We start from the raw sequence: 144,179 nt of genomic DNA, 5'->3' as shown, positions 1-144,179 counted from the left end.
TTACGGTAACAGAATGTTAATCTGCTTAATACCATAACAAGTTAAATGATATGTTGCGGCTACCCTTTGAAGTTCTCCTTCCAGTCACCTATATCATACAACTTTCCACTAGCTTGTAGATATTTCTAGTTAAGTTAGATGTCAGAGGACATACGACTAATAATGTGTGAATGTATCCTTCACCCCAGCTAATGTGAGAAGCTGAAAGCTTGCCTGGAATTTGCAAGGAAGTGCTCCTGTTATGAGATAGATGCCTGTTGAAGGCATGGTGGTCAGCATAGGTTTAGATGCTCATGTCAGAGTCAGTTCTTGGTTTAAAGGTTAAACCTTAAACTTGTTAATTCATTTTTCTGACCTCAATGCAGTACTTATGTTAGGCTATCGTGCTACTGTTCCTAATAGCTATGGCTTTCATACTCTGCAGAACTGAACCGGGGGGATACTGTGCAAGACAAGAATGTAAAAGAGGCCAAAAGCAAGTGTCGAACAATTGCATCCCTACTGACTGATGCTCCCAACCCTCACTCCAAAGGGGTGCTGATGTTCAAGAAGAGGCGGCAGCGCTCCAAGAAGTACACTCTCACTAGTTTTGGTAGTGTGGATGAGGATAGGTGTCAGGACTCCCAAGAGGAGGATGGAGTATTCCCTGGCAGCGAATCAGAGTTTGATGAGGATGGCTTCTCAGCAGCTCCTGATCCAACTTGGGATAGTGATTACTTGGAGATGCTTGAGAAGAGGGCAACTGCAGGCACCGAAGGTCGTGGGGATGGGGCAGAGGATGCTCCAAGCCCAGGGTTGAGTGACACCACAGGCAAGGGCGCCCAGTTGTTTGAGCAGCAGAGAAAGAGGGCTGCTGAGCATGCCAAGAAAGTGGAGGCGGCACAACCTCAGGCTCTTGCACAGTCTCAAGTCCAGAGGCAGGCCCAGATGTACCAGTCGCATCCAGAGATGCAGCCAAACCTCCAGCCTCAGCAGATGATACCACCTGGCGCTATAGCCAAACAGCAAGAGCTGTCTCAGGCTCCAGGTCCGGTTGCAGCCTATGGAATGTCTAATGGGGATCTATCCTACTCTACAGTTAGTAGTAGCACGATGATGTCAACTCCTCCTGTGGCACCCAAACCAACTGCTGCCTCAGTGACTGTTCTGACCAGACCTGCACCACCAGCTGAAACACCATTATCAGAACTACCTTCTAGTAATGTTCTCAACAGAACGGCACGTCCTTTCACTCCAGGCTTCATCAGCATTCGAGCTGCAACGGCGCCTGTAGCGTTCAGACCTTCTGTCGCAAAGACGAGCCAGCGCCCTGCCTCAGCAGCCATTATGCCACCACGATTCTACTCGGCCTCTGAACTAGCCATGAATGCTACATCAGTAACATCGCAGCTAGCCCCTGGTCCTCCGTCAGTGTCCTCCCCACCCTTCTTTGTACCTCAAGGTCACTTGGCCCAGGCACCAGAAGCTCCTGTTGCTTTTTACCCTCCAGCTGTCTCTACTTCTGTACCACAAATGACTGCCGCTCATCAGGCTTCATTTATAGCTATGCCCCCAGTGTATATGGCTCCACAAGCACCAATGGCTCCAGCCCCAGCTTTTGCTGTATCTCAATTTCCTAGTTCACCTGAACTATTTGCCCCAGCGCCTCCACTTCATGCGCCAGTTGCTCAGTCACACCGACCTCAATTTTCCATGGCGCCTGTAGCTCCAGTGCCAGTAGTCTCTCAGCCAGAAGCTGTACCGCCAACCCCTGTTCCTGGTCCAACAGGTCGCACAGGAATCTTAAATGATGCTCGCAGACGAGGTGGCAAACCCAAACCTATGTTCAATGTGCCAGACGTCAAGAAGAACTCCCCGAATCCAGACTTATTGTGTATGGTGCAGAATCTGGATGACAGGTCCACCCGACACAAATATGGCCAACCACCGCCTGAAGCTAACTATGACGATGTAGAGGAGGAGAGGAGTGTTGAGGCGGGCATGGGAAGGGCTCCTCCTCCAGTGGCACCCAAGCCTCGGGTCATCCACGAGACCCCCCAGTTTCTTCAAGCAGGGGGTAAGGGGGCCCAGCTGTTTGCCCGCAGACAGAACCGTATGGGTATGTACGTAGTGGACACCCCACCTGAGACCCCTTACCAGCAGGAAGTAGCCTCACACAGTGCAGCCACAGTGCTAGAATCCTCCCCAAATCCTTCATTTGTTTCTCAGTGGAAATACACCCCAAATGTCCGTGCTCCTCCACCCATTGGGTACAATCCACTCCTGGTCCCTTCTATCCCCACGGGGCCTCAGAGGAATACAGGGAAGTCAGCGAGCAGGGGTAGAGGATGCTCCCAAAAAGAGGGCATCAAAGCTGTTGATGTCATGAGAAGGCAGCCCTATCAGCTCAACTCTGCCATGTTCAACTACAGGGGCAGTGTTGCTAATATATCAGCCATGCCTTCTTACCAGGCCCAGTGGCAGCAGGGTGACTACACAACAATGGTGGGCAGCTCGTTAACCTCACCTAAGCAGATCCCCATCAAAAGAGGCCGTGTCTTCGAGGTCAAGCGATTCTCCACACCCACACCCATGTCAGCTCCGACTTTGGCAACCAAGGTTATTGCGCCCCGCTCTGCAACTACACTTGGAGAACGTTTGACTGATTTTGGAATGATCTCCCCACCTCCTGCTCAGTTCGCTCCAACCTCAGCTCCTCTCTTGAAACCAGCACCAGTCAGTGCCCTGACGCTAGCTTCACCTCCATCTCAACCAGCTGGGCTGCCCGGCATCCCAAAATTCTCTGCCACCCCTATTCAACATCCTATGCCCCCTGCAGTCCCTACACCTTACACTCAAGTATCATACATCAGTGGGCTCCAAGCAGCCAAGCAGTTCCAGAGCGCTCCTGAACTAAGTTTCCTTGCCTCTTTGCCCCCACTCAAGTCCGACCCAGTTCAGGCACCCAAACCACGTTTTGTTGCCACCAAGAGAGGAGTTCAACCCCATGTCTGGAGGCCAGGGGCAATGTAAACACCAGAAAATCAGTCGCCACTCATTCATTCATTCATTTAGTGCTGATTTTGTTAACTGCTTCATTGTTTAAGTCAAAAATGCTAAATATACATTGGTTCTAGTTTTTCAAATGTGACATGATTCTGCTTTTCTCATCTTAGATCATTGTAAATTGAATATCTTTGGGTTTTGGGTGGGGCTTAGGCTTTGAAAAATTGTGTTGGGCAGTCCTCTAATAAATCAATCAATACAAAAGTGACAAATGAATGAACAAGCAGCCCTACATTAATTAATTTAAGCCTCACATTCAGCTGAAGTGATTCTATATAAGGTTGAAATCCAAAAGTCTGTCAAGTTTTTGAACTATATGTCAGAACTTGAATAATGGTAAGACATCATACACATCTATACTTGCTGTTAGAAATACTACTTCTCACATTTATTTAGCTGTCATACCATTTACTCACACTTATATCTGAATTACAATAATATATAGATCATACTGCCACATACTGTAGGCTGTATGGTCCACCGTATGCCTGTCCTGGGGGAGGTTTGTGTAAGGCTTCTGGAGATCTCTTTCTACTAATTTAGCAGAAATACCATCTAAACAGAGCCTGTACTGAAATATTCTTTAAAACTTGAAATGTCTAAAAGATGTTGAAAATGAATAGTTGCGGTTCGGATCATATGATTAAATCCCAGAAGAAATACTGTATGTTGTTATAGGTTGACAGGTGGAGGATCATAAAGCAAAAAATAGCAGGTTAATTTCTTTTATCTATCTTTAAACATTTAATTCTGTTATTCAGTACTTGTCCTGTACTAAATGATGTGAACAAAATGTATTTTTACTCCCTTCTGTTTGTAGAATTGTCAAGAATAAACACTCGATGACCTAGTCTCCTTGTCCAGGGGCGTACATGATGCATGACCAGTTTAATATTGTAAAGTGTTTTTAAACGCCTTCGCTCACCTTGGAACTATATGTGAAGAAAAGGTAAATTCTTAACTTTTATGAAACAAATTACACAGATGAAGGAATGTGTTTTTGGTTTTGTTTAATCGTGATATTTATCCGGGGTGGTGCAAGGGGAAGTTGACTGACTGAGAGGCACCAGAATTTATAAAAAGATTCAAGAAATGAGAGTGGCTGTGGAGGAGGGATGTAGGCAGTATTTATACCAAATGGGGTCATAGCTCGCCATTTGCGGGTTATTAGAATTTATCGTTGAATTGTTCTGAAATTCCACAGCCGGTAGAAGTTAACGAGGGATGCACAGGAAAGTTGGTAAAGCTGAAGCTGATGGAAATAAGCATATAGGTTTCGCTGGTGTCTTTCCATTTACAATGGTTGCTGTTAAAAAGTAAGGATTAACATTGAATGGCTATATACCTTGAGAGGCTATGTATGTTAATGGTAACAAAGAAACAGATTTGTTGTTTTGAGTTTTGGAATTCTTGGGGAGGTATTTTTGTTATTTTTTACAACTTTAAAAATATATTTTCTCTTGAAGTTTTTTCTTGTTTTCATAATATAATGGCAACAAAAAAGTGTGGATATAATGATGTTGAGGTGTACAATATGATAAATACATGTTGAATGTTGTTTGATTTGATGAAAAGTGTGAAAATGTTTATTAATGCTGAGTAGACGTTTATATTTGAGTGGGAGACAAAACATTTTCAGAGGAATAAAATTAGATTTGAAAGCTGTCCAGTTGTCTGACATGTCTGATTTTACACTGCCCCCTGTTGCTGATTGTGTGATCCTGCTCTTTTATTTCAACGGCGATTACATGCATTCAATGATATCACAGATTGAGCAGTGCAATAACTAACTACGTGTTAGTTTTAATACAAATAAAAAGTTTAACCATACACTCAAAGGGTAAAAATGCTTTACAGGACACACACACACACACACACACACACACACACACACACACACACACACACACACACACACACACACACACACACACACACACACACACACACACACACACACACACCACAGCATGGCCTCCATTCAGTTACATCCATCTGCACTTGAATAAATATAGAATAGTCCGTTTTTAGCTGAGAGATATTTGACTTAAAATATATTCCAACTTCCAAGACAGATCATTTCACGAAGCAAGATTGCTGCAGCTCGTCAAGCAGAGTTACTTCAGCGCATTCTAGTCCAGCTCCGTTAAGTGTCTAATGTAGGAAACTCGACAAGATTAAGTGATTAAGAGTAACTTTGCCTCAAATGTTGACTTAATGTGGTAAAAGTCACTCCCCCATCCTTTCACATTTGTGTTTAAAACGTTTGCCACTGAGTGGCGCTGTGGAGTCCTCTGTGACTGAGCGTTCAGTCAGAAGGGCTTTATGCTGCCAACTCCACTCAGTGCCTATATATAGGGCTGCTAATATCCAAAACACAAGACTATTTATGGAGGACATTACAATTTTACAGGTCACTTCTGTAATTAAGGATTGGTTCTTAATTTAACTGCTTAAAAATATTTTTTTTAAACTCAGCTTCTGTAAGATAAGGTTTCTATTTCAAGATGTATTAAAAACACCATGTTCACAGTCTTCATGGTACTAGTGACAGAAATAGAAGTGCAGTGAGATAAGCCAGATCATTTTTCAGATGATCTAATTCCTCACACCTTAATGTCTCCCTCGTTCTGTTTATTGTAATACTTGGTTGGCATTTCATTTGCAACTGAATTTATTGCCCCAGAGGTACGGAAGCCTGTGGAGGAGTTATAGAAACAGGAAGATTAAAACAAAAATGGGAGTAAAAGCAGCTAAAAAAAGAGAAGCACACATAATTAAACCAAAATAAAATCTGAAATTAGAATCAGCCTGAGAAGGCCAATGCACAATAAATGAGTATAAAAAAAGAGATTTGAGGGGAGACACAGCCAATAGGGACTCAAAAAACAAAACCAAAGATGATTTGCTTTAATTATGCCTTCTCTATTTTGGATAGTCGATTAAAGATGGGTTTAAATGTACTGAGTACTGTGGGATTGAGATTGGGATTGAGAGGAGGCTGGACAAGAGCGTGCTTAAAATAAGGTAAATCTGAGCAGAATCTAAGTGAGACATTTATTATCAACAAAACTACTGATGTTGGGCAATTGCTCAGCTGCGTGGCTGAAAAAAGTACCACTTTCAAGTACAAAGCTAAAGAAGAAGTGATACGGCTCCACAGATATACTGTGTCATATTGTTAAAGTTGGCATTTAAATAGCAGAACTACACTTTATCTCAGTCAGGAGAACAACAAAAGCTGCACAGTGTAGCTGCTAGTCAGTCATAATTTAGTATTTCATTTCATTTCACCAGCACACAATCAGACCAACACTCAGCGAAAGCTCTTATCAGATTCAGAGCCTTAACTTTAAGCTGCATTCATAAAAACCTGATGCTCATTGAGGAACCTCGAGATTAAGTTGCAGGATTGTTTGTAATAATGTTCTCACAAATATGACAATGCTACACCATACAGTATGCACAATATAGTTCACAAAACTGCAAACTCGCTTAACTCTTTTGATCATATGAATACTGATATACATATATCTACATGTATATATAGTCACTTCTATAGTAAGATCGATTTAGTCTCCTCTACAATATGTGATTGTTTGTTGCAAAAAGCGGAATTATTACAACTGTGAATTTTAAATAAACGTATAAAACCTGATGCTATGACATGTCAGCAGTCAATGGTAAAATATGAGATGATTAAGCCCAGTTCAAAGACTGTGTATACTTTTGTGATACTTTTATTAAATGTCATAAAAGTGTGTGTGTGTGGGGTGTGGGGGGGGGGGGGGGGGGGTGTGGTATGTGCTGAGGAACTTTGGACTCAAGACTTCAGTATTTCTAAAATCCTGGCTACCAACCAACATTTTCTAGATTTGTTTCATGCTTGAAACACTCAAAACATCCATCATGTCCAGTCACGATGCTTCTGAAAAAACTGAAAGTGTGACAATCTAGTGTTATGTCGGGAGTAAAGGAGTCTTAATACATTATACACACATATGCTTAACATTAAACTTGCACTGTGCACTTGTGTGTACCCCAAACACACCCCAGTCCTTTGAGGTTATCTTAGAGCCTCGTTCTTTGCTGCTAAATATAGGCTTCTGAACCATCTGTGAGAATGATTTTGTTCCCTTAATATCTCCATCAGCACTTTCAGCTAGGCAAGAGAGACTTCTCCCCCCACCTTAAAGCAGCCCAATCCCTATTCATACTCCTAACCTCCTCCTCCTCCTCCTTCCGTCTTGACACCAACACTGCTGCTACCCACACCGCCAACCCTCTGAAAGATTTGCCGTCTGAGTGTGGAGTGGGTTTTGTACTTCCCGGGACCAGGGTCCAGCCATACGTAGTGTCAGAGGCACAGAGGGATTTGTAAACTTGTGATCCAGACCACCAGCATTGAGGGTCTCCTCTTCTCTGTTTGGTATTTATAAGCGTGTCTCTCCTCCCAGGATTGCAACAAAAACCCGGTGAGTGGATCTGCATCCCATCGGTGTGCTTATTTATACCAAAAACAGCTTGGGTTTAAATTCTGGCTACAACTAAAAATGGGGCGAGGCAATAAAGATATGCAACATGTTCCCAAACATAATTTCTGCGTTGTAAGTTGATCACTGGGGGGTAAAATGGAGGGGGACATCAAACACCCAGTGAAACAGATTATTACTTTGCTTTTGATGGAAATGTTTTGGATTCTACCGACGATTAAGAGAAAAAATGTCTCAGGGATTCACTTCGCAACCTTTAGATTTGCTTGGTACGTCTTAAAATGACCAAAGGAATGGACGAATGTGCTGACCACCCCTCTCTGTGGGCGGTGCAGAGATTTTACATGGTGTTCCCAAACACTGACGGGGGGGGTGGGGGGGGGGGGGGGGGTAAATCTGAGTGCCAGACATCCCAAAGTCTGTAATTATGTTAACATCCACAGCTGCTCCAGATCCCGCTGGTGTTTTGAGAGAGATTAGAACATACACTTGTTTTCTGGAGGTGTGCATTGTGTCCTTAAGAGTTGGGTCAAGCCCATTTGATTGCTGAATGACGCCATTACACGACCCTAAAATGTCTTGGCTGGAAATGTCTTTTAAAAATAGCCGCGGTGGGTTGAGTTACAGTCAGTAGATGTGATGTGATGTTTTGCCAATTCAAGAAACTGTTGCTGAAGTTGCTTATATGAATAGAGAAAGACAAAAGAAAAGTCGAATAAACACATAGGATAACGTAAGAACCAGATGCTACCCACACTCAGACTGAAAAGACACCATAGGTCGCAGGAAATGTTACTTTGCTTCAACGGTGAGTGACATCTCGACAGACGAGAGAGTAATCGCTCCCACTTTCCCCGCCTACATGTTCCCATGGAGGCCGCATATTGGGGGAATATGATCAGATGCTATTTTATGATCCCGAGGCCTTCAACTTCACTGCAGTAGAACGGCACCAGAAAGCGATGATCACCAACTTCTCCCTGAACCTCAGTGTGCTTCTGTTGATGTTGACTCAGTCTGTGTACAGAATAAGGCAATACGTTTCCTTTGGGCCAGACATCTGTTTCACTTGGGAATGTGGGGAATCTGAGGCCACTGACATCCCCCCTTGAACTTGAAAAATGAGGAGGGTCCATACATCTTATACATTGGTCCTGTGGATTCACTTGCAGCGGTTGTTGACGGCTGTAGGTGCTGAAAGAGTGATCTGGATAAGTTGGTGCCATGATCAGAGATAATCGCGAAGTAGTCCGTTGGAAGTTTCTTTCAACTGTGTGCAAATGTTTGTAGGAACTAAAGCAACAACACTCCCTTCAGTGAATTCAACCTTACTCTGAAGCTGCAGCTACTTATGCTGTCAATCTGAAATCATGACATCAAGCAAAACGTCCTCAAGTCGCTGCATTGAAAACATTGCTCGCTTTAATTCTAAATTCTAAAATTCAAACAATGGTATTTATATCAAATGTATAGTTCAACAACAAAGATTTTCTGGGGATGTTTGACATCAGTTTGCTTAAGTCTCTTGAGAGAAACAGGTTTACTTTCATCACTTCTACCACTGGTGAACGTGTTTTCCTATAGATTTCTGTAAACCTAATACTGTTGCTGCTAACACCATGTTCTTTCCTGACCCTCCAGTCATGTCTCTTGGAAAACCAGCCCCCCTAAACAAGCGGAAAAAGCTCTCCAAGATCATAACGGACTTATCACATATCGCTCAGGATGGTAAGGCTGGCATGAAGTTCCATGAGTAAGAAACCAAATTTATATAATCAGTGCAGCTCGTACATGTAAACACAAAATATATTAATAGATGTATGATAAATGATAAGTACTGCAGATGGGAACTGATCTTACAGGATATATGGAGTTATACCTGCAGTACAAGTAAGAAAGAAGTATTATAAAATACAATATACAAATTAATAATTAATATAACGAAGTAAATATGTATGATTCTATGTTGACTTTAGTTGAAATAATTTATGTATTTTGCCCTTTCAGGATACTGCACATATTTACCACTAACAGTCACTAAATGTCAGGTGTGAAAACAAAAGTCGTAGGTGTTCTAAAGTGTGAATCGTTAGTCTCAATTATTTCTGGGGAAACACATACATATTTAGAAAACAAGATGAGGAAATAGATGTAATGAAATAGTTAAACATCTGTTTTCCCAAAGGTTGTCTCACCACAGAGACTGCTAGACTAACAAGTAACATTTAGTGTTCCACATTAAGACATTTCTAAATGTAACGCTCATTTGTTCCTATGGCCCTTACCTAGAGTATCAGTCGGAGCCAGAGGCATCTGAGTTCGACCTGGGTACAAAGATCATGACTCCCAAAGACATCATGCTGGAGGAGCTTTCCCTGTTGAAGAATAAAGGCTCCAAGATGTTCAGGATGAGGCGGAAGAGAGTGGAGAGGTTCATCTGGGAGAACAACCCTGACATCTTCAGCAGTGAGTCTATGGTGAGAGCATAGTTCATGGAGAAAACTAACTCCTTTGAGGGAAATGTATGAATTTAATGATACAATGTGAATAATACGTCCCGATATTCCACAGAGGAACTCATGGAAATTTGTATCTACTTATCTATCTATCTCTTCTTTCAGGACAACCTCCAGAAGTGTGTTCCCTCTCTGGGAGGTCAGATGGGAGGTGACATTATAAATGTTGGTGGGCATTTTGTGAGCAAACAGATTGGACTCCAGCATTTCGGAGGGATACATGCTGGAGGGCCCCCTGTGCCACCTCCAAAGCCTGGAAGCATAGATGAAAAGGGAGAAGGAGAGTCTCCACTGAAAGGTTGTTGGCATTTCTATTTCTATTTTAAGGTCCAGTAATCTGAGACACTACAGTCTGTTTTTTATGGATTCAACTAATGAGATACATGTACATTTGTGAGATGTTTGCATATTTTGTGACATTTTCGGACAGAGTCAGGCTAGCTGTTTCCCTATATTTCCAGTCTTTGTGATAAGCTGACCAGCTGCTGGCCACATATTGAGCATACAACAGAAAGTGGTATTGATCTCCTTCTCTAATTCTTGAAACAAATCAAATAAGAATATTTCCCAACATTAATGAGCCACAAATATTGCTTAAATCAATTTCAATTTCAAAAAAACTTGAACAACAACATATATATAATTTTTCAACTTTTTCAACTTTAAATGAGTGCTACTAAAGTGCTGTAACTCCAGTCAAGAGTGTCTAATTCTCTAACCATGGATGTTCTCTAGGAGGTGGAAGCAATGATGCATCTAAGAAGCTGCTTCTTATCAAGATGTACAAGTCGCCATGGGAGAAGGCCATGAAGGGTGATGAAACTCTGATAGCCACTCTGAAAACAGAAATGCCTGGTCCCATTGAAAAGAAGGATGCGCGAAAATACAAATGCTTCAACAGGTACTTCCCTCAAGGCCCGACTTTGTACCGTAGGTGCTTTGTAACAAACAGGGGCTTTAATAATCCTCTCACCTCGCTTTTGTTAGGTCTGCCATGCCCTTTGGCGGCTTTGAGAAGGCCAACCAGTTCATGAAATTCCAGATGCCAGAATCTGAGGCCCAACAGGAGCCTGAACCAGTGGTGTACATCGGCGGCCGGCCTTCCTTCAACCGCACTCCTATTGGCTGGGTGGGCAGCGGTGAGCCCGGCACCATTCATATGGAGACAGAGGCTGTGCCCTTCGATGGAGAGACCGACGAGCTGTGAATGAATATTCATAATATGCACACACACACACACACACGATAGATGAGCTTACAGTTAACTGTTATGCTGAGGAATTTGAATCTCTGGATAACTGAAAGCGTAGAGGAAATGTGGGCATGTTCTTATGTTGCTCTGTATTCAGTTGTAAGGCAAGGAAACAAGGTATAGATGCTGAGGGGGAATGAAACATCAAACGTTTAGTTCAAGAGTTGAGTCTAAACACTCAATTTGTCGGAAAAGTGTTTGCTCTTGTTGACAAGTTGCAGATTTTGTCAATGAGGAAAGAATGAATCAAGTATGAAGGATAGATTTATGCTATGTTACTGTTGTGCACACTGTCTTGATGTCAAGTTGTTATCACATTTATTTCCCAGTGCCTTTTTTTTGCTGTTAATATTCTCTGTTTATTTGTTGAGTGAAAGCATGCATAGAGTCAGTTACTGATCCATTAACTTACTGTGAAAACACAGTTTCTCAACTATTAACCCTTTCAAACTGTAACAGTCCTCTTGTTAAGCGATTAAAATGTCAAGGGAAATGATTTTGTGTGTGAAAATCCTTGAAAATCCTTCATGTGGCATGATAATGTTACGTTTAAATGTCAGAAGTGTCTGGCTATTAACAGCTCATTTATAAGAATTCATCTATTTATATCAGGGTATAAAGTTAGGTGCTACATATATTTTTAATCTTAGTCTATTATTATTATTGGTTACTTAACTTTTATCACCCTATGAAAATACTGCATTGCAAGTAGCAGTCATACATTCATAGTTCGACAAGAATCATCAGCAGAATGTAGGGCTCCTTAAAACGTAAAATCAAAAGTAAAAGTACTCACTAAACTGAGTGTTATATTGCTGTAACAAATATAATATATGTTTGCAGCATGAGCATGTTTTAGATTTGAGGTGGAGCAAATTTAAAATATACATATATATATAAATATTTATATATATATATACTGTTGAGTAGTTCAGTTATTCAATACATCCTATTTTAGAAGTTCATTATATTTTTAGTTTGAACAATCTTCTAATTACAATGAAGTAAAAATATTAAGAATCAAAATGTAAGTAATTTATGAGAGGCGTAATTGACTTTGACCGACAAATAATTGTAACTTTATTTGCATACATTTCTTAAGGTTCAGGCAAATGTCATGCTCTGGGTTCAAATTAAGCCTTCATGTCATACCACTCCCGCACAGCTGGGGGCAGTCGTGCTCTAAACAGTTGTTAGCCAGTGATCACGAAGCAAGAAAACAAGAAGAAGAATTCAATAACTTTTAATGTTGGATGCTAACGTCACGTGATCTTCTGGTCCAGGCGCTATCAGCCAGTGCAGTCTACAGCTTACCGCGTCGCTATGGACACCGGCACAGTGTTATCTGGTAAAACTGCAACTTGTTCAAAACGATTAGCTAGCTTTAGCTAACTAACTGCCGTTCGAGTAGGATAGCTTACGGGGGAGTTTTCAGATAAACTAAACAATGTGTGAATAAAACGAACAATCAAATCAACACGAACACTTGTACACACACACACACACACACACCGTCTTGGTTTTAGTGGCCTTATCTCAACTGCTAAGACAAACTTAACAATAACAACAAATGTAGCTAATTAGCTGGTTTGGTGACTGGGTATGGTGGCCAACAGTCAACGCTACTTTCCGTACGCAGTGTTACTTAGCAACAGCAGTGATTGCTCCTTTTTTTAACGGAACCCCACGAGGCTCATTGTAGCGTTTTATAGCGTTACAGTAAAAATACAGTTTCCTCGCCATTTTACCTCAATGTGTGCTTGGTCTACAGCTATGATGGTGCTAACAATAAAAAATGTACAATACAATTGGATTTAGTTTAATTATTCCTACAATGACATTTTCTGTCAGTTTCCTCCATCTTTTAAAAACAAAGACATGTAAAACTATAAATTAAGTATTTTCAGTTTCACGTCCATGTGATATATTGTATGTTATTTTAATCTCAGGTAGTCCTGCAACAAATTGCCACTAACAGAGTTTCTTAATTGACTGTTTTAGGAGCACTACAGGGCTGTGATCTTGCCTGATGAAATCCAAATCAAAGGCCCAGTTGGCACCGCTGCCATGGGCAGAGATCCTTGCGTATTGGGTGCTGTCCTTCGGCTCTCATCTGTACTCGTTCTACCAGCTGCACCGATTCTCCAAAGGTGAAGCAGATACGATTGATATCTGTACGTTGGTTCAATGTATTGAGAAGAAAGGTTTCAAGAAAAATGAAGCTGCTGTTTCCCCCGTTTCCTTCCCTCAGAGCATGAAGCAGGATTAGAGAGAGAATTCCAGTTGGAAAAAGGCCTCGTTCAGGGTTTTAAAAGGGTAAGTTCAATGTGGAAATTACTGATTAAAGTTTGTTTTAAGTCCATAGTGTGCAGTCCTAATCTAAAGACTTTATCCATTTGGCTCCTTAACACATTTTTGACCATTCAAAGTGCCTTTTCAACAGGCTTCAGGTGTGATTTAAAGACCTATGGTGAAGTTAGTTGTGTGTTTGTCAGGACCCATCAGACTTTGAGTGGACTTTCTGGACGGAATGGGCTAAGAAGTCTTTGCTGTGGACTCTTGTTGGTCACGGCGTGGTATCAAGATTGACCAGCATCTTTTACCCCAAGGTATAGGAAGCAGCTGCTACTGTACAGTTAAGTGGAATATTGCCATCAGGTGTTAGATGTTTTAATCCAACATGTGTTTTATGTTTCTGCAACAGTTTCGGGTGCCAGCACTCGCGATATATGGCTTCTTAGCAGCCAGCAGTGTGCTGGGGATTAAAGGAGTGAGTGTGGTGCTGGTACATCTGGGCCTGTCCTTCTCAGTGGCCCAACTGCGAAAGTCAGCTCTGTCATGGGCCGTCAACCTGCTGCTGCTCTCCACACTTCACATCCAACCACTTCAAGAGATCCAGGTGGGTTGGATCACCTGGATTACACTGGTTCCTGGTTTTTGGAGGGGTGTCTTTATCTTGCATTAGAACGATAGGACAGACAAGTAAAATATGTTTTTATTAGAAGCAAAAGACATTAACAGCAGACAAAACGCAACAGAGTTAGGATGAGCAAGGGACTGCATCTCCACTATGTGTGTTTATAATACCATTGTATGAATTAACTGTTTCATGCTATGTTCCTGTAAGTGCATTTTGAGATCGTATTCGTTCTTTCACCAACCATTCGATTATCACTAAATGTTATATTTGTAAAGAACACAAGGGGGCACACAATACCAAGGGGAAGTCCAACCATTTGGCCACTCAGCTGCATTTCTCTATGTCCCTACTGCAAGATATAAGTTGAGTGAATTTATCCAAGGCATTTACATACTAAGCATGCTATTTCCAGTATGGAATGGGAGAAACTCTCCCTACAAGCACTGGAAAATAGCTAGCAGTGGGAGACATCCTAACAGAGTACTCGTATTCTAAAAGTCAAACATGTATTGCAGTGAAAATGAGAGCAATACCACAAGAAAATGATATTTTACCAAACTGTATTTTCTTCAATACAACAGAATGATTAAAAACACATTTAAATTCAGCTTTAATATGACTTCAGGAACTCAATGCCAGTCACGTGTACATATATTTATCATTATTGACACTGGCTCTGAGTATTCCACAACCCTTAGGGTCGTCCTAACACCCTCCTATAACCTAATCTAACTGACACAAACGTGATTACAGCCAGGCAACTATGCTCCAGGTAGAATGATTGGAAATGTGATTTTAGTAAGTGAAATAGACCCGACAGACTCCTGTGCACAAATAGTCCCGTGTTCAAGCACTATTCCGAGAGATATCATATTCCCAAAGCTGTTAAGCGGGCCTCATTAAATGTTCTCTCAAGTTTATTCCTGTGTTGACAGATTTTCATAGTGTCTAAATATGCTGTTACCTGCTAATGTTCTCATTTAAATGTTTCATATTAAAAAAAAAAAAAAAAAAGAGCTAAATTTAGTGTCAGATTGCAACTATTAATTTGAAGGTTTCCCCAGGAATGTGTTAAAAAGAATTGGCCATGTCTCTGTATTCCTCAGAGGGGCTGGTATCAGACCGAGGAGGAGTACTATCTGCTCCTCTTCAGCGTCGCCGTATGTGGTCTGCGCTTCATCAGCTTCAGCCTGGAGCTTTGCTGGGCCCCTGCAGACCGGGGCGGACTTGTGCAGCTCGGCTGGTTGTTTTCATACACCTTCTATCATCCTTTCTTCTACAACGGACCCATTATTACGTACCAAGACTACATCGAGCAGGTAAGACCGCCAACCAGGGTTCTCATGAATCTCGTCTAAACATGCCTAAACGTAGACATCAGCGGTGGGGTTGTTACAAGAGGAAATTAACTTTCATTTCTCAGATGTGTTCCTTAACAACAACCTGACTTTCTACACTTGCAGATGCGGAGGTCTTCTGAGGAGTGTGATGGAGACAGAGCTGTCTTTACTTACTTGGTGCTCAGATTAGGACGGATTATTCTGTGGTGGTGCATCGCAGAATACCTGATCCATGTAATGTACATGCACTCCATCCAGTCCAATGAGACCTACTTAGAAATCCTCCCTCCCTGGGCCTTGGGTAAGTCTTTGTGCTGCATGTATTTTTAGGCTGTTGTGTACAGTATGATGTATATTTATATCTTCCATGTTTCCCCAGTCGATTCAGACACACTCTGAACACACTTTCAAGATGCAGAAGTTAAAACGCGTTACCCCCACAGGAACTAGTTGGTTCATCAGATGTGTCTTACTCATTGGCCTCAATTCACAACCAACCGTTATGATCTGTGGTGGGATTTTGTTTATATTTTCTATATTGTTTATATATTTGCTTTTCGCATTATTTATTCACAAATTGAAGGCATAAATCAGCTACGTACCCTCGTATTACCCCTTTGTGTCTTTGAAGGATACTGTATTTACGCAGGTGGCCCCTGTGGTCTATATATACTCTGCATGTACAGCCTCATACTGATCATATTTTAGATGTGAAGCTCCTCTGGGATCTTCTTTCTTGCTAATTCATTAATTATTGGTCATTTACTCGCTCACCATTGTCCTAATCTGCCCCCTAGTTGCCATAAACAGGTATAGAAACTGAATTCTGATCATTTACTGGCTTTTTTTTTTTGCAATTCTGCTCAACTGCAGCAGCTCTTTTATGTCAGCAACAAATTATGTTTGCCAGTCATCAACTATTGAGCCCTTCTCTGTTGCTCCTTCTGATGTTTCTTACCTTTTTTGCTCATCAAAAAGCTTTTTAAACAGAGGGTCTGATAATACAGGGTGTTGTATGCTGCACTGATTAGAAAGCCCTTTGGGGCAATTAAAGAGCGTGTCTTAATTATTAAAATAAATATTCCTTTGACCTCCTTTTCCTCCTGCTACAGGAGGTCTGGCCCTGGCACTGGTCCAGTTCTTCTTTGTGAAGTATCTGGTGCTGTTTGGCCTTCCGTCCACGCTGGCTACTTTGGATAAACTAGTTCCCCCAAAGCTTCCCCGCTGTGTCAGCATCATGTACAGTTTCACAGGGATGTGGAGGTAAGATCATGTGGTGGAACAAATCACAGTTAACACCACTGACATAAATAAAGTGCAGTATTGGTCTCGACGCGTTCCTTAACACGTCAATGAAAGGAAAAGCTTGCATCTCGTGTTATTGTTGAAGAAAGGGTTCATTTAATGTCAAGTTCTCACTGTGGATTGGCAACAAGGGTTAACCTCTTGGTAAACTATCATTTAAATCTCTCTGTATTCAAACCACTTAATAATCTAAATATATTAAGTATCAATCAAAATCTCTCACTCACAAAATGTCCATTAAATCAACAGAAACCAATTTCAAATTCAGCCTCCTGATGTGAAAATCAAATGCCCCCTAATTAAATAAACTGTCCGAGGAGACGATGAGCAGGATGAGGGTCAGTACAGAAATAGATGCTGTTAGGCCGGGCGTGGAAGGTGGATGAGGGGCTCTGCACGTTAACCTGCGGCAGGAGAATAGGACACGCCTGGAGAGTTGCAAGAAAGAAGACTTGACGTGTAGTTTTAACAAAGAAAAGAAAGTCCACGGACGTATCCAAGCAGGTTAAAGAGGTAGTGAATCATCCAAACATGCGGCCACTCGGTTACTTTTATACACCTCACAGTTTTACAGTTTTTCTTTTTTGAGCAAAGATGTCCAGAAACTGGATTAAACCCTTCGTTGTCCTCTCCTAGATGCTCTCACCCCCTTTTTGGTTCTCCTCTGTGCTTCTGTTAGTTCTCTCTTCCCCAGTGTGTTTGATTTATCTCACCTCCTTCCTTTCCTCTCGAGGTAGAAATGTGCTATTCTGTAGTTTTTCTTCCCCTCCCTCTCTGCTGCACTTGTTTGGCACGAGTTTGTAGACACACACACACACACACACACACACACACACACACACACACACGGACACCTCATGCTGAATAATTGATGTCCTATCTACCTCTATTAAAGTAAATGTCTTGACGACTGCTGCATTTAACAAGCTCATTTAACACTTTTGCGACCAAGCAAAGGGAGAGACTATGCCTGCTTTATGCTGAAGGGGTCACAATTGCTCAAGTTAAATAAACACACACATTGCAGTGCTTGTTAGATGGGAATACAGCACCATAATCAGCAAGTCTTAAAACGGCTACAGGCAACAGCACATCCACTGCTTGGAAAACCATTTCAGATATATTTAATGGTGAACGTTTTTGTGTCACAGTGCCATTTGTTGTTTCCTCTGATACATGCCCAGTCACCAGTTCATTAGGTGCACCAAGCTAAAACCTGATTCAACAGTTCTACAATAAATCCTACCGTTATTAAGGTTGTATGAAGGCTATATTGTTCATTTGTTTGTTGTATGACAATTTTGGATGTTGCAGTTAAACACACACATTGCAGTGTTGCAGTGTTGAGCTGTATTGCATTATACTAACTGGTGTTTCTATTATTTTGACCACCCCATTTATATGAATAAGAGTAGGCAAAATAACAGAAACATCTCTCTGTATAATGCACGAGCTACAATCGCCAAAACAATAATAAAGTTCAAGGATATAGCACAAAATACTTTGGATAAGGCAATAGAAATAATGCATGAATATCACAGGATTGATCTGTTAGCTAGCTGTGCCTAATAAACTGGCAATTGAGTATATGGACAAGATTCAAGCAATATACCCAATGTACTCAACAAGAAAGAAACATGCAAGTCAAAAAACAGTGTTTGACTGTGAGTAAAACCTGTTTCCCCTCATGGTTATTCTATAAAATGACCAGGCAATGTAGAGTTTTATGCCCCTCCCTCATGGCTAAATCACTCTGTTCCCAAATGTAATTGAAAATGAGAGACCGCTCTCTCAATTCGGAGCACATACAATCGACGTGGAAGGCTGCGTGTTTGGTTTTTGCAGTAAAACTGCACTGGCTGCGGACCAGATCGACCGATGTGCTGACACCGATGCACTCCAATCCGGCCTGTGTGTGCTGAGCTGGCCAATGTTGACAACATTGATGGAATGCATAAAGCTGCCCACTGACATCATTCAGTTTATAGGCAGCACACAAACAAATCTAATCTTAATGACCAGAGTGCACACGCAAACACACATCCATCATCAGAATCAGAATCAGAAGATTCAGAATCAGATCAGAATCTGATTCTGATCAGATTCTGATCATCATACATACGGCATGTGAAGCCCAGAGCTCAGGTGTTTCTTACACAGTGCTGTATTATTATGTAAATGTCTGACTCAATATTCATTTCTTTTTTTTGTTCTTTCTCAGGCACTTTGACGAAGGCCTGTATCGATGGCTCATCAGGTAAGAGGCACTCCATGAGCAGAGGACAGACTAATGCAGATGTTAATGCTTACTAAAAATGTGAAATGTCATCGAAATCAAATAATAACTCTAGAATATCTATCTGTCTGTCTGTCTATTCATCATCTAATCTGTCTGTCTGTCTCTCTCTGTCTCTCTATCTATCTGTCTGTCTGTCTCTGTCTCTCTGTTTGTCTCTGTCTGTCTGCCCATCTATCTCATCTATTTTTATCTCTGTCTATCTCTCACTCCACCCATAGCTGGTTACATATGTCTATATATATCTCTCTCTCTATCGAGATATATATATATATATATATATATAGCTTTGAATATATATTCATAGTTTTCATTGCCTCATATTTTGAACAGCGTGCCGTGTGTTTATTCAACCTTTATCTGTTATTTTTCACACATACTGTAAAGAGCTCATTTCCTGCAGGGCAATGAACTTGTTCAGTTGAATAACCTTAAAAAAAAGCAAAGAGAAGGTGCCATTCTCCTGCTGCCGACCCACATGTGTCATCACAATGGACAAGGATGGCGCATTTGCATGTAGGCTTTCTCATGATTATGAGGTCGGATGCTGTTGGTGAATAGTTCTGTTGTGCTGCTGTTCCTGCACCCTGGTGAAATGCCTCCTTGTTTAATATGTGCATATGTAATGGGGGCATTATGTGCCAGCTCACTTGTACTTTGGACGACGTACATTGTTAGTTTGTCTGCTTGTTAATGATGCACACTTGGCTGAATGCAGCCTATTGGGAGGTTATGATCCACTTGGTAGACGCGGGTTGCTCCATTAAGGCGACGCTGCAGTTGCACGGTTGTCAGAAAACACACTGATATTCTGTCAAAATGCTCCCTCGTCCTGGTCGTTGTTCGCTAATTAGCTTTTGTGTTGACGCGTATGATGGCGTGCATGTTCGCCTGCTTTTCAGGTGTTAAAGATGAATTAAATTGGACTGTTTTGGAGATGGCTACAGAGGATCCATTGAATTAGCAGATTCTGAAGGCACAGTTCACCCCCAAATCAAAAGTACACATTTGTCCTCTTACCTGTCGTGCTATTAATCAATCTAGATTATGTTGGTGTGAGTTGCCTAGTTTTGGAGGTATCGGCCAGCTCTCCAATATATGGGACTACATGGCACAAGGCTTGTGGTGCTCAAAGCGGCAAAAACACAGAACCTCGTTGTGGGCAGGAACTATGGTTGGAAGAAAAAGAGTTCCTCCTTGAAACTGCTTTGTATTCGATGTATTTTTGGTTGTCTAAATTGCAAATGCAAGTTGCCATTTTAATCCGTGTCCATTGAAAGTAGTTCTATCCTGACTAATGGCATCACTTGCAATTATCCCACTGCAGAGGCAGAACGATACCCGTGACACAATGTCCAAAAACAAAGTGCTTTTAAAGAGCTTTTAATGCAGTTCTGAAATCCTGTTGAAATTGTCTGAAGTGCGCTCGATGAGTGCGTAGGTGTTAAATGATGTGCTCTGCATGACACCCCTTCTCCCTGAGCAGCTAAGTGGCTCATTCTTAACCATTCCATTACGCTCTGCGTGCTGCTGTGTCTCAGGTTCTCTGTTTCGTACTGATCAACCAACAGAAGAGCTCTCACTGGTTGTTTCATTGAGTTATTGCTGCCACACACGAGGAGGAGCATATGCTCACGGAATCATGGGGCGAAATAGTTCAAAATAATATTTATATAATTAGAAATAAATAGGCGGGGGCTTGGATTGAGTGTGTGTGTGTGTGTGTGTGTGTGTAACAGTTGCCTGGCAGTCCATTTCCAGTCTCCAAACCTTGTACGCATGTTGTCTGCACCATCTGCTGTCAGTACTCAGGAGTTACACAACACACCGATTACTCATCTATTGCAGTAATGTACGTCTTGCAATTTTCATATTACGACGCACACCTGTTTAGCATCCGTCGACATCTAATTAATATAAACAGACTGATAGATACTCAGTGTGTTCAGGTGATCGGTTTGCTCGAACACTCTGGTTCCTTCTCCATCTGCTCTTGCGCCTACTTTCTTCCTCCAGCATGGCCAAGCTGGCCACTCTATTTAAGGCTCAGAAAACGCTGGCTCATTGTTCAGGAGCATTGATTATCCACAGGGTGGCTGAGATAATTAGTTCCCAGCTCAGCAACACCAGACAGAACGTGTTTGTTTGCTCCTAAGTGTGTTGGAGTGATGTAGCATGTCGAGACTCTCGGTCCCCCGGGGGACAGACGGGCTTCTCGTAATATCTGAGACCTTTTGTCTTCGCGGCATGCACCACTATCTTAACTGATTGTTGGGGGTATGATCCACCTCATGTGGGCTGTGAATATGCAGCTGCTATTTTTAAATTACATGAAGTGTAATCTCATTTAATCCACAGTGGAATTCAATGCATGCATGATGTCATGAAATCTTCGTTTTATCTTATGATCTCATGTTGCAGATACATCTATGTGCCGTTGGGGGGCTCACGGCATGGTCGTCTTTACAAGGCGTTGTCGACCGGCCTTGCGTTCGGCTTCGTCTGCCTCTGGCACGGCGGCCACGACTACCTACAGTACTGGGCCCTGATGAATTGGGCTGGAGTTCTGGTGGAAAATGGACTGAAGTCTCTCTTGGCCTCGTCGTTTATTCGCTCCATTGTTGTAAGTTTGAAATCTAAATCCAATTTGAAAAAAAAAAAGATTAAAATTGTACATAGATATAATTCCTTGGTTATTCCATCAATTGGATTTTCAGTTAAGATGTGTGAAGACGATGGAATCTTTCTTGTAGCTAGAAATAAAGGGGTCATGTAATCTGATTTAATAAGAAACGATGCCTGGAGCTGCGACAGTAAATACAGGAGACAGACTGGTTGGATCCTGTCACATCTAATTGGCATAACGGAGCAACATTAATGTTAAAGTATGTTTCCAATAACAATAGAAACGTTCATCTTGCTTCGTTGGACTCCGGCCTTGGGAGAAGGTTCATGTTCTCAGAATAGTCATGAAGTCTGATGTCAGACTGTAATCCTTCTAGTTTATGGCCACACAGTTCATTAGTACCAGGTGCTTTGCCTCTTAGATTTACAATGAAAATCTCTGGTGGTTCTTTTGCAATTCACTTATTTATTTACTGATTTCCCAGGAGCAGACCTTCTCAGCGGCGATGGAGCGGCGCTGCATTGCCCTTCTCTCGGCCTTCTCCACTGCAATGCTCATCCTCTCTAATCTGGTGTTTCTTGGGGGGGGACATGTTGGCAGAATCTTCTGGAAGCGTGTCTTCATTCAAGGTACATTGTCCTCCACGACACTCACTCGGGAGGATTTCTGTCAGCCTTTCACTTTGCAAGATTGTTTCGGATGATATTCATACATTTGTTTCGGTTGTAGAGGTACCATCAGTCACTGTTCAGTTGCATCATGGGACATTTCACCTTCTACAGTGGTGACAGCAGCTAACGATAGTACGCCTAAAGCAACAATTAGAGAGAGACCAACCTCTGGATATGATAATGATGATGATAACGACACCTTTACAAAACAATGTTTATGAGGTGCTTTACAGGGTGGAAACAATAGAAAATTGAAGAAAAAATGGAAAATGTTACTCGTAAAAACAATTAAAAAAAAAACAATAAAAAGATATGCATACAACTATAATGAAAATCAAGCAATATGACACTAAACATAGTCAAAACAAAACAATTGAAATAAAACAGATGGCGAGTGAAGGTAAGGATCACAGGGAGACTAGACTATAAAAAGTGTTGTAAGAAGAGATCACATTGGACCATTTGATGCATCAGTACAGAGACATCTGCTTTGTGGTTGTGCCAGTCCCTGCTTATCTCCCCGTGTCTTTATTTGGCTCATTTGGTACCTAAAGCAAGATGACAGCCCCCCCCCCAACAGCCTGTCTACTCAAGATAAGCAGTCTGAGCTGCACTCGCCACTGGGGTGGGCACCGAGTCAGTGCCGAGAGCTCAGCGCTGAAACTTCATCATATAACATAAATACATATAAAATAATATACGTGTTTTGACAAGAACAGTTAATGAATTAAAAAGCAGTTTTCTCATTTTTAAAGTAGCATTCATTGATTTTTTTTTACCACTTGGGGTCAAGCTGTAAACACAACAGTGACATTATCTGATAAAGCCGGTGTTCGTGTTTCCTATTCCCACATCCAGCAGGACCCAGAACAACAGTAGCATTCATCTTCCGTTAATGGCACATGTCTTTGGGCCTCGTCAAGTCGAGCCCAGCAGCCTGACGAATAGTCCAGTCACCAGTTAAGCTCCGTTGTGACAGGAACATAATTGTTGTGAGGCGGGGAAAGCTCACAGTAAATCGTGTGTAACTATCAGGCCTCTTCTAGCAGACTCGGTGTAAATAAGTGAAGAGAAACCTAAAAGTAAGAACAGTGTGTTTTAAAACACCATTTCTGTTGTGAATTATTCAGAGTGAGAACGAGGAACTAAACAGAGAATCTCAGCTTGCCTTTAGGAAGATTCATTCGGACCACATGATAGTACAAATAAAGACATAACATGGCGCTGCCTGATGCTTACTTTAAAATGTTTAGAAAGACCTTTGAACAAACCACTTGATCAATTTGTTGCTAGTGTAGTCGTGGTTTTGTATTTTAAATGGAAATGAAATGGATCCACCAGAAAAGGCCTGAGGCAGTTCCTTGTGTCTGCACAATAAAACGTCGCTGCGCTTTGCTTCATTAACATGAGATCAATGCTTTTAAATCAGCCTGTCTGCGCTTTTTACTGGTGCAGGCAGTGGTGCAATTGCACTCTTTGACCTCCGCGGTGAAACAACAACTAATTCCTGATATTGTTGTAGCCTCCCAAAAGCCCCAATGTAAGAATATCCTATCGTATAACGCTTGTTAAAATTGCGTTTGAATGAAAACAGTTTACTCCAGTAGACGTCGGAATGTCATTTCATGTCTGTTTAAGTGTGATATCAGTAAAACTACAGTACTTTACTGAGTAGGACATCGATGGAGTTCTATCGCTGGTTGCAAGTAGCATCACCTCTAAGAAAACACGGCTCTTTGAGGCTGTGCGTGCACACAGCATGGTTTTTAGGTAAACGCTGACGTCAGCGTGCCTGCATGCTCACTATTATAATGCTAAGATGAGGCTGTTTAGCAGGTTTAGCTAATGTGTAGCATGTGAGAATGCAAGTGTTTGCTTTTCAGCACTAAGCACAGAGTACAGCTGAGGATGACGGGAGTGTCATTGGTTTTGCAGGTATTTAGTCTCGTCAGGTATTCGACAAATCACAATTTTGACTTGATGATGGCGCGAGATGAAAAGTCAGAGGTCTGAATTCATCCTGAGGAGAACATAAATGTCTGCACCAAATTTCATGGCAATCCAATATTTAGATATTTCAGTCTGGACCAAAGACAGACAGAGCTTTCCTTTGAGCGATGCCATTAGTATTAGTGAACACAACCTCACATTTGCTGACCCACACACGAGTTGTAATCAGTCAAACTACAACGTAGCCAGAGACGTAGAAAAGGAAGAGCTCAACCAGCAAGTTGTCAGTTTCCTGAGAAGAAGTCTTGAGTTCTGAGTTCTCTGCAAGTTTGACCTCATTTGAACACAAAGTGCTCTGTTAATCACTCTTAGTTGCAGCCCAAAGTAACTCACATATTGACTGGCGGTGTATGCTTCCTCTAACTTCTGCTTCTCACTCTGTGAGTTAGTAGCAGCAAAGGGTAGACTACCGGTTGGGGAATATATTTCACACTGAGGGCTTTAATGAAATCTACATAACTGCAAAGGCAAAACGCCGGCACGTCTTGAAACTGCAACGCTTGCTCGTGGTGCGTGCAGGGCCCCGAGCGAAAAGGCTCCGTGTGATGGATCTAGATGTCAGAAATGCATCACATTTGTAATCGCTCATGAGCATTTGTAATTAAACCAACATTAATAATTAGCTGGCATTTACCGGAAATTATGCTTATTTTCTGCAAACGTCACGTCAGCATAGCATAAATATTTATCAGCGAAAAATCTGGGTTTTTCTAGGTGTAGCCCATGCAGCCTCTCTTCTGCAGACAGGAAACGGACAGTACAGCTGTGCATAAAGCAGCCCGTGTGTGTATGTGAATTAGATGAATGGGAAAGAATAGACCATTGAAAAGCATTGTGGCTGCAGGTGCAGGTTACTGAGATAATCTGGAGGAGAGCCAGTTGGGGAGGAGGTGCAGACAGCTGTCTTTACCTGCCTGCTCAACCCTCTAAGACACGGCTATAAATAGAAAGAGAGAGAGTAACCGTAACTCAACACAGTACAGCAGAGAATCAACCAAACCGCCTACTGCTCGCTGTCGCTCTTGTAAAAGAATGCAAGTCTTTGTAGTAGTTCCCTGGAAAACGCATCAGAATATAGCAGTCTAAATATTTCCCGTTACAGATGAATGCATTCTTTTCATGTTAGGCTGGTCGACCATGGCGCCTCCTATGCTGGCTTTCCTCTACTGCTTTGCTCAGATTGGACTTGAGTGGACGTCTCGCCCACCATGAGTCACCTTGACTTTCTACCGGAGCGAGGATCCCTGCTACCAGACAACCAGAACAACCTGCTGAGTCCAGTTCCTTGTCCAACCGGGCTCACTGCCACAGAACCCGTCCAAACCTGAAGTGCAGCTGAGCAGCCACTTTTTTCACCACCCGGCAAAATCTGTCCGTAAGCTACGACTCAAAGGATCAGAGCTGATTCTCTCGAAGGAGAGAGTTTCACTTGCACACAAACTGTAATAGAATTACCGTGAATTCAGGGTCTTGGTAGTTTCAAGGCATGTTTTCTACCCAATAAGCTTCACTGAATCACTGTTATTCTAAGAAACACTAAAAGAAAGTACGGCCCCGGATCCGTCTTCGTTACATGGCTCTGATAAGGTATTGCTCAGTGGTGCGGGAAGCCGGAGAAATGCTAATTTCATATTTACTGTCCTCCTTTAGCTCGCCACAAAAGCATTGGTGTCTTCAGAGGTAGATAAAAGGAGCAGTGGACTGAATGGAGCAGCAGGAACCCGATCAGATCTTGGGTGAAGTTGAATCACGCTGATATTCGATATATTAATACAAAAAATACAAAACACTAACTTTTCATTTATCACATTAATAATGATGTATCCACTAGAATGCAGATGAATGCTATTTTTTGGTACGGATGTAAAAAAACAAACACACAAGTTGTTTGTTTTGTGCTAATGTGTTGTATAATGCCTCATATCTCCATATGTCAACTGTACACTACCTCAGTCTACGTTTGGATTAAAATCTTGTATTTCAAGTTTCCTGATCATGAATATGCATCTATGTTGTAATGGGTAACTCTACTGTACCTGCTGTGATGACTCATTCAGTTTCTCAGACCCATACATACAGGTCTGGAGTGTTGACGGGATTAGCTCCCAACATAAACCCAGGAAACTCTCCCTGTACTTCTCAATTTTTCCAGAAATATTAAAAACAGCTTTATTTTAATTCTGACTATTCTTTAGTTTTGAAGGGACTTCTATGAATATATTAAAGGGTTGATTTGGTGACCTAGTGAGTATTTCCAGTGTTATGTGAGATCACAACAAACTACAGTGCCCGTGTTCATATGAACATTGATAAAAAATGATTCTGTACAACCAGAGACACAGATACCAGACAATACTTAGTGAGATCAGTTGAGTTTTTTGTTCTTTTCATGGGATTCATTGCCAAGAATTCCCAGAATATGGTCAGACTTCTCCTTTAAGAGATGCCAAAGAGCACTGGAAAGCATTCACACGACAACTAGCTTTAGTGAGCTGCAGCGGTGAGTCAATTAACCAATTAGTCGATCAACAGGAAATTCATTGGTAAATATGTTGAATACTAATAATGCCAAATCATTTCTCGTTCAAGCTTTTCAAATGTGACGGTTTTGCACCAAATGATCGATTCATCGGGAAAACAAATCTGCATTTGAACCGATAATTAAAATAACTGATGTTTGAGCTGTATTTAGAGTCGTCAGGTTGAGGCTGTCCCACGTGGACAGTGAGTTGGATGACCCGATTCAACGAGAGAAAACGCTTTTAGATCGTCAGACCAATGAGACGGTTTATTTTCACACCAAATAAACATAACAAACTCTTGGTGAAAAGTTACACATCTTTAAAGCTTTACATTTCAGATCACAATGAATCATTTACTCTGCAGTCCAGTTGCAGATGACGAGTTCATTACCAGTTTCGAAAGACAAAGTAAAAGAAAGCTACTTTAAAAGGCTTATGTGCTTTTTCTTTGTCATCCGAGCTGAGAAAGTGTTGTGTGGCAAAAACAACGTGATCCTCTTACTGTGCTCAGTGCTCAGTGCGGAGAGCAATCAGCTCCAGGGTACGGCTTCCAAGGAGATTACTTTAAGAATGAGTGATTTTTTTAAGCCGGAGGTGTTATCGCTGACAGATCCATCGTTAACATGAAACTTTCTTGTTGCCGTTAGTCGTCTGGTTGATTGTCGTAGCTTCCCAAGGTTTCAAACGGTGAACTGTCTAACCTGCACAGGTCTGTACTTTCATTGATTTATATCTCGGTGAGCAACAGAACTGTGTAATCTGGAGTCTGTTGTGAGCCTCGAGTGTCTCCATCAGTTGATTTCTGTTCTTGGGATTATCACATCTGTGGCACCTAAACAGGATCAGTGTGAGCGAGGAATCCGCTTAAATGAGGACGAGACTGTTCATCCGACGTAAGTGGATCAGCAGCAGAACACGCCTGCTGAGTTACACTTTCTCTGTAAAGTGCCCTCATCACTGGCAGGGGAGCTAAAACACAAAGACCGACAGATGAATGGAAGCTCTGCGGCAGGGGTATTCAACTAAAATTCCAAAAGGTCCAGATCGAGAAAATCTCCTCGGGCAAAGGTCCGAAACATTATAATAATATCTAGCTCGCGCTATTTACTGCCATATATATATAAATATATTCAAGAAGCCTAATAGTAGTAACAACGTCTCTGTGTAGTCAACAACTGTCAAATCAAATAAAGTACACAGCAATTATATTTTAACAAATTATTACTCTGTTTTCAAATTCAACTGGATGGATTATAAATAATACATAGACATACATAAATAAATGTTCTTCTAATTTCAAGTACAATAAGGGCTGGATTAAAGAATAACTGACATAACAGAAAGCTTTTCAAAAATGTGCATCTTAAAATAAAGCAATTCATTTTAGAAATGAATTTCACTGAATTGTCCTGCAGCTTTAAATTCAGTTCATTCATGTGTGGTGATGTCAATCAAAAAGCAACAATATTAGATTTTTCTCATCTTCTAAAAAGAGAAATGAGTGAGCGTGATCTTTATCTGTGGTTATTAAGCCACTTGTTTCAGCTCTATTCTCTCCGTTAACATCCTTGTTGTGAAGTGAATTCATGCGTTAGGATTCTGATCATGTTGGGCTCTTATGTTTATTTTCTGTGTCTTCATTTAGATGCGAGTGGGTACATTTGTCCAAAAGGGTTTTGCTTTGTCTCACAGTGGCGCTTCATTTACCGCTTTTAATTATCGTCACTGTCTCCAAACATGTGAGACACACTGGTTTTAAACTGTCCGTGTGAAGAATTAACCTTAAGAGTCTGTTCATTCCTGGTTAAAGACTCTGGTCTCTTTGACCACTTTTCTCTTTTTGGAGAACATCATGTGAAATAACTTCTCTGACTCATGTAATATTCTCCTGCTCTTCCTTCTCTTTCCTCATCTCTCCCCCGGTGTGTGTGTGTGTGTGTACATCTCTGAATACCCATATTTGATTCGGTGAGCTGCATCACGTGTTGTGATTTGCAACGCATTGGTCGGTGCGTTCCCTGCATCGCTGAACGAGTGCCGTGAAGGCTGAAAAAGCTGCGCAGCGCCATGTGCATGACCCAAAGAGAACAGACAGGGAGCAGTATGTATAAAATATTTATTATGAACAGTACAGTATGTCACAGTTCATAACAAAGAGTTGCCATTGTGCTTGAAATAGTTACATTTCTCATCATTTGACGTGTGTGAACATTGAGGCATGTGCATATTACGTAAATCACACACCAAATTCAAACGGTTTTCTTTAAGAATCTAAACATTGCAATATAATTTATATATATAGAGAGAGATATTGTAGGGGTTTATAACTAGGCAGCTTTCTAGAGCTGACCACAAAAATAATGTCTTCAAATCGTTTCAAAAAGAGTAATTTGGATTTGTTTTCTCACTGCAGGCCTGTAAAGGATTACGGGGCAATATTATGAAGGCACAGTGTTGCATGCTTCTCAGTAGCAATCAAAGGTCATGACTGCAGTGATATTAAGGTACGGTACATGTAATGAAGTAGTAGTGCAGTACTGTAAAAGAATTCTCCTATTTCTGTCACCATTTGGACCTTTGTTTATAAATGTTACAGCACAGAACTTCATATTGCTTTCAAGGATCTTGTCTGAGTTTTAGAGTGCACCTACAGTACATCCCATTTCAGTCAACGCATATTTATGGTGTTGGTAACAATAAATAGAAGAAGCAGGCGTAGGTCGGAGTACCCGCCACGCGCCATACTGTATCCTAAAAGGCTGCATTCAAATAGCGGCACGAAATCAGATTTTTAGCTGAAGTACATTTGATCTTTCTACTGATTTATAGAGTAAAGAATCAGTTTGATCTGGTTCTGTTGTTACTGAACAAACTAAAAGAATTGTACATTTACAGTGTAACATAATGAGCAACACAGTACAGTACCAACACAAAAATAAGCTTAAGATTCATAGTTTGTGTCATTCAAAATTAAAGTTTGAAAAATACTTTACAAATATTACCAGTTTTGTCATTCATGTGTCATTGGTGAAGGGACATTGGTTTATTTGGGCAAACATGACAATAGTCCACCTTAAGTAACTTCAAAGAAAACAATTCAATTGTCATCTGTTGAAGAAAATACATATTTTACATGCGGGTTTAAAATGATTGAATGACAAACAATAAAATGACAAACAGCACCTCATTGCTAGTATTATTAAAAGTTAGTGCAGGCTAAAAACATTTTCATTTCTTTTAATTAATTTGAAACAGTTAAACTGTTGTGTAACATTCAAAGATTCACCTTTAGCTCCACATAATGCGACTTAAAGTGTAATCTTGAGCTGTCATGCATACCACTCCAGACTACAGCTCACAATGCACCACTTTCTGTTCGGCAAAAGTCAAAAGCATCATCTTACTTTCAATACTTTCTCTCTTTAAAACAAACACACTGACCCTTCACAGTCATAACTAATTATTTTAAGGACGTTTGGCATTTATTCACTTTCTTTCAGCGTTGGATGAGAAGATGCATGCCACTCTCACACCTGCATTATATGGAGCTAGAGCTGGAAGTCAATTAGCTTAGCTTAGCATCAAGACTGGAAGCAGGTGGGAAACACTTAGCAAGGCTCTGACCAAAGTTCAAAAACTTAACTCCCAGTTAAACCATAACTTTTACATTTCGGATTAAGCAAATGAGATGTGTGAGATGAATAAGCTTTGGTGGTATGCGCTACAGAACTTTGAAAAAGAGCCACGCTATCAGTTTCCTTCTGCTTCCAGTCTTTATGCTAAGCTATGCTTTATGCTAACATTGGCTATTTGTATGTAGTTGGTCTTACTTGTCATCGGTGCCACCACAAAATCAGACTAAACCATGCAGGTTCACCGGAAACTGCAGTAAAATGAGGTTTTCTAAAGGGACTCTGGCGCTCAGAAACACTACCACCTCTGTCCACAGGGGCCGCCAAAATCAACACAAAGTCTTCGTAGTAGCTTTAAAGTGCGGCATCAATCTTCTCATCTCACCCTCTGCAAGAAAGCAATAACTTCCTTTAAATTGTTTTTAAAACTTTCATTCCAGCTTTGCACACTTTTGATGCTCTACACAGCCTTAACTTTTAGTTATAGACCTGGTTGAACATGTCATGTATGTCAGTGTTTGACTATTGCAAAGAAGCCAAATCAAAGCTTTAAACCCACTTAATCATAAAAGTAGCCCGATTTAAAAGAAATTCCATTTAGGAGTCTAGCCAAGTCTTTTGGGTGATGTGACATTAAATGTAAAAAGTCATCACTTAGAGAGTAAGAACAGATTATGACAAGGTGTTTTACCACAGAGCTATGAATGTCATAATAGACTAATCATTGTATCAATCATACTAACTGGAGAAGTGATTGTGTCATAAGATCACCTTTTACTAAATGGGTTTGTAGATGTAAAGATGTGAAAGCTTTGATAAAGCCTGTTTGCCATTACGTCATATTTACTAGCGTGACCAAATTCCTCACGGACACTGTCGGCCCGCTTTTCTGCCTCCGTTTGATTTCCGAACTCGTGTGTGAGCAGCAGATTTGTGGATCCTCTGTGATAGAGAGGCCATAGATGATTTTAGTGCTTTTCCCTCTCAAAGAGCCGAGATCTTTGTAAAAGCAAACCCATAAAGACTCACAATCACTGGCTGTAAACAAGATGACTTCTCACTTCTGTGGTGACATGCCCATTCATTTTAAGTCAGCTGAATATTTGATGAAAATGGAGCCACAGAATGTGTTGGGAGAAAAACTCTCAGCGTCTTTTCGCTGTCGGCCGTGTCTGTCTCAGCTCGTCTTTTGTCTTGATAAGAGAAAAGGCATGCAGTGAACATAAATTATCCATATGAATAATGTAGAATGATGGTTATTTTTGTGCCATGTAAAAGACTGTGTGCTTAAGATCCTGACTATGACGAGCAATGATTTTATTCTGGATTTCATAACACTGGCCAAAAGAAAACAACCTTTGATGGGTTCACAAATTAGTCACACTTACTGACTTTCTTCCATTTTTCATAGTTTTTTTAAGAGCCTCAACTAATTTGAAATTTCTACTGTAACAGCTAAATATGCATAATTAGTGCTTGATGACAACTCTCTGCTTCATCTGATGTGTGATGCATCTTTTTCTGTACTTATTTGGGTTCTGTAATGAATGATTGATTTCAGTTCCCACAGAAATGCTAAAACGCACATTTGTCTCCACACTGTCTTCTCACTGTATCCCCCCCACACTGATACCTATTCTCTGTTGTCTTTCCAATATAGTACTAATTTATTGACATCGATTCATTTCGGTTAACAATATAATTTAGGCGGAATCCTTCCATCAGTCAAACAATGTTGCCATACAGTACAGGCAAGACGGATAGTTGATCTGAAACAACTCATCTAAAATCGTTTTAAAAAACTCATTCTGTTTTTGTTAGCTGGTCTGTAAACTATGTTTTCCTTTTTGTTAAAATTGAAATTATGTTAATATGTAAAAAAAAAGAAAAGAAAAAAGACAATTTAAAGAGAAAGTTATGACATTTAACAAACTTACTGTCTGATGTATTTCAACATTGTTTTGCAATTAATATTACCCAATTACCATTACATTGTTTAAATCAAGTTTTTGGCTTCTTTGTTAACCGGAAATGCAAGACTTTTTCTTCACAAATTCAAGGTAACACTGGGTGAGTAATTGATGCACAAATAATCATTTTGAGGGTGAAGTATTGCTTTAAATAAAGCACATTTTGTATTACTATGCCATTTGCAAGTGCCTTCATCATTTCAAGTGTTGATTGTAAAAGCGAACGCTTGTTCTTCGCCTGATCATTTTGGATTCGTGTCCCTTATTAATAGTCAACTTGTATCTGGTGTTGTCATGGGATGATTTTTTTTCTCCAGTGAATGCTATCACAGAAACATTAAATCATGCATACTATCTGCTGTTATATAAAAATGTACCTCAGTGGCCAGTAAAGGCGAAAGTCATCACTAAAACAAGTTCCAGTGACTGAGTCTGTTTACATGAGCAACGCTGCACTTTTTTTTCAAATTTTAATTATAAATACATTTCATTTTTAGAAATATTGTGCAAAAGGGAATTCATCACTGTGTTCTTGACAATTTTAAAATAATGCAAGGGGCACAGCCACTATCAGTACCATCTGCATCACCTAGTTATGCATCACTGAATTATGCATCACCAAAGCTAAAAATGCATCGCTCTCATATATCATGTATCATTTACATGTATCATGTGGAGTGTTTGTGTATAACAAATACTAGATATCCAGAAAGATGGATAACTTGCTCACTGCTGCCTTTTCATCAAGCCCATCTCTCCATGGTGTATGGGAATTATAAGCTCTGCTGAAAAATGTCTTTGAAAATCTGATTGCGTGGCCAGAGTTGTATAATTCATAATGATCCTGGCAGTTGATATCATAAGAACAGTTCATCAATTCCTTGAAGGAAATGACTGAGACTGTGTCAACATCTGTCCTTTCCCGCTGTCATGGTGAAATAATGCAAATGGCATCGCTGCGAGGCCTCAATCAATCAAATATGCACAATCTGTAATTTGAGGCACACGTCTATTTTATGTGACATGCAAAGAATCTCATTCAAATGATTAATCACAAACCAGTGGGTCATGCTGTTTCTATTCTCTTCCCAACAGAGATACAACTATGTTCTTCTGTTAGAACGCTCTCTAAAATCGAGATGAAATTCAAACCGCTCGAGCTATTTTTCCATTAAAGTGCGATGGAAAAATAAATCAAACTTATGTACAAACGTAGAGCTGTCAGTGTTTTCGTAACCTCCGAGTGTTCAGTGTTATGACAGCAAAATCTGGGCTGCGACCTCGACGTTTCCTTGCTAAGCGACAGGTACACCCCCCCTGTGACAAAGGCCGGTGCGTCTTTAAGACCACGCTGTTGCCTCATCCAAAAGGTGTGCCCGATGCAGCCTCAGCTATCCAAGTAATCTGGATATTACTGGATTCCTGCAGAGTGCACAGTTATATTGAGGAGTTAACCTTCCATACCTCAAGAGAAGATGTCCTCTTTGTCCAGCTCTGGTGACGCAGGTCTAGAAATGTCAAAAAGTGGCTGTGGAGAGCCAGCACTTGATCTCCTCGCCTTGAGGAGTTGAAGCGCCTCTGTGAGTTGCGCCTCCAGACCGGACATCCGGTCATCCAGGCTCTTGAGATCGTCCTTCAGCTCCAGCTTGAGCTCCTGGAGCGACGCCTGAAGCGTTTGCTCCGGGATGGGGTAGAAGGCGTGCCTGGTCTCCGGAGGCTGGACGGGACTGCGGTCCTGGGGCGTCAAGCGGAATTCGCCCAATTTGTCCAGGCGCAGGTCACTTTTGGTGATACCGCTGTCACATGAGTCTGTCTTCTTTAGAGACATCTGTGACTCGTGCGCCTTGGTCCGTTCCGGTAAAGTCTCCATGGATTCAGCTTTGGACACTTTGTTCCAGTTGTCGGCTTTGACCACGGACTCCTTGAAGAGACCCCAGCCTTTGATTTTGACTGGTTCATTAGCGCGGCCTCCTATCAGAGAAACGGGTACTGGTACCTGCAGCTTCGCCTTGTCTGAGGGAGGACAGTTGGGGGGCGTTGAAGATGAGGGTGTTGCTGGGCTTTCCGTCACTGTGACGATGCTGGTAGCTGTGATGGCGGCTTTAGCTATCGGGATGTCCACGTACACAGGGCCCTTCTCGATATCGTGATCATCTAGTTCTGGCTTTTCGGGCACCAGGCGGGCTTCCTTCTGCTGTCGGAAGCGCTGGAAGAGTTTTCGTACCGGGTGGTCCGGTGGCAAGTTCAGAGGGGCTTCATTCTTACGTCTCCGTCGCTCCTCTTCCTCTCGTTTCACGTCACTGATCTTTCGGAAGACGATCTACAAGAGAATTTAAAGTTATTATGAGTTAAACACCATCATAACCATCAGGTTTGTTTTAAATGATGGAAGCACACAGATCACAATGAGCCTATGTCAATTAAAAGATACAAATAAAATACATTTTCTATACGTCTATGTTTTTTCCCCAAGTCAAAAACAACCTCACACGCTCCATTTGAAGGCAGCGTTTGGCTCCTCATTCAATCCCTCTCTGGATTTCCCTGAGAGTATTGGACCCTGGTGAATAGTGTGTTTAAAGTAGGAGATGAGATTTCCTCTTCATATGCAAGCAATTCCATCTGACATGTCCTCTCATGGGCAGGCTAACCTCTCTTTGAATCAAGCATAGATTGATAGCCACACTTGAGTTGTTGATACCAGCTGTTCCTTTCGGAAGGAAGGACGTCAGAGCGGCTTGAATATACTTTGGCGGTTTAATGGAACTGTGTTTTTGAAGTGTAGTATTGGTTGTTTCGCTGTTCATGAGCTTGTGCCCAGAGATACTTCCATTTTATAGCAAATTTACATTTTCTAAAGGATTTGTATGTTTAATATTTCATGTTCCTGTTTGCAGCTACTTTTTGGATTTCTTGCCCAAAGATAGATGATACGAATGACACCACTCTCGTATTCACTTAGATAGGACCCCAGGAGACAGTTAGCTTACCTTTCAAAAGTGTTAAGTGGATATGAGTGCTTTTGGACAGAAGAGCCAGGCTAGCCAAGTTTCCCCCTGTTTTCAGTCTTTGTGCTAAGCTACGCTAACCATCACCTGGCTGTAGCTTCATATTTAACTGACAGACACTGACAGTGTTCATCAATCTTCGTATCGAACGCCAAGCAAAAACAGGACTGAGCATATTTCCCAAAACAGCAACCTTTTCCTTTAATATGAAACAGAGCGAGAGCGAGAGCGAACAATCTGTACCTGCAGAAACTCACTGTACTCGCCCACACATATTACTATGTGACTTCTGGGAGGCCAAGTGCAAACATATCATGGCAATTGTGGCTTGTAACCAGGATAAAAGCAAGATGGATGTCCACTTAAAGTTCAAGCTCTTATTAAAAATGATGGTCTGGTCAGAGGAAAAGTAACCGATTAAAAGGAGCTGAAAATCCAATTACCGGTAACGTTATTTTGAGAAGCAGACAAACATTTTTACTGTCTCTCTGTAGTGGCCCCTTTCTAGCAATTGTTCTTGTCAGTCGAATGGTAAAATGGAAATTTCTAAATATTTTCATTATTTCTATTCCGTTCACAACACATATTATGTAAAACGTGAAGCGAATCGACTCAGTTAATACATTTATTTCTAACAAGCTCAAAGTACACAGCTGTTGTGGAAAGGAGAGAATGTCTTCAGACATTTGAACTAAGTGCATGTCTCTATCGTGGTGCTGTCTGAAGAGTCACTCACCCTTTTCCGCAGGTTGTAAGTGAGCAGCAGATTCCTTGAGAAGTGGTTGGAAAACGCCGTGTAGAACTCCAGCACCTTCTGCAGGGCGTCCCGCTTAATGACGTGGAGATCGCAGTAGGTCAGAGCTCGGACGTTGGCGCAGGCTTGAGCGAGAGTCACTTCTTTCCAGAAAACATCCCCAAATACGTCTCCCTTACCTGCGGAGAGGGGAAACTGATTAAACCAGGTGATTCGTCTAAAGAGTAAAGTAATAGAGAAATAAATCACCTGTCAATTCACTACCCATTTTTAATGTTTTGTTAATTACTCAATGGCTTAAATAATGGTTGATAAATCATTTTAAGAATTAGTTTTAGGCCTTTTATTAGAACAATTTCTGGGTTGCCAGGTTGTGTTTGCAGTTCTTAAGGCAGGTCTCCCTTTCAGAGTAAAACAACATTTGAAATTTTCATCAAAAACATATTTGGATGTTGTTATATGTATATGCAAACTGTTGAACCTGCATTTACAAACTGCTTGTCGTGTGTGAACTTCACTGCATCATGTTTGGGTTTTTTGAGACACCGCTGAAGTAAAATGCATTTTTTTCCAACAGGGAATTATCTGTAGCCAATCAAATGTCTCCTCCATTTTCAACCAATCACACGAGCGCGCACCCCCACGATATCTGATTTGTTCATGTGTTGAAACAACCAAAAGTGGGCCGACAAGTCTGTGAAGATCCCCAAAACAATCCAAACAAAGCAAACCACAAACCACGGTGTTTCATGAAACATTTGTCTCTTTAGCGCTTTAATTAATTCATCAAAACTCCCCAACAACGGGAAAAGAGCAACAGCAAATCTGCTGGCTTATAAAATAGCTGATGAAAGCTATTAATCATAGTATAAACTTGCAAAAAGCCGATTAGATATTCTAAGAAACTCAAAGTATTTAGAAGTGTTCAACATTTCATCATTTGTGCAGCACAGTGAGTCGTATAGAGAGAGCACTATTTCAGGTTTGAAAGGCTCGACGTGACCATCTTTAACTGTGAACCATGAAGTGTTATGTTATCAACATCTAAATCAACAGCTTCTCACACCGTGTGACTGCAGAAAATATTCAAGCATTCATTTTTGGACGACAACATCTGATTTTTTCTTTAAACCACCGGATGAAAAAGCTGAACACAACAAAAAAAATAAAGTCGCAAAAGCAATAATCAAACTATCACCGTTTCCAGATGAGTTTCAATCATGAACAAACTTAGAGCTCCTGTTTGTAGAGCCGTCTGACGGATGAGGACTCAAACAGCACCAGTCGGAGGATGAATCCTCAGATGGTGTGTCTTGTGTCTTGTTTGTGTACTTTACATGTTGTTTCAGATACAGTGCCATTAGGCTAATGAGAGTCAGTTTCACAGTAGAGACTTGATCATGACTTCAGGCTCCATTACAGTCTGCAGCCAGGTCAATGGGTTTAGCCCGACAGCATATTGATTGTTGCAAAGAGGAACCGATGGCAGGTTATTGACGGCAAGACGGTGTCTCTGGGCCTGCCAGAGCATTCCATCCATTATTCAATCAATCAATTATTTGGCAAATTAAAATGATGAAATTGTTTCAAGGAAATACTCTGCTGGGATTTAACCAGGGCAGCATAGGCAAGAAAAATGATAATTTGTTCTATATATTGATAAATAAAGATAGCCTCCATCATTAAATCACATCAAGGTGCAATGGAAGAATAACTGGGCTCGCAAATATCAACAATTGGTCTGCTTCGTTCCTTATCAATGTACACTATGCGTGGGTTACTACAGTTCAGAGTACTTCATAGAGGGGGACAGGGTCCAAATTATACTTTAATCAGGTCTGGTACGGTGCCATGTTACTGCCTCAGGTCTCGAGGTTTATGTGTCAATATAATCCAGACCGTATCCAAATCTTACTGAGGAGAGTATGTGACAAACAAGATTTGTTCAATAATCTGAGTTCATGACTCAGCAGAAAAACAATCCCCAAACATCTGTTTTCACTGCAGTCAGAAAGTGAGAAAAGGAGGATTTACAGCAACAGAAATATATTGGTACAATGAACAGGACCGGAGGCCAGTGTCACAATATTGTTCGGAGTTGACGTGAGCTAAGATAATACATTCTGACAGCAGAGAGATGTGTAGCAGCACATCTGCATCTTAAATATTTGCTTCACGGTCACATTTTTTAATTAAGCTTCAAGAAATCAGAAAATCTGAAAACTTGAGCAGAACTGGGGCAGACCAGTTGACAGTTGGGAGGAACGGAAGCCTTGAGCGCCTCTTTCATGAAATAAATATCAGCGGTGAATTGCATTTCTAATTATGTCATAAATGCTCAGTGTAACTTTCACCATGAACGGTGAAAAATGGATTGTAAACTCACCTAAAATGGCCACCACCTCGTCATCCTGGATGACCTCCAGCGATCCCGACACCACGAAGCAGAGGCTGTCCACGCTTTCACCGGCGTGGTAGATCAGGTCACCGGGGGCACAGTGGATGGTCTGGAACTCCATGGCCAGCGCTCTGAGGCACCCATCGCTGGCCAGCCGGAAAGCCGGGTGCTCTTTGAACACCTTCCGGTTGAGATGAACACAGATGTCTGCTCTCATGTCCTTCGGACAAATCTGCAACACCTGGAGAGAAACAAGAGCGGAGAGAAGAGCTGCATGAGGATTCCTCTTTCATCAGATAATGAATTCAACTTTAGAGCTGGTGGACAGTCTTCAGCTGATCAGACATGTTAGATGAAGACAACCATAGCGTGCTATCTTTCACAATCTTTCACATATATATATATATACACATACAAATACATACATATATACACACACACACACACACACACATATGATTGGTAAGCTGCCAGCGACCGACTTCACTGTTCCAGTTGATAGCACCAACAATGAATGTCAACATGGTTTAATGCATTAAAAGGCGAGTGGAACCATTCATCACCTTTCACTGCGTATGTATAGTGAGCAGAAGGCGACGTTACACCCACACAGGTGATTCATTTGGTATATTGCTGGTCACCAGAGCGTAAAAGGTCACGGGTCCACTCAATTAAACACAACGGCATCACTTTCTATATTTGCCCCGTGAACAGCTGTGCACATTGAACCTTTTTAAAGTCATAAAGTCAACAAACTAAACTGGTACAAGGTGCAAGTCTCTACTATGAGTATTAGTAAGTTTAGAGTTGAGTACTTAAGTTTTATTGTTTTATATTATTATTGGTTGTTCAAATGCAGCATAATAGTCAATACGTACTGATTTGAAAGCTCATTAAACAAATTAATTTCTGCAGTATAAGTATGCAAGTAAAAAAAATGAATCAACAGTCATTAAAAGACTTTGGTGTGTGTTTTATACAGATCACAGATTCGGAGCTTCTTTCTTTTTCAGTAGGTTTGGTAAACACTTCAATCTTATCCATCGGTTGGGACTAATTATGTCCAGTATGAATTATGTTTTATGGTGGAGTCTCACATGTCCACCCACCTCGCTGCTGTGTGCCACTGAGTGGCAGCATGTAGTTGAAGTGCACCTGATCAACGGGATGCCAGGCCGTCGCAGGGCGCTGCCTTTAAAATAAATCTCTTTGAAGATGAATGTCAAGCAAAGAGGGATTATATGCCATTTTTAGACCCTTTAGTGTGGCCTGAAGCCAGACAAATAAATAAAACAGATGCAGCGCAACCCGAACATATAAAGAGGACAGAATCAGCATCACGGTTTGATTATGACTACAGATTTGCTGGTGACAAAAATCTCTGAATGAAGTCATGTTTCCAATTTGAGGTAAAATAACACAACTTTTTCCATGATTGGATTTTGGACAGGTGGATTTAAACGGGCCGCAGCGATATGAATGCCGCCTTGCTTTGAATCAATCACAGCGGCACCGGTTCAATTTATCTGCTGCCAGCTTTACATGCTTAATTCCCACACGCTGAAATCACTTCAGCATCATCTGAATTGGATAGGATGGCTGGTGATAACCGTCCCATAAACGGCATACCACTGTCTGATTTTCATAATCAGCTGCTAAATTCAGCCACAGAATAGCCTGAGAGTTTATACGAAAATTAACAATGAAAAGATGACTTTTTTTATTTCGTGTTCGGGAGCATCAACATCATACGTTTGTGTTTGCTTTTTGGTTCTTTAGCTAACAGGAAAAAATGTGAACAATATTGCAATGAACACATGATGTCAACATTGGTTTGCTTTCCAAAAGACTTGAGGAGGATAAGAAATACCAGGACAACAACCAATCACACGTTTTAGGGGGGGCGTTGAAGAAGACGCAGTCTGACGCACCTTTTCAGTGTCTATTCCCCGCGACATGGACCAGGTGGAGGCGATGTAGTCCATAACTCTTTCACTCAGGCCCTTCGGCACCTGGTAGAGCTTGAGGAAGTCCCGGACGCTGTTAATCATCTCATGGTAACGATTGGTGTTGGCGTACATCTGCTGGAAGATTGTCGTCACATTACCGAAGATGGTGGCGTAAAGAAGAGCTGGGGAAGTACGGAGAAGAAGAAGGGAGGAGTTTTATTTTGATATGACATATACTGTAGGTATCCATCAAGTTTGTAGCTGCTTGAATGGACTTGATGGTAAATTGTGTGCTAAAAAAACATAAAATGAATCTGTAAATAATCATGGTCTGGTCACGTTTGTTTGTATTTTAATCTTGTGGGTTTTGAAAGAACTATCATATATCATATTATAAACACGCAGTCACATTACACTCCAGTACATTTTAAGTTGGAACATGAAAAATTCCAAAACAGGATTCAGAAGCACAAAATAAATGTGAAAATCATCATCTCGGGTACCTGGTTTATGATTCATAAAGACGTCCACAAACCTGATTTACAAGGATATAAAAATCTCAAAATCGTTGTTTATGGGGACACATAAATCTCCAAAATGTGGTTTCTGCGCTTTCAAAGACTGCTGGCATGAATATAATCTACATCACATGATATATCAGACCAAATGTGCAACATATTGTTTTATGTGGTGAGAATTTGAATCAATCACGTGGGAAATTAACAATTACTCACCATTCCCTTCAAATACAATCCTAAAAACTCTCATCAAATAGGAACAATAAGTACAGCTTTGTGTTAAGTGTGTGTGTGTGTGTGTGTGTGTGTGTGTGTGTGGAGGCATCCATCCTAACACAGTTACAGCGTACTAAATAAGGACATCTTTTTTTAATGCGTCTTGTGATTGAAGAATTAAAGAAAGAGTACTGCAGTGCATCTCTGAGGTGGTTGGGTGGTTGAACTGGTGCAACAGCTGGAGTGTGTGTGTGTGTGTGTGTCTGTGTGTGTGTGTGGATCAAAGCTATCAGGTGTCTGCCCTATGTGAGTAGTGTTCTCTTGGCAATGGAGCCCTAATTAGCCCTGCTAGAAGGGAAGGAGAGGAAACATACCAGGCACACATTTCAATGATCCGCAGACGATGACAGTAACCTGTGTATGCGTTCGTGCGCGTTTGTTTATTTCACAGCTCACAATCAAAGACAAACTGCGCAGGGAATAAGCCTAATTAAAAAGCGCTCAAAACTCCTCAAGGGCGAGGACAACCACATCTTTCATCCTTTCATCACCGTCACTCACTTGCACCGCCATGTTATCACGACCAGTATGATATCACCTCAACGCAAAGAACACGCGACTGTTTATTACAGATCAATACGGTCAGTAAGGTTTGAGTCAATTAAAGCAGATGATTTGACAATAATCTCTTTTTTTTTTAAGTTAACAAAAGTTCCGGGGTGACAGACTGCTTCCTGAAGCTTCAGTGCAGATGGCACAACGCTCGCTTCTCTGATAAACAGAAAAATGCTGCAACAAAGGAAACCCAATCTGTCCCCGTGGAGCCGAGCTCCATCTCGCCCCAAACATGCTGACGTACACAACGTCGTCGCGATTGCTCGGCATCCAACAGCTGGCTCGTTTGCAGGGTAGTTATAAGACAGTTGTCAGAAACTCAACCCTCAGGCCATCGGTTGCTATAGAAACAGGACATATGTATAGTGGCCCCGTTTCCCAAGCACCCCCCCCCCCCCCCCCCACCGATCCAGTGCTGTTGGTAAAAATAGAACAGTATCAGAGCATCCATATTTCATAGAGCACAGCCATGGACTACAGTAGATCGCATCTACCACTGAATCATCCCGAGGCTGTCTGTTGTTTTTAGATGTTTAGATTCGTATCTCACAATAAAAAATTTCTACAAGTCTGCAGATGAGTTTTTTTGCCAGTTCCCCCCCCCCCCCCCCCCCTGACAGTGTGTCCTTAAACCTGAGCAGCCAAAAGGTAGAAAGAGAGAGGAGAGGGGGGGGGGGGACAATCATCCTCCCGTCTCAGGGTTGAGACTTTGGCTTGAAACAGAGGTGAGGTGTGATTGCAGAGGGATCCTTTGGAGCGCCGTGCAGAATTGATCCTGCGGTCCGTTATTGCTTGGAGGTGTTGCTCTCTGCGTGCGGTCACACGGAAATGCGCCGCGGTGCACACTGTATTATGAGCCACACAAGTAGAAGATTCCTCTTAAATGTTTAATATTGAGATGTGGGAAGAAGCGCAAGCTGTGAGAATATGCCTCCTTCCGAGCAGATACGATGTTGTGATCGTTAGTGGAGGCAGCTTTCTGCATTGTTATTAATGCCTGCAGTAAAACTGGTTAAGATAAACCACAATAGGTGACTGTAAATGTCATTTTAGCCCAATTTTTTCAGATACTAACGTATATGACGGCCGTTTTTGTCCAAATGCATCACTCGTATGTTTTACCAAAACACACACAGCCTTACAAATTAACAGCAAGCCACAGGATGTGTTAAAAAAATGCTCCACTAAACTCCAGCCTCTGAGGAGTAGCTGTCTTATTCGCTGTTTCAGCTGCTTTTCTGAGGCATTTCAGACAGGAACCTTGTGTGAGTGAATGCATCACGCTCCAGAAAAGATGAATAATTCAGCACAACATCACACAGAAGACTGAGGTAATGAGTCTAATGAAGGCAAGAATAACAAAGCTCCTGCTGTATGTCACAGTATTAAAGTGGACAGGCTGCAGATGACAGCAGTGTTGACGAGACTGACAAATAAACTGGAGAAAGCTACAGATAGTTTTTTGAAAACAATCTGAAACATATTGAATCTGTCTTCTTCCTACATTGTTTAAATGTCACCTACGTTGCTATACTGTCTCAGGGTATTTTTGTTCTATGTCGCTTCAATTTTACCAACTATGGTAATCAAGAGTTTCTCAGTGTTTCCACTGGAAGCTCTTCTGTAAAACTGGTCACAACAGTGATGCTTTGAAATGTGCACACATCTGGGATTCTGTCAGTGATTCAAATAAACATTGTGTTGTGCTCACGGACAACTTAGAATATCAGCTTCCTGTTGCAGACCCAGAAAAATAGTTGATATTGATAAACAGCGACATAAAATAGCCTCAAACTGAGTCACTCGTGGTTGCGGTCAACACCGCTGTGCGACTCAGTCACACCAGAAGTGACACAGCGAAACTCATCTGTGCATATTGAAACATCTGGTTTTAGAAGCTTGGAAATATTGCTCAGCTAATCACCTGTAAAGTTATATTTTCTGAACTGCGATGGCTCCATTCATAATTCATTTATTCACCTGCTTCTGTAGACTGTGGCTTTAAAGAGCATATTTAACATCTCATGTATCATGTATCTGCTACATTGGATGAAAGATAAAACACCTCCACTCACATCCAATCATCATCATGGCCACCGCAAAGATTTTCTCTCCATCTGTGGTCGGGGCGATGTTACCGAAGCCGATGCTCGTCAGGCTGGTCATGGTGAAGTACAGCGAGGTGATGTAGACCGAGTCTTTGTTGGGCCCGCCCTCCCACTTCCCTAAACCGCTGTCGTTGAAGCGGTACGGCGTGCCATACGTCTCGGCCAGGATGTAGAGCCAGCTGTCCGTGCGCACGAAGTTGGTTTCTTCATTGATAACCTCGTAATCACCGATGCTGAACCTGGAGCGGGGAGAGGAGGCAACAAATAATCCGTCATGTAGCAGACGTTTCTGTTGAAGGGGTGAATTTATCAAAAACAATTGTAGCGAGGAACTGAAAATGTGTGGTACATCTTCAACATGGAAATTAAACAACACAGGAGCTATATTTTTCGAATGGTGTCTTGAGTCGGAGGTTTACGTTTGTGATATTGGCCAAAGCCTCTCGTGGGATACCTGCCTGTGAACCAAAAGATTAAGCATACATGACAGCTTGCATGTTAACATTGTTTGAAGTCTTGTCGATGTGTTGTGGTTATGAATATATGACTTGAAGATGTCTTGTAATCCTGATTCATGAGGCATGGGGGTCAGGCGTCTGTCATGACGTGAAAATGTGTGCAACTGGTTATTTTGCAGAGTTGGAAGTACATCACGATACATAAAACATCATAAAAGTCATAATACAATAACTCGTCATTTTGGCATCCGTGTGTGTTTGTACGTTCTCATGAATATCGTAAATCAATACATGATGGGAACTCAATGTTTCCACCACATTGTCCCCCTGTAGAGTAGATGATCTGCGCACCATACATTTACATATTCATGAGAAAATATAGTTCTCTTGAAACCACTACTCTTTCAGGCTTTAAGGTACTAGAAACATACAGTTTTGATGTGTGGAAACAAGCATGTTGCCTAAAAACAAATGCTAATGAATGCATTAATTAGCTTAATCAATGGATTCATTCGATTAACTGGCTCCGCTGTCAGTTAATCACAGTGAAGGCAGTCGATCACAACTTGTTATGTAACTTATATGCATCAGTAATGATGCAATCAACATTTACTTCATATTTTTAAGTTACAGCAAAAACGTGTCTATTGCCACCAATAAAAAATGAATGTGTTGAACATACCAAATGCATGCCAGCCAGTGAGCGGCCAGTCCAAAAACACACACCAGCAGGACCAGCACAGCCGCCCCGTACTCAATGTAGTGATCCAGTTTACGGGCAACCCGACCCAGACGGAGAAGCCGGACCACCTTAAGAGAGCTGAACAGACTGCTGATCCCCTAAAACAGGAGTGAAAGAAACACAGAGAGACACAGAGAGAGGCAGACATCAGAAACAATACTCACACAAGACAAAAAGTATCATTTACCGGTATGCATTTCATGAAAAAGTTAAAATACTGGAATTGTTACTTTCTATTTGTGATTTAAATTGAATGTTAGACCTGAAATTATATTAATACCAAGATGATGCCGATTTGATACATAGTAACACTTAAAGTCCCCGTTATTTAGCATTTATAAGCACGATATTAAAAGTTATTAAACTGTTTATTACACCCTATTAGTTGTATGTAGCTAAGAAGACATTTATAAGTGTTTATTAATGTTCAGTGTTTATCAACAATCAAACAATTGACCTATGTAGGCATATAATACATAATTAAAGCTGTGTTTTGCTAAATTATCATTCATTATACGTTTAATCACAAGACTCTAATGGGTTCCCACAGCAGGAGCTACAGTTAGACAAATATATTTCAAACAGTTATATATGTTTACTTATTTGTAATGGTTTAAATGAAAAAACTTCAGTTAGCAAACCTCAGCCGAATATCACGCAAACTGTCACAATTATCTGCCTTAATCCGCTTTCACTTTTAACGTCTGTATTCATCACATTAAAGTATCAATGAAACATTAAAAATGATGAAGTTATGCACCTCAGTGTTTGCTCAGGGTCTTACTTACACACCAGATATTGAACAAAAAACACATTGTATCAGAAGACTTGAAAGCATTTTAAAGAATCAATATGAAAGTGTATGAACCGACAGCAAATGTGATGTGAAGATAACAGCAACCACAAACAAGACGGGGAGAAAACGCAAGAAAGAGGGAACCGATGCTGACTTGATTTTAAAAACATTCCCGTACAATGTGATGAGATTTTACATCTTCTAGCCGTTAAATAACCAGCAGCTAAATGTCTACTCAGCTTAACTGAATATATTGCAACACCCACTCAAAACAGACAATTGCTGTCCCATCAGTTTGTGCGAGTGTGTGTGTGTGTGTGTGTGTGTGTGTGTGTGTGTGTGTGTGTGTTTGTGTGTGTGTGTGTGTGTGTGTGTGTGTGTGTGAGTGTGTGTGTGTGTGTGTGTGTGTGCGTGCGCGCGCACTGGCAGGGTTATTGATTTGCTAATGTGCTGTGGTCTGCAATGCGAGTATAACTGCAGCGCTGGCTGTCACTTGATCTGATCTAGCTGCCTGCCAGACACCTCGGCTTCCCTCAAATCACTTTACAGACCTGAGCTCCAACAGAATTCAATAATCAGTGCAATCGTGTTTTTGAGTTCTGCTGCAAACTCTGCGAACACAAGTTGGGAGAAAAGTTCATCACTCAATAGATTATAGATCTTTCATTGAAGGGATAGATGGACATTCCTGGAGCTGAGATGTTTGTACCTTAAATGTGAAGCGAAATCAGTTAGAAAATACTCCTACAGCATCTTTAAAGCTCATTAGATGATGTGCTTTTGACGCGAGGACCGAATCGGCTCTCACGCAGCTTTAATGACGCTTCAGCAAGGAAACAAACGAAGCAGCACAAATCTTAACTTCTTTTCTGTGACATTTATTTCATGCGTTGATGCTTCTGCTGTCGTCCTCTCATTGAGCCCCACAGCTGAAATGTTGGGGCAAGAATAAATGCCACAGGAAACGTTTGAGCGTGTGTGACGAGTGCTGTTGAAGCCTGTTCGTCAAAGTGTCTACACGCAAAAATATAAAACACAAAACTGAAATATCATCATCGTCTAATCAAACTGAAGCCTACTTGAGTGACAGCTCGGTGGTTCCAATTCTTCCCATGGCGTCCCATGCATGAATACAGGCAGAAGAGGGGGGGGGGGGGGGGAGGCCATGCAAACAGAACGGATGAAAAAGAAGAAAAACAAAAACGAAGCACAAGTAAGAGAGAAGACACTTGATCAGTAGTAAGCGATGAATAAACACATGACAAATTCAACACTCAACCAAGGCTTCAAATTAAAAAGTAACATAAAACCGTCTCTGTGTTTGTACAGCATGACCAAAGCGTGCACCATTCACTTTCTGCAGCAACATTCAGTGTTTCATCTGCTGCTGTTTTGAGTTGTCGGTCATTAGAAAGTGAAATGACACCACGTCTGTGGTTCAGTCAGTCTCGAGGTAACGTACGCCACTGTAAGATTGCCAAGAACAACTTTGACAGCCGCTTCTCGTTAACGATCCTACCCTCCCTATTTGGAAACCTGTGTGGGGTAAAACAGCCATCAAAGTTATTCATGTCAGTCGTTAAGGTCTGTAGCAGCAGCGAGATGTTTGGGCTCCCGCTTTAATAACACGGGCGATTGTTTACCCGCTCTCCTTTGCCCTTGCCATGGATTGCCTCAGAGCAATTTGGAGCAAATTGGAGTCACTGAGTTGTTGCAGAGACACACTGCAAGATGATCCTGGAAGTGGACGGTCATCCTTCATGTTGGTTTACAGCCAGTGGGTCCTCACTGTTATCGTCGACTAAATGTACACTTGAACCTCACAGAGAACTGTACTGTAAAGTGCAGGCATGCAACTAGAGATAGGTTTCACTTTGGTTGATTTTCTTTTCAACTACAGTCAATTCTATAAAATGTCAGAAAATAGTGAAAAATGTGTTGTAACGCATGCGCAGTGTAACTGGTATTTTGGAAGGTTATCGGGCTTTAAGGTCTTTTATTAAAGATCTTTTCAACAATTGTAATTCTCACCAATAGGCCACGATGACACCCTCCCTGCTGACGCCTCAGTGAAACAAATCAATCACCCTTAATGATACGATTGTGGCAGCTACTGAGCCTACTGCCGTTCTTATTTTATTTTTTACATCTCGTAGCGCGATGGGAGAGCTTTTAAGTGGAGTGGCAATATTTTCACACTATCCCACTGATCTCCAGGTGGCGGTAACACGCCAACATATGCAGTAATGCACCAGCAAAGGCATGAAAGAAGACGACTATTACCAGGTAAACATGGATGTAAACAACACAGGTCAAGGAAAATCCGCTTTGCAAGTGTTTCATGAGGAGGGATACGCTTTCGCTTTTCAACACAAAGGCTTTCGTTGGACATCAACGATACAACAACAGCAGCAAACCGGCAGAATTTGTCTCGCAAAAGTAAGAGTGTGGCTCTTTTTAATAGGTGTTGTACAACAACACACGAGTAATACAATTTAATTCTAGAAAAATGTGTTCATTTTCGTTGATAATACTAAAAAGATGAAATTACACCTGCCTTATCTTTTACATCACAGGTTGCATCATTACAATGAAAACCGGCATGTGCAGGACCCCGAGGCGCCATTTAATCAATGCGTGTGTGAACATTTGGAGCCGATTCAGAAGCTGCGGTTGCACCATAAAAAGATATTTTTTAATCAGTTGCAGCTCGAGATAAAACGACTTTGTAAATAGGTTTTATCAGTAAACATACAATATTTAACATGTAAGCATTCTGTAAAGTTATTTCCCCCCTAAATTAAACAAATGTAGGCGAGCAAAGTTCTGTCACAACTGACTTTTTCCTCTTTACAACAAAACTGAGACATTCAGTAAACCTTTAAACACAACTGTACAATCTAATTGATTCATATAAAGTAGATGGTTCAAATAATTCATCCGGTTAAAAGTGACTCAAAATGGTCGTTTGGTAAGACCACACGCCTTAGTTTTAATCACAGCGCGTGATCCGGTCCTTTTGTCAGCTGTCATTAGGTGTTAACGGTTTTCGGGCATCAGTGACACAGCGGAAGAGTGCCTCAGATTATAAATGTAACTCCCCTTCCCCAATTAAATCCAATTATCTCAAGATCCTGTGATATCTCTCCAGCAAACACTCCTCATTACGGTCAAACATTATTGAATTCACAAACAAGCACATGATTATGTTGCTCATTCGCCGTCACTATGCAAAACAACAACCAGTGAACAGGATGCGACGGTCACCGTCATGTCATTATTGAGTTCCTGCGTGGAAACCTAATAACCTGTCAATCACCGAAGAAACGTAAAATAATTACTGTGTTACTGTATACATGTATACAGTCATTTGTATTTGCAAAACACTCATAATATATTTCAAATATACCTAAAATGTAAAAAAAGTATAATTTAAGTTAGCTATCAGCATGTATACATACATACAGTCATGTACTTAAATTGTACTAAGTATACATTAAGTTTAGCACACACAAATATACTAAATACACTTCAAATTGTGCATAACTAAAATATATTAAGTACAAAATAAGTTGTTCCAAAATAGCACTCTTTCAGTATACTTATGATTAGTAGGGCTTCAAGTATACTAAAGTACACTCAAGTATGCTAAAATTAAATATACTTAGCATATTTTTTTTTCGCCTGGGCAAACTGAATATTTCTCAAAGTTGGGAACCCGCGTCCATTTTGGCGGAGGTGATAGGCCTGGCTATATCCACCACAGACATATCAGATTGAAACTTACTGCAAAGTTACATTAAACATCAACGTTTCAAATTAAAAGGGATTCAAATTGCTTGTTATGGCCAACCGACAGTCCAAAACCCCAAAATATTTGTTTACAATCACCTAAGACGGGGAAAACAGCAGACCACCGCACTCACCTCATCCACATTCTCGAAGGCGTTGATGACGTCGTACGGCAGGCAGGACAGCAGGTCGATAACAAACCAGGTCTTCAGGTAGTTCATTCGGATCAGTTTGGGGTCTGAGATGACCTCGCCGGCGGGTCCGACGAACGTGGTGTGGAAGTTCAAAACGATGTCCACCAGGAAGATGACGTCCACGATGCTGTCCACCACCAGCCACGTCACGTTGTTCTGCTTCGTCTTGAAGGAGACGTTGTAGGGAACCATGATGGCCGTGTAGAAGGTGAGGATGAGGATGACCCAGTCCCACGTGGTCTTGAAGAGGCAGTAGTGCAGGATGATGTGGGGAGGGGTTTTGGGGGTCTCCTGTTTGTACTGAGGTAGGATATCTGAGCCGAGCTGCAGTACCTAACAAAAACAGCCAGTCAGCTAAACCCAGATGGATGAATACATATACAAAGAGGGAGGCCAAAAAAAGACTGTAGCGTGAAATGACGTCGTCCTGACTGACTACAGCTCACAGGAAGAGCTGCAGACCTGATCGAAAAGATTCCTCTGTCCAGAGTTTGTTCTCAGGTATACAGTGCTTATATTTACTGAATTTAAGTCAGAAATAGAAATCACATATATTCCTCCGTACCTCAGCTAAGCGGGAGTGCTTGTGGACATTCTCTCCGTTGTGAACGGTGGGCTGCAGCTGTTGCAAGACTCCTCTACTGCTTGTTAGAGCTCGAGTCAGTCGGGCAAACTTTCCCCAGCCTGAGGATTACAAACAGGTAAAGTATGCCATGAACAACATGTCCGTTTAGGTTTTTAAATACCATATTATACGATATAACTTTTTTCTGCATTTTAATCGAACTCTTAAATTATCTTTCTAGTATATTCAAGAACTTTTAACTGCTGCTTACTGATCCATAAATAATTATAATTGTTAACCAGTCGATTAAACGAGCACTCAACCTCTTAAACATCACATTCCTGTAATATTGTCATTGACTGTTTCGGAAAGAGAATCAAAATCAATGCAGCAGGACCAGAAATATCATCTTTTTCATTCCAAACACATCGTTGAGTTTTTTTTTTAGGGCAATTTAAAGCAGTTTCCCTTCAACTCTACTGAGCTTCATAGCATCTATCAGCTGAGGTTTTTATTTTCTGGGCTGCAGCTTTTGTGTTTTACTTCACTTGCTCTGATCTCATCGTTCTTGGCTGCAGTGGGCAGCTGTTTTCTGTCAAAAGAAAAGTGTATGCTAGCACACCAAAGTTAGTGACTACCCTGATTTTCACTTCAGAGTTGGTGGAGACTAAAAACAGAGCTGAATGTGTGAAATGTTCACCATAAAAGGTGATAATGTCAATGTTCTGTATACAGTTTGTGTCTGATGTTGTTGTAGGTTTAAAATACTTGGTTGAGGTTAAAACGAGAGACTGCGGGTATGAGTAAACAGTGAGGACAATTCCTAACCGAGCTCACGTGGGCCGCTGCGTGATTTATCTTTGTAGGATTCTTCGCCTTCAGTCCCTCTCTCCTACTCAGGCAGCACAAATCAATGCTTGTTGTTGATTGATTGTTAGGAAGAGGGCTAGAGCTAAAGCTTTACTAATGCAACATGCTTTACATCATGCTTTTCATGATAATTCCCCATCCTATATTCGTCACTGGTGCTCGTCTGTAGTTGCACTGATTCATGTTCTATTTTGTGTATTCATGTTCTATCCCTGTGCCAGTTTTAGAGCCTGTCTGCCACACACTGTGCAAAACATTTTAATGGATTTTAAGTATGGATCTAAGGTACTGCGTTTCTTCCTGTTTGAATCACTCCGGAGCGGAATTAACTTTCATTGGCAGCGTCATAAAAAGACATTATCTTTGACAGAAGGGGTGAAGTTGAACACACGGAATTTGCTGCCACTAACCTTTGGAGGAATCGTCTTCAATGGGCTGTTTAAAGGCTGTGATGTCACTGAATGTGCAAAGAAACAGGACCACTTTCTCTTGTTCGTTTCGAATGGGAGCAATCTTCACAAAGAACCAAACAGGCGTCCCTGAAAGTATGAAAAGAACACACACACACACATTTAGCTGCATCATCTGCTTATTTTTAGAGGAAATCTCATTTGCATAGTGTAAACTGAGATGTTAGTGGAAGCAAACATCTTTTTCTGGCGAAGGTTTCTCCGGCTCTCAACAATTAGCACATTTCTACAGAGGTAGAAATGTTCTGGGCTGCCTTTGAACTCCACGATGTTACAGGAACTCTGAATAGATTTGCACGACAAGAGGGTGGAAACTAATTTTACTCTTTTCCTGACGTGAGACTCGCTACTTACGGTTTTTCTTGTACATCAGTATTTCAAACGACTTCATCTCATAATTCTCGAACGTCAGCCGCACTTTTTCCGTTGTGTCCTTGTCCGTGAGCTCCCCGTACATGAAGCTGGAAGACACAAGGGGAGAGAAAACTATTTGAATATTTAATAGGCAGGGGCACGTTGGACGAGCGAGCTCGGTTGTTGATCGAGTGCGATGAGGAAGGCTTGAATGTGTGATCGTCGTAATGCGTTGGTTGCTAAGTATTCGCTGGTTTCAAGGATTAGTCCTGTTCTCCAATTTCTTAAGATGGCAACTTCTTATGCTTCGTCCATGGTTTCCTCTTAAATTCAACGGTATATTTTCAAGCAAAAAAAACAAACCACAAAATGATATGCAGTTAATCAGGCTTACACCTAAACTGTGCAGACCAGACTGCTATTTATAGACCTCTCAGTGCGTACACTGCAAAATTAGGCTGTATCAAATATAGGGTAGAAGTAGAATAAAACTCATTGAAATTAATCCTGAAAGCATGAAATAAAGATGAATGCAGCCCACTGTCTAATTGGCCAAATGCAGTACCGCTCAAAAACAAATCAAACCGGAAGATGGGTCAACCAACCATGAGCACATTAAGCCGCGCTGCAGAGACATTCATCTCACCTTGCTTGTTACTGCACATGCAGTAGCAGCCTGTTCCAGCACGATCTAAATATAACTCTGAGTTTGTTATGAAATAAAAAAAAGAAGGCTAAATTTAATGAGACTACATCCTGACGCTGCAGAGACTTTTCAGACCAGTGCTTGATGTAATACCACTGATGAATGTCCTCTCTCTCTTCCTCGGAGCCAGGAGGAATGTGAAAGGAAAAAAATATTCCTCAACAGACTCTCGTCGTGCGTGAAAAATTCCCACAGGTTTGTCGCTGTATGTTTACAGGATCCAGTACAGAACAAAAAAAAACATACGCATAATTGAGGCGACACAGAACACGGTAAGAGCAGCGGAAATGGAAATAACATCTTTGATCCACACACGTCTGCTGCAAAAGAGGCTCAGATATTAGACGCAGCACTCTGGGGAGATGAGCATACATTTTATGTTTGAGTCATCGTCAAAAACATCAGACACCATAACGTGGGGAACGTTAATGATTTATCATCAAAGAGTTAGGACTCGTGTAAAACTAGGATTACCGTCTCACAGTCAAGTTGCCGTTTACATCCATGTCACCGCCGTGTAAATTGTCATAATTAGCATTTCAACTATTGACTTATTGCCTAAAATGGGTTTTGTGAGGCAACAGTGACATTTATCATTACGGTGTCTTACATTTCCTGACTGCTGAGCTCCAAGGTACCCAGGTGGTGAGTGACATTATACTCGCTAGCGAGCAGCATAACCGTCTGGTAACAGGTGGGAGATGCTCTGTCGCTGCTGAATAGTCAAGAGCAGAAAAGAGAGATGGAGGAAACAGAAAGAGAGACCGGAGATGCACTCGAAGAACATGTGTTTTTGGTACGTTTTTTGATTTTAGAATAATCAGACATACTGCACCCTGACTGCATATTTCTAAGATTGTAGTTTTGATATTATTTTGTGGCGTCACTATTCTGACACCAGTGGTCGTTTTCAGTTCAACATTCTGTCGCTATAAAAACCACTACCGCCACAGTTCCCTGGCAGTTTAACTGACATTGTTACAACCATTTTTGTTGTCCAATCTTTTACCAAGCACCTCGTATCTGCTATACCCAAATGCACTTGTTGGAGCCAAAGACTGTATACGGGATATAGATGAACAACGTGTCTCCACTTCTTCCCAGCTGAGCTAAAATATTCCAGATACAGGAGCTGCCATCTTGTGCTTTTGCTGTCATCCGTAAACCAACTTCCCAGCACCAACACTTGAATCACCCTTATAGGCCTGAATCCAGAGTTATTTCCCTTCCTCTGTTAATGTGAACAAGCCCGGGGCCGAGCGCTGGGCTCCTTCATTGGGCTCCTGAGTGTGCTTGCTCTATGGGCCCATGGATGCAGAAGATCGCCGGACCTTTTTGTTGATGCATTTATAGGAATGAATGTGGTGCCACATCCAACACTGTATCCAATTATCTTTATACCTCCAAGGGGGAGCCGGGGTATATAAGTCCCGCCCACACATCCGCCCAAGTCAATCAGGATCCGAGCACTGCTGCTACGTTAACACCCCGGTAGCTGTTTCACTCGAAAGACACAACAAACAACCGATATATCTTTAGAAATACCTTTATGCTCAAATTGATGCATGCTCTATAAGACAGAGTTGTGATTCGTGTTTCAGAAACATTATGTGTCTGCTAACACTGATGAACACACATGGAGCTGTCAATCACAGCTGTCAATCATGATGCCACGCCCCCTTTTATAACAAATAATATTGTCAAACACCGGTCTAAACAGATATTTCTTGAGCAGATTTTTGAATGAATTCATGGAACCAGCAAAACGTAGATGTGCAGGCAGAATATTCCACAACCTTGGTGCTACGCCCTCAAAAGCTGGGTCACCTCGGGTCTTAAGGCGACAAACATGTTTGCCCTGAGAGTGGTGTTGCTGAGAGGGTGGGTGAATAAAGGTGAAGTAGTTCCATATGCGGGAGTCTGACCGTGTAGTGCAAGTGAGAGTGAGCATTTTAAAGTGGATCATGTACTCTACAGGGAGCCAGTGAAGGGATCGGAGCAGATGCACTGCGTGAGGAGAAATATGCGTTACAATAATCAATGCGTGAAGAGATATCGGCATGTATGACTGTGGACTCTATGTAGGGGTATGTTTACTTGATGAATTACTGTTTCACTTCCTATAAAAATGTCACTCTCATTTTCACAATACCTTTGGGTCTTGCATTTAGACTATTTACATGTTTTCTATTGGATCTCAAATAAAGTCAGAAGATTTTCCTTCCCGTTACAAATGCATGACTTCACTCCATCTAGCAAGCTAAAAATAGACCCATGACAAATCGGCATACACACGGTTCAATATTTGTATTGGCAAGTGTTCCGAAGCTTATGCTTAGGGGACCCGAGGGTCTAAAGCAGTAATAGCCGCAGTGCTGGCTGAGGCACACTGCATCTCCCACAACAAAGGAAATCTCCCACGTTTTTCTAAAATCTGGCAGCACCAAGTGTTTCCATGTGATCCTATTAATATAATGCTTACTGGCACGCTTGCTAATAAACACAGGTCCAGAAATGAGTTAAGAGTTCCTTTATGTGAACAGTTTTCTATCTTGGTTTCTATCTTGTCTTAAATGATGGGAATATTATATTCATTCTAACTGTGAGTGGTATTCTCATTCACTTCAACATAGCAGAAGATATTGTGATTTTAACTTTCTCTGTCGCTATTGAGCCAATGAAGTAACCTCACCCGTGTCCACACTTTCATCATTGTGGTTGCTACACAGAGCTAATAACTTTATTTCATGTTTGCAATGAAGAATCATAAATGTTCACCAGAGGATGCATCCTGATGACTGGTGATCACCTGACTTTTCTCCTCCAGTGCCGACATGACATTGAAATCTGTGTTTTTAAGTAAAATGCCTCAACGACTGTGGATTTTCCTAAAACTTGGTACAGATATTAATATTCCCCTTTAGGATTAATTGAAATAGCTTTGGTGATCCCTTGACTTTATCAGTACATCTTCATCCTCAAAATGTCAGTTTGTACAATACTTTGCTTTATGATCAAATAGCTGAAAAATTGCAAAACAAACCAAAATGAAATCAGACATGTTTGATTTGAATATCCTTAATTTCTTTTGATGCATTAACTCTTCCTCTCAACCTGCTACAGTAATCAATAAGGAATCATGCAAAATAATCAAAACACTGCACGTGTGCACTGCTGGTATGTACAGTGAGTATTTGCAGCACCGTTTCCCTTTCTCCTAAAACAAGACAAAATGTTCCATAGAGTTCAAAACCAAAAACACTGTATACACCAGCAGCTGATTAAAAAGTAATCCCCTCAACATGAGGACGCTCTGCCTGGTGGTATAGGGGGTGTAAAAACAAACAAACATAAATTTAAGAGAAAATGGCTATAATAAACTTGGAATCTATAAGCGAGAGCGTCGCATAACTTTGTACTGCAGGCACTTATGACATTTTAAAAAAAGCCCTTGTAGAGAAAGTCATCCTCTGTGACTGCTCTCAAACTGCAGCATGATTATTTTCGCTTTGCCAGCCAAGACGAAGCTCATCCAGATCGACAAGATAGCTGTAGATGTAACAACCTCTTGCAATGTCACTGGCTAATCTTGAATCGAGCAAAATATGCTTGTTAAAAAATAATAACAGCTTGTTATATTATCTTCGGAATGAGTTCAACAAAAGAAGCTGTTTGACATGTTCTCTCATCGTGTTCCTGTATCTCATTTCTTTAGCATTTGAAAACTGTAATCCGAACACATGTCAGACACATAGAGCCTCTCGCCTACCTGCAGGTGCTGCTTTTCTGCATCACTTCTGCTCTGTGGTACCCCGACAACTTGCAGAAGCCATCATTGCTGTAGACGATGGGCCAGTCTACTATCTGGGCGTTTCCCAGGACAAAGTTGGTATCTGTTTGAAAGTAAAAAGGGAAGAAAGGCGAATAAACTCAAAGGGTTGCAGTATTTTCTTTAAAAAAAAAACAGTATACAAATACTTAAACTATCGTCTGGGTTGGGAAACAGTTGAGGCCGACTACATTTTGTCTAAGTTAAAGTCAAGAATTTTAGTGGAGTCGCGACTGAAAAAGAAATACCAAAGAGGTCAAAGTTATTACACAACTACAAAGCAAATGTAAAGGCTAAAGTATATTTGAAATATACCTTTAAGAGCAAATACACTTTAAAGATTTGCATCAGTGTCCATGATGGTCTACGGCCCGTCACACACTCCACACATGGTGCTTATACACAAATGTAGGCCAAACACAAATGCTTTGCTTATGTAGAAAACATCCAAATATCTGCTCAGTAGTTGCTCATTAGTCGTACTTCTCACAGCATGTTGTGGTTTCCTTTAGTGTGTTGCTTAGGTAGATGTTGTATCAGGCCTATTAGCTGTTATACATGTTTTGGGGGGAAACAGTACTTGTGTTTGTCATTAATTAAATGGTCCGATTTCTCGCTATTCCTCATTGCCACGTAAGCTTTACAGATATTAATATCCGTGGTCATTGATTTTTAAATGTCATGGAAAACGATGTACATTAATTCTCATCTTCAAATGTTAGCAAAGCCTCCAAGCAAAACTTACTCATGGTGAAAATGTTAATAAACCACAGTAATTATTTTGTTACATGTACATTTTGAATGGCCTATTTTGTTTCTGTCCTATTTTTAAACCTCAGCAATTTTATGATCTATTGGCAGAAATGTAATTTTAACAAGTATGTTTTCTTTATTGTATAATCAACTGAACGTAAGAGTTGCAAACTTTGCTTGGGCTTAAAACAAAAAATGGTTTGTTTCAAATACCTGATCAAGTCATTTTAAAGGCGAAGACATACATTACAATTGTTGAGCCGATTATGATTGGAACATGAAAAAAAGGCCATCAATGTTTGCCTTGTTTTGTAAGAAATAAAGTGTCACTTAAAAACACCATATTCATACTTTAATGACAATTACCAGAGCCTGTCAACAAGCCTCGACAAGACATTACTAATTTGTGCATCTGCATGTTATCATTTTGACATTTCATATAAAGAGAAAATCAATTTGCCAAACAATGTGAATAAAAGGCGTTTGTTTGTATAAAAGCAATATTTTGTTGAATGGCTGGGATCAAAAACTCCTATATTGCAAACCATTGTTTTTAACAATCTCAAATCCATCCACATCATTTTGGCAAAAGGTAAAAAAAGAGCAGATGCAATAGTTTTAATGGGACAGGAGAAGTGATGATAACTGGGCATAAAACTTCAAAAAATGAAAATCTTAATGGCAAACCTCAAAGCAAACGGCCCTGTTATGAACACAGACTACAATGTGACGACACGGGGGTGAAAGGACACGAGAAGGAATCACAACACACCTGGCACAAAACACATACACAAATTTCCTTTTTTGTACCACACAAGAACACACCCACAGAGAAAACAATCTTTCACCATGTCAAAATAAAACACATTTAAAAGACAACTACAAGCATGAGAACACTGAATATGATGCACGAGACGTTCCATGCCAATGTGTTATTTTACAATGATCACATGAACGTTGATCGGTATAAAGAAAGTCCAAAGCTCCATTATTGTTATTTGCCCTGGATTTTTGCTGTGTTGCAGCAAATTTTCAAGAATATTTTGAATGATCTCAACATGTCTAATTTGTCAAGTGCTTTGTAAATTAACAGCATTTGGTATAGAACATTTTGTGGTACGTTACAAAGAGATATACCGTAAAGAAAACATAAGCAGCACACCAAACTAAACTTCATAGTACCTGTCTGTCTATGTGACAGTGTCCAAACTGAAATGTTTGAAAAGGAAAGAAGGTTAACAGATTACAGTGAGAAACATCTGTTGAACGTCAGACGAAAAAGATGGGACGCGTCAACCAAAACAAGAGACAACACACCAATGTGAATAAGGCTAACCTCAATGCTACACACTAAAAACATGACAGCTAATTTGTAACATAACACAGAAAAAGCTGTTACCATTAGCCTACTGTAGACATATGCTGAAGTTGCATTCATCATTTCTTTGGCAAATATAGGAACAGATAAACTCAGAAACAAGCTGACAGACACTCTGCTAGCCTTAATCGTTGCGGCTAGCATGTTAGCACGGAGTTGTTTGCTTACTTACACATCCAGCAGGCTCGGAGCAACTTACCATTCATTTTATTGTGGTTTATTTTATTGAGATATTTGGCTCTTTAGCTGCTCATAGATTCAGCTTCAGCTGACGTTAGTCGTTTACCTTTGTCCGCCATTTGGTTGGTGCTGGGCAAGTGGGCTGGCCAAAATAATGAGCTAAATGAAGCTAAAATTCACCACAGCCGTCTAAAGTATATTTAAAATATAATGTTTAAGTGTCTAATCTTAAAAAGATGTATGGTAAAGCAGATCAGTTTGTGGACTTCTTCAAATTTACAACCCCAACATTGTTTTATAGGATTAAAGTGCTTCATCGCTCATACGGAGGACACAAAACGTCCCTTCATGCTGTTTATGTTACCCTAAAATGTTGATTAAAACATATTTCTTGCCTAAAAAGGCGTTTGTTTTGAAATTATCTTTATAAAGACTGAGTAACTCTGCCTTCAAGAGCGAACACACTAAAAGGATTTGCATTAGTGTCCATGATGGTCTACGACCATCACACACACACACACACACACACTCACATATACACAAATGTAGGCCAAACACAAGTGCTTTGCTTATGTAGAAAACATCAAAATATCTGCTCCCTTGACTTATTTATTAGTAGTCGCTCGTTAGTAGTACGTTTTACAAGAAGATCATGTCTTTTTGTGTGTTGCTTATAGGTATAATATTTAACAGACCTATGTGTTTCAGATGTGTTTGGGGGGGGGGGGGGGCTGTGAGCCCTTGTGCTTCTCATTAAATGGTCCAATTTGTAGCTGGTGATTATTATGAAAGAGTATCACTTATTGGCATGCATGTCTGCAGTCAACGATTTTTAAATGTGACATTAATTATCACATGGTATATTCAAATGTCAGCAAAAAGGCCCTGAGCAAAACTTATTCATTGTCTAAATGTTAATAAAAAAATCTCCATACAGCTACAAAGTTCAAAGTACAAGAAAATGTAGTCTGATGTAGTTTGATTTAATGCACATACAAATAATCATGATTAACGCACCTTTTTCAGCTTATTGTTTAACTGTCCCGGGCGCTACTTCTCTGTTTTGGTTCACTCACTGCTCTCAGTTGTTTTCAGTGAAAAAGCTCGAAAAACCCATTGTAACCAGCACTAACCTGCTCAGCACCAAAGAGCAGACAAGACAGTAGCGACTGACTGGTGAACATAATAAAGCAGTTACCAGCTAAAAGAGACAGATTTAAAAACAAAAAAATTCATTAACCAGGAACACAACTTCAAATGATAACGCTGCTCCAAAACTGCTGAATGTGTAAATAATCTAAGTTCGCCATGTCAATTTAAAAAGGTAATGATGTGCCAATCTTTCCTCTGCCCACAAAGTGGCCAAAGAAAATCAGTTATTGCAGGTTGAAACATTTTGAATGAACTTTTTCTAACATGCAGCAGTGCAACAGAACTGAGCACAACTTAGCATGCTATCATGGAAGCAGGTGCTTCACCAGTAATGTGCTTTACCTGCCCACATCTTCTTTGCTGCTGCTCATCTCCTAACATTTCAGCTGAACTTTACGTTACAGCTGCATAGGATATGACTAGCATGATTTATGAGACCCAAAAATTGATTTTGAGGTGTTATTTCTGCTCATTGTCAATGTATAGACATGAACATGAAAATCTGAAATAGAGACAAAAAAGCAAACACTAATCTTGAACTTTGAAAGTTACAAAAGAGAGAACATCCCATTGTTTGTGAACGCCCACCCAACATCACTGTGTCTCTCACAAGTCACTCCATTGTGTCTCATCCTGCAGATTATAGTCTTCGCTCTTTTGTTTCTAGTTCGGGAGAGATTTACTGCTCGCTCATCCCTGGACCGCCCAAGGTTATAAGAATGCATGTGATATTGTTTTTAATAAGATTGGATTTTCCTTTTTCTTCCTTTATAATATATCGTACAGTGCACTTTAGGGATTCAGATCCTGGCACTGTTAAAGAAAGCTCCTCTCTGGAAAGATATATTCATCCTTTCTGAACACGTTGTTCCCTTCTGTCACAAACACATTGTAATGTGCTACTGGGGCAGACTGACAGTGTGGAGTGCAGACACAGACACAAGGCATGCCTCTGGGGGAGCTGACCATAAATTACACAAGTTAACTCCAAACCTAATTTTAACCAAACCCCATTTAAAAAAGAAAGAAAAAAAAGGCAATTATAGCTCAAACCAATTAAGCTGGTGTTTGGCCCCACGTGTGGTTTGTGACAGAAACACACAGCGCTGCTGGTTCTGTTTCACAGTTAGCTGTCAGTCTGACCTGTCACTTTTATTGGATCTAATAATAGAGAAAGGCTGACGGATAGCACCCAAATGCCCCAAAATACTGCAAGACCTACATCAGCGTCGGGTAAGCTTCAGCTTTCAAACAAGTTAATTGTCTTCACCTGCAGCATACTGTGCCCTAATTGGTCAAAACAAATGAAGGTGTCAAACAATAATATAAAGATAAATAACTATAGGCCAACATATTTCACAGGAGGACTTCACTTTTAATAGTGATATTTGATAAGTTGTGATAAACAGTGTTGGATGAAAGCCATTATAGTCGTGAAAACTATTCAACCATTTAATCAATTTTTCCCATAATACATCAAAATATTCTCTGTTGGGTTGGTGATGCCATGTCCATGTTCATGCTAGAAATATAAAAGATGGAGTCTTTCAGTCTTTCAGGCCTCAATACAGTTTCAGTGGTGTTATTATCCACTAAATGAACAGTCCTAATTATAGGCCCAGCTTGAGGTTTGGTTGGCCTCCTGCTAACACTTATTCAGATTCTGTTGTGTAATATAATGCATGAAATGTTTATAAAGGCTAAAACAAAAGCTGATAGTTTAATTTCAAACCAATCGGAATCGTGGTGAATATATAAAAGGCATTAGTCTGCTGAGCTGATCTCTGACATAATCCTATATTAGACGTTAATGACATTACGTTCACATTAACACTGAAATAATCCAGACAAGATAATTCTGGTCCATATCATTGTTTACAATCCAGACTTCCAGTGGCCTTATGTAATCAGAAGGCTGGTATACGTTTCCTGTTGTCTTTTTCGCTCTTCCTGCACGGACTGGGAACAGGAGCCTTGTCAGAAAATTCTTTCATCTACATTTTTCTTTTTTTTTTTAACCAATCCAGTTGTTTTTCTTTCTTTCTACGTCGCTCAATGAAAAAACTAACTTTTTTTCATGCACATGAAGGCGAGGGATCCATCACTAATTGGCCTCCTTCGTTCTTCAATTTCGTTAATTAGTTGATTGGCTTGATTCGACACGCTGAAAAAAAAGACAGATTTAAATCGAATAATTTAATATTTCAGCCCAATGTACTGTAACAATCTTCACCCTTACCGTTCGACCGTCTGACAATATTCTCCAAAAAAGTATTCTGTGGGGCCACAAGTCCCCTCCGACCCCCCGCCATCCCGCCTCTTCACTCGGTCGTCTGGTCTGCAGGTGAATCTTCACTCCTCGCTGTGCCGTCGGTCGTCATGTTCTTTGCGGCTCCGGCACGCTGCGTGGTCGTTTCTCGTCGGAGAGGAGCTTGTTTGTCTGGTCTGCTCATCAGCTGCCTCCTCAGCCCGGTGCGGTGCGTTGGCGCGTCTGTGTACGCACCTCATCATCCAGGAGACTGAAAACAGCGCCTGGGCGAACCGCGCAGGAGGGGCCGGGGCTCGGCACGGATCAGCAACAGGACCCGGAGCGCCATCTGCCGGATGGAACAATGTGCACACCGACAGTTCCGAGTGGTGCCCGCATCCGAAAAAGTCCAAGCACTTTGAGTACAATTTTGATGTACTTTGACTCGATTATTTTCCTGCTAAATTATACTTCTAGTCACTTCAGAGTGGGCTCTTGTAGATTATACAGATAGAGTTCAACGGATTATAATTCTACTCAAAAAACATGGGCATATTATAAGATTGGAGAACACATTGTTAAACCCTTTGACATTTTTCTGTAGAACAAGTACTTCAATTTATATGAACTGATAATTGAAGTAAATTTAGCTGATGTGATTTCTGTATTTGTACTTGATTAAGATGCTGGAGAAAAAGGATAAGATAGTTTATGAAGTATTTTTTCTTGTAAATGATGTTATTATTCTGCTTGTTGACAAGATCATCGTCTTTATTCATGCGAGTTGTTCTGTTTTGTAGAGCTAACGCAATCGAAACATATACTTTTTGTCTTTAAGAATTCAAGGAAAGTAATTTAGCAGAATAAAACTGAGCACTGTGTTAAACAGCTAATACTTATGACATGATGATAATGATATATATCATTTTGGAGTAAATAACAAAGCTGTGAGAAAAAAAACAGTTGGGAAAAGCTTCCTGCAGTCGACCCAGGAAGGTTGTTGGAAAGTTTTTCGTGGATTAATCTCTTACACTCCGGTTCTTGAAATGGGTGTCCCAAAGGAGCAGCAACAACAAGATGTGGAGTATTTTTTCTCTTCGACTCCTGCAGGAGAATTGACCCTTTCAAAGGCTGCATTTCCCCCACAGGCTCATTAATCCTGTTCAATTACGTTGGACCCCGCAGTGCCCGCACTAAGAGAGACCTCAAATAATTATCCTGGTGGCAACAAAGATTTCCAAAAACAATTTAAAACAAATACACAGTTTAAAAACAGGTAAAAAAGTGTGTCACACCTGTGGGTCTTCTGCTGGCTTTGTTAATTGGGCTCACCTGTTGTCACAGGTCAGACTATGGTAACTAACCATCAGGGCTGTGTGTGCTGCAGAGAAGCACTGGATATGACAGTTTAATGCTTGACCAATAACAAAAGGTTTAAAGTAGCTGAGCCATGCTGTTTTTTTTTATCATGGTGGTAGTCGTGCACATGTCGGTTCATGGCTAATAAAAGACAACAGAGCCTCGTGTTCACGGCTCCATTTAAGGTCTGATGATGGCTGAGTCAGTGTTTGCTTTGTGTTCTATGGTGCAAACACCTTCTCGCTTCATAATAACACGAAAATGTAATGAAACTCAGGCGATGACGATTATCACCTGCTGGCTCTTCCTGTACTTCATCAGGAAGCTCAAGCGAGCAGGAGCCCCCCCCCATCATGCTCTCATTCTACCGAGGCGCCACTGAGAGCATCCTCAGCAGCTGCATCACGCTGTGGTTCGGAAGCTGCACCGCCTCCAACCGCAAGAGCCTGCAGCGCATTGTGAACTCTGCCCAGAGGATCATCGGAGTCTCACTCCCTACACTACAGGACATTTACAACACCCGCCTCACCCGCAAAGCACTCGGCATTGCGGGTGACCCCACCCACCCCTCCAACAGCCTCTTCAGCCTCCTGCCTTCAGGGAGAAGGTTCCGCAGTCTCCGTTCGAGCTCTACCCGGCTGAGGAACAGCTTCTTCCACCAGGCGGTCAGGATGCTGAACTCTCTCCCTCCCTCTCTCCTCTCGCTCCCCCTCTGCCATCTCTGCCATCTCTCCCCTGACCTCTCTACCCTCCCTCCCACCCACCTTTCCCCACTGCCTCAAATGGAACATACCAGGACATCTACTCCCCCTCACACACCCTTCCCTCATCCAGCACCAGTCACTTTTTATTCTCTGCTGCTACTGTAAAAATACTTTAGTTTGATAGATATCTTTAGATATCTTTAGATAGTACTTAGCTTCTTGTTAATCCTTTATCTAGGCCCTTATGTTCTTAACTTTTTTTTTTCTATTTTATTCTATTTTACTCTATTATATGTTATATGTTCATGTCTATATCACACTGTGGGACTGCAAGAAACGGCATTTCAAATTTTCTGTATGCATAACACATGTGGAAACTTTGACAATAAAGTGAACTTTGAACTTGAACTTTGAACTAGTTATGCATTGGTGTTGGAATGATGTAATGGCAATAACTGTTATCAGACAAGTCAACACAGTGGGCTATCTCGCATGTGAACAGATTACAGATGGAAGCTGAGGTTTCATTAAAGGTAGATTTCCTGCACAGTGCACTGACTAACCGGTATTATAAGATTTAAGAGAATCACAGTGCTCTCCACTATGGGAAAAAATCATCACATTTCATGAGAATCCATTAATTGAGCGCATTTACGCAAACCTTCCAGGATTTTCTAACTTCAAAGGGATTTAACGCTCTAGTTTCAGCTATTGGGTTTACTGACTGACGGTCCCAACCCTTTAATATATTAAATGTAAAACAGCTAAATGCATATTAGAGACATTAACCTGTCATAACATTACATCATTTTGCCCCAACCTCCCCAGACTATTTATATAATTCCTCCAACATGTCCCTCGTGGAGCACACTTCAGCAGTTCATATAATTATAGAGATTTTAAAGCCGGCGGTTTTTCTCAACTTGAAAGTGTTTTTTCTTAATGAGAGCTAAAAGAAGGACCAACAGATCAGCTGGAGAATGGTAAGCAGGTTTTAGTGGTGTGGATTCAGTCTGTGATACAGTACAACACACAAACGATTTACAGATTTGCTTTATGGAGGCAGGCTGAGTTAAAACAGTCAATTATGGATTTGGTCAACAACTCAGCTGACATAAAGTGTTGCTTCCCACACACACAACAACAAAACCGAGCTTTCCTGCACAAATAAACGTGACGTTGTCACAGTCCTCGCATGTTTACTCCTCCCCCTCACATTAACTTGACCACGTCTTGGTGATGTTGAGATGACTCAGGTGATCCGTGATGCGCTTGTGTTCAGGAAAATTGACGAATTTGGCCTCCTTGATCTTGAGCCAGTTCTGGGCTCTGCGCTCAGCGGCGTGACAGTGCTCCTGCTCCGGAGTCATGAACGGCCGGCTGATCCAGTACTCATTCTCAGCCTCGCGCTCCAGATGCTTCAGCGTGTTGCGTTTCATCTGCCATGTGATCGGTCGTGGACGACGGTACTTTCCGATCCACTGCTTCCCGGGGATGCCTTTCCGCAGCAGGGTGAGGGTGAGGAACATGGTGGCAAGTTATTTCTGAAAGGACAAAACAGTTATTATAACATATACATAAAACAGGTATTATGCTCTAGTCATATCACACAGATACCTTGACTACTCATTATAGGAAAAGCACAGGTGTTCCTAATAACATTAAGGATGGCTCTGTCCTATTCAAGTGTGTCAGTAAGCTATGACAGTGAGCCAGCATGTACAACAACAGTGGAGAACTGAGAGGAAATGGGGAGCCTTGATTGCAAAGCAATCAAGGCTGGGTATACCTTTGCAACCCTAAAAACAACGTCTGGCCCTGCAAACTGGAAAGGCGAGTTTCAGACTGCAACTTTGAGAGTGACGAAGGTGTAAGGTCTGTATCGCCCACAGAGCTCTGGGTAGAAGGTGAGAGCAGTCAGTGTAAGTGCACCTGTGTGGGTGGATCATCAGCGGAGGGCCTTTAATTAAGAGACCTTCATGTCATAAACAAATACTTCTGCCGCTGTAAAATGTTATTGTATTGGTATTTAGGACGGCTGTGGCGCCTCCTCTCCTTGAGCGATAAGATACGAGTAGATAAAACACACGGCTACAGAGGATTGAAAATAAAATAAATGAAAAACACGAATGTTAGAGTGCTTCTCAGATAAGTCTGTACTTCATGTGGTTGTTAATTGTATTTCCATTATTGAAATTTAGTAGAATGACCAACCATCAGTAACCTAATGTTATTAAAGCATGACGACTCATTGATTGTGCCAGTTTTACAGCAGTGCATGGCATCACATCGACAGCTTTATCTCCACAGGGTTACGTGGGTTATTGTGTAAAAAGTCAAAGGTTCTAACAGTAAAACCGGTTTAAAGCTGCTATTATCAGCATTTATTATTAGCAAGGGATCACATGTGTGAACTGGGTCGCTGGCAGTGACAAACCCACAGAAGCTCATTGTTATTTCAGGTTTTTTTTGGTTTTAGGAATGGTCTGTCAAATATGTAGACAGCATAAACAGGCCATTTATAGTCTCCCTGCCAGTCAACACCATGATTCCTTTAAGTGTGTGTGTCGGTGTCCCCCCCCTCCCAAGCTGTAAACCTAGGGGAAACACTGTGTGCTTTTCCTTTAATTTGGGAGCCAGATTAAACAGATTAGATGGAAATAAACCAAATTATTATTAAAACTATGTAGTGATATCAATAAACACAAATATAGAATAGACGCATATTACAATACAAATAAGAAAAAATGTAAGATTTTCGAAAGGGTGAAATAATGATTTATTTGCAAATAATTTGACTACTGTAACACATTCAGCAACAATGATTTACAAGTGGAAAATAAGCAATTAGTCAGGATTAGATTTTATAATTTAATAATCATAAGATAATACAATAATAATAAGAGTTGCAGGGTTATTGATCAGGGATTGTTCCTGACACTGTGACTAGTCAGTGTCATGTTTCTGTTCCATTCAAACTCGCGTGTGCGCGTGTGTGTGTGCAGAAGGCTACAGTGTGTTTGCTAACATTAGCCAGGTTAGTGTAGCTAGCTTAGCTGTACGCTAACGTTACAAACCAAGGGCAGCTTGAAAAGGGCATCATTAAATCGTCATAACAGACATATATTTGTTAGCCACGCGTTGTTTCTTACCTTGACTTCTAACTATGATAAATGTAGTTCACCTTCAGACGAAAAGGTGGACAAACGCCGCAAATTAGACAATTTAAAAAGACGAAGACCAACGTGAGAGCTAGCTGATGGTTGTTGACGTAATGAGTTGTATTTCCGGGTTATCTACGGTGTAGGCGAAAGCTCAAACTTGTGAAAACGTGTTTGTTTTTTATCGCGCAGTCAGTCATTTTGTAACTTATCGGTAAATAAGAAAATACTTTTAACGATTCCCATTCAAGGAGTAAGTTAAAATAGTGTGTTAAGAATACAAGAAGTACATATTGCAGTACTTTGCATTGCAGTACTCTGAGCTCCGACTTCATATCCTTCCTCTTTACATAGTGGCCACACACCTGCACATACCCACACGTTTTATGTATAACTGCACATTTACATTGCTGTAACTATCACAGTAGCAGTAGTTGTTGTAATTTAATCTGAGTTGAGTTTAAATGTTTTTAAACTTAAAGCGTTTAAATTGGCTTTGTTTGCTGATGCACGTTCCTGTTTGATGAGAAAAGAGCTTATTTACATGAAGTAGCCAAAGTTGTTGGCTTTTAAAAGCTTATAGTCTTCCAAGCTGGCACAACAGTATTATGAGCATGTAAGTACACGCCCTCGGTGCTCCGGTAGACAATAAAGACCCGGTCCGCCACTGGATTGAAACGTGCACAAATACCATTATTTACTTCCTGCAGTCTGTGTGCTCCACCCACCACCGGACATTTAAGGTCGCTTGTTTCACAGCGTCTTTAGTCATTTTGTATTTTGTTCGCGTCCAACTCTCCCCCTGCAAGAAGTCAACATGTTTATATTCAACTTGTTTTCAGCAACTACCTGGACTTTGCTGGTTCTCGTTTTCACCCTTTTAATGCTGTGAGTAGCTTCTAAAACGGTCTAAGTAGTATCCTACTAGGTTGCGATTTGATCTGTTCTACAACAACGCTTTTTGTCGTTAAGTTGTTACATTATGGATGCATGTTCGTGAAACAACTGTAACTCTTGTCTTTTTAATAATATAGGTATGGCATTTGGCCATATAGGGTTTTCAAAAAAGTGGGAATAGCGGGACCAACGCCGTGGCCGTTTGTTGGAACACTTCTACAGATGAGAAAGGTAACGCACACGTGAACAAACACAAACCTTACAGCGAATGGGAAATACAAACGAGTATTTATGTTCTTATTTGGTTCTTTTTCACTAAAACATAACTCCGCAGTCCCAGTAGCCTGCTGTACGGATTGCTTTACTTATCTATACATTCAATTCGTGTACCTTTTTGTTTTTTTTAAATCTTTTAACACTCAAAGACGTTTTTATGAAATTCCTTGTAGGGATTCCTTATTTTTTACCGTGAATGCCAAGCCAAGTACGGGGACTACTGGGGGTGAGTTGTTTATCTCATCTTCCCTCCTACAGGTGACGTCAGTTGTAAAAGAAGTACTCTTTACTGAAGTATTAAAGTACCAGTACAACCAAGTAGCCGTGCCTCCTTCTGAAACAAATCAACGGGTAATTGTCAAGGGGCTTTTTTACAACCCGGCTCAAAGGCTCCAACATAAGGGATAACAGAATAGACAGCAAATAGGACACAGACCCCGAGTGGAAGGGCACAATTGTACTTAAAATACAGTCCTTGATTAAATGTACTTTATAACTTTCCACCAATGGATGACGTAGTTTATCGTGAAAGGAAAACTTGCCACAGAAAGACACAGATATTTCTTTCCTTCAAGGAATTGGCAACAATTTCGACCATCATAGCTTGAATTCTGCCTTTGAGCTGACATGGATGGTTTTTAAAATGTTGATGTTTAATTAATAACTGATCATATAGACTGTGACATTGTATTTTTGTTGTGCAGGTTGTTTGATGCACGACAACCAGTTTTAATGGTGGCAGACCCTGAGATTGTTAAAACTGTGTTGGTGAAGGAGTGCTACTCTGTGTTTACCAACCGAAGGGTAAGAGACTCATCTGTTATCGTACACCGGAGAACATGGAAAATCAGCATATCCTGTTCAATGACATAGTAACACTTGGAGTCAGTTTTTCTATTATTCATGTCTGTGTTTTATTCATCAAATTACACAACACTGGAAAGGTCCCACAGCACTCTGCAGGGAAGGTGGGCGTATTGAGCAACCCCGTTTTTTCTGCAATGATGCAAGAATAACAGAAAGACTAAAAAGAAAAGATCGATACTTATAATGTCGTGGCAAATGGTCTGTTCTTAGACCGACATGGTTAGGAAGATCTTATTATGTCCACCTTATCAGAAAAGTTCAAAGCTCAAAGTTATTTTGCTGAACCATAAGGGAAGAAAAGGCTGCTCAGTATGCCTCATTCAAGTCAGGAGGAAGTTTGTATTTGTCATAATATCCTGGAGGGTACTCGGGACACACAACTTCTTATGCAACTGGAAAAAAACAACTCTAACAACACGCGTCACTGTTCTACAAGTGAGCAGTAAGACGAGTCTGTGGTTTTAGTAAAAATGTACAACTTGGACTGATCCTGCTGAAAATCCCTTTGGCTCATGAATGTCAAAACAGGGAATTTTAAAATCGCTATTAAGAAACGTGCCAGGATCAGATACACCGTTATCCTTTTGGATTGCCATCAAATAAAGAAGAAACTGTTCTATTAAAAGGAAGATCAATTTCTGTACGATATGATGATTCAGCTCTGATACAGGAAGTTGCATTATCGGGGCAGACGAAATAAGAAGGAGACATGAGGAAGTCTTCTGTACGAGAATCTAAACATTCAGTTTAACTGATGTCTTGTTTACAGGACAATCCAATGGCAGGACCTTTGGCTGATGCAATTACAGCAGTTAAAGATGAGACGTGGAAAAGAATGCGGAGCACTTTATCACCATGCTTCACCAGTGGAAGACTGAAACAGGTTGGTTTGGTTTCCGAGCTCAATAACCACTTCTCCAATCAGCTTCCTTTGACCTAGTCATCAGGGTTCCCACATGACCTGGAAAACAGTTGACCAACTTCCATATCATGCAAAACAAAGTGAGAGACTGGCTGTTATGTTGTGGAAATGCTGAGAACACACCTCCGAGTCACGTCACATGGTAGCACATGCAGGTTACAACCGAAGTGGCCGAAACTCTAAATCCAACTATAATTTCTAAGCGTGCAGAGATTATATCACAGATACGTTACAGCCATAGTAGCACATCTTTTGAATCCTGAAAAAATCCTGGAAAATGATCACTAGAAAAGAGTGGGAACCCTGCTAGTGCAGACAGTACATGGCTACAGAAGTTTGCATCATTGACAGAAATACATACGTACATTATCAACATTAAACAACTCTTTTTTTTCATTTTTTTTCAGGTTTTTCCCATCGTTGCTTGCTATGCAGACCGGCTCGCTGAAAAACTTGGACAAACACATGTGGATGAATCCCTCGATGTCAAACAGTATGCTGTTAATCTGCTTTATGTCATCGTATCATTACATAGTAGGGCTGTCCTCGACCTGAGAGGTACTTAGTCGACTAACACTCGTACAATTTGTCAACTAATCGATTCGTTTATTTAATCGAGAGATTTGTAAAACTGAGTTTCTCCAAAAATACTTAAACAAAAGCACGACTTTAAATCTTGTTTAGATGTGTTCATAATTTTCTTGGCGAAAAAAAAAAGTCATTCAGCTTGAAAAAAGCATAAAAAATGACAAATCTTCTCAAGAAATCTTAGTCGACTAAGACCAAAGTGACCGATAAATTGATTAATCAACTAAGAAGGGGTAACCTTTATATTCCCATAAAATGAATTCAAAATGGTAGCATTTAATCCATGTTAATTCCTCAAATAAACCACCTCTTTTTCTCTGCCTAGATTCGTGGCCCCTTATAGTTTAGATGTTGTGACCAGTGCATCCTTCGGTGTTGAGGCAAACTCCATAAACAATCCAGATGACCCGTTTAATGTTCATATCAAGAAGGTCCTCAACTTCAGAATCTGGCCTATCTTTCTACTCAGTAGGTGCTCCCTTCACCTCTGTTCCAGGCGGAGATCATTGAATCGCATCAGTACCTTGGAATCACGAGGAAGCACATTTTGGTAAACAAACCTGTGGTCTTCTTTCAGTGATATTTCCCTTTGGCGCCCGTCTGTTGGAGCTCCTGAAAATTGAGATGATACCCAGACCAAGTGTGGATTATTTCTACGACCTCATCAAGAGGTTTAAAGACCAGCACGGGGCAGAGGAATCTGTAAGCATTTCATCTGTGCAAAGGAGAATTAAAGGAACATCCCGACATTTTCAGAAATACGTTTACTCGCTTGCAAGAGTGAAATGAAACGATTGATACCACTCTCCAATTTGTGTGGACTGTTCTGATCCAGAGTCGCGCAGACTTCCTGCAGGTGATGATTGAGAACGAGATACCAGAAACGGACATGAAGAGTGAACAAGATCAGCCGAGTAAAGGTATGTTTGCACCACAGCAGTAATTCACGAAGGTGGAGGTAACGCTCTGGTCTTCATTTACATTTGAATTGTTCTCCACCTGCTTCAGGTCTTTCAGCTCAGGAGAAACACACAAGTCCATTTAAGAAGCAATTCTTATATTTTTCACAATTTTCCGACATTTTATAGAACGAACGACGACTGATTAGTCACGAATCAACATCAGATTAAGTGATCCTGATCATTTTGGTGTTGGCTTTGATGATGTCAGACGTAAGCGTAACATGTTTGCCTATTTTTTTTAATGTAAACTTTCTTTAAGCTCTTTTGGACATTAAAAAATAATAATAATCAACAATAACAAAATATATTTTTTGAAATGGAAAACATGTCTTTCTGTCTTTTAGCTTAAGAGGAAATGCACTCTGTGTGTTACGCGTGAAGATAAACGTCAAAGTCTCCGCCTGTGGAAGTAGTTTTCTTGCTGAACATTTTGCTTTATTTTGTTGTAGGTTTGACTGAGCACGAGATCCTTTCCCAGGCGTTCATTTTCATCTTTGGCGGCTATGAGACCACCAGTGTCACTCTCGCTTACATCTTTTACAATCTTGCCGTGAACCCCGACGCGATGAAGACCTTGCAGGAAGAAATCGATGCCAAGCTACCGAGAGATGTAAAGTCATTCTGCATGTGATTCGTTGCCATATGTAACAAACTTTTCCACAGCTGACATTGTATATTATTCTAATCCTCAGCTGTTTATCTTTTGCCCGTATAGGCTCCAATTCGATACGAGGATGTGGTCGGTCTGCAGTACCTGGACCAGGTTCTGAGTGAATCGCAGCGTTTGCTTCCCACTGCACCTCGGCTTGAGAGGATGTGCAAAACGACTACCCAGGTTCACGGCCTCACCATCCCTGAGGGAACCCTGGTTTGCATTGCAGTTCACTTATTACACAAGGACCCACGCTTCTGGAGCTCACCTGAGCTTTTCAGACCCGAGAGGTAAACATACACTGTCCTAAGCTTCCAGTCACGACTCTGAGAAACATATCAATCAAATCACACTATCTTCTTCAGAAGATGGAGTTAAACTGTTGTGAAATTGTCGATGTTCAGGTTTCCATTTTTACTGGCCCCTTCTCATCCATGTTGGCTTAATAGTTGGGAGTGAAAGTTCATTCTTGACTTTGGATCAGCAGCTGATAACATGTAAACAGTGGCCACATGCGACATTATGGCATATTGATTCATTTATAAAATGAAATGCAACAAGTGTGCTGTCATACTAATTCAGTGATGAAAATTAGGAATTAATATCTATCCAATGATCAGGTTTCATAAGACAGGTCCACTCTACTGGTGACTGGACGGCTGTTGCAATTACATAAAAGTATAATGGTTATTTTTCAGATATCGGTACAAATTCCGGTTTTTATGCCTGATTTAAAATAGTACATTAAATAATACTGTGTGGGACCATGATGGCTTTTACTCCCAAAAACGTGTTGAAGTATGCATAGCTCAAGAGTGTCTTTGTGGCCGTCTGTGCAGGTTCAGTAAAAACGGTGGGGAGGAGGTGAACCCGTACGCGTACATGCCGTTCGGGCTCGGTCCTCGTAACTGCGTTGGGATGCGCTACGCTGTCCTCACCATGAAGACGGTTGTTGTCCGTATCCTGCAGAGTTACACCGTGGAAACATGCAAAGACACCATGGTAAGAGCAACACGCCACGCACATTCATTCAGACTGTCCTGCTCTGTTGTCATGTCCCTTATTTTATATCTAATTCTCCCTTTAGATTCCGTTGGAGATTAACTGGATGGGCCAGCCGACACAGCCAGTAAAACTCAAGTTTGTTCCCAGACAACATTAGTTCAAAGGGGAGCTTCTCCAAGTAGACCTTGCTTCTGTATGGTTCAGTTTAACAACTGCTGAAAGGATAAGAATTCAAGTTTTGAACATTAAGTCTTTATGATACTGACAATCAGATTTTTCTTGCAATGTTGATGAATCAAATGCATTTTATGAATTTAAAGGAAGTGTGTAACATGTAGGGCAGAAGTCTTCAACAGGTGGTCTCTGCAGGGGGGTCGTAACATTTTTGGTTGATGACAAAAATGTACATATTAAAAAAATATATATTTTTTAAACTATTAGCTTCAATACTCATCACTGCAAAACTTTTCTGTAAACAGTTACCTTTAAAACTTTTCACTGTCATAATTTACCTTTAAAACTTGTACCTTTTTAAGAATTTAGACGCAGAGAAAGTGTCAAGAATATATATTTGTATGTGAAGACACATGTGTGATGAATATGTCTTCTACTAGAAGAATGTGAAGTGTCTTAAATAGGACAGAGTTGGCCTCCTGAGTGCAATTCTTCATCCGTCCACCAGATGTCCTCTGACTGTCCCTCCTGTCCCAGTCACCTGACTCGCTCACCCTCCTGATCACCTGTTCCTCATTCCCCAATCAGCCCTCTCAGTATTTATCTCCACTTTCTCCTGCCTGATGGTCAGTACTGCTTTGTTCCTTTACTTCTAGTCTCACCGTGCTGTCAGTATGATGATGCAGCGTCACTTTTTCAACGAATCACTGAGCTCTTCCTCTCTGCCTGGGTTATCTGTTCTCTTGTCTCTTGTTGAAAAATAGAGTTAATAAACACAGTGGTGGTAGAAGTACTTTTAGCAATTGTAGAAATACTCTGTTACGTAAGTAAAAGTGATGCATTCAAAAGTATTAACATCAAAATATACATAAAATACCAAAAGTTAAATTACTCATTACTGGCCCATGTTAGGACATTATGTTATTGGATTATAAATATTGATGGGTTATTGTGTTCCGCACTTTAATTTTGCAGATGGTAAAGATGGAGATCCTTTTAGTATATAGGAGTAAAAGTATAAAGTAGCACAAAACATTATTACTCAATTAAAGTACAAGCACCTTCAAATTGTACATAAGTACAGCACTTGAGCAAATATACATAGTTACTTTCCACCAATGCTGTCTTGTTGTCATACAAAACCATAACCTCCAAGTGTCTGTCATTTCAGTCTTCGGTATCCTTCTACACTTTCGCTTTCTTTGCAATATCTTTCAACCGTCCTCCATCTCCACACAGCTCTGAAACAATCCTCGGAAATGACCCCCCCCCCCTCTCTCTCCCAGTGGAAAAGTCCCTGGCTCTCTCAGCCTGGACAGGAACCGTCAGCCTCCCCTCACGTGACAGGATAAAAGAGTCAGAGTGAGACTGAGTCATATTCTCACCCTCACATCAGTTTACAAAGAGCATTGAGATTTTGAGCTCCAGTATTTGGTTAAATTGATGACTGAGTGTAAAGATGAAAAACACTGGATAAAAACAACTGAAGCAGAATATATGATGCTATTACGGGGTCAAATATCCTCTCATCAGTGTGGTTCTTGTTTCATCAGTTTTCTTTTAATTCCAATACTGATCGCAATTTAAATTCTGTGTAATGTTTCATAAGATCTGCTTGTTGAATGAATGTTGTCAAACTGGATAATGATGAACTCGAATGATTTTAAAGCTAACATCATCTTGCACACATTGTTTTTCTTTTTGTCGCCATCCTTCTGTTTTACGTCTTATAGCAGACAGAATGTAAGTTAGGGGGGTGTTCTTTTTATTGCTGAAATAATCAAACTTTATCTTGAATGAGTATTTTTGAACATTTAAATGTTACATCGGTCTGTTTTAACCCTCAAACCAAGTCTTAACCCTCAAACAGCCCTTTGAAGAATGTCGTCACAGCAGCACACACAGACACACACACACAACCAGATACAGACACACACAGACACACAACCACACACACAGCAGCACACAGACACACACAACCACACACAGACACACAACCACACACACACAGCAGCACACAGACACACAACCACACACACACACAGCAGCACACAACCACACACACACAACCACCCACTCAGACACACACAACCACACACACACAGCAGCACACAGACACACACAGACACAAACACACAACCACACACACACAACCACACACACAGACACACACAACCACACACACAGACACACACACACACACAGACACACACACACACAACCACACACACAGACACACACAGACACAAACACACAACCACACACACACAACCACACACACAGACACACACAACCACACACACAGACACACACACACAGACACACACACACACACAACCACACACACAGACACACACACACACACACAACCACACACACACAGAAAGGAAGGAGGTCATTTGTCCTGCAGCTCGGTGCATTTCCTCTGTTCTCATCACTTCCACAGGGTAAACATGAAGACAGACAGAGTAAGGAGTTTATTCAGAGAGGCGAAACCTCGTTGTTGCCTCATTCACACTCAAATATTGTGTTTTTGTTTTTTTACTGCACTAAAATGATTTAAATACTTAAATTACTTTGCAGAACATGAATACAAAATATAATCAGCTAATACATTATGATACTACCCTGTAGTATATGAAGACATTAGAATGAGCCCCACCTTTACCAGCAGCAACATTAAAGTGATGATCACATTAATGCATCAATAATTATAATCCAATAACATATGTTACACTGAAAAAGGCCAATCTGCATGATTGGTGCTTTTACTTCAGAATGATTTTGAATGCAGGACTTTTACTTTTAACAGTCTTTCTACGCTGTAGTATAACGACTGTACTTTTACTTCACTAAAAGAACGGAGTTCTTCTTCCAGACATGCAGTTAATATTGCTGGAACAGAGTAGAACCAAATAACTAAATTACATTCTGGAAAATCTGAATGAGAAAACTATAAATAATATATAAAATGTAATGCAGACATAGCAGAAGACTGTTGAGAGAGAAGGGGGAGGGGGAGCAGAGGAAACGGGAGGTGTGGCCTCTCTCCTTCCTCCCCCCCCCCCCCCCCCCCCCCCCCCCCAGGCTTTTAAAAGCAGCTGGTGGTCGTGCTCCACTCAGTGATGTGAAGGAGAGCAGACATGATGAGACAACTGGTGCTGGTACTGGGCTTACTGGTGAGCGCTCACTGTGAGGTGAGAGCACGAGACCCTGAAGTGGAGGAGGACGAGGAGGAGCTGGGAGCAAGAGGAGGAAGAGGAGGAGGAGGAGCAGCGTCTCCCCCCAACCTCGAGAGGCTTCACCCCGGGGCATCAGAGACCCCTCCTTTGGGAGACAGAGGGAACTACCCCGCCCGAACCGGGTGAGTCCAAAGCACCACTTATTCATTTTCTCTTTCTTTCAACCATTCAATGAAGAACGTCAAGTCAGTTAATCAATAAGTTGATAGAAGTCTGTCACTCTTTTGATAATTGATGAACCAAATGTGAAAATGTGCTGATTTTCATTGTTTCATATCACAGGTAGTCTTGAGGGCATTGTGTTTTTGGGTTGTCAAAAGGTCAAAGGTCAAGTCTACTGTGACCTCACGTCCATCCCGTTCTCGTGAACGTGATGTCTCAGCAATGCTTTGCAATACTTCTTCAAATTGTGCCACTTTGACTTTAGGACGAACTGATTCGACTTTGGTGGTCAAAGGTTGCTGTGACCTCACAGTTTTTGGCCATAACTCAAGAATTGAAATGCTAATTATGACAATTTCACACGAATGTCTAACAGGATAAAACGATGACCTTTTGTACAGACTCGTTTGTAAAGTGCAACTTGACTGGTTGGCGGAGGCATGCAACCACGAGGTGGTAATTCGACGAATTTCCTTTAAAACAATCACAGATGTGGCGACGGTGCTCAGGAGGGAACTTGTTTTGGTGCAACATGTGCACGCAGGGAGCCCTGGCATTAAAATGACCATGTGATGCAACATTTACTGTTAAAACAGGGAAAACATGATTTGATCTTCGTCGGTGCTCTAGAAGTGAAACGGGTGTTTTGAGAAGAGAAACGCGCAGATAACGGACGGGGAGGATGATGTTGCAGGCAGAGTCTACATCCTGTGAGTCAGACCGTATCACAGCAAGCTAAATATTTTGGGGTTTTGGACGGTTGGTCAGACAAAAGTAATCTGACAACTTCACCATAGACGTCTCTGTAATGAACATTTTTCACTGTTTTTCTCCAACGATTAATCGAGAAGATAATCAGCTGATGAATGGAAGATTACAATTATTTTTGCATTGTACTGTTCTGGGTTTTTTTCTGGTATCTTCACCAAACACAACATTGCACATGTGTAGTTATAATTCTGGTTTATTACAACTTGTGTTGGCGATCCAGTTCATCCTTCCTGTCAGTAATGATAACGTTGTACTCATCAAGTTAACATCTGGGATGATGGGAGCCAGTACTGTAACCAAGTGACAAAGTACTCCAGTACGTACCATTTTGATATACTTGTTCTTACTGTTTACTGTTTCAATTTTATGCAACTTCTACTCCACTGCATCTCAGAGAGAAATATTGTACTTTTTACTTCATTAGACTAGTAGTTAGTACTATTTACAGCTAATTTTACATACAAAAATATACAATAAAATACAACACATTTTAGTTGTCTTCTTGTCACATTTCAGACGTCATTGGGTTGTTGTCAGTGCCACCAAAGAGACATTTCTCCTCTAAACTATTAGCTTCAAAATGTATTTTAAAGTACCAAAAGTAAAAGTACTCATTATGCAGAATGGCCCACTTCAGAATAATATACAATATATTTCATTGGATTTTAAATGTGGATGTATTTATCTGTTTATCACTTTAATATTGCATTTGATCACTTTATATACTGCCGGGTAGTTTAATACATAATAATAACCATCATGCATTAGTATTTATCTCAATCTGCAAAAGTAATTAAAGCTTTCAACTAAATGTAGTGCAGTAAAAAGTACAGTATTTCCGTTTGAAATGTCGTGGAGATGAAGTATAAAGTAGCAGAAAATATATATATAGTCAAGTAAAGTTTTACGGTACTTTACTTAAGTTCAGTACTTGAATAAATATACTTGGATACCTTCCACCACTGCCCAATCTGAACCTGATTCTCTAACGTTCACCCGAAATCCACTTTCCAAAAATATCAAAGGCTAAAACTCAAATTGGTCCTAACAAAGATACAATCACACACCCACACACACACACACACACACACACACACACACACACACACACACACACACACACACACACACACACACACACACACACACACACACACACACACACACACACAGTCACTCCTATTGCATACAGAAGTGCCAAGCAGGGAGCGCTCAAATGTTTTGACTGCCAGCATGCTTATAATAGGCTGGTACCACCCAGGCTGCTGCTGACACACACACACACACACACACACACACACACACACACACACACACACACACACACACACACACACACACACACACACACACACACACACACACACACACACACACAGAGTCCAGATGCCACACATTCATTTTATGATTTTATGAGTCTTGTGAGACTCAGACAGACTCCAGGTGTCCTCTTTCTGTTTGTCCTCCAGGTGTTAGACCGAGCCGCTCCAAACAATCTGCAGTTTATTGTTGAATGCGTGAAGTAAAAATAAAACCTGTAGCTGCAGGGATGTATGGATGCACATCTCATACCTGCACAAGGACTGAAGGGATTTAAGGATCATTTATTGTCATTCTGTCTTCAAGACTTTCCTGCTCCCTGTCTGTGGGATCCCAAGTCATTCCTGAACCTTAAAATACATAATAATTATTTTAGAAATGTGTTTCTGAGACCAAATAAGAGGAGTAAATGTCTCGAGTGCGCCCATACAGGCCTCCGTCATTATTTTGACCCACATCCATGCAGGACTCGTCCGCAGATTCACTGATAAAATGATCCCTGAGGGCTCTTAACAAAACAACCCTCCATTAGCTCAAAGACCCCCCCCCCCCCCCCCCACACACACACACACACGCACACACTTTAAACAGCTGCTTTAATGACAGCGTTCACAAACGGAGCTCTTTGTGCTGTTTTGCTGTAATGGAGAGCAGCTTTCCACATTTGCAGTGTAGGGGTGTAGGGGGGATATGCATACTTCAGAGGTCAGACGTCAACAGGTAGTTAAGTGCTGATGAAGTGGGGGGGGGGATGTTGTTGTTTAGCTGAAAGGAGCGAAGATCTGAGGCTTCAGAGGAACTTTGAGAAGTATTGTGGTGTTTCGTTGTTTTTACGTTTTAGTCGGTTGACGACTTTGGTGTTTTCGAAATTTTTTTAGTCAAATTTTCTTTTGATGTCTAATTTATCACTTCAGATGAGATGGTGAATTTGATCATGACTATCAGTCAGAGGAGGTATTCTTTCTCGAGAATGTGGTGGTTCACATGACGAGAGTGTCTGTTCTCTGACTGGATGTTTATTAGAATTGTTACAAATGTCAATGGGATTTTGAATGAGCTTTTCTTACTCCTCCCACTATCCACAAAGGAGCAGATCAGAGCCCAATCATCCTGACCAACACCAAAATATTCCCTCTACAACTTCAAATGTTGCACAACAGAAACAAAAGTAAACATGGCGACACATGCCGCGTGTTGTTTAATGTTGAGATAATGAAGTTCATGTTCCTCAAAACTGTCTTCCGTTGTTTTTGTTGTTGTGGTTTGTTCAGCGTCTGCAACATATGGAGCCCAGCCGGTGTCGTGAAGAAAGAGAAACGAATGTGTGCTCTTGCTGCATGAATATGTTGTTATCTTTGTATTATGTGCACATCATTTATACATTTGAAAGCGCGACTTTTTCTTTGTTTGCGACACCCGTTGAGCAACTGTAACTGATTTGATCGCAAGAAGTTTGATCCACACGTCACATTTATTCATTTGTGAGCAGGATTTATTAATTCTTATTTAATTTCTGTCTTTGGTCATCAGGGATCCTTTGGTCTCATTATTCAGACTCCCAAACATCTGAACCTGAACTCGTGGACCCGCAGCAGAAACCCCACAGCTTGTTTTTCTCCGTCTCTCTTAGGATGAGTGGAGGTCTCGCTCTGAAAGACATCTCTTTATCGAATGCTCACAAAAACACAGATAAAAAGGGACAGTTTTACACATTACAGCTGTGTGCCTGTGACACTCGGAGGTTCAGCCCCAAATAAAGAAGAGATGTTTTCTGTGCTGTTTCAACGAAGTGACGCCTCCTTTTAGAAACGAGTGGCTGGCTGTTTGTGTTGGAAAGGTTCCATCTCTTCAGTCTGACACAATCAACACAATCCAGCAGTTGTTTTGTGATGTTTTGTAAGTCGGGGCCTTATTTTAAACACAAAAGCACGACAATAGAGACTTAAAGCGGCTGCAAAGAGACTTAACACAGCAACACATACAACTTTCAGTCTGGGGAGTTTTGCTCTCAAGGTTTAAAATTCCTCATTTGAGAAATTTAGGGGCAGCTCTCAAACATTTTTTGGGGGGACTGTTTTGTTTCTTTATTAAATGTATATTCAAGTTCCCTATAAGAATAACAAGATGACGGCAAAAGCACTCGTCAATGTGCGTGTTTATTTGTGCATAACAATTTCTTGTCATTTGTGTCTAATAAACCATTCCTGCTGCGGCCATCCATGCGTCATGCACCGTATACGTAGTGGGTGTGTGTGCATGTGTAGAGTACCCTCCCAACCCCCATCCCCCCCAAATAAGGGGTCCTCCTAAAACCACGGTGTAATTCGAACACTGCTTGCTCCTATATACAGAAGGAGAGGTTGGTGGCCTTTTACATGTCTGCTCAGGAGTCTGTTGTCTCATATTCTCTCCATGACTGCAGGATATTTGGAGTTACAAATGGCATTTATTGATGTGATTTTATATTTAAAGTTGTTACTTTGGCATTCATTTATCAACAGTACTTTAAATGTGAGTCTTAACACATTTTTTATTCATTTTACAAATGTGCCCCGCTCTCTTTTATAGTGTGCCCCAGTCTAATTCTGCTTTTACAAAAAGGGAGCTGCAGGCTAAACGAGGACAGATATAATCGGTAATGATATCTGAGATTTTAGCTGCGTCGTCGTGTGAAGAAGAAACATGAACAGAAAGAGAAAGGCTTTCGTTGATGTGAGTTCAGTCTGACAGGACAAACTAAACCTGAAGATTAAGATGAAAGATGTATTCGCTGATGTTGTTCCAGCCCCCTCAAATCTCGACATTTCCACTCAGCCTGTCGATGTTCTCAAACTCACCTGTGCATGAAAGTAGTCTGGGCAGCGAACCCTGTTTACAGCCTAATAATTATACCCTGTATAAACATTTATCGACTGCAGACTAGTCACAGGTCAAAGGTTAGGGTGAATGGTGGGTGTATAAAGCGCAAATGTGAGGTACTTGTACTTCTATTTACTGTTTTTTTTTCTTTTTTCGGCGGCCATATTAACAGGTTAGAGCAGCCACACCGCCTGCGTGAGCCAGATCCTTTTCTGTCTATTTTCTCCATGAACCACACCCGTCACACGGAAGAAAATAGGCGAGACTCAGAATTCCCAGACATGTCGCAGTTGAGCCGAACCTGCAGCAGAGAATGCAGCCAGGAACAGCATAAGGTTCGGCGAGGCATCTCCTCAGGTGGGCGGTGTGGCCCGGGCCTAACAGAGTATTTATACACTGTCGTATTACTTCTTTTACTGAATTAAGAGATCTGAACACGTCTTCCACCACTGGTGCAGGAGAAGTTGCCATATATCCGACAGAACTCCGGTCTGGACCCAGGCAACAGCAGAAGAACTATAATAGATATTTAGTATGAAATGACAATGTGAGAAGTGTCTCCGGTCGTTAAAATAAGGTTTTATGTATTTCAAAGTGTGTGTCTGAGTGTGTTATAGCAGCTCAGGATATGGAGGAATTTCCTGCCATGGGGGGCGGCGGCATGTGTGTTTCTCCGGTGATGTCATAGCTCTCCACAGGAAATGACATGGGGCTTTTCTGAGTCCGAGGATTTTGTTCACATGTAGAAACAATGGATTTACAATTAGATTACTGTGTAATACCTGCAATCTGGTAAACAGGAGTCACACGGGTCGGTGCGAGTTCAGAGCGGCAGATATCATAGCCTGGAGCCAAAGACACAATTCTCCTGCTGGGGACTGAGGGGACATTTTGCCAGCTCGCAACTTTAGTAAACAATTTTAATCCCAAAAACTTTTACACTACCCGATTAAATAAAGTTTATATAAATGTGTCCTCATCACTTTCTGTCACACCCACAAACACAATATAATGATCTTTAATTAAAGTAACAGGACATGCGGTATCAGTCATCACCTCTCAGCATTCAGAAGGACATGCAATCTTTACACAGAGACACTGCTGAGAGGTTTTTTTTAATCATTTATTTATTCAGTAAATAAAGGTATCAGTTTTGTCTTGAGTTCGCTTTTTTTCACCCTTTTCAAACTCTGTATTGAGACTTAATTATTTGTTGGTAAAAAGCTTGAACCAAAGGTTTTATGGTTTAAGAACATGCCAACAGAGACTTTATCCTGCAGTGTACTCATAATATGCGGAGAACAATTAGATTTGGTAATTAGCTCCCCCAGTCCACTACAACATTGTCGATAACAAAAAACGGTTCTTGGTCAACCCACTCAGTTCGATGAGAAGGTCCCGGGAGAAATGCAGAAACTAGAGCATGACGAAGCTCTTTTGGAACATTCATCGTTTCACATGATTATCCAAATCCCATGTAATTACACAGGCGTGTCCACACACTGGTTCAAGATGAATAGTTAACCGTTCTACGGGAACAGAAAAGAGGGATGTTGATCTATCAATGAAAAATGAGATAATGTGAGTTTGTTTACTGGATGATTGTGTTTGTATGAAGAGTCACTTCCAGAAGCAGGAGTGATTGTGAAACATGAAAGTGGAGCTGAACTCTCAGACCAGAGATAAGCAGACAGGAAGTGATGAGACAAACCGCTCAATATTAACGCTACAACATTACAGGAAACACACATCAACGCCATGCACGGTTGCTTCTTGAACAGATGAGACGGGAGGTGTATGAGGTAAAAGACAAGAGCAAACCGGACCACACAAACGGAACGCTACATTAAAGCCGTGGTAATAAATGAATGCCAAGTAAAGAACTTTAAACATTCTAACATGAAATAACATCAATAAATAACTGCTATCTGTAACTTTGAATGTTCTATAACTGTGGACAGATTATGAGGGGACAGTCCCCTGGATCAAGACATATAAAAAGCTCTCCATCTGTCCGACATCGGAGTAAAAACCCCAGACCGAAAGAGTGGTGGTCTCGCGCCTCTTTATTGTGGTTTTGCATCTCTTTGTGGAGGTTTTGCATGTCTTTGTGTTTTGTAGTCATTTGGCATCCCTTTGTAGTAGTTTGGTATCTCTGTAGTCATTTGGCATCTCTTTGTAGTCATTTTGCGTCTCTTTGTAGTCATTTTGCGTCTCTTTCTAGTCGTTTTGCGTTTCTTTGCAGTTGTTTGACTTTCCAACAGGGGGCCTCAGGACTTGCCACCTCTGACCACCCTTTTGTTTGGTGACAAAGTTAATGTAATGAGTTTTGAAGTGGTAAATGTATCTTTTGTGATTTTGTTGAATGTTCTTAACCCCATAAAGGAAAGAAAAAGCCCTCTGGGCTCTTCTCTGTGACTTCATGGTGTTTCCGCACACACACACACACACACACACACACACACACACACACACACACAGGGGTGGTCTGTGGTGACCCTAAACACCTTATCTGACGTCTGTAACCTTATGACCTCATCACACACACATGTTGATAGTTGGCTTTATTCACCACAGCTGCTCATTGACTCTGATTGAAACCTCACTGTGTGTGTGTGTGTGTGTGTGTGTGTGGGTGTGTGTGTGTAGGTGTGTGTGTGTGTGTGTGTGTGTGTGTGTGAATTCATGATATTTAAATTTGAGTAAATTTGACATTCAGTCTCATATTTAGAAACAAACAGTGAATTTATCAAACAAGTGTGTATCAAAAGTCTGATATATCTGTGCATAAAAATACTCACCAGATCACCACTTCTGAAAGTAGTCCCCAAAGAATAGAATAGAATTTATACTGTCTTTATCCCTTTAAGGGGGAAATTTTTCTCTGCATTTGACCCACCCCTGTATATAGGGAGCAGTGGGCTGCCAATGACAGGCGCCCGGGGAGCCGGGGGTTCAGTGTATTGCTCAGGTACACAGCAACACGTGACACGTCCCAGTCGGGGATCGAGCCGTTGACCTTCCAGTTCCCAGACGACCTCTTAACCCAGTGCGCCACGGTCGCCCCCAATGCACTGTGCACTAATGCACTATGTCCTCCTGTTTGTCCCAATATTATTGTGTTGTAAAATAAATAGTTTGGTATTTTGGAAAAGATGCTGATCCGCCTTCTCTTTGAGAGTCAGATGTTCAACATCACTCTGTGTTCAGTAAATGTGAGGCCACAGACAGCAACTGTTAGCTTAGCTTTGCATAAAGACTGAAAATAGGGGGAACAAGCTCGCCTGGCTCCGTCCGAATTTAGCAAAGTCCATTTCTTCCTCAAGTTAAATGTTGGTGGTCTGTGAGGACAGGACACCATGTTTGTCTTCTGACCCCAAACAGGAAGGAGGCAAGAACAAACTGCAAACAAGCAGATTCTCACTCTAAATGATCTCATCCGTCTTCCTGAAACACACGTCAGGATCCTGACTCTGACTCTTGTGCAGGAACTGGTGTGCGTTCGTGCAGAGGCGTGTGCTTACCATGGCGGTGGCGTGTGGAACAGAGAAGTACACCATCAAGTCTCAGAGTCCATGTCCGAGCGGGACGCCCGACTGTCAGCTGGTCATGTGAGTACACAACAACAACAACAAGTGTCAGTGGGAAAGGAGGAAGTACGACAGGAAAAGTCCTGAAGGGGAGAGGAGTCCTACAGTCATGTATGAGCTTGAGTACAGGCAGAGTAGTATCCCGGTTATTAACAGATTTTGAGAGTATTTTGGTTTGTATTCAGATCATGAGAATCCGAGACATACAATAGAGCAGAGAATAATATATAGGAATAAAGTAGAATATATGAAATAAAATATGTTGAATTTACACATAATTACTCTCTACCTTTATTTTGAAATGTCTTCATTGGACATTTTTTTCAGTCAGATCTCTTTTTTGAATAACCAAAACTAGTTTCACTGTCAATCTGTAGTTTATCTCAAGAACTCATGTACAAATGAAAGATGATTGTACTTTGAGCATTTCCGTTTCATGCTACTTTCTACTTCTAGTCCACTACATCTCAGACATACATATACTTAAGTAAGGTTTTGAATGCAATACTTTTACTTGTTGAGTACTTTTACTGTGTGGGATTAGTACTTTTATTTCAGTAAATGATCTGAATACTTGGTCCACCGCTGATTATTTTTTATGTGGGGCAGAATAAATAAAGCTAATGTACAGGAGAAGGTATCAATGTCTATATACAGTGTGTGTATGCATTAAAACTCACTGGAACAGTTAATAAAACAAACTAAGGGTCTGGAACATTTCCTGAAACCTGATCCACAGTCACAACAACTCATAACCTCTTTAACTGTAAATTCGATTTTCCACATTTTCTTGCGTCCACTTCAGCTGAAGGATCAGATGGGCATGACGAGAAGTTTATACAAACTATTTGCACTTAGGGAACCCTTTTACCCTCTAACCCCATTAGATGATTGATCCACAATGTCAAACTGATTCCAGTTGGATTCCAGTTCCCGTAAAGTTCCTGGGGTTTTACTTTCTTACCCGACAGCAGCAGAACTCTGATCTGAGATCAGATCTCCGTCCACTTGTTCCAGCGGTTTTCTCTCTTCAATGTTTTGGATCTTTTCAATTTAATTTCAGGTGTTATTCCAGTTTCAAATGTGAGTTTTGGCTTCAACGTATTTGTGTGTGTGTGTGTGTGGGGTGCAGGTACAAGCTGTCCACCCGGCTAATCTACAGGCAGAGGCAGCAGATCTCCACCGCTCTGCTGTGGCGCTGCTGTCCGGGACACGGAGGACACAACTGTGAGGATGCAGGTGGGTCAGCAGGAGCATCGCTTTGTTGTTACCAGCGAAGGAAGAAGTTCTCAGATCTGTTACTTCAGTAAAAGTAGTCATTTTCTCTACAGGAGTCTATTTTTACAAAACAGCTAAACTTTGGTATCGCTCAGGAACTTAATTCAGTCCAGATTTTGTGTGTGTGTGTGTGTGGGGGGGGGGGGGGGGGGGGGGAGAGAGAAACTGCAGTGTTTAACAGTTATCTAAAGAAGGACGTCCTCTCTTCTTTTCTCAGCCTTTTGTTTGTACTGAAACTCAAAGTTTATCAATGAAAATACAAAAGTATTTCCTTTATCATGTATGCACCTGTAACTCACATATATATATATATATATATATATATATATATATATATATAATATATATATATATATATGTGTGTGTTATGTGTGTGTGTGTTTCCAGTGTGTTTAAAGCTTGTTGTGTTTGCCTCTGACAGTCTCTGGTGCACAGCTGGATTCTGGAAGCTCAGCTCTGATTGGAGGATCTGAAAAACGTGAGAACAGAGCTACTTGCTCCAGGTACGATGACACTGCTCACCTCCACACGTGTCCAACGTTCAGCGTTATTGTTACAGTTCACCTTAGGTCAAGGAGAACCACAAACTTTTATATCGGCCCATCTAATAGTTGTTGAGACATTTTGGACAGAACATATCATATCTGGGGGTTTTCCACCGATATGGACTGCCTTGTGAAAATCAAATTTCCTTTTGTTTTCTTTTTTATCACACACGCACGCACGCACACACTCCTTGGTGAACGATGTCAGCGCAGTCTGACTCATTCTTGCTCCTTTAACAAAGTGAGGAAGCTGTGAAGCAGCAGAGTGATGCCCCCCCCCCCCCCCCCCCCCCCCCCACACACACACACACACATCCTCAGCCTGTAACAAACAGTGACTCACACACTGAAAGAGTGGGAGAGTGTACCAATACGGTTAAATACTGGACAGAGAGGTCAGAGGTCACGGCAGCTTGACAGTGGATGAATGTGACTGTGACCTGATGAAGTAAAGGAGGAGAGAGCGGACAGGAGGTTTGTTTGTTTTAACTTCAGCCCGGCACAGTTGGGTGGGGGTTAGATGACGGCTCTGTGCTCATGGATCCTGGTGAAGGATGTTTCAGGTGGATGATGAACACTGTTTGTATATGTTGACCGTTTTTAGTCCGATGGCTGAGAGGACTACTCTATATTTTGAATGGTCCCTCATCTGCAGACTAAGTGGTTGGATTGAAGATGTTTAAACAGTAATTTGTCCGTCCTCATTCAGAATTCAAGCTATACCTACGAAAAATAATCCGCCGTAATTCATAGATAATCCACTAAACCCGACTGTGTAGTTTCCTGTGAAGATGGAGGATCACTTTGAAAAGACCGTATGCGTAACGAGTGGAAATTGACTGATGTTGCTGACTTTCGTAGTCAACGTACTTTTTGTAAGACATCATACGACCTGTTGTATGAGGATACAGTGTCATCTTAAGTGTCCCTTATTCCAATACCAATAGTGCTAACAGCTAACCCAACTACCGGTACATGCTGAGTACATTGCCGCCACTCAGCCGCTGCTACGCATCTGGTTGAACCATTGTGCAGCGTTTTGTCCTCCATGTACAAAATAACATCGGTAGTGTACACTACACTTTGTACCATGAGTGCCACCGAGAACTCTGAGAATCAAAACAGTATGTTTTTGGAAAGAATTCAGACTAAATAGAGCTTTGGCCTTTAGAGGCTTGATTTATCAAAGAAAGAAAAACAAAGAGGCAGTTACACACACACACACACACACACACACACACACACATACCTCCAATGGTACAGTCCGCTCCCACCACGCCTCCGATTGAACCGACTTCCTGCGAGCTGAAGTCAACGTAATTAAATTATCAACAGAACTGCAGCCCAGCAGAAACCGATTGGACACAATAACAGGAACACCTTAAAATATAAACACCTCAGAGGTGAGTCATCACAATCAACTTTTGCAACCTGTTCACACGATAGATGTGTTTCTGTTATTGTGTCCACCTCCTGTACGTCGAGAGAGTACAGAAACCTGCTGCTGAAGTTTGCAGTTAAAACATTCGAATCGCTTTACATGTTGAGTCAAAATGGCTTTTTGTGGCTGTAAAAAACTCAAATTGAAAACGAATTCATGTCTGAAGTTGAAATACTAAAAGTTGAAGTGACAGTTACAATATAAGTGCTGAACGGAAAAGTAAGAAATTGCTATTTTGCATTTTGGTCATCTCCGCGTGTAATTTGCATTTTTTCAAGGTTTCTTCACGTTCACTTAGAGCTGATTAAAGCTGCTCTGGAGGTTCATCACGACCACAAGACTTGAGTAAATGTATTTAGACACCAATACTGGTTATAGGATCGTGATGATCTATCAGTGGTCCACTCTTTCAAGACCAACCTGTTCATTCTCAGAAATAAGTGGCTGAGATGTTGAGGAATTAAGACGCACCTGGATACTTGTATGACCAAGTGTGTCATGTTCCATAGAAACATTATATCCTGGATTTGATCAAGACCGGGACACTAATGTGAACGTTAACATACTCCATATTTCTACATGCTTTCATGGCCATCGATCCAAAAGGTGTTGGGTTTTAAGACTGCAGGTTTTAAGACTGCCAGACCACATATATGGGCCAATATTTATTGTAACTGTAGTGCACGTTGGTGAAGCAGTTCAGGTATTTGACATTAAAACAAATTTAAACTTCCAATTTTCTTGTGGTGGTTTGTTTCATATCTGATGACTGTGTGAACAGGATGTCATCAGGTGTGAATCACCTTTAAACTGTCACTTAAACAAACAGAATGCTCCTTTCTTCATCTATCCACCTTTGTGTGTGTTTCAGGTTTGCAGCAGCAGCTCAAGCAGCGGCTCAACCAGCAGCGCGGCGACCCGAACAGCGAACAGAACGACCACCAGGAGCTGTTTGACACCGGCTACCTGGACAACCAGCACAACACCACACACCCGGCCCTGGATCCGGACCACCACCGCAACCCCAACCCCCCCCATCCCACACCACACCAAACCCCGTACACGTATGACCATCAGCCCCATCAGCCCCATCAGCCCCACCAGCCCCACCAACCCCATCAGCCCCATCAACCTCATCAACCCCATCAGCCCGACCAACCCCACCAACCCCATCAGCCCCACCAACCCCATCAGCACAATCAGCCCCACCAACCCTATCAGCCCCATCAACCCCATCAGCCCCACCAACCCTATCAGCCCCACCAACCCCATCAGCACCATCAGCACCACGGGCAGCAGGAACAACACCTTCCTGGTGAGTTTTGATCAAATGTGACTCTTAAACTGTGACGTGTAGCATCTTTAAAGTTAGAGACTTACAACACACACACACACTGAGCTCCATTCCTCTGCAATGACACCTCCGGTAACTACACCCACACACATGCACATACACTCGCACACACACACACTGGAGAGGCGCACACACTTCCTCCACAGGACATCCTCTCTTTCTTCTGTCTCCCATACATTGTGTGTGTGTGGACTACAGGGTGACACTATATTACACCTCCTGTGTCACCAGACCAGCATGTACATTACATCATACACACACACACTTCCTCCGCCCTGTGTGGAGCTTGTTTGGGGATCAGCCTCGCTCTCAGGTTCCCACAGTGCTCAGTTCTGTCTGACCTTTGACCTCCCACCGGCCAGCATTACATCATCCTTAAAGGAACATTCTGCAGCTCCACCAGTCCCTTCAAATCCTACGTCAGTTTTTTAGATTGATTTCCTTCCTTGCTGGCAGGACTGTTCGGAAAACCCTGCATGTATGTTTATTGGAGGACAATCATGCACTTACATGTGTGTGTGTTGTAATATAAAGTACATAAAATATGCAAAATTATCTGTTAGCAGCTCCTGTTTACGGTGCACCCATGGATGTACAAACTATCGCTGGATTACATTGATGTTGAAGAAAGCCTAAAAACATTATGATTCTCAGGCAAGTTCTGCAGTTATCAGAAAAAAATCTATGATTTCGAAGCAGATTTATGGATGTTTATTCACAATGGATATCAGAGATGATGGCATCCTCTGGAAGAGTAATTCACACAGAGTCTAAAAATATGTGTATCATGCCCGTGTTTTGATCACAAAAGTTTTGATGCAAAATCATGAGCTGCAGATGTTTAGGTGTGCAAAAATGCAAACTCATCAATAATTCTTTGTGCTCAAATCCTTTTCTCCTGTAAAAGTAAAATATTTGAACATGCAAACTATTTTTTTTTTGAAAAGTCACACAACCTATTTTTAAATATTACTCAGGAATTGGATTATTGTAAATCTGCAGGCGAGGAATGATCAATATCAATCCAGCTTGGAGGCTATTCTTCAAACAAACCATCTTTATTTCAACAAAGTGTACATGTTTAAATGTAGAAATACATTTAAACATGAGGCGGACTAACCCGGTGATGAATACTGAGGTTTCTATTCTCTCCAGTTTTCTCGTCCTGTGCTCAGTTGGCGTCTGTGTTGTCTCTGTTCCCCACGTGTCTCATTAAACGGTCGTCTTACCTTTTTCATTGTGACATTTACAACAAAACGTCAGAAGAAGAAAACAGAACCACAGTTGTGTAACAGACGACGTTTTGTCCGGACAGGAAGTCGACTCGTCTCCGGGTCCGTAAATCACACAATCATTAGATAGAAACACTGCCAGCTGACAGGGGTGTGTTGGGGTTCAACTGGAGGTGACCTGGAACTTCCTGTCGCAGCGTGGCCTCACTGTACTGTGACCTTCGACCTCTCAGGACCCTGCAGCATGTGGTTGAGTTTGGTCTGTTGTATTGAAAACAGGTTGTGATGAAAGCGTGTGTGTGTGTGTGTGTTTAAGGTGGTTGTGTCTGGACTGTGTCTCCAGAGGAGAGTGACAGCAGTGACCCGAGGCAAACACACACTCATGTTTGTATTTCTATACCTGTTGGGACCATCATTGCCATGATACATTCATGACCCCCCTTCCTGACACTTTCCATATCTATATATATGTAAATATAGATATATATATATATATATATCATATATATGTGGCATCTCCCTTTTTTGGTTCAAGCTTGTCGTAGGCTGTTCTAGGATCTTATGTAAGCAGAAGGACTTCTGGGAATCTGCTGAAACATGAATACTGATTCTCTTCGCTCACTCTTCTGAGCGAGAAGGGGACAACTTTGGCTCTGTGGGCTCCATAATATGCTGTATACGGTATAATATTTTCCTTTCACCCATCAAATGCTGCGTGTGTTCTTTTTGAAGTGCTGAGCGTTGTTTCAGGCCAAGAGAAAACAATTTGAACTTGTTTTTTTATAACGTGACACACCGTTTTATTCACTTTGGTCACAATTATTGTCTGCTGGTGGTTGTAAAGATGGGGATACCGAGCAGAATGCCGCTAAAGATTAAAATTAAAGATTAAAAAATGCTTTCACCTGCCAGTTCCTCAGTTAGCAAGAAACAGTAGATGTGATTGAAATCTGGTGGATCGTCCACTGGGAGGAGATTGATGGTGCTCTGGATTCAAACATCTTCAGGATACAGATAAATAGCAGGAAATGTAACCACAGTTGGGTTTGTTTCAAACTCCAGAAATAACAACAAGACAAAGGATGAAATGGATCCACGGAGCCCCGAGGCGATTAAATGAGGTCCAGCTGGAGGACCGGCAGCGTCCTGCGGTCAGTGTGTGTTCTGGCTTCACTCTGTCGGTCTCTACTGAACCAACAGAAATAAACTGTGAAAACTCATCTTATCTCTGATCATCTCTCCTGCCGGAAACTCAGCTTGTGTCATTTTTGAATGTCTGAATCTCAGACAGCTCTTCTATGTGTCAACATCAGTGTTTTTCGGAGGCCTCGGCGCCGTTTTAGGCGTTTATGTTTCCCCGCTGGAGCATTTTCCAGGCGGATGGTTATACTGTGTTTATATTCCAGTTTGGAAACTAAACTGGTTCCATTTTAGAGCGAAGTCAACCAACTGCCCGTCCCCAGAGAGCCATGAAAAACCAGACAGTGTGTGTGTTCTGTCTTGTTAAGATTAGCCTTGTGTTTTTGTGAGTGTGGGCGGATGCATGAAAAGCATTTTGTTGTTGTATTTTTATTTTAGCTCGGCTAAAAATCCGGAAGTCTGGTTCATATTTTCTCAGAGGATAAATCCTAATATTATGCTCTGCTGTTCGCTATATTACGACACCAAGAGTTTGAACGATAACATAGCATGCTACCATGCTAACTGTATGCATGACTGGTGATTCCTCTAAATATTAAAATATGGCAATTCGGTGTTGTTGTGATTCAATATTTTATCATAATATATATTTGTTCATGAATATGTTAACGAAAACAACTTTTTAGGTTTCTGGTGAGCAGTGGATTGTTTTTATCCTCAAATGAATTTTTTTTTTTAAATTGTCATATAATCCTTTTTTCCAGTTGAGGAGGTGGATGCTGACTCCCTTCCATACCCAGACGCTCCTGCCGCCCTCCCCGTCCCCCACATGATGGCCCTGGTCATGTCCCAGCTGCAGCCGTTCCTGGTGGGCTTCAACCGCTCACTGGAGCACCTGAGCCGGCAGGTAGGGGACCTGGCCCGTGACGTGGCCCAGCTGAAGAGCAGCCAGCTGGAGGTGGATATGCAGTCAGGGCCCCCGGACAGACCCGAACTCGATGACGCAGCAGAGGAGCGCCTAGATGCCAAACTGGATGAGGCGTTTCAGCATGTCAGCGAGGTCCGGAGGCAGATGGAGAGCCAGCGGACAGACATGGAGATCAGGCTGCACTCCCAGCATGCAATGCTACATTACAACCTCACCAGCTTCAAGACGGACATCGACATGAAGCTGAAACGCCACCAGAAGATGTTGCAGGTCGGTGGACAACGGGGACATCTCTCGAATGAGGATTCTTTATTCTTTTCATTATTAATCTCCCTGTCGCTTTTTTTAAGCAATGAATTCTTTGTTTAATTCATCCAATTTTAATCAAATGTTTCCAGAGAAATTAAAACAGATTAAATGTTTAAAAGGTCTCGTCTTTCTCTGGTTAGCAGACAAGAAAACCTCAAAGTGTTATTTATATTTTGAAAGAAACAAACTGGTATTTGAATGCTCATGAAGGTGTCAGATCTTTTTTTTATATCTTTATATGATATTGATGATTAAACACCATCACAACCATGTAACTGCTCTGATCCCAGGTCAGCCTGCAGGCCATGAATGCCACACTAACTGAGCTAAAGCTGGACCAGGACCAGCATCAGCCCACTGAGGATCAGCCCACTGAGGATCAGCTGGAGGATCTTCCCCCTCCTCCCTCCCCGCTGACCCCTCACCCGCCGATACAGCCCTCATACACCGCGGCGCTCTGGGAGGCCGTCGAGCGGCTGGACAACATGGTGGTCAACAACACAGTGAAGGTGGGTCGAATCCCTCTGGATTTACGTGACCCATAATTCTGTTCACAGTCTCTGTCAGCCATGATCAATCAGTGCAGAGTCCTGTTGAATAGCAGACGTTCAACATGGTCACGATTATAACGTGTTTCACAGAACAAATAACACCCTGATGCTTTCCCAGCACTGGATCTAAAAATGTAAAGTTTGTCCTCAGGGTGGTGCTGGAGAAAAACATCTTGGGATTGTTGCTAACTAAAGGGTTCATCCTCTGGAGAGCAGGAATGGGATTAGGGAAATACATGGAAAATCTACCAAGGGAGTGGGAGCAAAACTCACCAGTATTCATGCTCCGGGGATCATTACAGGCCCCCAACATCCTGAAAAACTGATTTTGATCAATTTTCCGCTCAAATGATTCGATAGATTATGTTCTTTAATAATTATGTGCTCAAGATACACATTTTATTTTCTTGAGTCAACGAACTAAATAAATGAGTAAAAGGTTTAAAAGCTGAGTTCGATAAATAAATCAGTTCCTCATCACATGTTGATGTGCAGGTGGACGGCCTGATGGAGGACGTGGAGGTGAACTCGGGGGACGTCGAGCAGCTGAGGCGAGACTTGAAGGAGCTGGAGAAGCACATCAACCAGACTGCCAGGACCAGTCAGATTCAGTTCATGGAGACGGGGCTGGAGGTGGAGGCGGCGAGGGAGGTGGTGTTGGGGCGGGTGGGCGAGCTGGCGGGGAACCTCAGCCACCAGGTCGAGCGGCTGCATGAGATGGATGTGGACGTGGACTATTTGTACGAAGCCTTCTACAAGCACAACACCTCCACAGGCTGCGACTGCAAGGGGCTGACGGCCGCCATTGCTCGACTGGAGAGGGGCGTGGCTAATGTGACGGAGCTGGCCAATGAGAATAGATTAGCCCTGGACGAGGAAAGCGAGGGGGGGGCGGGGCAGTGGGGCGGAGCAGGCGACTGGGAGCCGGCAGTGGAGACCCTCCAATATGGCCTCCAGCAGGTATGAAAATAAAATCCGTACACCTGAGACAGAGCAGAGCTATGGCCAGTTATATTTAATGTCTACTTAAAAACAATAATACTCGAATAATACTCATTGAAATGAAACATCTCGCCCTCATCCTTCAGGTAAAGGAGTCTCTGGTCTCAGAGCACAACAGGACCAAGTCTCTGGATCACAGCCTGACCCGGCTGAGCAGCTCGGTGATGGTCGCTCTGGCCGAGGTCTCCGGCCTGAAGGAGGCGGACAGGAAGGTGGTGGTGGAGATGCAACACCTGTCCGGCTCCTTCAAGTCTCTGCTGACGGACGCCATCCGACACAGCGACGTGCTGGAGCTGCTGCTGGGGGAGGAGGTGCTGGAGTTCCTGGAGTGGCCCGTCCAGGACCAGGAGGCCCACTCCATCCCATCTCTGAAGGAGCAGCTGAGGCTCCTGCAGGAGAAACTGAGAGGACACAACCTGAGCATCACCTCCCTGCTGGGCAACACGCCAGGTAGGAACCACCCGGAGGAAGCTTTAGTTTGTACTTCAACTGTTAAACTTAGAAAGAGTTTCATTTTGGTGGTACGTTTAATCAAGTACAATTTAGAGGTACTTGTACTTAACAAATCAGATTTTATTAGTTGATTATATTCCTAATCTGACTCTACACAGGAACTCAAGTTATCAAATAGATGTAGTGGAGTAGAAGTGTTATTTTCGATAAAGCTACCCAGCAGCATATAAAATGATTAAAATGAGGTCCACCTTTACCAGCTGCAACATGACAGTGATGATCACACGAATGTGTCAATAATTACAATATAATAATATTGTGTATATAATATCCTAAAATGGGCCATTCTGTATAAAATGTATTTTTTCCTTTTGGTACTCTAAATATATTTTGAAGCGAATGCTTTTTACTTTTTACTTCAGTTCAATTTTGAATGCAGGACTTTTGCAGTATGTCAACAGCATGTAAAAATGAGTTCTACAGTTCAGCTGAATTAATACGAGGCTTTAATTAACACATCACAAATCAAGAGCGAAGAGTCTTTGTCCTGACAGTCGACCAACAAACCGACATGCAACAGAGAGGAAACAGTCGCTGTGTCCTGAATCCAGACTAAACACTGACTCCATACTGTATGGACCTACAATATAACTGTCATGCTGTCATTGCAGTTAGTATTGATAAAACCCAAATGTTTTATACTAACATGAAATTAATTATTACTCGTGCAAATGAATGCCAAATTCACAAATAGACATTAAAATAATTTTTGAAGGATTTAATATTTGTCGGATTTAATATTTATCGGAGATATTTATCGGATTTAATATTTATCGGAGTATTTTTTATAGTTGGTCCACTTGGACTCAACGATGAACCGATTAGAGTTTCGTGGTCAAAAGTCACTGTGACCTCGCAAAACATCCTAAAACTCAAGAATTGATATGCTAGTTATGACAAAGTCACACAAATGTCTAATAAAATAAAATTATGAAGTGATTTTTGGACAGACACGAATGTAACCTGAAAGTTGACTGTTTGACGGAGACATACAACAGCGATGTTTGTAGTCTTCATAGAGCGTTTTCAGTTTATTCCCAACATGTAACAAACACTAATTACAAAACAAGAATGTCAGTAAACATTTACATACATGAGGAATATGAATAAATATATTTATTTAGTCTCTTCACAACCATATTTTAATGTACATCATGTGAGTATTGTGTTAAATTAGTCCGAGCTGTGAGTCAAATACAGCTTTGTAGCAGCATCTAGTGGCGGCGGGGAGAAACTACAACGACTCCACAACCAAAATGATAACAAAAATGATCAACTTCCCCTGCAAGGATATACATCCTGGAGAAATAAAATCTAAGGCTGCAGATTAAAGGAATGTGTTGCCTTAATTATTTATTTGTCCGTCTTCTACCCAGGGAGTAGAGAGGAGGTGCCATCTGCTGACCGGCCCTCCTCCTCCTCGTCCCATCTTCCCTCTGACGACTGGCTCCCTGGAAGCATGAGGGTGAACAGCGGTGGAGTTCCAGCCCGTGAGCGCCAGCTCCTCCTGCACCCCGAGGGGAGGCGTCCGCAGCACGGAGGAGACGGCAGTGATCTGTGGAATCTGGAGAAAACAGTGGAGGAACTGAGGCTGAAGGTGCTCCGGCTAGAGGAGGCGCCGCCCGGTGACGTGGAGTCTAAACTGCAGGTGGAGGTGATGTGGCTGAAGAGGGGGCTGGAGGAACACCTGAGGGTGTTCAAGAACGTCTTCAGCAACGCCGAAGTGTTGGTGGGATCGGACGCCACGCTGGAGCTCGACAAACTGTGGCAGCTGGTGAAGAACAAAGACGGAAAGAAAGAGAAGAAGAGAGGAGGAGGATCAGGAAGAGGAGGAAGCCATCGGAGCAGGAGGGAGACCTCAGGTGAGTGTAGACTGGTTTCTCCACCTAAACCTCTCTTACTTTTTCAGTGAGGTTTTTGCTCTTGTTTTTGCTTGTGGTTCATCAAGAGACCACCTTGTACAGACTCCTGACCCTCCTTTCCTCTCCAGGTGTTGCTCCTGTCCCGCCCAGCCTATCGGGAGACTCCCTGCTGCTTGTGGCCGGATCTCCTTTGAGCGTCTCGAACAGCATCATCGTGTTTGAAGCATCACTGAACCGGGGTCAGTTCTACTCCGACACCGGCACCTTCGCGGCTCCGCTGAACGGGATCTACCTGTTCGTCCTCACCTTGGACCTGAGGCCTGGTCCCACGCACGTGGTCCTGAGGAGGGGCTCAGGCGGAACTCCGGTGTCTCTACACCGCCGGGAGGTGACAGTTGCTGGGCCGGTCACCGATGTGGGCCTCCTGCCGCTGAGGGAGGGGGAAGAGGTGAGGCTGGAGCTGAAGGGAGCGGTATGGACGAAGTCAGAGGACAATGTGTTCACCGTACTGCTGCTCCACCGGACCATCTGATGGCTGGAGGAAAGACACTGATCAGAGACTCTGGGAGTTAAAACATATTCAAACAGTTAGTGGAGGAATATTCCAAAGCACCCTCAACCCTTAAACCACCACTCAGCTCTGATGAATCTGCAGGCTGAAATCTTGATAGCCATACCTCCGACTTGTCAAACTAGAACAGGTCTGAAAGAAATTCAAAGAAACAATTCCACTGAGATTCAACTGCATGTTCTCAGTTTCCTCGTTTGTGTCTTCCAACTCGCTCCCATTGCCACTTACTTCAAGCAAAGCTTCGAACTGTTTGTTTCGGTGTCTTTGTGTTCAGTACAGAGCTGGAGTCGGCAGTTGCTTAGCTGAGCATAAAGACCAGAAGCACATAGAAAACAGCTGGCCTGGCTCGGTGTCTGCCCCTGCTTTCAGTGTTCATCCTAAGCTAGGCTAACCACATCCTGACTCAAGCCCCAAACCGGTTGAGGATAATATAAGTCAGAAGTGTTTGATTTATCTGGTTGGTCTGCTTACTGTTACACTTGACTCTCACGCGCTGTTGACCCTGCAGTGTCACTTTAACCTGAAGTCCTAATTATTCTTCAGCTTCCTCTGCTCAGCTTCAGAAACACACCTGACCACAGATCAGCTGCTGCCGACAGTTTCTCTCTGAGGCTGTAAAAGTCATCGCATCGTCTGTCTTTTAAGGGAATTGTTTTAATTTTACATAAAGACATGTTTGTATCTAAAGTCACCTGTATGTGTAATGTTTGTAAAGTACCAGTATAGTAAGGTAAAAACACAGAGCAGTATATGTTATATATATTTATATAAAGGAACAGCTGAGCCGTTTGTTGGTGTAAACAAAGTCATGAATGTGTTTATAGAAAAGTCAGGCGACAGAACATTCTTATCTAAACGGTCAGTGTGTAACTTAATAAAAATGTTTTATCTACAGAAGTTGCTGTATTGTCCATGATACAAAGTGATGTAAAATATCATGAAAAAAGCCATAAAATAGTATGTTTGTAAAAAAAAGTCGTACAAAAGTCATAGTACAGCATGTCAAAAAACATAGTAAGTCTGTTGCAAGAAGGCACAGAAAGGTCAGAGTATAGCATGTCGAAAAAGTTGTAAAGTCATTGAATAGTATGTCGAAAAACATAGTATAGTACGTTAAAAGAAGTCGCAGTATACTATGGCAAAAAAAGTAATAAAGTCATAGTATAGCATGTCGAAAAAAGTTGTGAAGTCATTGAATAGTATGTCAAAAAACATCATAGTATAGTACGTTAAAAGAAGTCACAAAAACGTAGTATACTATGTCAAAAAAGTGGAATGAAACCATTGTATCGTAGTACGTCGTAAAGTTTGTCATGAAAAAGGTCAAAAGGTCATGGGATAGTATGGCAACAAAAGTCAGTGAGTAAGATTTGGACTTTCACTTGTATCAGAGTATTTCTACACTGTGGTAAAACTACTTTGACTTCAGGAAAAACATCTGAACACTGATTCAACATGTGGAGGAAACACTGAGGCACCTGCTGCCAAGCTGTGTTTGGAAAATTGATTTTTCTAATTCTTATCATTTGTTTCTGGTGTTGGATGTGCAAATTGTGACTCAGCAGCTTCAACAGCTGATGATTTCCTCCTGAAATAAATCAGACACTTTTCCTTTAAACATTTTAATCATCGTATCATCTCTGTTAAGTCTACAATGTAGAAAAATATGCATAAAAAATATACCAAAAATCAACAAAATAAAATCTGGCAAAGCAAAAACAAACAGCCCGTCAACTTTGACATGGTGAAAAAATAACTTCATTACTATCATTATGAACTCAGGACTGGTCTGAACTCGAATTCAATTCAAATAAAATGTATATTCTGTAACGTAGACATCCTGTCTGTCTAAAAACAGAGGAGTTCAGAGCGACATTGTGGCTTCAGCGATGGAGAATCAATGAATCAGGAATAACTAATCAGTTAATATTTAGTTCTTTGTTATTCTTAAACTATAACTCCCAATGTCTTCAGGTGAAATGATTCACAATGAATGTTTGACTCCAGTTTCTGTGTATTTTCCGCTCAGCTGGAGCAGCCTCTGAGTTCGTGGCAGTAGGACATATTAGCTCTGCAGAAGTTATTAAAACAGCATTCTCGTTTAAAGGCGTTCCTTCATGAATCTATCAAACCGATCTAAAGACGGAGTACAAAAACAAGCCCGTGAACGTAAACGCAGAGCATCTCCCTCAACAACGGGAGACTGTCAACAGAAACCAGCAACAAGCACATGAAATCAATCTATCTTCAACACTTCTGAAGTGCACTAAATAGTTATTAGGGTTAAATGCAGTCGAGTTGCTGCGCTAAGAAAGATCTGCATATATTGTTGTGACAGTAAATGTACACCAAAGTCTCTCAAGGCTATAATAAAACATCATGCTAAATATTAGCTGTCAAAATAAAAGCTTTAGTTATTAATCACTAACAGCCTTGTGTACAGTATAAGAAGGCTCCACATCCCAAACAAGGCGACTAACTACCTTTAGAAAATTAGACTATAGTAATAGAGTATATTCAGGTAGAATAGTTTCATCTATGCACAACTCAGTCTGACAAGTCTACAAAAATAAATAGAGTAATAAGTAGATTTATATTCTGAGACACAAGCGGCAGAAAAGAAGCAGCTTTTCAACTTCCTTCAGTGCCTCGATGTCCTTCATTTGAAACTAAACGTCTGTTCGGCTGCATCGAAGATCAGAATATCACAAAAACAGACACATCGATCTTCAACTGAACTATCTCAAACCGTTATTCTCCCACCAGGTGTCAGAGTCACTGAAGCTCAAATGATAAGCTGATTATCTACAATTTCACGACATCAATCAGAAAAATCAAGCGGCAGCAATTTGATAATCACGCCATCGTTTTTTTGTAATTTTTTATCAAAACAATCCCCTCGTTCCAGCTCCACTGATGTGCATATCTGCTAGCTTTCTCCGTCCTCTGTGATTTTATTGACGAAACTAATTAACCGATTCATTGGGAAAATAATTAAATCAACAACGAAAGTGTTTTATAAGTTGCAGCTCTGCATAAACTGAAATCAACAAACACTTCGTCAAAGTGAATGTTGGGAATTATTTGTTCTGAAGCATTTATCACGATTTTCTGTGTTGTAAAAATTGTGATGAATGCAAAGAAATGTAATCAGTTAAAAAAAATAATGCCACATCTGCAACATGCTTATAACCTTTCAAAATACATGTTTTGGCACATTTGAAATAGAAACTGAAATGTGATTCACATAACTTGAAGTGTGTAGTGCAGATTTCAGAGTCACTAAATTATGAGTTAATAAGTATTAAAAGTAGTTCCGGGCGGCCGGTTGGACAAAAGAAAAGATATTGAAGTTATGATCATGCAAGACCAAAAGAAGCAGCAAACTCTCACATTTTAGAACCTGGAATGATGAGTTGTTTTAGTATTTTGACTTGGAAAGTAAATTAAATTGTTAATCAATTATCAAAATAGTTTTGGATTATTAAACCATTCTTTTTTCAACTAAAAAACTCAACCGCTCTCAGGTTGTCTTCTTACCATTAAATAAACATGCTGCTCACGTGTATCATCAATCTGACACCCAGCAGATGAAGACTCTAATTGATTACTGATGCAAGTTTGTCCTCATATTTTGATCAAACCGTTATCGGTTTTAACAGACAGTATGTTAGCAGCAATGTCTTCATGTTCTTTCAGTTCTGTCCTTCATCATCATCATCATCCGTCAGCCTTCTTCTCGTGGTCCTGGTATGCATCACGGTGCATTCTCTGGATTACAAATCGAATATGTGCTTAATTCCAGCAGACATTCATAGATTGGAAACAGGAAATCCGTCTGTGTGATAATGTTTGACTTTGTGGCCTTGTGGTGGGCGTCCAGACGAGGCAGAACCGGGCGAGACGGGCCGGGTGGAAAACATGGAGGATAACGGTTGAATTGGTGTGAATTAGTTGCTTCTCGGGGGGAACAGATACAGGAGAGAAGAAACTATACTGGAGACTGTTGTGAAAAGGTCTTAGTGACGATCGGCTTGTTTCCCCAGATGATGCTGCAGACATGAGAACCAAGAGCTTTATTCCAAAGTGAGATATCCACCAAGGTGATGACAGGAGTATGGGCAGCATTGGATTCAAAGAAATGTTGGCACATTTTAAATAGAAAGAAAAACAATCTTCATCTTGATGGATACATTTGGAACAGGACTCTGGGGGGGGGGGGGCCTGGACGTGAGCCTCAGGCCGGATCAGCTGACCTGGCGGAATCGAGCCACATACGCGCCACAGGACTGACAGTAGGGGCGTGGCGGCTCAGCAGGAAGTTGCTGGCAGAGGGAGCAGAGCTGGGGGTCCCTGCGGGGCCGGGGAGGCTGGTGGGAGTCGGCCCGCTGGAGGGGCTGGTGGTGGCGGGCGGCGCGGGGGTCCCAGGCGGAGCTGACAGTCCTGTAGTCGGCGTCACGCCGCCAGTCGGTCTCAGGGGGCACGTCCAGGCGGAGCGGCTGGGCGGGGGCCTCCCCCGGGCCCCTGAGGTGGTGCGGAGCGTAACGGATGGATCCGTTGACGTTACCGGGCAGCGATGGCTGCCGGTAGTGACCGTTAGTGGTGGTGTTGGCAGAACGGCGAGGGTGGGAAAGGGTGGCGTAGAGACTCTGTGGACCTGGCGGCTGGGGGGCAGGACCGGAGCCGGCTCTGGGTCTCGGGAGGGAGGCGGTGGAGGAGGAGGGAGGAGGCGCTCGGCGAGGAGCCCGGGGCAAAGTGCCGTAACTCAACGCGACGCTGTGGAGGCTTTGACCTGAGGCAGCCGGATGCCTGTCAGACAAAACCAGAAACTGCTGCTGGAGGCTCGGTCCAGCTCCTGAGGAGGAGGAAGAGGAAGAGGAAGAGGAAGAGGAGACGCAATTAAAACACAATGCAGAAAATCTGTTTTGTTAACAAAACGTTGACAGTGTCCATCCTCAGCCAGTACAGAGGTAATGAAATCTGTTGCGGTCACTAAGTAAATAAAGTTACATTAGATACGTCATGACATAAAAAAAGAATGAAGAAATCAGTGAATTGATGTTTTAATGCTTGGGGAATTTCAAACAACATTTATTTGCTGGTTGTTGTGGTTTGGGTGGTGCTGGTGGAGGTGAAGGGCCAGTATGTTACCTGAGTGTCCCCAGGAGGAGAGGCCCGAGTTCGGGGGCCGTGATGTCTGCATGGGAGGGTGCTGTGGAGGAGGTGCAGGAGCTGGGGGGCCGTGGTGTCGGGGTTGGTGGTGTTGGAGGAGGTGGTGGTGGTGGTGGTGGTAGGAGGGGTCTGTAGTGAAGGAGGGGGAGGAGGAGGGGACGTGCAGGGAGGAGGCACTTGGGCGACGGAGGAGGGAGGAGGAAGAGTGTCTGAGGGGGGGCCTGGGCACAGGGGGCTCCTTCAGGGCGAAGAGGATGGAAAAAAAGAGATAAAAGAAAATGATGATGGAGGAAGAATGGGAAAGGGAATAACAAGGAGGAGATGTGATGGAGAAAGATGGAGGAGGAGTAAAAACATGGGAAAAGGAAGGTAAGAAATGAGGTAAGAAATAAAAGGGTATAAAGATGATGACGAGGAGGACGATAAAACAAAAGAGGAACACGGGACAGAAAAGAAAAAGAAATACGTAGAATGGGAAGTGACAACAGATGTCAAAAGGATGGAGAGAAGTAAATATTAAGATGGTGGGGAATCAACAAAAAATAGAGGAGGGAATACAAATGTAAACAAGTTAACATGATGGGAAAAACCGTGAAAAATGGCACAAAATAAAATCCAGACACCTGTGAAAACCTTGTATCTCGAAGATGCAAGTTTCTTTTTTGAGAAATGGAAAAAAGGTGAGGAGGAGTTATTTTACTGCAAACCTGCATTTACTGATTTGTCCCCTTTGTTTTGGCTTTCTATTTACTTCTCAGAACACAGCGCTATGAGAGCGGTGAGAGTGAACCAGAACAGTACAGTTGTTACTATAAAGCAGGTCTGACGGATAACTGACGGGTCAATTTGTGTGGCGTCAGCAGTAAATGGTGATAAGTGAGGGCTTTAATGCCGTTCAACTGTTCAGAACTGCATTAAAGAAACAGAGCCGATTTTTCTTCATGTCAGCGGTTAAATCATTTATGCGGCTCACTGACTGCAGGTCAGAGTTCACCTTGTTTTTAGTTTAATACTCCTCCCGTGTGAGTTCAATGTTGCAGTGGGCCTTTAACAGATACAATCGACCCTCCATCACTGAGGAATGAAATCCTCCGGCTGAAGTGTTCCTCCCACAGACGGAGGATTTGACAGTTGGATATCTGGAGTCAAACCTCAGTTGTCGGTTCAGATCTGGCCGGCTTCGCCTCGCAGTGCCAAGGTTAAAAGCTGAATGGAAGACTAAATCAGCGATCAGTCTTTAATGCGCTGGCCCGAGGCGATTCCTGAGGGCTGAATACAAGATGGCTGAACGACAGCGGCAGCTGAGAAGAGGCAGTCTGAGAGAAAGAGGTTCTGTAGAGCAGCAGAGGCTGCTGCTGTACAGAGTTTTATATGTTCACAGGGTTTCACACAGAAGTGTTTTACTGCTGTAGAGGCATTTATGCACATGTACAGCACTCCAGCAGCAGACAGGCGGATTGATATTTACCATTCAGCACGACTTGCAGTGGAACAAAACAATGTACTGCTGTGGACAACTGTATATAAGTGGCCCTTTTTAAGTGTCTAACATGCGTTTTGCTGCTCAGAAAGTGAACCAGGCTGCAGTTACATCGTACAAACACTGCAGCAGGATGTTCAATGAAAATCAGTCGACAGTGTGTGTGTGTGTGTGTGTAACTTACACAGCTGTCGGAGGGGCTGAGGTTTTGGGGTCGTGACCCGATGCCGCTTCCACTTAGGCTGCGGGCGATGCGTCGCAGGTTAGCTGCGCTGTAGCTCTCGTCTTCACCTGACGGCAACTGCACAGAGGTAAGCGGGCAGCGGGGAATAACATTTTTACAAACTTCACTTTATCAAGATAATTATTTTCCTCCTGGTATCAAGGGTTCATTTTATTCATCCATAAACAATTACCAAAACGCAGAAAATAAATACCCACAAAATGAAACCCCATTCATTCTTCTTCCTCGTCAGAACCTTCCTCCTACATTATCGACAATGCAACTCAACTACCCACAGTTCAGTTGGACATTGCGGCGTGTTCCAGTCAGGCGTTAACCTTTGGGTTTGAAAAGTGAAGCCAATGCAGAAGTGCCTTAAACGTGCATGTTTCTCATGGCCAGCAGGGGGAGACTCCTCTAGTTGCAAAAATAAGTCAGATTTGATGGAAGTCTATGGAAGAAAATGACTCTACGCCTCACTTATTTACCTCAGTTAACATTCTACCAGAGTTTATTGTCTCAATCTCTAGTTTCAAGTCTTCTTAAATACAGCATGACGTTCATTTTGTGAATCATGGTCCCATTCAGAGTAAAATAGGCCATAAAGCAGAGTATGCTTCAGAAGCTGATGTAGCCTGGAACCTTTAGCCTGCAGCACAGTTCAGCAGCGGGCCACGAGGTCTGGTAAGTGTGGGTTTTGCTTCCCGTTTGTTTATCTTTGTTCTTTGAAAGAAAATCGTTAAAAAAACGGCAAGACCTAAAATGTAATCAGACTTAAGTCACAGAGAGGCATGTTAAGACATTAATAAAAGAAACTGAGCTCATGGAGCAGTCGTAAAACTGCCACACACACACACAGTCAGTCGTACCTTATGAGTTGTGACGGGTGTTCTGTAGGCGTATTTCTCGAGCTCAGCCGTTGGTGTTTTGGACCGTCCAGATCCTGACAGCATTCTCCTCACACCTACACACACACACACACACACACACACACACACACACACACACACACACACACACACACACACACACACACACACACACACACACACACACACACACACACACACACACGTTATTATCTATAGTGGATGCAGCACTAACAGTAAAAGTTGTCTGTAGCTGCAGATCTCACAGGGAAATAATCCTGACAAATCATCCCCCTGCTTTAATTAGTGTTGAGTTTTTTTGACGATAGCTTAGCATCAATTAGGAACATCAAGTTAACTTGAGATATTACTTTAAAACACAATATATAAAGTATTCACGGAGTTCTCCTGTTGTTGGAGGTTTGGATGCCTGAGCTGAACTTAACGTATTTCTGCAGTAACTACCTGGTTTGTTGTTGGTTGGTTGAGGACTGACTCCACGACTGCCCCGGTGCATGCTGGGAGCCAACAGACTGGCCTGGTACAGAGAGTCCAGCTCCGAGAGCTCCGAAAGCTCAGAGAGCTCCTCACCACGCACCGCCTCTCCCCCTCCTGGTGCATTCTGGGAGCCGTAGTATCTGTTGACATTTTCCGCCCAGCGCTCCACAGGCAGGGCTGCTCTGTAGTCCTGACTGGGGGGCGGAGAGGAGGGCGGGCCGGGCCAGCTCACAGCCGGCGGAGGGAGGGCATTGGAAGGGGAGTCTGGGGTTGAGTAAAGAGGGGAGCTGATTGGGGGGTCAACGGGAGAATCGACAACATCACATGGGTCCAGGTGTAAGCAGGACCAGTTCCTGACTGGGTAGGAGGATGGCAGTGGGGCAACCCTGGGGCTAGCGGTAGGGGGCGTGGTCTGTGGATGTCGGGTGGAATTAGGCGCCTCCTCCATCATCAGATGACACGTGTCATTGGTGTCAACAGGTGAAGGGGTTTGGGAATATGGCCTGGGTGGGGGCGGGGCCTGTGCTGGGATGGAGACAGGGAGCGTTCTGGTCCACTGGGCAGGATGCTCCGCCTCCTCAGATGGAGGGGGTGGAGCCAAGTCTCCCAGGGGGCTCTGCTCCCAGGTGTCCACGCACAGGGCAGGGAGGGACCTGGTGTTGGTGAGGGGTTTCCCAAAGAGAAAGCAGGGGCCTCCGGTCCTGCTGTTGTCTCTGGGTATACCTGTAGGGGCCCCGGCGCTGGAGCCGGTGTCAGACACTGAGTTTGTTTTGGGAGGGAGGGGCTTAACAAGGCAGGGAGAGAGAGGCGGGGCCTGTTGGTCCTGACTGGCAGCTGACTGGACGCCATGTCTCTCTGTCAAAAGTATTTGGAGCGAGAGAGGCTTTTCACTGCAGAGAGAGAGAGAGAGAGAGAGAGAGAGAGAGAGAGAGAGAGAGAGAGAGAGAGAGAGAGAGAGAGAGAGAGAGAGAGAGAGAGAGAGAGGGGAAGTGTTGGCCTGCAGTATGTTTGGAACAGATGGTTTCATTCGAGAGCTCGGGCTCGTTGTGTGTGTCAGTGTGTGTTTAGGAGGCTGTTTCCTGGAGTGTTGACCATCTCTCACCATGGCTCACACTCACATGAGCGAGTGGTCACGACAACACTTCTCTCCACATCAACTCTATTTCTTGCTAGTGCCCCCTGCAGGCTGCAGTGTTCATTACAGTCACAACTTAAAAATGTTGGACCAGAATAGAAAACAACATACTGAATGCTGCTGATTTCATGATCTTAAAAGGGGTTGTATGTCATTACTGATGTAGGTGTCATCTCAACGCTCAATGGGATTGGCTGCAGTCAGATTGCATCAGTCTTCTTGAATATGTCTCATTACAGTTGTTGCACTGACTGGGTTAAGCTTCATGAAGTCTTGGGCAGAGACGAAAACCAGAACTCTGTGGTACCTCTGCTCTCGCTGACTCTCAGGAGTATGTTCTTCTTCTTCTTCTTCAGCTGTAAATAATGCGGCCGAACATACTAGGCTCCTGCCACCCTAGACTGCGAGTCCACTTTGAGACCAGAACCTGTGCTCACCAATCGTAGGCGGTAACCTGCACTATAGTAGGAGGCACTGCACAGGAGTACAGGGCGGATGGATACACACAGACATGAGGTTGAAATCCATCATCTCAGTCGCCGAAAGAAAGCTAATAAGTGCATCTCTAAAATGTTATTATAAATGAGCGTTGTTTGGATGCTTTACCAGTTTGTAAAACAGAGAACGAATTTTATATTTTACACACGTGACGTTGCCGAGCGCTAATGCTACTCCTGATTGGCTGAGCAGACTACAGGTGGTACCTGGGCTGTTCCTGCAGCTGCTGCCCCTCCTCCTGTTGCTGCTGCGGTTGCTGTCTGATTGCCTCTGAGTCCTGCTGCTGCTGCAGTTGCATGCGTTGCTGCAGGCTGCGGGCTCTCCTCATGCAGCGCTGCAGCCGGCTGTGACTACTAGCTCCGCCCTCAGCTGCCACCAGCTGCAGTTTGGCTGCAGCCGGGTAACATGTCAACAGAACATACAAAACAAAAAAAACAAAGAGAGGAAAGAATAAATGAGGAAACAAAAGAAAGATGTCGAAAATAACTTGTTATGATGATTTCATGCAAAAATCTTAAAAAGCAAATATACACCTGACAGAAAATCAAATATCAGACATGAAGACTGTGTGTGTGTATGAGAAAGATCAATAACTCAGGTTTGGTTCTCAATGATGAAATTATATTCAGACAGAATGTTAAATTAACAAAATTATAAAGAAACATGTCGGCCAAAATGAACTCAAACACTACACGAGAATCAAACCGACGTTGGGCCCTGATTCCCCCTTCTGACCATTTTTCTTAATGAAAGATTGGTCAGCTGTGCAGGTGGAAGTTTGTTGATGTAATTGTACGACTGCTCACTGGACTTCTAGTTGATGTCTCCATGTTCCCAGAGATTAACTTGGTAAAGTGAAGTCGTGGATCTGACGGGCAAGATGGATGGATCAAGATTGTCTAAACTTCTTCTCGTCTTTATTTTTGATCCCTTAGATTTCTAATATTTGATGTTTTTCAATCTGTCTGTTGATGTCTCAGCATAGTTTTGCATTTCTTCATGTTTTTGTTGCTGTCAGGTTTTTGTGTGTCATGCTGCAGAAACAACACCAGCGGGGCTGTGTGTGTGTGTGTGTGTGTGTGTGTGCAATCCTCGGTGAGACACAAATACATTGGAATCTCATTGGCTGATGTCAAGCAGTCATCAGTAGGCCACTGTGCTGGCCCTGGTTGACATTAGCAACAAAGCAGAGGGTTGGTGGGCAGGGGGTGTGGTGACCTCATTCACAGTGTTTATTTGGTCTGAGGTACTGAATGTGTCTGCGTGTGTGGCAAGGGGGGAGTGGGAGGAGCTTACAGACGGCTTCGTTGACAGCCGACAGCACGGAAGCAACCTCGCCCGCCTGCTCCAGACGCACTGACTGGTCCAGCAGAAGCTCTGCCTCTGACACGCATCTCTCAAAGCCATCACCTTTACCTGCAGGACGAACACATGCACACTTAATGATTTTGCAGCTCAGTGACGAGGAAGGCATCCAATTCCTTCTGAAAGTGTCAATGTACAGCTCAGTGTCATAATGCACCTTTACATTTTCTAATTGGAACAATGGGCCTCATGCGGGAACCACTCGTAGGAACAGATTGTTCTGAAGTAGTTTGTACAAAACTCTCCTTATTCCCCAATTTTCTCCTATTTTGAATTTCCTCTTCTCTTCTGCTCCAGACCTGTTGTAGGAGCCATGTGCAACTAGGTTTTTCACCATTGGATTAGAATTTCTTACTTTGTAGACATTTTGAGAATGAAAACACCATGTATATAAATTACACTTCATAATTATGTTGAAATTATCCTGTTTGTCTCTTCAATTTGAATTACAGGATTATATACTTCTAAATGTATTCATGTCGTCTAACAATAGCAACGGCACACTCGTACAAGCCCATCGTACGGAAAAAAAGTAAGAGAAAGTTAATCCAAGAATACGAAGAATGTTCTTGCATGAGGTCCAATAATTCTGACAATCTGCTCTCAGACTGACATCAGCAGAAGACGGTGAATGAACGACAGAGCATCACATCCGTTAAGACTCCATTCATTGTTTATTTGTAGAGATGTTGAGGGACTGTGTTGATTGACAGAAATGTACCTTAAAGAAAGGCAATTAATACTCGCAATCGGCTCAAAATCAACTGCAAAATCTCAAAAACAACAAACGACATAACAAGTATAAAGTGGAGAGCAGCCTGGGTGCGCACACACACACACACACACACACACACACACACACACACACACACACACACACACACACACACACACACACACACACACACACACACACACACACAGGCTTTATTACTGCGTGGGTCATTCTGTCTTTTGTGTGGCGGCTAAGTCGGGCCCGTTCAGTTGCTCAATGAGGAACATTCCTGTTGTACGACACACACGCACACACACACCTACACACACACACACACACACACACACCAGATGACTGACAGTTGGATCAGTGGTGGACTAAATCTCTGTTGACTTACTGATATTCCCTCTTCCAGAGAAAGTTGAGTCCACATTTCCCATGATGCATTGTTAATACATAGAAATTGAAAGCATTACAAGTGTGTGTGTGTGTGTGTGTGTGTGTCTGTACCCTGGATCTGCAGCTGGTCCAGGTCCAAGTACTTGCTGGGTCGGGGGTTGAAGCCGAGCGCCGCCTCCTTCTCCTTCTCCTGCAGGCGGTGCTGCTCCTGCTCCCTCGCTCTCCTCTGCACCTCCTCCTGCAGCTCGTCCAGCTCGCTGCGGCCAACCGAGGGCGCTGCTTAACACACACACACACACGCACGCACACGCACACGCACACACACACACACACACACACACACACACACACACACACACACACACACACACACACACACACAGTCATCACTGGGAACTATGGCAATGAAACAGCCTATAGTGAGACATTCAGATCAGCTGATTCAATATTTGTCAGCTGATTCCAGTTTGACTGGTTGACAAGATGATTTGTCTCTCTGACCAACAGCAAGATGGAAATTAGTGTCAGTTTCAGTGAAACATCCACAACAGATGGAACAATGTATCTGGCTTCCTTTCCCTTAATTCAGATGAAAAGTGTTCGGACTCGTACCGAGGCTCCCCCTGCTGGAAGAGCTGAGCTCCTGCAGCAAAGCTCCACTGCTCTTTGACCTGATGTTCCTCCATGCTGGTCCTGAGGAAGAGGAGGAGGAGGAGGAAGGCTTCTTCCTGACACAATCCCTTAAGACAAGAGAGAGACAGTTAATATATGACTTAAATCACAGGGCCTTCATCAGTGGACCAACTGCTCTGGACCAGAACCTTCTGTGAGCTCACCTGTCGCCCAAGTTCAGGTCCAGGCTGACTGGGCTGCTGCTGTTCCTCTCGCTGCTCTCATATCCGCTCTCCATCCTCTGGATCAGCCTGGGAGGAGGGGGAGGAGGAGGAGGCAGCTCTGCACGTCCTGCACTTCCCCTTTCACTTGCAGGTCTACCTTCACCTCCTCTATGGCTGCTGGAGGTGGTGGGAAGAGTCCAGGAGGAGCCTGGCCTGACAGACCTCGCCTCCTCCTGGGCCGGGAAGGAGGCGTCTGCTCCCTCTGAGGCCGGAGCCCCACCGTCGTTGGTCAGGGAGGCTCCGAGCGGGCTGTATCCTGCCTGCCTTCGCCTCTCACGATTGAAGATGCTGTCGATGTTGAGTGCCTCCCTGCGGGGCCTCCACGCTGGCCGGTATCTCCCTGAACCCGCTCCACCCGAGCAGTTGGACTTGGACTCGCTGCTGGTGCTGTCGGCCTCCCAGTCATGGGGTTTATTGGAGGAAGGGCAGGGAGAGGAAATGGTGGCAGGATAGTGGTGGTTGTCGGTGGAGGAGTGGATTTCAGAGGCGAGGACGGCAGCCGGTAAAGACGAGGAGGACGAGGAGGAGAGGGGTCGGCTGTGAATGATGTTGCTCATGGTCTCTTTGAAGTCTCTGAGGCGACTAGTTGAGGATGAGAAGGAGGAGGAAGGTTTGGGGAGGTGACGAGGAACCTGTTGCTCCTTTAACGTCTCTCCTGGGGGGAGGAAAGAGGAAAGATGAGAGGGGGTTAAGAGAGTAACAGGAGGGAGATAAAAGGGGAGAAAAGAGGAACAGACAGAGGAGCAGAGTGAGAAAAGGAAGGAAATGAGGATAAGAGAGGGAGAGAAGCAAAGAGGACAGAAAGAGGAGAAAAGGAGGAAGAAATTGTAACAAAGTAGACAAGTGAGAACGAAAGAAAGGTAAAAAAAACTAAATATATAGAGACAAGTTGAAAAGTAAGATTACATTAGAGTGACTGCAGAAATTAATGAAGGAAGAGAGAACAAATGATTGAATAATAAAACATGATGACAGCAACACAAGTGCTCCTCCTGTGGTCACAAAACTGTATTTCATTGAATCCTACTTCCCATTTCCTAATCTATTGGTATAATTTATGTATTAGATGTAAAAGTTTATTTTTTTCAGCTCTCAAATGTGACGCACGCTATATATATATATATATATATATATATATATATATATATATATATATATATATATATATATATATATATATATATGGAAGACGGCTCCTAAAACAACCAAATTGAAGGGATCCTTAAATACAAGCAGATATATCATTTTCAACATCAAAAATCCAGTGTTGGTTGAATTTCGTTCAACGTGTTCAATAGTCTGCCCAGTAGTTTCCTCTCTGCCCTGTGACCGGCCCCTGTGCCCCGGCCCCTGATGAGCACAAACACCCCTGCCTACCCTCACTGTGGTAACCAGCCGACGGGGCTTCGTTGTCGAGTTTAGATCGCCGGTGGCGGCTAGAGCTCCGCCTCCTATCCCCGGCCCCGCCTCCCTTCCTCAGAGACTGGTGCTGCTCACTGTCCGTCACGTGGCCTTAGCGACAAGAAGCATGGTAACAGATGTTTACAGCATGGTCACCACATCATGCGACACAAAGTAAAGACGAATGGCAGAGCGTGAATGACTGCACAGCAAGGTCGTACAGGAAAATAAAAACAATACAATCAAATGTATTCTTTGCCTTCCGAAGATCGTCAGGCACATCCGTCCCTCAATCTCATCTCTTGAACTTTCCAACCAACGCCTCACTGGAGGCATTACTGTACCTCACTACCATCTCATTTCTAGCCTCCTATACTTCACCCGGGCACCTTTTTCTCCTGCCACCCACCTACGGTATCCAGGCTGCAGCGCGAGGTGTGCAGGGGTCCGTCGGGGCGCTCGGTGCAGATGATGGTTCCCTGGGAGTCAGAAGAGTAGTGACTGGCCTGGGACTCATGGTGCGAGTGGGAGGGCCGTCGGTACGAGTAGCTCTCCGTCGACGAATCGGTGCGAGTGTCGCTGGAGATTGACTGCTCGCGGCCTGGCCGAGCGGGTGGAGGGGGATGGGATTAGTAAACAAGTCGAGGCGTCAGTGGGGATGTGCTCATATACACGCACACACAAACATACATCATATCAGACACGCCTGAACATCAATGCTGCTACAACTACTCCTCCAACTACTCCTCTAACGGTTAGCTTTCTTTTAGTTCCCTCAGTCTTGTCTGCCATAGTACTATTACTACTACAACAACAAGTACTACCGTTTCTGGTTTAGTTACCTGAATGTTTGCGGTTGTGCTACTACTACGACTCCTAGCTGTGTTGTAGTTACCCGAGTCCTCGCTGTCGTAACAGGCCTTGTTGAGGTGGTGGAGGTCGAAGCGGGAGGGCAGGTCCTGGACAGACACCGGCGTTCCCCGCGGGTCAGCGTACAGCAGCAGCAGAGGCTGGTAGTGGCCCTTGATGCAGCGAGAAACCACGTCCTTCCACTTGGGACCAATCTGAAGGGGAGCGACAAAAACACAGCGGAGAATGAAGCCTGAAGGACACGGTACAAGCTGAAACCGGGACCTCTGCGTAGCCTCACACCTCTAATGTTGAATCAGCATTTCATATCTTCTGCTGCGCAGTTCATTTTCAGGTTGATGTTAAAAGTTTCACTAAAGTATCACTAAAAAGACTAATTGTGCCGTCACAGACAACAAAAGAGTAAATTCAGATCTCAATTGAATCTTTGAGTTTTAGGTATTTTTTTTACTTTTTAAAATTGTGTTAAAGGTTGAACCTAATTAGATTCAATTAGGGATTTAAAGTACCCAAATAAAGGTATTTTAACCTAGGTAGAGACAAACAGTACTAAGCCCTACTGACCACATGTTGAGAAATAGTATTATCCTTTATATATATATATATATATATATATATATATATATATATATATATATATATATAAGCTTTTCCACATCAAACCATTGTCGGAAATGAATTTACCAGCCGCAGTAAAGACGTCCTGTTCACCTCGAAAACACTGCTCGGCAGCTAAAACAGTGACGGCAGCTGCAATTTTGGAGGCGGTTTCATCAGGCTGTTGGAAAGGAAAATGTCGTCTTCCTGCTTTCTGTCTGTATGTTTTGTTTGTGAAACAAATCTTCCCGCTTGTTATTTCAGCGTTTACTCCATTTTCCCAGCACCACCAAAAAAGAAAAGTCCTCGTTCACCTCCAGATCTGCTCAGATCTAACAGGACGTCCCGAAATCCCAAAACTCCGACCCGTCTGTAAACCATGTACCGCTCAGAGTGTGAAAAAATGTGTGCGTTTGTACAAGTGAAAGAAAGAGATGTGTGAGCAAAAGCTGTGGTGTGTGTGTGTTGACCACACCCTCGGGCATGTCCAGCTGGACAGATCAACAATAGAGGGATATCCTTGTTTTCGCAACCAGTAGAGAGAGAGAGAGAGAGAGAGAGAGAGAGAGGGAGTGGGGGAATGTGATTTCTCATGATTCCATCAATGTTATTAGAGTACAGCCATAATAGAAAAGAGTAAAGTAAAAGAGGAGAAGAAGGTAAAGAAAAGAGGTCAGAGAGAGGTGTGAGAATGAACAGAAAGAGAGAGAAAGATCACGACTACAACATGAGGTCATTTCCTTTCCTTAAACGGCCGACACATACTCACATTTGTGCTTCTATACCGGCAATGACCCTCAATAAATACCCCAGTGGTGGAGCTCATTTCAGTTCCTTCATATACTGCTTGATATCTTGTGAATTGAATGAGAATTTGAACAAAGAAAGCACATTTGTTTAAGATCACCAACTCTACTTTAAAAAAAGTATTTCTGTTAAACTTTAAAAAGTTTGTCTTGAGCTGCATTAGTGGGCCAATCAAATATCGCATTAAATCCCAGAGCGATTGCAGCGATTGGCTGCGAGCAAAACCTTACAAATTGTATTTTTCTTTTCTAGATCTTGGCACAAAAAGGATTGATTGCAGGTATCGTTTGACGTATAGTGGTACTGGTTTATTTCGATATATTTTGATACCCAGCCCTAAATAAAAAATATTTGATTGACTAATTATCTTAATCATTGTGCCCTACCACCAACACCTCCTTATGTCACCATGCATGTCTGAATATACCTCCTTGACGTGTGCATCATCGAAGTACATCCATCGCCGGATCTTTGTCTGGAAAAAGAAGGTCGAGTAATGCTTCCCGTAGTAACACACCATGCCGACCAGGTAGAGCTCGGACTGACGAGCCTTCTCCTCCGTCACCCTGTAAAACAACTGAGAACACAGAGAAGAAGAGTTCAATGAAGCAGCTTCACTGATGTTCTAACACTGTATGCTGATGACTCAATGATGTACATCAATGTGTTTGTTTAAAAACTTCATACATCCCCGAGACGCAGGCAGGTTCCCAGGGTGTGAATGACGTCCTCAGCGAGGTCCGACTGCTCGGAGTCCCAAACCAGACCGATGGTGATGATCTCCGGACTGTTGAGGAGGACACGAGCTATCCTGAGCTGCTGACCACACTGACTCTGAAGAAGAGGAGGAGGAGGAACATGTAACAGGTGCAAATCTTTACATCTGAGAAGCTATAACCATTTGATGAATAATAATTTGTTGTGAAAATGTCTCACGGGACAGCTGCGCAGGTCTCCCATGCTGGCGTTTCGCAGCAGCTCCCCGAACATGCCGGGAGTCGCCTTCTCCCTCGTCTCCAACATCTTCACTGCCTGGTTACTGAGGAGGACGAGGAGGAGATATTACCTTCACAGCTCTAGTTTATGACTTCCATGGTATTGTCTCTGTCATTCGTTACATTTACCATCACATGCAAATCACACACAAAAACATACTTAGCCTTATAACTAAAACCACCTGTGTGTGTGTGTGCCATGATGAAGAGAGCGATAAGTCGGTTGCCTAGGTGACCCTGAAGTGTAACCTAGCGACACGAGTGCGTGTGCGGGGGGGGGGGGGGGGGGGGGGGCAATTTCCCTCTTCTGAGATAGGAGCTAAAGATAGAGTCCCACACTAAGACTTACCACAGAGAGGTGGTGGAGATGTAGTGGACCATCTGAATGAAGGGTAGAGGGTCTGAGGACGCTCCACAGCTGCTGCACACACACTGACACACACACACACACAGGTAAACATCACATCTGGTACTGTAATTTAGACATTTTGAGAACAAGAGCTTGATATGATATTGAAAATACACCTCAACAGATCGTGTGATTTTATATTTTGAAGATATTTATTTTATTGTTTTATTTTGAAGACTTTTTTTCACCTGAAAACTTTGAGAAACAAACTTCAATACACTCAGGTTTAATGTTTTTTTGTAATTTGTTTCCGGCGGAGAAGAACTCGGCAGGTGAACACTGTTCTCAGTCTCACCTGTTCGTAGAGCGTCATAGCAAACTTCTGGTGGGGGATGCAGTGTCTGGCTGTGCAGATGTCTTCTTTGGTCTCATCTGCAATGTGGAAGTGGATCCTCATCAGGATGTTTTCCTGCAGAAACACATAGAACAGCAATGATCCTCAACTGTTTACAACAAAAACAGTTCCATTGTCCTTTAAATACCTCCCACTACTAACTATTGTACAGTGATGAGTGAAGAAGCACTGCATGAAGTGTCTGTAGTCTTACAAAGCACTCTGCAGCGTCGTCCATGATGCCGAGCTGAAACCTCTGCTCGTCCTGGAAGGTTTTGGCGAGCGCGCTGCGAAGAGCGTCCGACGGTAAAACTCTCTCACTGCTGTACTGAAACTGAGCGAAGATACTCTGAAGAACGAGGGGATACGGACACATGGAGAGTGTTAGAAACAGGGAAGCTGGTCCGGGACCAGATTCACACATCAGTAAGAGAGGTTCTCACCTTCAGAGCGCAGAAAATGCACGAGTCCTCCATACACTTATGAGTCGTCAGCTGGCGAAAACTACGCCTGAAGATATCGAGGTGCCACAGAACCTGAGAGACAGAGACGGAGGGATGACGTCAGTAAACACAAAGGAAATAAACACACACACACACAGGTCACCATTCAAGGTGCAACAGATGAAACGAAAGAAATAAGGAGGAAGGATCGGAAATTCCACTCAGGATTTAATAAAAACTGACAACCCTTCCATAAAGATCTCCCTCACTGGTGTACTGTATCCCCCTCCCCCAAAAAAACAGAGTCAAAGCAATCTTACTTCAACAAATACCTGCCAAGATCTGATCCCAAAATCTCAGCAGACAAAGAGCAGGAAATAAAGACTTTACAGTTTGAAATAATCCTGGTTTAAGAGTTGGAAAGATCCTCAAAAACCCTTTCTGTCCACAACTCTGAAAGAAAACCATCTTAAAAAAAATGTTTACAAAACAAAATGATGTGGACTACAAGGAGAAAACTGGATTCTCTCCAATCAGAGTTTAAGATTTGAAATCCTTAAAAATCGGAATAGATGTCTCAGTCCTGCAGCGGCCGCTCTGCCTCCACTAAAAGGCTCAACGTGACGCGAGATACCGGCCAATCACCTGTCAGCACAGTCACACTGGCACCGCTGTTGAGACCACAGCCGGCCAATCAGACAGCTTTTATATTCAAGTGACCTGAGGACAAGCTGAAATGTGTGTGAGAGAGAGAGAGTGAAAGAGACTGAGTAGAGACATGAAAGAGTGTGAGTGTGTGTGTGTGTGTGTGTGTGTGTGTGTCAAACTGTGTTCATCACTCTCTCCATCTGCTTCAGGAAACCATCTGGCCTCCTGCGTGATGAAGAGGAGTGTGTGTGTGTGTGTGTGAGAGAGATGGAGTGTGTTAAAATGAGAGTAATGTTGAGAGATAAAGTGTGTGTGTGTGTGTGTCTGTGTCAAGACGATAAACAGGGTAAAAAAGACAGAACATGATGTGTCACATGTCAGACAGAACAAATGTCACAAAAGTTATGTTTTCATTCAATTGTCAAGCACATTTTAAGCAAACTTTTGAAAAGAAATGTGAATAAGTCACACTTCTATCAACCAGTTTGGAGCGAATTAACTCGGCTACAGGCCACGTATAAAAGCACGGTGAAGAATATGTGAGTATTTGGTGCTTTTGTCGTCATATATGATCGTAAAGGAAATGTTTTTGCGTTTTGAACCGACAGACGCACAGAACAAGCTATTTGAATCCACATTGATTGCAAAAAAATTTTTCCGGAATAAACAAATGATTAAGAAAAAAGGCAGGAAAATTGCTAAACTTGCTAAAATCTTATCTCATCCACTGAGCTGCAGCAGTTACAGTGTTAGACTGAACAGCCTCCTGCGACACAACACCGTGACAACAACCACACCTTTAGTTTAGAGGTCCGACAGCCTGCTATCACATCTAAACAAAATCATAACCATCATCATTACTATCATCAGTTACTACTATGGTGTTGCAGCAGCACAAGGACAGAAATATGTTCAAATAAACAGAGAAAGACAGAAAAGGAAAGGCTGCGACTACGTGTGAACGAGACCAAAGACGTCACAAACCATCGGACAGATCTAACGATCAGAATCTTGATTCACAGAAGGTAAACGGTAAGGTGTGCCAATTAAAGTTCTGTATCAGTTTCAGACAGGACCTTTATGGAACAGAGCTGTTCAGTCTGCATGCACCGAGATCACATGGAGTCTCCTAAACCATGACACACACGGATTTTAACCAGCTGTGACGGCGGGTTGTGAAGGCAGCCAGAGTTTTCATAACAGGATCAGAAACCAGCGGCACAGAAACTCTGTTCCAGCCGCAGATGAAAACTATTTTATTTAACATTTTCATGTGAAAGCGTTTCATTCAGTTTATGTACATATTCTGTACCCGTCTGCTCAACCCGCCATATTTACACAGCTCATAAGAATATATTTGTTTCTGTCCAGAGGCTTCGGGAGACGACTCTCCTGCTGAGCAGCAGGAATTCAGACATGGAGGAATTTTTTCATCACTTTATTAATGAGAAGGATCTTTAAAAAGAGCCGCAGCGGTACGGAGGTCAGAGTCGGGTACAGTTTGACTCCTTGCAGTGATGAACAATTATTTTACCAAACAGAACTTTGCCTCAGTTTGACGCATTTTTTTCTGATCAAAGTGAATGTGTGTTATAAAATGTTGTAAGACTACAAGTCATGAATGTACAGAACACTGGACTAGAGCTGGAATCAGACTATATTTCTAATCGATCAATCTTTTCTCTCGCTTCAGGGGACACACACACACACGTTGGAATAGAAGCCCTGTGGTGTGAATCTGGTACATCTTTGGACAGGAGTCCTCAGTGAAACATACTGTGGTGTCAGCACTTTGGGTGCGTTTGTTTTCTTCCCTCCACCCACCCACCCACGAGGTCCAATATGTTACTTTATTCCTGCAGGACGAAGCAGCAGGTCAGCCAGGTAATGAACCTTCAGCACAGAGATGTACAAGACAAATCCTGTATACTTTCATTATTAAATCATTTCATCTACAAAATGTCAGAAAACAGTGAAACATTCCCGTTATCATTTCACACAGCCCGAGGTGAGCTCTTCAAAGGTTTTTCTGTCACATCAACAGTCAGATATTCACTTTAATGTGACAAATAAACGCATCAAGTCATCACATCTGAGATCAACTAATCGCTGCAGCTCTCGTTTCAGTTCTTTTTATTTGAAAATCAACCTGCAGAGGAAATTCATCACAGTGAAGCGTCATTATTCAAGTGTTGGCTGTTCAACTTAAATGAAATCACTGCATGATGACGCAGACATTTGACACCAGAACAGGAACCTCATTAGTGTCAAAAACATACAAGACTTGTGACTCAAAGCCATCTGGTGCAGCAGGGATGAGACAGCGGGAGGACGGCTGGAGCAGCAAGCTGTGAGGGAGTGTCCGTCGAGAGGGTAGACCACCGAGGACCGGGGGAGGCCGCACCGTGGATTCTGATGAAATCTTTAAATATCTGAAGGAGGTGCGTTCTGGTGACTCTTAAACACACTCAAAGGACTAAATAAGGTTTCTCAACGTCGACTGAGATGGATGATATTTCAACACTACAGTTGAACAAATACAAATCTCCTGCCACAAAAGCTTGATTGAGGACAGTCAGAGAGGACTACTCGATGCTTTTGAATGGTCTTTCATGCTTTTAGGTTGTAGGAAGGCCTCTCGACAATATATTAAGAGTTTGTTTTGGCGAGTAATTGAATTACTGTCTCATTAAATAAAGTCAAACGAAGCAAAATCGGAGCGCTGGATGTCGTGAGCAGCAGGGAGGCTGAAGATGTGTGAAGAGCAGAACTAAAGGCCTCAGCTGCTTGTTACCACAATGTGCTTCCTCTTCGCTTTGTCTTCATCACATGTCGGCGCTGCTAAGCCTCCTGATGACTCTCTTGTTTGTCTGTCCTTTGATTTTGTCGACAACTGTTCTTCCGATCATCGTCACACTTGGCAGGTGTGTTACTGAGGACCCAAGGAAGTGCAGTGTTGAGTACGAGCTCTTGAGATCTACGGGACTTATTTATTAGTAGTGTTTTAGCAAAAGCCAATCGATGTACTATAATTACCTCTCCAATGGTTTTTTTGTGTAGTTCAACCACGAAGGATTGACAGAAAACAACGCAGCTTGTAATCCAGTGCAAGCGTTAGTAATTTGATCTGATTGATACCAGCAGCCCCGTTTACTCTCCTGCAGCAGAATCAGCGCTGGATTAAGTTTCTGCTCATTCTAACAAAACACGTCCTGCTGCTGCTGCTTCACATTCAAACACTTCAACTGAAACACAGTTCATTGTGAAACAGTCACAGGAAACAATTTGTTCTTTAACATTCTGTCAAACTCACGAGGCACATGAAAAAAAGATCAAAATCGATGCAGCAGGACCAGAGATGTTGTCCTTTTACATTCCACACATTCTCCCTCCTCGTCAAAACCTGGTGCCTACATATCCCACAATGCAACAGGACATTTATCTGACATCACAAGGTGTTATACTACTTTTAAAACATGTGCAGTAGTACTCACCAACACCTGCAAATATCACCGAGATGTGAATTCAGTTCCTATTTAAGGTTTACAACTCTATACAGATTAAGGGTTTCTACTGTTGACAGATGACACCGTGGCGTCTGTGTGCGGTGACCTCTGACCTCTGACTATTGCTGCTGAGCTCACACTGAGCTTCAGTTGAACAATGCAATGAGTGTTTCCTCTTCAGCAGAGTCTGTCATTTCAGCAGCAGCCCCACCCTGCAGGGTTAATGAGCCAGCCTCCGTTTGGAAACCAATAATTACTGCTCTCGCACCGTCTCAGCTCTAATTGTCGAGGCACACAACACACCTCCTCCTCAAACTGCTATTTAAAAAGCCGAGTCATGAATAAGTGTAACGTGCATTCTGGGAGGTGTTACAGGCTCCTGGAGGAGGCTCATTACAGGCTCACATAAGCATGGAGGAGATTATTATGGGGTTAGGGTTATGGGGTTGTTATGTGGATGGTGCAGCCATCTGTCTGACTGCTGTTTACCAACCACAGCGTTGCCTGATTGACTGGCTCAAAGGCACTGTGGTGAAGCTTTCTGTCAGCATCCACATCGGATGCATTCAGTCAAAGTATTGCAGAGTAATACTGACGCACATAGAAGCCCCTTTACACAGATACTGCAGTCAGAGAGTCTACAGTGTTAGCAGCTCTGTGAAACAAACGCATAACAATCCGTTTGTTTGTGTATTTTGAACAGACAGTAGTTAAAGTGTCAAAGACAGACAATCTCCTCTTGCTGGGGACTGATGGAGTATTTTTCTCTCTGTCAACTTTGGTAAACTCTTCAGGCTATTATCATATTTAAAGCAACATTTCAAACACTTCTGTATTACACTGAACTAATACTTTCCCAAAAGGAAACTATTCACAATGGTCTATGAAACTGATGTATTTCCATTGACATCCCCTACAACCGGCACACCGTCCGTGTGTATAACACAACTCTCTCACTCTCCGTTGTTGCTGAACAGGAACCTGCAGGCCGGTCTTATAGCTCCGCCGTAACATTTGCTTTCACCAGAGTGTGACCGACTAGGACGCCAATGCGCTTGTTGTGCTAACTTCAGCACATGTTGCTAACAGCCTACAGCTAAACGTTTCAAGAGGGAACTCGCACCTGTGAACTGTAGTTCAGCATTACGTGCACCAATCTACAGACTCTGTATCCTGCGTAACCCTGTACCGAGATGGTTCTACACAAATACAATAACCTTTACGGTCCTAGAGTTTATCTGCATGCTATTGTTTCAATTCATTTGTTTCAATTTTGTCAAAAACAAAAAGTGAAAATGTCTATCACAGTTTCCAGTCTAAGGTGACGTCTTCACATTTCTCATTCACTCAACAGATCAATACACAAAAGCATTTCAGTTACGTAATTAATGGAGTCTTGAAATAGTTGCCGATTCATTTTCTGTTGATCGTTTCAGCTCGAAACTGAATCTTTGGGCTTTGGACAGAAGAAAGCAACTGAAGACATCACCTGGGGCTCAGAGGAAACTGTGTTACAGACCAAAATATGCATCAATTAATCTGGAAGATACCGGCAGGTTAATCAATTATGAAAACCATCTTAAATTGCGGCCATAATTTATTCAAATCGATTAATATCGCTGTCTTCAAACACTGTTTTCCACCTGGACCTGAGAGGGAAAGTCAGCATGTATGCGCTACAACAGGTACACTGAGCTTCCTGTCAGCGGTCAGTACACGTGTTCACTCAACACGGGGTCAACCGGTCAGAGAGAATGTGCATGTGTGTGCGTGAAAGAAGGAAGTCAAGAGAGAAAGAAATGACAGAAAGTGAGAGTGTACCTGCAGGGCGCTGTTCAGGAAGCAGCTGTTCTGTCCCGGCTCGTTGCTCAGCCCTTTACTGGGAGCGATGGACGTCATGGTGCGAGCCGTCAACATCCCCACACCACCATTGCTGCCGCCAGCGCCGCTTCCACCTGACGCGAAGTAGTTCCTCTTCCACGACATTTTTCCCGCTCTCTCCTCTCTTCGCTCTCCTTCGTCGTCGTCTCCCGGCCTCGCTCCTAGCAGGAGTCAGCTTCCTGTCTCCCGTTCTCGTGTCGAGGGAGACAGAGACATGTCCTCCGGCGGACGGGAGGATGAAATTCTAAATATGATGAAGACTCCCAACAACAGAATGGACAAGAGCAAGAAGAAGAAAACACACACAAAAAAAAAGTAATTCTGCTCCGAAAAAGAAGAATGCAAATAAAGTCCTCAGTAAAAGATGTAGTTGAAAAGTGTAATGTTTTTTAACTAATCTCTACCTTCTGCATTTTTTATTCCAAACACTGCACTCAAATATTGAAAAACTTCCCAGGATATCCAGTTCTATATCTCAGGTTTCAGGTCCATACAGTCCAACGGTTTTCTGTGTGAACTTCCTGTGCTCTTCTTCTTTACACTTTCAAGGACTCAGCCCTCTCCGTGTCCGAGTGTTGCAGGTGCGACAACCTTTGCGCTCCTTTCACACGGCAATATGTGCAGCTGAGCCGTGACCTCGCATCATCCTCCTCCTCTTCATCATCATCATCATCATCACGCTAGCCAAAAACCAACCAACCGCAGGGGTCACAGGTCAGAGGCTCAGGACGGATCTGCAGAAGAAAGAAAACAACATTCAGACTGTTCGACCGTCATCACAGCTCAGGGATGGTTTTTACTGATACAGTTTATTTCACACGACCAGTTTCTGCAGTATCTACCTAATATAAATATATTAAGAGTTCTATAATACCACATAGAAAACTATCCGATACCTTTTCCACCATCCTAACGATCAAACAACGACAGAAGATGATCATTCATCAAGAACATACATTTTTGTCAGTACTTCAATTGTTTACAACAATAATTCCGTGTAAAATAATGAGTCAATATTTATTGTTTGCAAGTCAAACTGCTTTATTAAGTGTTTATGCGTCGCTGAGCTTCCTGGCTAACAGACCATGAAAAGATAGAAGAATGTCTTGAAGACTTTCGACTTCAAGTCCTGCAGAAGACCTGTAGTGTTAAAGATACTGATCCCGATCAGAAGCGGAGGTTCATTAAATTAAAAACAAAGCTGATGAATAAGCTGCATGCTGATGAATTGAAGGAGAATGTGAGCACAGCGTGTTCAGTAATGCAGACTTTAACCCAACACTACTCTGTAAAAAACAGACCTTAACGCCTTTAAATCTCTTTTAAGACTTTATATTGAGACAATGTACGACTTCTGCAGACAGAAGAAGCCATCCTCCTCCTCCTCCTCCCACTGCAGTCACAATAACAGACGGAGGCATTCACAGCCTTTTCTTTGTCTCTCTCATCTCGTCTATACCTTGCTTTCTCTCTCTCAGTGGTTTATTGACCAGACTGTCTACTTGTGCTGCCAAAGACTTCAAGCCTTTTTTTTGCCAAGTAACACAAAACACACACATTGAATGAATATGAAAACACAGAAAGATTTTTAACAACAGTAAAATCTGTCGGAGCTGCAGAGGAATAATCTTACTGACAAGATGGGATAAGAAAAGATACAAACTTTTGAACAATCAGAATAGCTGTGCAAATTAAATCATGCATGAACACAGATTTCAAAAGATGTGACGACAGTAAATCTTTAACCTTTTCTCAAGTTGTCAGCTGTAAATGTGAAAACAAACCAGTCAAACCTGACATGCTGCTCTGCAAACCTCAAGAACAAAGACTGAACATGTTGTCAAAGTCTTAAAGAGACTGTCGAAGTCACACTCTGAGATTTTACCTCATTTCAGTTCGGCAGTAAATAAATAAGTACGTTCATAAATGAATCAACAGAGTGAGCGAGGCGGGAAAGTAAGCACGTGTGTGTGTGTGTGTTATATAGTTAGTGTGTGAGAGAGGTAAACTGCCGGTCAGAGCAGAGGGAGGTGAGATTAGCCTGATCAGACTCAGTCTGTCTGCACCGGATTAGACTGTGTGTGTGTGTGCGTGCGTGTGTGTGCGTGCGTGCGTGCGTGCGTATGTCCCTCAGTCCTCCGTTAACAACATTCAGTTTGTTATTTGCAGCCGGTCATCAGTTCAAAGTAGAATCTGAGTGTAAAAATGTTAACGTGTGTATCTAGATTTCACAGAGAATAAATTAACAACAACAACAGATCAAAAAGCCTTCAACAGCAAGATGCAGAAGCCACCAACAGGAAGTGGGCTACTATCTGATACCAAGAACAAGTTTATGAAGCACATTTTTCCTTGATAAATAAACCAACCAACAGTGACATGAACAGTCAATAAACTATTTCATATTTGATACGTTCAAAGAAAAACAAGGTTTTTTTGTCAGAGTTTGAGAAAAGTCTTGAGAGAAACTTCATGGAGAGAAAAGGGTCTTGATGACGTTTATGAACCATGAAGCCATTTTCCAGCTGCCATCACAGCAGCGAGGTGGAAACGCGTCGTTCTCCTGAATGATTACAGCTTTTTATATCTACAGAAACACATTAGGGTCCCGAGGTCGAGTCAACGCCAAGGAAATGTTAATTAAAAAAGGAAAGAAGTGTAACATGAAGACTAAGTGAGAGGCCGTTCGGGGTTTATGGAGCCAGGAGGATTAGAGAAATGGACTTTAATAAAACCCCGGTGACATTCACACTGAATAACGGAGATGAGCACACAAACATGACTGCACTCATATCTCGGCTTCCTGCTAATAAAACTAAAATCTGGATTAAAAACTTTTCAGGAAATGAGAAGAGAAGCTTATTTATTTTTCAAAGGGTCATTTCACCCGAAATAGAGTATATAGGTTATATTTGTCCATGTTAGGAGGTATCCGTCTCCAATAGAATTGAGGATTAGAAAATTACGATGCACACAAGACTCAAGGCAGTCTCAGTGCTATAGGCTACTAAAACCTAGCTCCTCTATTATGTACCTTGAGGCTCAATGGGAGCGGGAAATTAACATTTAAATTACAACAGTGAAGCACAGCACACCGCTTCAAATTCAAGAACAGAGGGAATCTCGGTGGAAAAATCAAACGCACTTCTCCTTTATACAGCTAAAATGAACCGTAAACAAACCGGTTGACAACAATCTTGCTGGCGGGTATGTGGGAATAGAGAGGCTAATCACACACACATTTTTGGGCCAATGTTTCGAAAATACAACACCAACCCCAACTACCCTCATACATCACTAGAATTTAAGGCTCAGAAACAAGATTATTCTTCAAACAATTCTTTGGACTGTCAGGGGAAAAAGCATAACAATTATTTTAAATATTTATGAATCTGACATGAAATGGGACCCAGGTCTGTGTACCTGGACAGCAGACGAACCAATCAGAGAGTCAGGATTACTTCAGCTGATTAGAGGTTGCTTCCTCTCCTGGTGAGCACTGAGACTGCTTTGGTGTAAAATCGGTTATATAACAAAATGCCAGTCTGTCGCAGAGGCTTTACAGCCACATACACACACACACACACACTATAATCACCTCTAATTCGCCAGGCTGGCTCGGATCCAGCGCCATGCAGCCACTCTGCAGGGCTGACAGGAGAACTACCAGGAGACTAGATGCTACTGGGAACACTGGGATGAAGCCAGCAGGGATGGAGACATGGTGAAGCAGAGATAAAGGGCCTGGCAGCAGGCAGGCAGACAGAGTTATTGATCTGATTCAGACCGTCCTGTCAGGTGAGTTCACAGATGCCAGATTTCAATCGTTTTCAGACCTATTTTCACCAAGCTACAAACACCTGTTAAGACAACATCAATATTTCTAAGAAATGTGTGTGATGGAGGGAGAAAACACTCAATAGTATGAGGGGGTGATGGTGGATGACCCCAGGTAGAAGGTGGAGGAGGAAAAGGAAACTGTTTTTAAAAGAAATTAGGTCATTTAACCATTATTTTCTTTGCTGCCATGACACGGACATGCATTTAAAGATAAAGCCTTTTTGTTTCCAGAGGGATATAAATTAAATCAAATATAGATTTTATTGAACTCTTGAGAGAATAACGGAAGTAAAATATTTTCTAAGAAGCTTTCTAGGCGCGGGAACCGAAGCTCTTTTAGCCGCTGATCTCGTTGGCAGTCAGTCTACGAGGAAGATTTGGGGCCGAATGACTAAAAAGGAGAGCTCATGAATATACAGCCGTCCTTTCAGAGCTGCAACTGCACCAAAATAACTCAAGAGAATTTGGGAATGTGGAGCACTTCAATCACTTAATGCTACCCAGTGAAAGGAGGAATTAGCTGCTTGTCGTGTCCCTCCGAGACTCTCAGACAAGCCGACGTCTTGACTCAGCCAAGGACACTTGAGCTGTGGTGAGCAGTGGCTGTGGCTGCTTCATGACAAGATACAGGCTGGTCTTTTCTACACCAACACGACGAACTCTGACTCGGGCTGAAAGCTCACGTTAGCTCGATGATCCCTCCACGATAACGTTACACTTGTTATTGTTACAGAACATGAGCGGATCAGCGGCAGCGCCGGCTGCCTGTTTTGAAGGGAAAGAACGTATTTTAACACCAGATGTGTAGAAAGACCCATGATCCCCATGTTATTATTTAAATAACATATCAAGTACTTTCACTCAAGTACTGTTTTTAAGTACAATTATGAGGTACTTGCACTTTCCTTGAGTATTTCCATTTTATGGAGTTTTCTACTGCTACTCTACTATCTCAAGGGGTATTATTGTACTTTTTACTTCACTACATATAACTTAAGTTACTTTGACGATTTTATATACAATATGCTTTGTGATATAATGCAGTACTAGCCATTAGTATATACCATGTAAAATTGTCTACGTGTATTTCTTAGTAAAAGAAAATTAATAATTGAACACACACACACACACACACACACACACACACACACACACACACACACACACACACACACACACACACACACACACACACACACACACACACACACACACACACACACACACGCACACACACACACACACACGGGGTGAATCGTCATCATACAGTAGCCAATAAACAGACTTCAAACACATATGGATGGAGACGCAATGATTTCATTTCAAAATAGGGAATTTAAGATTTCCCTCTTAACTTCAAACTTTTTTCCAGTTTTGTAAAAGCCAAGCCTCTCTGTTTCCCCTTCATCACATCCCCTGTTGCGACTGTATTGTTCTAACTTTCACTCCCCACATTCCTCCTCCCAGCAGCAGCTTCCAGCAAGTTGAGTGAATAACCAGTAAATCATCCAGACTGGGAGGAGCTCCTCCTCCTGTTCTTTCAACACATTATTTTCCCATGAACACTGCTGAATAATGTGCCTGTTAATTTAAAGCTCAGTGGCTGCACTCAGAGAAACCACAACTCACTGAACAACTCTTTATCTTCCAGCCCAAATATCCCTGAGAAGTGACGCATCACTCTGAGTCACTCATTTAAAAACAGACCATTAGAGCTCCTGCAACCAGACCTACAGGTTTACTCGGTTTACGACAGCCTCTCAGCTGTTTTAGTCATTCAAACCCAATCATATGATGATTCATCTTGAAACACGAGAACCAAGGCTGAGTCTCAACCACGGGAGATTTGTGTCTCCACACAGGAATCAGTTAAACTCTCTCATTCAACCACACACACCAAAAACACTTTAAATCACTTCTTACAACACATTTTTACAGACTGGCTTTTATGGGATGCACATATAGCTTTCTGTTATGATTGCCTTGCTTGTGCTGCTTTGTCTGAAACAGCACTTAAGAAAAGGTGCTATATAAATGAAGTTATTATTACTTTAAGGTTTTATTACATGCAACCGCTACCTCACCGAAGATTATAAATCGGTTACTTTTAGAGACCTTCATGAACAAATCTTCACAAATCGGATTCAGCACTTGCACACAAAGAAAATACTTTTAAAACCACCTCAGCTGCTATTCCTGTACGCATTTTCCCTTCTTACAAAACAGCGATAAAGAACACCAGCAGCTGAGTTTGCATGAAAACAAACCTATGCACACCAAATGACCCGCTTATCATACGTTGCTGAACAGTGATGTGGCGTTTAAAATGGGTCGTTTTTGAACCGGAGTCCGGCGCAGTGCTCTCTGCACACGGAGAGGCACCGGGGCTCTAACGTTACATCACTTCCATCAAACTTCACGGAGAACAACGAGGTGCACAACAGCATCCCTGCTGCTTTCAAACCGAATACTTTGCATCTTGCAGTTCAACTGAAAAAAAAAGCACAGAACACCGATATCCGGCTGGATGTTTGCAGCACGTTATCGCGTGTCGTGCGGAACCGAGCCGCGTTTGTAACCCACTTACGTTACGCTAACGCCGGTGAATGAAGAGAGCTCGGCTGCTACGTTCAAAATCCACAGACACGCAGACAGAATAAATCGCAACATGGACGCCCGAGAGCGGCTCACCTGCAGCACGCAAGCCGGAGGAGAGACAGAAATCCCGGTTGACCCGAGGACAAGTTGGTCCACAGCTCTTCGGAGAAGACGCGGTGGTTATTGTGTTTAAAGCGGCATCACGGAGGGGGAGGGGTTACTACCTGCAGCACTGTGCGCGTGCACGAGCGCGTGCGTCTGTGTCAACACGTGAGTGTGTGCATCAGTGGTAGGGACATTTTGTTAAAGTATTAACAGTAGAACATGTTCCCTGTGACTGTTGTACTATTCTATATTATAGCGTTACTTTGTTGTTACTCGTGCATTCATTTAGAAGCAGGATTTTAGTGTCGTAGTAGTTGGTTGAGGTGCAGCTCGTTTTTAACCAATGATCGCTCTTATTGTTTTCGCCATTAATCGATTGATTGTTTGGTTTGTACAAATAGTGGAAACCGTGACAAATGTCGTCACAATTACCCAGAGCCCAAAGTGACACCGTCACCGTGTTTGTTTTGTCCAACCAATAGTCCAAACCTCAACATTATTATTAATAGCATTTATTACAATTATTAAAAGAGAAAAAAACTGAAAAGCTTAATATGTGTGAAGCTGGAACCATGTTTGCCCATGTATCACAGAACAAGAACAGAGACGATTTCTACCCTTGTCTTTATTATCTAAACGAATCTTTAAGCCTCCTTTCAGATACAACTGGGGAAGCGAACTCAGCAATTTAAGAGGCCTTTTGTTCATGTGTGCAGATTAAGAAATATTGAATCATCAGAAAATGAATGGATAGTCATAGGAGTTTGGTGTTTAAAATAAAATCACCCAGGAGTTAAACTGAGCTGAAGTTGTGCTTCAACAGCAGTGTGTGTGTGTGTGTGTGTGTGTGTGTGACTGTATTGATCATGGTATGTTTCGCATTAGAAACACAGGCGGACGTGTCAGGATCAATATGTGCCAGCTCATCGCAGCCTGCCAAAACACACACTGTATAGGGTCCTACTAATGTTCATAAACATGTTTATTAAAATTAACCAAATGAGTGACACACACACTGTACAACAATTCATTATAGTGTGTTTCATTATTCATTAGCAGGTAAGCTCTCAGATAAATATTTGATTCTAACATATTAATACTTTACTTCAAAAGCTATTCAAGTCATAGTATTGCTAATAGTAATACTTCCACCAGAAGTAACTAACTGTATGACCAATATTCATTCATGAGCGACTGCATATACACTAATGGAACAACATGAATAAATGGATTCATGTCACAAACTGAATGACTACTTTCGTTAAGATTATAGGGGGCCATTGCTATGGGATGTTTTTAGCTTAGCTTAGCATTAACACTGGAAGCAGGGGGAAACAGCTAGCCTAGCGCTGTCCTTAGTTTGAATATACTCCTACAAACACCTCTAATGCTCACCGATTAACGTTTATTTAATCTGGACACAAACAGAAATGTAAAGAAATGCAGTTACATGCTGGAACAGACTACATGTTTATCAGACGCAGTGACTTCCCAGAGTCTTGTCATCAGCGTGAAGTCTTTTTCTTTTTCTGAATTATTGTGGTTTGTAAAAGCCAAGAGACTCTCATCCGTTTCTGACTGTGAATGTATTTTTCTAATTAATTTGTTGTTTGTTTCATGCAAACAGAAAACAGTCAGTGTTATTATTATGTGAACGTAGAAAGTAAAATAAACTTTAATTAGAACTCTAAAAGCAACAAAACCATAACAGTAATTAATTTGTTAGCTTCCTGTCTGTACGTCTTAGATAATTGTTCTTACACTAAACACTTCGTATCCATAATAATATATCCATAATATCATAGTGTCTCACTACTACCAACTGCTGCTGCCACAAACACAATATCCTCTGGAGAGCAACAGAGCTTCATAAGCAGGCCGGCAGTATAAACAAGAGGATGAAATACGTGCGAGAGATGGCAGGCAGTCAAAATGTGGTTAAAAATAAATTCATGATGTTTCATGAAATAAAACATGAAGAAGCAGTTTGTGTTATGTGGAGCGGAGTGTTTTGGGTGGAGAGCAGATCTCAACCACAGCCCTCAAACATTCCTCTGGTGGAAACTGCTCAACCTGGTTTCTATTAAAGCAGGGCTGAAGTGGGCTGAACGGGGCCAAAGAGGCCTTACTAATCATCCTTTATCTCAACCGTTCATGTCTCAACGCACTCGTACGTAACTCGTTCCGTTTTATGCTACTTTATACTAGTCCACTCAAACAGAAGTACTTTGTACTCCACTACACCTTTAGTCACTTTGCAAATTAAGATTTTTAGAACAAAATATAAATCAAGTGATAAAAAATGATCCATTATTATAGATTAAGCTACTCAGCAGTATATAAAGTCATTCAAATCCAGTCGTATGTATGACTCTGAAATGGGCCATTCTGCAAAACGAGTACTTTAATTTTGAGGCCTTCTTAAGTACAATCTGATGATAATACTTTCTTACTTGAGTACGTTTTTGAATGCAGCACTTTTCCTTGTAGAGGAGTATTTCCGCATGGCAAAAGTACCTTAGTAAAGATCTAAATATTGTTTTTCCACCACTGAAGTAAACGAAAAGGAAGTAAACAGTTTCTAGAGCGAGAGCACAGAAGGGAAGTCTTGTGACTGTCAGATGGATGCTTTTGAAAGTATCTGCCTGTACAGAGTACACGCAGTAAATATATGGAACAAATACTTGTACTTCATGAGTATGACAGCATGTTTGGGTTTCAAATCCCGTCTGTCACAGAGTCACACGCTCTCAGGCTCACTAACTTAATTCACGACTGAATGAAACCTGCACTGAATGGAGGTCAAATTGCTCAATTGACTGTAATGTCAGTTGATAATGTTTTCAAATTGAAAGCACAGCAGCAGCTCTCAGTTTCCAGAAGAGGAAAAGGTCTGGCCCGTTTTCAACCCCCCCGGTGAGAAGTTCCACTGCAGTGTGAAGCGATGACGTTTATCGCCGTGGACGTTTATGGGAGCAGATCTGTGTAAACAGATGTTATCTGGTAAAGTCAACAGAGCTCATTGGAAACACCTGAAATCATCTGTGTGAAGTTTATCCTGAGGGTGGCGTCAACCTTGTGCGTTTTATGACACATATATGAACATAAATTAATGCGTTTATTGTTAACCTGCACATAAACAAAAAGTACATGCATTACCGTTAACGTTATTTCAGGTACTTTGATAGGAAGATAAACAAGTTTTAATTCATTCTCCAATAATAACCTGATGACTGTGTGAGGTTGTTTTTGTGACGATGAACAGTTTGTGCTGTCACACCGTGTTTCCAAACACAACAATGAGTCATTTCCATCTTCTCCCAGTGTTGTGTTTGATGCTTACTGTCCCTCTCACTGCTTCTATGAGGAACAAAGAGCTCAGTGACGTGAGAGCGAAGGCTTGTCTCATCCAGCTCGCACACAAAAAGATGCTGTGATTTGAATACAAAGACTCTGAAGCCCAAAACAGACGAGAGGGAAACGGTGCTGACCTGCTGCAGCTTCCTGCTCATTGGTGTGCGTGTGTTTACTGGAGGGGGGGCGGGGCGTCCTGTATGAACCAGTTTACTCCCGCTGAGTTGTCAAAGATTGTTTCAAACAATGAACAATACTGATGATGATTTATTATCATGCATACTTCTGATGCTTTTCATGAAGTCATTGCACATAAATTAGTTTCAAAGTTAGTCGGGGTACATGTGCTCAGATCCTTTACTCAAGTAAAAGTAACAATGTAAATGTACTGCATTCAAAATTCTATTTTAGTAAAAGTACAGAAGTATTAGCAAAATGTACTTAAAGTATCAAAAGTAAAAGTACTCACTTTGCAGAATGTGAGGGAAGAGTGTTGAATTGTGTTGCCCTCAAAGTCCTGAAAGATGATATTAATATAAAATAGCACGCACACAATAATAATTTATGTGCAGAAGTTATTATCTTAAACAAGGTCCAGCGGTGAAAGAAGTATTCAGATATTTTACTCAAGTAAAAGTAATACCACAGTGGAGAAATACTGAAGTAATTTCTGTACAGTTCAAACATCATCACTGATGAACACAAGGTACAGCTGAGTCTGATGTCATTAGTTAATTGGTCATAAACCAAAGTAGTGACCAAGTTAAAGTCTTGATCTGACGATGGTGCTAGATTCAAATTCAGAGGATCACGTTGTCAAGTTGCTACAAGTCATCCTGAGGGCAACACGAATATCTGAACCACATTTAATCACAATCCATCCAATAGTAGATCCACAAAGTTGAACCTTGTGGTTGTGCAAGACGGAAACTCAAGAGGATCAATGAAGTCAGTAGGATTCATCCTCTGGGGAACATGAATGCCTGTCGAAAAATAGTTACTGAACCAAAGCAGTCCCTAGAGACCCACGCCACGAACATGGAAGCTCACGCTGATGTTCAAACACATTTCACATTTCTCTCCATCGTGTTGACTCTGACGTGCCAACAGGTGCTTCACCCAGATAACAAAGTAAGCTTGAGGTAAAGAGACAACTAAGTAAATGTTTAGTCGTCTTTAGGACGTTTGTGTTGCATTCAAAAAGCAACTTGACATTTAATATCACATGTGACCTTTTTAAAATAAGGGCAGGATCACACAAATCAATGAAAGAGGCTTCATTAAAAAAACTAAATCTTTCTGGTTGAAGCAGCTGAACACTAAACGGACTGTCATGTGACACCATGCATATGGTACAGTTACAGTGTGTGTGCTTTTATTTCACTATGTCCACTTCCTGCATGACATCACCCTCCTATTGCCCTGTATGACATCTACTGTTTACTCTCCCAGTCATATGATGGTACCACACACACACACACACACACACACACACACGCACGCACACAACGGCCCCAGGCTGTGTGTGTGTGTGCGTGTGTGTGCGTGCGTGTGTGGGTGTACAGACAATTTGTCACCTGTGTTCTCTCTGCTATTTGTCTGTCACACACTGACACCTTTACAACTTTAGAATGACTACTTAGCATTTTTATGCAACTCTTGTTGTTTTACAAGGAACAAATGGACAAGTGACAAATTTGGACATATTTACAGCTAAAAACTGTGCAGACCGTGAGACTTATGTCACAATTAGCCGGTTTCTCAGATGTGAGACGAAAACCATCCAGTTGGCGAGACATGTTTTCGTGAACTGTCCTAAAACGCTGCCAAAGCTTTCAAACATATTTGTTGTCTCCTTGAGTCTGGATGGAGGGATTTCATAAAAGATCATTTAAGATATGCCATAAAGTGCAGATCAGATTTCACAGATGAAACAAAGTAAAATATTGAGTTGTTCAGTGGATTGTATCTGGCATCAAATACCATCAGCATCTGATATATTTAACCCTCAGATTATGATGTGATAATTCGACATATAGCAGCGATTTCACCGGATAATCATTGTGGAATCTGCCTTATTTATGTATTTATTGCAGTTGGTGAACATTAAATATGGACTTCATGAATTGTTGAACAAACTGTGGTTTGATGGTCTGACAGCTGAGATCTGTAGTTCTCCAGAGTCCATTGCCGAGTGCAAACTGTTACAATGTAACTCTACCGTCCAACTAAGGTCGATTTTTAGCTTGGACCAGCTCTGTTGGACGATCCACAGAAAAATGTCCCTCCCATTGGCAGCCACGTTTTTTACACACAACCGTGTGTTCAGTTTGGGAGGAAACTCTTCATGCAACAGATGTTCAGAGGGTCACAGCAGCAAGTTTACTCCGCTTATAGACACAGACGTAACATACGAACATGAGCTGGATCTCCATCTGAACTTCTCAGTCTTAGAAAAAACTGAAGAAGAAATAAAAGCCGATCGACTTAATCACCTAATAGTTTAAGCCTGAAAGCTCACTATTGTTTCAATTATCAGTATATGCTGTAGCATGATAATTCCCCTTCATTTGAACGCAAGGGCCTCGACCAAACCATAAAAAAACACCACACCAATAGTATACGCAGGTGAGTGGACAAGGGGTGTCCACATACTTATGACCATGTAGTGTACCGAGCTGCAGCATGCAAAAACAGCAGCATGGTCCTTTACAGAGTTGAGGTCTTAAATCAAATACCACAAGCGAGGAGTTAAAATGAGCCCGTTTTAGAATGGAGTTTGGTGAGATGGTTCAGCCACAGAGGGGATAAAAGAGTAAGCGTCTCTCTCTCGCTCTCTCTCTCTCTCTCTCTCTCTCGCTCTCTCTCTCTCACTCTCATTCATTCCTGTTATCGCTCTCTCACCTTGACAGCAGTATTCAAATGCCTCCTCTTCCTCCTCCTTCTCCTCCTCCTCCTCTGCTGGGCCTGCTTCCTCACACCGACAGCTCCTCAGGGAGAAAAGCAGGAGTGATGAAGGCAGCCCTTTGCCTCCTCCTCCTCTATCTCTCTCTCTCTCTCTCTCTCTCTGTCCACACAAAGCTCAGCAGCAGTCTCCCAGGTGACTCAGCAAGAGAATGATGTCATCCCTGTCAGCACACACACCTGTTTCCTCAATAAGCCCCTCCCCTCAGCCACCGCCCCCTTGCTCCCCTGCACTTCCTGGATCTCTTAAAGGGGAAGCGTCAGCCAGACAGGTTTGTTTAGTTAAAGATGCGTGAAAACACGGACAGACTACAAATTATACACTATAACCTGATATATTATATATTATTCGTATATACTGAACATGTTTGGGTTTTAGACAGGAAAATACATTTTGGCTGGAATCGAACCAACAGGCCAACATTCCTCACAGAGTCCCATTAAAGCACATCAGACACTTCACCACAGGAGGCCTCCACCTCATTTACTCTGTGTGAGTGAGTGAGTGTGTGTGTGTGTGTGTGTGTGTGTGTGTGTGTGATACTTTTTCACACGTTATACATGATGGTTCCAGCTTTAAAGCATTAAAGTAGGCACCTGCAATATTCACAACTAATAATGAATTTTCAAACAAATTAAGCAGCAACATGTTGTGCCGTCTAAATTCCCCCTCCCACCTCAGGGTGCTGGTCTGATCTGAGCGTCACATCAAGACAACACTTCTTTTTTTCCTGCAGAGTTGTCTGTATCTAATGAGACTGCGTGTTTCCGGGAGCTAAATGTGATCCACGTTATTATTTCTGGAAACCCTGCTGGGGCTGTAAACACACACAGGATGAACCAACCAATTAATGAAATATGCTAATGCAGAAAACAGAGAAGGATTATATTCTGGGTAACTTCATATTGGAGATGAAACGCCAGCAGGGAGAGGAACAAAAACAACTGCAGTCGCTGTCTGACTACCTTCCATTGATCTGAATGAAAGTACAAATATCACAATGCAAAAGTCCTGCATTAAGAGGTTTTAAGGGCCTCATGTAGTCGAAGTCGGCTGCTTTTCTTATGTGTGTCTAAAACATTGTATCACTAAAACTGCAGAAAGTGCTACAGTACTACTACTAGAGCAGCCTACTGCAGTACTGAAGCTAGTACACCAGCTAGCACTACAGTACAGCTAGTACTACTGTTATCAGCATTGTTTTACTCACACTACCCTTTCGTGTTTTGTGAAGACTCTTCAGTTGTGATGAGGCAGAAAACTAAAAAACAGCAGAAAAACAATTACGTCATGATGGTCTAGGCAGCTTAACACACACACACACACACACACACACACACACACACACACACACACAGTCTCAGTTATATGTGTGTGTGACAGCAGCACTTTAACTTTGGGTTCTGTATCACTGTAATTATATGTGGGAGATGAAAACACACACACACACACGTAATGACACACATGTAATGATACACACACACACACACACGTAATGACACACACTTATTTCTGTCTCGTCTCCCATGGCGACCAGGCTGCTCTCTGTCGCCACGGCGATAGAGCAGCAGCTCAGGGCCGCGGCCGACAGACAGTAATAGTCGAGAGACCACAGAGAGAGAGTATACTTAAATACAATGTTGAGGTACCTGTACTTTATACTGCTACTTCTACCAGGTACCTGTCTTTAATATGCAGACGAGGATTTAAAAGAAACCGATAATGAACATATAAAACACAACACATCGTTATTCAGTGAATCAAACCACCAACTGTGTAGAAAGTGAGAAATAAACCATTTCTTCATAATAAGCTCCTCTATGTATCAGAATGTATGTTACTGCTTAGTAAGTATTATAATTATTATTTTCACACATTTCACATATTTTTATATGTAAATTTCTATTTTATATTTATGATTATTGTTTACAAATATAACCACATTACTGTCATTTTACCTTGTAACTTTGTCTTTAACTGCCCTTGTATAGTTTCTATTTTTACTCCTATTCTATTTTAGCTTCTTATTATTCTTTTCTTTTTACTTTCTCTATTTCTCTGTACTTATTTCCGTTCTTGTGATCCTGCAACTTCATTTCCACTCTGAGGATAAATCAGGATTGAGTCTTTCTTAGCAGTACTGATTTTTTCATGTTATGACATATGTTTAAACGTGAATTGCTCAGTGGCACAGTGGCAGCTAATGTATACATTTTCAAACACAGGATCTTCACAACAAATGTATTTTAAAGAAAGGGGGGGGGGGGCAAACACACACGCACACACACACACACACAAACCAACACACCCATAAACTCAGCGTGGGAACTGAGTGTCAGTATGTGACGTTTTATTCATTCGCTAATTTTACACAACAATGCAACAATACACACGCTCATTAGGAATGCAGAGCGAGAGAGAGAGAGACAGCCTCTCACACACACACACACACACACACACACACACACACACACACACACACACACACACACACACACACACACACACACACACACAGAGTTTGTGTTTATGAGTCACTTTTGTGATGAAGCTGCTGATATTAACTTCAAATTGAATCAATTTGATTCCTTTAAATTGTCCTCCGGTGATTCAGTATGAAAAGGAAGAGTAGTCTAAATCTGTGAGGTGGAGACGCCCTGACTATGATCATCTAAAACACTGGCTCCTACAATACCCATATTGCAACTGGATAGTGTCTTTCATTACAGCCTGATTGGTAAACAGCGCCGTCTTTCAAACAACACACCATCAGTTTGTAACGTCTCTATGCTCAGGCTGAGGGGACACAACTATGACATCATCAGTGTGTATGTCAGTCAGCCCTGAAGAGAAAGTTAAATTAATCCAGAACCTCTGCTCCTTATGACTACTGAACTGATCTTGATATGTTAAATAAGTTAAGTTTTCATTAAACACACATAACCAAACACGCGCACCTAATCAGGGTGTAAAGTACTCAGTACAGACACTACAAATTTCAGGTTATAACTACATTCTTATTATCAAATCATTTTTATTTTGAATCTACAAATAGATAAATATTATATCTATCATTACATTTTTTTTTAAATAAATAAAGTATCAAATATATATATATATATATATATATATATATATTGAATACATACAATTTGATATATTAATAAATGGTAAATCATAACATTTGTTTTAAATTTGGTTTTAGTTTCTTAACTTTAGTTGAACCCTAAAGTTTGATTCCTATCCACATTTCTAAATATTTATATAAAATAATTCAGAAACTTTCGTGACATAAATATTTTACATGAAGAAAACAGTGAAGAGGCAAAAATGCTAGCACTTTTAGCTGAAGTCAGAAAACAACAGCAAACAGAAGCATACTGACAGGAAATACGACACACCCCCAGACGCAAGAACACACGCACACACACGCACGTGCGCGCGCGCGCACACACACACATTGAAACGTCTGCCTGCAGCTTTAAACACCAGTAGCATCTGTTTCAGACCAGCAGGACGATGGATGGATGCGATGTGCACGTGTGTAGCGTCACTGTGCACGCAGGTAGTGGCAACACGCACAAACACACGCACGCATGCACAAAGAAAATGCGCAGCAGGTGCGGGTTAAAGAGCGAACAGTCCGATAAACACTAATGCTGCGTCACCCCCCCAGTAGCCAGCTGCTTACCTTCAGACTCTGAGGGACGGCTGAGTGAGGACTGAAGGACCGATCAAGCTGCTGTCAACAAACACCGAGCACGTCCGGTAGTCCTTTCAAAATTAAAGCACAAGAATGACGACGCATCTTTGGTCCACTGAGAGATTTTATTTTGTTTTTTAAGATGGTGTTGTAGCTTATTGGACTACATTATGTAGTGGAAAAGGTGGAATATCATTAATACAGTCACTCAAGTACACCATTTACTTAAGTACAAATTCAAGGTACTTCTATTCATTACATTGTATGCAACTTCATACTTTTACTCATTGTTGGTAGAAGGCTGTTTAAGACCCTTTATTGAAGTAGAAGTACTAGGCTAACGACGTGAGAATACTCCACTACAAGTAAACGTCCTGCATTCAAAACCTTAAGTAAAGGTTTGTATTTTCAACTAAATGTACTTAAAGTATTAAAAGATAAAATATTCATTGCACAGGAAAACGTTTTTGCATTAGGGAACTCCAAAGTTGTTATTAGTGGCACATAACTGTCTATAAATCATGATTCAATGATTTATTAACTATTAATATATCCATTAGTCAGAGCTCAGAAACACTGTGCATTGTATGCGAGTGGTACAACATTCCTCCCCACTGTGTATATAGCGCCCTCTAGTGTCCCTTACAGCCACAATATGGAATATCAACAGGAGTTATGACACATTATCAATAAGAGTCCCTGTTTATACATCAGCAGATACACTTGATAAAAACATTTATTTTGTCAAGAGTCTCTGGAAGTTGATCGTCACAAAAGGAGACGGCATGAATGCAAAGCGGATTTGAAAACGACAGCATATTCTTTACTGAGCTTAAACATGGAAAACAACACAGTCTGCTCCTTCAACAAACAGACTTGAGCTTCACAAAGTAACAGACATTAAACAACCAATAGTCAAGGTCTTCAACTAATAGTCTTTAAATAAATCTTCACTTTTTGACAATTCTATAAAAATAACAAAGAGCTTCAAAAATGTCCCTTTATGTTCATGATCTTCCGTATTTGAATTCACGCGTCACTAAATTAAAATAAAGTTTTCTCATGTTCTCGAGGTGTTGAAATATACCAGTATTGACGATAACCATGATAATCACGTTAATAATACACATATTAAGCAGACGACAGCCCTAATTTGATTATTTGTTATCCTTTTTTAAAAATCTTTGAAGCAGAATAAAGTTGATATTTGGCGCTACTGTTATTTTCATGTCACAGTTCAATCCCTGCAGGCTGCTCAGGTCCAGTTCTTCTGCTCTCAGGTTTAGTCCTACTCAAAGCTCTCCAGGACGGGTTCATGTCCCGTTTCCTTGAGGAAGCGCAGCAGGTCGTCCGGTCGGAGCCCCATGGTGGCGGCGTTGGTCATGGGGTGGAAGTAGACCATCTCGTGGCCTCCCTCCACCAGGTCCCGGTCCAGGACCAACTTCACACTCTGGTCCTTGTCAAAGAGCAGAGCGAGAGCCGTCGCACAGCCCTGACCCACCTGAGAGGAGACGGACGGAGGGAAATTACCAAAGAAAGTAGAAGTCAGACTGCAAAGAACGCTGTCTTAATCAGTGACTGGAAACCAGACCAGTCTGTCATGGCATAATAAATATGTGGACAGTATTTGTGATGGAAATAGCAGCCGTCACGGCCGTCTAAAGTAAAAAAAAAGTATTGTCACTTACAGACTGAGAAACATCATATATGAACATTTTCATTGCTATTCAAGTTAAATGTATAATCTCCGTCTCATTTGACTCCGAGCTGATTTGTTTTGATGTTTCTATGAACCGAGCGTTTTTTAAACCGCCTCTCACCTTGAGTTTCTCCAACATGGCCGCCTCGTCTGCGAAGCGCAGGTTGCCGCTGCCGACGCCGAGCTTCTTGGCGAGGTCGTTGAGGTTGACCTGCAGAGGGAACAGAGAGGATTATGGGACGGTGCATTCGGGACGCAGCAGAGCAACGCGACCGTTCAGACGGATGCGAGGGTGAATGTACAGATGCGAGCTGACCTGGCGGTCGTGGCGAGCCGAAACCAGCCACAGGCCTTTCTTCTTCTTGTCCTTCAGGAAGAGGTTCTTGGTGACGGCTCCGCTCACGTCCTGCAGGTGAGGCATCATCTCCTCCACGGTGAACACCTGCAGGGGGGGGGGGGGGGACGACGACGACGACGACGACGGAAAAACATTTCTGTTTTTCTTAAGACACATTGAGGTTTGATGTCTGCTGAATCTACAAATCATTTTAGAAGACCTGACATCGCACACAGTCTTCTGCCTGTGTGGAGGGCCTCAGTATGAAGCTGAATGACGCTACGTGTGAAGGTGCGACAGAAGTGATCATTTCGCGCCCCCTGCAGGTCACAGCAAGTTATTGCAGCAGAAACGTGTTACAAAATCTGTAGACGTCTGAAAATGTGCATTCGGGTGTTTTAGAGAATGTGTAGTATTCTAATAGATTCAATGCCGTATATCACACAAGTTATTTTGCTTTGAAGGAGTCACGATATAGTTTGTGATTTGAAAGTGTAGACTCCGTTGACGTTAGCTGAGTTAACAGAAAACCGGAGCAGTTTTGTCGTTTCCGTTTTTACCGGTGGGTGCTCCACGCACGTCGTCTGGATGTTTAAACTCTGCAGGTGTTTCTCCAGCTCGGACCGCAGATCTTCTGCCATTTTCAATGAATGTGTTTTTAAAAATCAACGAAGAGGAAACCGCAGTGGACTAGACATCAAAGTCCATGCAATGTAGAGAAACAGCTGCACGTGGAAGCAGAAGAAGAAGAAGAAGACTACTCTTCTTCCTTACTGAGCTTTACAGCAGCTCATGTCTTTACTGCAGCTCATGTCTTTACTGCTGCATTACTGCCATCTTCTGGACTACTATTGTTCCTCCGAGTTTCAAATAAATACATTTGAAAAACTCCACAGCACAGTTTTTTTCCCCCAGAAATCCTAACGTGGTTACTCAAGATACTCCACAGACCTTGTTGTGAGGAGTATCATGTCGGAACTGTGGTTGAAAGAAAATAGTTTCTGACTTTTTGAACATTGCAGTGAACTATACTGATGAAAACTCACCGGATCCTCCTGTTATCGGACCACTGGAGAAGTGTCGGGTGTCCTCATATCTCCTGACACTTATTCTGCCCTTATACATTGAATTTTGGATAATTCACTCACTCACTCCACACACCGACTCACTCTCACTTTCTCACTCATTTACTCACACACTCTTACTCACTCTCTTACACACACACACACACACACACACACACACACACACACACACACACACACACACACACACAGGTTCAAAGGGATATATATATATATATGTGTGTTTGGATTTCATCATCAAATTTTCTTGTAGAATATTGTGTGGCCCCACCAAAATTTGATGGCGTCAAAACCCCAAAATGGTTACAATGACCCCCACTGCCCTGGCATGAGCGGAAGTGACAGGAAAGAGGATATAGTCTGTGCTGCCAATACTTTGCGTCCAAGCACAAGTTTTGTTTGGCAATCAGAACAGCCGGCAGATAACTGAGAGTATTTACCCAGACGGGGGCGTACGCGCTGCA

The 144,179-nt window shown here is 42.1% G+C and overlaps 9 protein-coding genes across 10 annotated transcripts in view; 5 read left to right on the top strand and 4 right to left on the bottom strand.

Moving 5' to 3' along the window:
- The window catches only part of synpo2la (synaptopodin 2-like a), a 16,080-nt gene extending 11,370 nt beyond the window's left edge, over positions 1-4,710 (top strand). The window contains exon 4 of the mRNA XM_079280590.1: positions 425-4,710. Coding sequence (XP_079136716.1) covers positions 425-3,012 — 2,588 coding nt within the window. The 3' untranslated portion in view covers positions 3,013-4,710. The remainder of the gene's footprint in view (positions 1-424) is intronic.
- A 2,570-nt stretch (positions 4,711-7,280) lies between these two features.
- myoz1a (myozenin 1a) lies at positions 7,281-11,802 on the top strand. Its single transcript, XM_079279798.1, has 6 exons — positions 7,281-7,520; positions 9,180-9,266; positions 9,828-10,015; positions 10,160-10,352; positions 10,790-10,955; positions 11,042-11,802. Exons 2-6 carry the CDS (start codon positions 9,182-9,184, stop codon positions 11,259-11,261), a joined length of 852 nt encoding a protein of 283 aa, XP_079135924.1. The 5' UTR covers positions 7,281-7,520; positions 9,180-9,181; the 3' UTR covers positions 11,262-11,802.
- Positions 11,803-12,564: 762 nt separating this feature from the next.
- Positions 12,565-26,387, top strand: hhat (hedgehog acyltransferase). 2 transcript variants are annotated; one of them, XM_079280028.1, is made up of 12 exons: positions 12,565-12,654; positions 13,308-13,456; positions 13,558-13,622; positions 13,802-13,915; positions 14,011-14,205; positions 15,333-15,545; positions 15,690-15,867; positions 16,679-16,829; positions 19,093-19,128; positions 21,589-21,790; positions 22,278-22,422; positions 25,601-26,387. In XM_079280028.1, exons 2-12 carry the CDS (start codon positions 13,336-13,338, stop codon positions 25,684-25,686), a joined length of 1,506 nt encoding a protein of 501 aa, XP_079136154.1. In that variant the 5' UTR covers positions 12,565-12,654; positions 13,308-13,335; the 3' UTR covers positions 25,687-26,387. The 2 variants fall into 2 exon arrangements, with proteins under 2 accessions (XP_079136154.1, XP_079136155.1); XM_079280029.1 differs by lacking the exon at positions 12,565-12,654 and having other exon boundaries at positions 13,196-13,456.
- Positions 26,388-34,063: 7,676 nt separating this feature from the next.
- On the bottom strand, positions 34,064-62,715 carry kcnh1a (potassium voltage-gated channel, subfamily H (eag-related), member 1a; the record flags this gene model as incomplete). The annotated part of the gene is made up of 12 exons (XM_079279964.1): positions 34,064-34,918; positions 36,343-36,539; positions 38,747-38,999; positions 40,690-40,889; positions 44,132-44,403; positions 45,305-45,462; positions 50,087-50,479; positions 50,712-50,830; positions 51,992-52,120; positions 52,406-52,512; positions 56,881-57,004; positions 62,643-62,715. The coding sequence occupies 12 exons, from the start codon at positions 62,713-62,715 to the stop codon at positions 34,064-34,066; spliced, it is 2,880 nt and encodes a 959-aa protein (XP_079136090.1).
- Positions 62,716-65,693: 2,978 nt separating this feature from the next.
- mrpl57 (mitochondrial ribosomal protein L57) lies at positions 65,694-67,999 on the bottom strand. The gene is made up of 2 exons (XM_079279951.1): positions 67,867-67,999; positions 65,694-66,258 (listed from the first exon to the last, which is right to left on the bottom strand). Exon 2 carries the CDS (start codon positions 66,241-66,243, stop codon positions 65,932-65,934), a length of 312 nt encoding a protein of 103 aa, XP_079136077.1. The 5' UTR covers positions 66,244-66,258; positions 67,867-67,999; the 3' UTR covers positions 65,694-65,931.
- Positions 68,000-68,648: 649 nt separating this feature from the next.
- LOC306785760 (cytochrome P450 3A56-like) lies at positions 68,649-75,903 on the top strand. Its single transcript, XM_079280213.1, has 13 exons — positions 68,649-68,763; positions 68,910-69,003; positions 69,222-69,274; positions 69,753-69,852; positions 70,685-70,798; positions 71,245-71,330; positions 71,751-71,893; positions 72,003-72,127; positions 72,261-72,345; positions 72,837-72,997; positions 73,103-73,329; positions 73,879-74,041; positions 74,127-75,903. Exons 1-13 carry the CDS (start codon positions 68,693-68,695, stop codon positions 74,199-74,201), a joined length of 1,497 nt encoding a protein of 498 aa, XP_079136339.1. The 5' UTR covers positions 68,649-68,692; the 3' UTR covers positions 74,202-75,903.
- A 1,461-nt stretch (positions 75,904-77,364) lies between these two features.
- On the top strand, positions 77,365-100,314 carry mmrn2a (multimerin 2a; the record flags this gene model as incomplete). Its single annotated transcript, XM_079280907.1, is given in 12 exon segments — positions 77,365-77,582; positions 86,061-86,183; positions 87,295-87,401; positions 87,862-87,943; positions 90,298-90,364; positions 90,366-90,741; positions 93,917-94,350; positions 94,680-94,898; positions 95,436-95,900; positions 96,029-96,392; positions 97,832-98,317; positions 98,446-100,314. Coding segments are annotated over 12 exon segments (3,345 nt in total). The 3' UTR covers positions 98,850-100,314.
- A 2,821-nt stretch (positions 100,315-103,135) lies between these two features.
- Positions 103,136-124,134, bottom strand: usp54a (ubiquitin specific peptidase 54a; the record flags this gene model as incomplete). Its single annotated transcript, XM_079280968.1, has 21 exons — positions 103,136-103,743; positions 104,040-104,298; positions 105,725-105,841; positions 106,633-106,727; positions 107,098-108,020; positions 108,970-109,153; positions 110,060-110,179; positions 111,354-111,521; positions 111,855-111,982; positions 112,079-112,793; positions 113,516-113,650; positions 113,949-114,140; positions 114,435-114,603; positions 116,241-116,390; positions 116,501-116,647; positions 116,750-116,852; positions 117,158-117,240; positions 117,513-117,626; positions 117,766-117,900; positions 117,995-118,087; positions 123,970-124,134. 21 exons carry the CDS (start codon positions 124,132-124,134, stop codon positions 103,136-103,138), a joined length of 4,803 nt encoding a protein of 1,600 aa, XP_079137094.1.
- Positions 124,135-141,427: 17,293 nt separating this feature from the next.
- On the bottom strand, positions 141,428-143,356 carry prorsd1 (prolyl-tRNA synthetase domain containing 1). The gene is made up of 4 exons (XM_079280672.1): positions 143,191-143,356; positions 142,610-142,735; positions 142,415-142,504; positions 141,428-142,095 (listed from the first exon to the last, which is right to left on the bottom strand). The coding sequence occupies exons 1-4, from the start codon at positions 143,269-143,271 to the stop codon at positions 141,883-141,885; spliced, it is 510 nt and encodes a 169-aa protein (XP_079136798.1). The 5' UTR covers positions 143,272-143,356; the 3' UTR covers positions 141,428-141,882.
- Between the last annotated feature and the right edge of the window lie 823 nt (positions 143,357-144,179).

The sequence above is a fragment of the Melanostigma gelatinosum genome (genome assembly GCF_949748355.1).
Source record: "Melanostigma gelatinosum genome assembly, chromosome: 12".
NCBI lineage: Eukaryota > Metazoa > Chordata > Actinopteri > Perciformes > Zoarcidae > Melanostigma > Melanostigma gelatinosum.
Note: the sequence above shows the minus strand (reverse complement) of the source record. Positions and strands in the feature narration are given on the sequence as shown.

Coding starts and splice junctions, on each gene's coding strand:
- hhat (XM_079280028.1), top strand. CDS start 13,336: ATGAAATCCAAATCAAAGGCCCAGTTGGCACCGCTGCCATGGGCAGAG. Junction 15,546..15,689: donor ACCAAGACTACATCGAGCAG/GTAAGACCGCCA, acceptor CTACACTTGCAG/ATGCGGAGGTCTTCTGAGGA. Junction 21,791..22,277: donor CGTTTATTCGCTCCATTGTT/GTAAGTTTGAAA, acceptor CTGATTTCCCAG/GAGCAGACCTTCTCAGCGGC.
- prorsd1 (XM_079280672.1), bottom strand. CDS start 143,271: ATGGCAGAAGATCTGCGGTCCGAGCTGGAGAAACACCTGCAGAGTTTA. Junction 142,736..143,190: donor CGTGCGTGGAGCACCCACCG/GTAAAAACGGAA, acceptor CCCCCCCTGCAG/GTGTTCACCGTGGAGGAGAT. Junction 142,505..142,609: donor CGGCTCGCCACGACCGCCAG/GTCAGCTCGCAT, acceptor TTCCCTCTGCAG/GTCAACCTCAACGACCTCGC.
- mrpl57 (XM_079279951.1), bottom strand. CDS start 66,243: ATGTTCCTCACCCTCACCCTGCTGCGGAAAGGCATCCCCGGGAAGCAG.
- myoz1a (XM_079279798.1), top strand. CDS start 9,182: ATGTCTCTTGGAAAACCAGCCCCCCTAAACAAGCGGAAAAAGCTCTCC. Junction 10,016..10,159: donor TCTTCAGCAGTGAGTCTATG/GTGAGAGCATAG, acceptor CTCTTCTTTCAG/GACAACCTCCAGAAGTGTGT. Junction 10,353..10,789: donor AGGAGAGTCTCCACTGAAAG/GTTGTTGGCATT, acceptor GATGTTCTCTAG/GAGGTGGAAGCAATGATGCA.
- LOC306785760 (XM_079280213.1), top strand. CDS start 68,693: ATGTTTATATTCAACTTGTTTTCAGCAACTACCTGGACTTTGCTGGTT. Junction 69,853..70,684: donor CTGTGTTTACCAACCGAAGG/GTAAGAGACTCA, acceptor TCTTGTTTACAG/GACAATCCAATGGCAGGACC. Junction 71,894..72,002: donor CTGGCCTATCTTTCTACTCA/GTAGGTGCTCCC, acceptor GTCTTCTTTCAG/TGATATTTCCCTTTGGCGCC.